Source organism: Sceloporus occidentalis, unplaced genomic scaffold, assembly GCF_023333645.1.
Source record: "Sceloporus occidentalis isolate IW3139 unplaced genomic scaffold, rSceOcc1.0.p SCAF_17, whole genome shotgun sequence".
NCBI classification, from domain to species: domain Eukaryota; kingdom Metazoa; phylum Chordata; class Lepidosauria; order Squamata; family Phrynosomatidae; genus Sceloporus; species Sceloporus occidentalis.
The window spans coordinates 11,267,304-11,411,482 of record NW_028316997.1 but is presented as its reverse complement, the minus strand read 5'-3'; the positions used below and the strand labels follow the sequence as shown (position 1 = coordinate 11,411,482).

The 144,179-nt window shown below is 39.6% G+C and overlaps 3 protein-coding genes and 1 pseudogene across 3 annotated transcripts; 2 read left to right on the top strand and 2 right to left on the bottom strand.

Moving 5' to 3' along the window:
* Positions 1-25,428: 25,428 nt before the first annotated feature.
* On the bottom strand, positions 25,429-36,580 carry LOC149302851 (membrane protein MLC1-like). The gene is made up of 11 exons (XM_089482172.1): positions 36,404-36,580; positions 35,296-35,385; positions 34,199-34,252; positions 33,603-33,704; positions 30,139-30,240; positions 28,936-29,007; positions 27,863-27,979; positions 27,456-27,512; positions 26,668-26,790; positions 25,892-26,059; positions 25,429-25,503 (listed from the first exon to the last, which is right to left on the bottom strand). Exons 1-11 carry the CDS (start codon positions 36,578-36,580, stop codon positions 25,429-25,431), a joined length of 1,137 nt encoding a protein of 378 aa, XP_089338298.1.
* Positions 36,581-46,082: 9,502 nt separating this feature from the next.
* On the top strand, positions 46,083-85,578 carry LOC149302850 (RNA helicase Mov10l1-like). Its single transcript, XM_089482020.1, has 24 exons — positions 46,083-46,208; positions 50,020-50,179; positions 50,321-50,433; positions 50,942-51,132; positions 59,308-59,451; positions 59,614-60,186; positions 60,640-60,831; positions 61,767-61,878; positions 62,478-62,655; positions 62,772-62,842; positions 63,371-63,462; positions 65,493-65,551; positions 66,778-66,890; positions 70,504-70,594; positions 71,046-71,218; positions 72,800-72,946; positions 74,740-74,861; positions 75,266-75,365; positions 75,440-75,604; positions 76,470-76,643; positions 78,630-78,779; positions 80,455-80,562; positions 84,082-84,222; positions 85,483-85,578. Exons 1-24 carry the CDS (start codon positions 46,083-46,085, stop codon positions 85,576-85,578), a joined length of 3,591 nt encoding a protein of 1,196 aa, XP_089338146.1.
* Positions 85,579-93,969: 8,391 nt separating this feature from the next.
* LOC149302849 (transcriptional regulator QRICH1-like) lies at positions 93,970-105,168 on the bottom strand (annotated as a pseudogene).
* A 21,896-nt stretch (positions 105,169-127,064) lies between these two features.
* On the top strand, positions 127,065-143,069 carry LOC149302848 (pannexin-2-like). Its single transcript, XM_089482175.1, has 3 exons — positions 127,065-127,290; positions 138,826-140,271; positions 142,696-143,069. Exons 1-3 carry the CDS (start codon positions 127,065-127,067, stop codon positions 143,067-143,069), a joined length of 2,046 nt encoding a protein of 681 aa, XP_089338301.1.
* The last annotated feature ends 1,110 nt before the right edge of the window (positions 143,070-144,179 follow it).

Sequence of the window (144,179 nt, the reverse complement as noted above, 5' to 3'; positions counted from 1 at the left end):
AAAATTGAAAGACTTTCAGGTACATCTTCATGTGGATGAGAACATTCGCCCAGTTGCACAAGCTCATCGGCGAATTCCATTTCATCTGAGACAAAAAGTAGAAGAAGAACTCCAAAGTTTAGAAGAGCAAGACATCATTGAATGTGTCACTGGTCCCACTCCATGGGTTTCTCCAATTGTGGTAGTTCCAAAACCAAAATTTCCTGACAAGGTGAGACTTTGTGTTGACATGCGCCTTCCAAACGTTGCCATTCAGCGGGAAAGACACATCTCTCCCACAATAAATGACATTATCCATCTGCTAAATGGCGCAACTGTATTTTCAAGACTGGACCTTAATAAGGGTTACCATCAGCTGGAATTGAGCCCGGAATCCAGATACCTGACAACATTCTCTACACATTTAGGCCTCAGAAGATATAAACGGTTAACATTTGGGGTTTGTTCTGCTGCAGAAATCTTTCAAGATGCTATAAGGAATGTAATTCATCATATTCCCAATGTTTTCAACTACAGTGATGACATTCTAGTATTTGGTAGAACCCAGGTTGAACACAATTGTGCATTACGTGCTGTTTTTGAGTGTTTATCATCTCAGGGTCTTACCTTGAATAAACAGAAATGTGAATTTAACAAAACTTCCTTGGAGTTCTATGGTCACATCTTCTCGGCAGCTGGAATGCAGCCTGATCCAAATAAGGTACAGGCAATCAAAATGGCCTCAGTTCCTCAGAATGTCAGTGAAGTTCGTTCCTTTCTTGGCATGTCCAGCTACTGTGCTAGATACATTGCAAACTTTTCCACAATTAGTGCACCATTACGAGAACTCACCAAACAGAGCTGTGAATTCAAATGGTCTCAAGAATGCCAAGTCTCTTTTGATGCTATTAAAAGTGAACTCTGTTCGACAACAACAATGGCTTATTTTGATCCAGATTTACGCACTGAATTGATTGTGGATGCAAGTCCAGTGGGACTGGGAGCTATCCTAGTGCAATATAAAGCTAACAAGTCTGATCCATTCATTATTTCCTATGCCAGTAAAAGCTTAACTAGCACAGAAAAAAAATATTCTCAGCCTGAAAAAGAAAGCTTAGCAGTTGTCTGGGGATGTGAGCATTTTCATCTGTTTCTCTATGGAGCTCCTTTCACCATTGTAACAGACCACCAGGCTTTACTTACCATTTTTGGAAATCCACGAGCCAAAATGCCTGCAAGGATTGAACGGTGGGGTCTGCGACTACAAGGCTATAATTACAAAATTGTTCATAGACCTGGAAAATACAGCAATCCAGCTGACTACATTTCAAGACATCCCACAGAAGTGAATCAACCTACTCATTGGTCTACTGAAGACTATATCAACTTTGTCACAACTCATGCAATACCAAAGGCACTTTCAGCTGCTCAGTTTGTGGCGGCGACTACAAATGATAAGACACTGTGTGCCTTAATCCACATCTTACAGAACGGAAAATGGCATGAAATTCAAAGAACAAAATTTCCAGATCCTGAAATAAATCTCAAGGAACTGAAATCATTCTCCAATGTAAGGGCAGAGCTGTCAGTCACAGAGGAGCGTCTCATTCTCCGAGGCACCAAGCTGGTTGTTCCTAAGGCTTTACGCCACTTAGTGATACAAATTGCTCATGAAGGCCATCTGGGAATTGTGGGTACAAAAAAACTTCTCCGGGAAAAAGTATGGTTTCCAAGCATGGATCAATTGGTTGAAAACACTATAAAACATTGCTCCACATGTCAGCTAGTTACCCATTCCTCAAAGTCGGAACCGTTACAAATGTCTCCTCTACCTAAAACTGTCTGGGAGGAAATTGCAGTTGATATCTATGGGCCGCTGCCTAATGGTCAATACATTTTGGTGACTATTGATGAATATTCAAGATTTCCTGCAATTGCATTCATCACGTCAACCTCAGCTTCTAGTATCATACCGGAGTTAGACAATATTTTCTCATCATTTGGCATTCCAAGAGTAGTCAAAACGGATAATGGGCCTCCATTTAATAGCCATACGTTTGTACAATTTTCAGAATATCTTGGATTCACTCACAGAAAGATAACACCCTGCTGGCCACAAGCAAATGGAATCGTAGAAAGATTTATGCGCACGTTAGGGAAGAGAATTAAAGCAGCTCATTTGGAGCATATACCATTGAAGCAGGCACTGTACAGATTCCTGCGCAACTACAGAAATGTACCACATTCAACAACTAATGCTGCTCCTGCACAACTACTTTTTAACAGAACCCCTCGCATTCGTATTCCTGATGTGGCTACACATACACTACCAGATAAATCTACTGTAAGATCAACAGATATGCATAACAAGGAGAAAATGAAACGGTATGCAGACAAGAGACGTCATGCCCAGCCATCTTCTCTTCACAGGGGTGATAAAGTTGTTGTACGTCAAAGGCCGCATAATAAGACGACTCCAGTGTATGACCCAGCAGAATACTATGTAACTGCCAGAAAAGGAAGCATGGTTACAGCGGAGCGAGATGGACACTCCATAACTAGAAATGCTTCACACTTCAAAACTATACCTACAGCAAATGTTGTTGAACCACATCAGACCGGCGAAGCTGTTACTGCACACAGTAATGCTCCAAAGGACATAAATAGTTCATTGGAAAACGATGGTCTCAGCCATACAAGACGCTATCCTGTGAAGAGCCCCATCAAGATTAATTGAGGAGGCATAGTAATGATAATTTAAATCCTATTTGGGGATTATTAACCTTCCAATAATCGTAATGTTGTAATGTTTATGTTTCAAAAGTTTTTTTTTGTTTTTTGTTTTTTGTTTTTTTTAAAAAAAGGGGGTGATGTAACATACAGTAAGCATCTCTTTCCCTTTAAGGGAAGAGGACTCTGGACAGGAACAGGAAGTGTGGGATTAGCTTGCTGGGAGCTGGGGCATGGAAGGAGGAATATGGTGGTGTTAAGAAACAAAATAAAGAAAGTTGCTGTTAAAAGTCATCTCTGAGTGTCTGCAGTTTTTGACAATATTACAGTCGGCTTCGCAAACTTTTATCGCAAATTCATTCGCAACTTCTCACGAACCATACAACCTATTACCATCCTTTCTTCGAAGAACCAAAGATTTATTTGGACTGAGGCGGCCCAAAGGGCTTTTGACTATTTGAAGGAGAAATTCGCCTCGGCTCCTATCCTGCAACTACCTGTTCCTCAAAGACCATACACACTCGAGGTCGATGCCTCTGACACTGCTGTAGGGGCTGTCCTCTCCCAAAGACAAGACTCTGATGGGCAACTTCACCCTGTAGCCTTCTTTTCCAGAACGCTTTCACCTGCTGAGAGAAATTACTGTATAGGCGAACGTGAACTGTTGGCCATAAAATTAGCACTGGAGGAATGGCGACATCTTCTCGAGGGTACTCTTCACCCCATCACCGTCTTGACGGATCATAAAAATTTAGAGTACCTACGTTCGGCTAGACGCCTGCAACCTCGACTAGCAAGATGGTCACTGTTTTTTACCCGGTTTCCACTACATATCACCTATCGTCCAGGGTCTCGTAACGGCAAGGCAGATGCCCTATCCCGGATGTATGAATTAACCTCGTCATCCTCAAACCAAGACACGGTTCTCTCCCCTAACCATTTCCTAGCTGTTACCCACTCAGTATGGGATTCTGTACGTCAACATTCCAGAGACATTAATCCCTCTGAGATTCCCGGGTTACGTTACCAGCACGGTTATTACTTTCATAACAACCTCATCTACGTTCCACCCGAAGACCGCCTACAGATACTACAGTCATTCCACGACACCCCTGCCGCGGGTCATGGAGGTATCAAACAGACCCTCGATTTGATACAACGGTCCTTTTGGTGGCCTGAGGTAAAGGAAGACGTTGCATCATTTGTATCCTCCTGTGTTCCCTGTGCCCGTTCCAAGGAGATGCACAAGAGACCTGCCGGTCTTCTGCAACCGCTGCCGATCCCCTCAAGACCATGGACCAATATCACTGTAGATTTTATCACAGATTTGCCTCCTTCACACAACCAGTCTACAATAATGGTGGTAGTCGATCGCTTCTCCAAAATGGCTCACTTTATCCCCATCAATCACCTTCCCTCCGCTGCGGAGACGGCCTCTCTGTTCATTCGAGAGGTATTTCGCTTACATGGTCTGCCTACTGATATAGTATCTGATCGCGGCTCCCAATTCACCTCTCGGTTCTGGAAGGCATTCTGTGAACAGCTGCATATACAACGGTCTCTTTCCACGGCATTCCACCCTCAGAGTAATGGTCAGACCGAGCGCACCAATCAGACATTAGAGCAATACCTACGCTGCTTCACCACTCATTTACAGGACGACTGGGATCAGTACTTACCTTTGGCGGAATTCGCCTACAATAACCACATTCATCGCTCCATCAACATGTCTCCTTTTTACGCCAACTACGGATATCATCCTTCCATGCTCCCGGGTTCCCCCATACCATGTGTTGTTCCTTCAGTTTCTGAACAAATCATCAAGCTTACTAAGACGTACGAGATGCTGAGGGAGACGCTAAAAAAGACTCAGCTACAACACAAATTTTTTGCCGACCAACGTCGTTCCGATGCTCCTGCATACCACCTGGGTGATAAGGTTTGGTTATCGACTAGACACCTTCGTCTTGACTGTCCTACAAAGAAGCTGGGTCCAAGATACATAGGACCTTTTCGCATCTCTTGCCTTATCTCTTCTCTGGCCGTGGAGCTCGAGCTACCCAGCACTATGTCCATCCATCCCGTGTTTCATATCTCCCTCCTTAAACCATGGTCTGCAAACCCATACCCTAATCGTTGTCCCAATCCTCCTGCTCCAATTATAGTTAATGACGTTGAAGAATACGAGGTCGAGGAGATATTGGACTCTCGACGTTTCCATGGACGCTTACAATACCTGATCCGTTGGAGAGGATACGGTCCTGAGGAGGATTCTTGGCAACCAGCCAATGAGGTTCACGCCCCTGATTTAGTTTCTGCGTTTCACCATCACCATCCTGACCGCCCTAAACCTGCTAGGGTCGGAAGGCCTCCCCTCAGGAGGGGGTACTGTCAGGGTCCTCAGCAAGGACCCCGACGAAGCGACTCACCTGAGTACCCGCCAATGGCGGGCACCAGCTCCCACGCCGCGGCCGTCCTCACTGCTGCTCCGTCGGCTGCCGCGCCGTCTGCATTCAGAGGCGCGCACACGCGTCCCCACCTCCCTTTGTGGATTCCTGAATGGAGGAGGCGGGGAACGCGCGTCAACGACGTTACGCACGGAGGCGGAGCGACCCCTGGTGGTAGCTTTAAAAACTAGCTCTGCATATCATTCAGTGCTCAGTTATTGTGTTGTTCAGAGCTCTATGGTGTTACTGCCTATCTATCTGCTTCCTGTTACTGAACCCTGGCTATTGAATATCGTTTCTGCTGATTTCTCCATTCCTGACCTTTGGCTATTGAATACCGTTATTGCTGATTTCTCCGTTCCTGACCCTTGGCTAATAAATACCGCTTATGCTGTTTTCTCCAATCCTGGACTTTGGCTATTTATTTCTGGACTTACTGCCCTCACCGCTGTGAGGTATCCTGCATACCGGGTTCCTCCTCCCGAATTCCCGACAATGTCAGGCTTATTACAAAAGGTTTAGCTTATTACAGCAGTTATCCACATTATCATCTATTTCTGGCTATTGCCCAATGAATAAAATTAACTCTCTCTAGGTAACAGATCAATGCAACAGTCAACCAAGAATTGACCCCATTTGCCATCCCTTTCATTACCCTTTATGACTGAGGTGTGCATGCCTTGATTGCAAATTCTTCACAATGTGATGATTCAGGTTTCCAAATAATCGAACAGGGTGACAACTTGTATAGTGAGCAATGCTGTTGGTCATGATGGTCATTTTGGCTCAGTTTTAGTTCCTGACTGGTGCTCTAACAATTTATAAAATGACCCCAAGGCTACTGAGACCCAAAGCTTAGGTTTTGCATATTTTTATAATCCTCTTTCTTGTGTCCAAATCTGAAAATAAACTACAAACACAATAGACTACACACCTATGGAATAACCACAGTGCAGAAATCGAAACTCATTGTTCATCTGAAATTGCATATGAAAAATAATTTTCCTTTAGCAGCAGATGGCTTCTAGTTTTCTATTAACAGACTTGATTTATTGAAACTGTGACAGTTCCTGTAGTTGTCATGTTCAATAGGCTTCTGTTTAATAACTGAGGCCATGGTTCCCATTTCTTCAGATGATTAGTCATTTTACTCACCTATTTATGGCTTTTTAGAACACACAAATGTTCAAATGAAAGGAGAACCACTTGGAGACACAATGTACATAGAAAGGTATTGTAAAAACTCTAGCCCTATCACCGAGTTGGATTTAAATTCCAGGTAGCCTTAGGCTGCTTTAAAGAAGTTTTAAAAAGAGGGAAAGAGTATAGACATTAAATGGTAAGGAGACAACGTTAAACCGTGTTGGAGCAGACAAGGTTTGGTCAAAACTGGCAGCACAAGTGCCAGAATAGGGAGATATAACTTTCCTTTGCCTCTATGGCCACTCTAGGCACAATCATAGTTTGCTTATTGGAAATTATGGCCCTGTCTTGCACCACTTGAGTTAATTTTGGTGTTACATATTAAAAAATGAATCAATAGCATTTTGATAAATTCTGTGGGAATTTTTGCTTCTATAAGTACACAGTGGTCTAAATTTGCCCAATTTTGCTTTGATAAATTTGGCGCTGTCTTTAGGGAATTGGTTCTTTTTGTTTTTCAGATATTGTCAGTGTTATTGCCAGATGAACATGATATTGTATGATACAGGAATAAACAGACACCATTTTGTGTTATACAACACTGGTGAAGTAGAATCAGAGCCAGTCCTCATGTCATTTGACACTACATTAGGTTGCTATGTGAGGCAGATGCTCAGAAGAGGCAAGCAATGTGATGTCACATAACCCTGCAGTATTAGAACAATTGCCCCCAGCTTGTGCGAGGAGGAGTTATAAATTTACCAGGTAAGCGGATATTGTGTGTGTGATATAAAGCAGTTTTTTGCCATGCATGGCATTTATCTATATTACTATTGTCAAGGGAAAAACAAAAAACAGATGGAATAATCAGAAAAAAAGAGTGCAGATAGAAACAGATGGCTATCAGTGGTGGGATGTCCATTTTTTACATCTAACCTTTTGCAAACTTTGGAACTTAGTGTTTGATTGAGTCTTTTTAACCAGTTTCACAGTCTTATTATACACATTCCCAAAGGTACACAGACTAGAGCTGCCACCTTCATATTCTGCTCTGTCTGATAATGCCAATTGATGCTTTTTTCCTACTGGTGTATCACATCTGAAATCCCTCAACTATAGGCAGTGTCTTATTTACCTTGGGAGCTGCCCTTGGCAAGTGATCAAGTGATAATACAGGATGAACAGATTACATAGCAATGGATAAATCTTGGCTGATGATAGGAAACTGTCAGCCCATCTAGTCTGACCATTTTTCATTCGTTAAAACCCTATACACTAATTACACAGATTTTCTGTCCTGTGCTTTTGTTTCATTTTGGGCAATGTCCCGTTCATATTGCACAGTTTTGACCTTTACAATTGTGGGTTGCTGATATGAGACACGTGATTCTTCTTTGCTGTTAATCTACCTGGGACAACCTGTTGCCTGTGTTCTGAAATAGTACAAACTTAATATTAAGGCAGCTTTTCATCAACAAATTTCAATTCTTCTTACATGTAGCTTTCTACATTGATATTCTGCCATCTTCTTGGATTAATCAACTTTCGCTGAACTCTGCTGATCTTGTATACCTAGCAGTGACCTTATTTGGCCTTTTCCTTTGGGGGTAACAATCTGATATAACAATGACTGCGTAGACTTGTTTCCTCTTCAGACTTTGGGATTAGTTTATGCCGCACAAGTGAATCAGAACTGCTTTAATCCATGGTGTAATGCAGAGCAAACAATGGGTCATAAAAGGAATTCACCACATACATAATTGTATGTGGCAATTTCCCCTACATTAAAAACCCATTCATTGTGTATTATTAAAGTGATTGTTTCTTGTGAATACATTGTCAATATTATTTAAATTTAAAGTAACAACGAACTAGAAACAAGAAAAAAGTTGTTTCCATTAGTTTGATAAGTGATGTGTGTAAGGTCGTTTGATGAATTATCATAAGCTATTCACTTGGCTTCATGTTGCTGCTGTAAAAAGAGTAGCATGAGCAAACAAGGAACTATAATTGTTAGGGAAATCCAAATGTAATAAGGTTAACACCCTTAATTATTTATAATTACTCTGTCTAATACAGACCTGAACCAGAAATATACACTGCTGTGGCTTGCGGAACCTAATGTAAAATGTGTTTCTAAAAACAGACTGGTTATTTTTTAAAAGAAATGAGAACTTACAATGATAAAAGGGAAGTTATAAGGTAAATAAAAGAACATCACAAGGCAATATTTAGTCATTCAAACCAAAAGGCAGAAGTGACCAATCACCCAATAACCACAGAACCCAGTTAACTACTAGATTGACAGCGGTTGTTTTTAGGGATCTGGAGTTTCCTGGTTGACTCCAGTTCAGTGCACTATTTCTTTCCTTTGGCTTACAAGGAAACAAGTAAAAAAATAAATGGGACAATGTAAATGTTAAAAACAAATGGCAACATTCCATAAATGAAACATGCATGACTCGGGGACATAGTAAATTTTTATGGCACACCCATAACATTTTGGTGCTTAAATAAAATTATGTTTACATAATTGTAATTCTTTAAAGGAGGGGATTCTCTCTGGAGATTCCTTGGCTTATGATTTCATCATGTCTTTATGTGTGTTCATATATAATGCAGGGGTATAGAACCTTATCCTTAAAGGTAACACAGATTTTCTAGATATAATTGTACAATGTTTATTATTTGATTCCATGCTTAGAGAAACCCTAAAGCTCTGGCAGCCCTCTAGAACCACACATGGATTCCCCTCTAGATGTTGCAATACCTTTGTTTTCGAGCATTACATTTCTATTAGGCAATAGAAAATAAACAGAAAATATTAATTTTCTATTGCCTAAGAACTTTAAATATATAATAGCAAGTGGGCCCCTATGGGGATTTGTTTGGCTTCCAGAGATTCTGAGCTATGTCCTTACCCAAATAGCCACCCATTGGTGTCTGGAAGGGGTGGGCAAGAGTTGGCACTTGCCTCCTCTGGAAATTCAAAGAGGGAGGGAGAAACAAAAGGCTGTTTAGAGTAGGTTAACGAGACATAGAGATCAGAAAAAACACTTCAGGAGGGTACAGCAAAAAAGCTTTTATTCAATTGTGTACACCCCCTGCTGGCATAGTGGTTTGGTCTGCTCCATTACTCTTTCTCTAGCTGGTCTCCGTCCCTCTGGCAGCTGCTTATTCACAGGCATAGGGTCCCCGCCTGGGCAGAGACACAGTTTGCATGCTGTCAAACAGATATTGCAGCTAGGGTTAGTTAATAACTGTTGAGATAACATTTCCCATGGTTCTCAGTCTGGTATGTTAAGTATCATGGGGAAGTGAATATTCAAGCTTTTATATCATTATGGATTGGTACTGCAGCTGCTGTGGAATACACATCCCATGATTCTCAGCAATCCATTTGGTTGGCTGAATATCATGAGAAATGCATATACCATTTGTCCTATTTTGGTTTCAAGCCTTTGTTACACTCTTTATTGTACTACCTCAGGATGTTTGCTAAGCAATACAGGGCTACATTACACTACACAACATTAACTTTTCTTGACTGCACCTCCCATGAAGCTGAGCAGCAACATTGCTAGTTGATTATTATTGGAATAGTAGCTGGTAACTGTAGATTGGGCTTTGGGGGATGGGCGTTTACACTAATTCTACAGTACAAACACTAACTTTTTTGGACTGCATCTACAATAACTTCCTGGGGATTGTAGTTATAGATTTGGGTTATGGTGGCCTACACAACACAGTAACTTTTTTGTTGTTGACAGCAGTTTCCATGATATTCAGTCTCCCATTACTGTCTGAAAACCCTAGGAATTGTAGACTAATTGTAGAATTTGTGGCTAATCTTTTCCAACTCGGCTACTAAAGTTTTTATGTTATGCAGGTACATGCTGGTCTGTTAGCTACTACTACCATGGCCAGATATTTTTTTTCCTATTAAGGGGTAACTAACATTTGCCTCAAACCAAGAAACCCCTCTCCTGTGCCAACAAAGGTAGGCAATGGGGAGGAAGTAAGGAGGTATTGGAGTGAGAGAGGACAAAGGTGAGGAGGATATTCCCACACCGGGAAAAAATCCTGCAGATGCCTATGTGGGCACCCCATCTTTAGGAACTTGCATAAGCCTGGAAGGCAGTTGAATTAAGTCACTGATTCTCCCAATTTTGACTTCTGGCAGAAAGACCTTCCACTTTACTTATAATGTTTTGTGAGGGTAGAAGACATAGCTTTCCCCATTGAGGATCCAACCTATCAATCTTGATCAATAATTAAAAAATATTAATGAGTGTCCCCATGATATCACACAATGATAAGCTTTTATTATCATTTATTCCCAAGATAAGATGAACATTGTACACTGCAACCTTTATAACTTAGAAATACTAGGACTAAGACTATTTCATTGTGGGCATCACCCTTACATTTCACTTCAAGATGTACATGGCTATCCAAGTTGTCTCAGACGGATCTGATCTCGTATTTGTTTTACCAGTCACACAGGAGCATATTTAAATACTCCAGTGCACTAGCAACATCAAGTGTCTAGAGGAGGCATTGCACCTCATTTAACATTAATGAAAGCAACAGACTTCCATTCATGAGCAGATCCAGGGGCAACTAGAAAACACAGAGAAAGAAAGTGACATGCTCCAAGGGGTACTGGTTGTGTTAATGTAAGTGCCTGTATGTATGTTTGTTATAAACATACCTGGGGACTTCTTCACTCCGGCTACCCTGAGCCTTCCCTTGCAGGACTGCCCGCCGACGTCAGCCGGACCGCCCACCGACGTCAGCCGGACTGCCCACCGATGTCACTGGCAGTTTTGCCTGCATGTCTTGCTGACATCAGTGGCCGGTCCTGCGACGTCGGTGGGCGGTCCGGCTGACGTCGGCGGGCAGTCCTGCTGACATCGGTGGCCGGTCCTGTGACGTTGGTGGGTGGTCCCGCTGATGTCGGAGGAGTTCCTGTTGATGTCGGGGATGGTGCTGCTGATGTCGGGGGTGTTCCCGCTGATGTCAGGGCAAATGGGAGGGGAGTGAGGCGTTTCAAGAGGATTCGGGTGTTGAACCGGAGAAACAGTGCCTCACCCAGAGATCTGTGGATTAAACCCGGAGAGTTCCTAGATATGGTTATAAAACATTGTCAGTTAGGTATTTTAAAAAATCCAAAAGTGGCAGCTATTTTTTTTATTCACTTTATATACTTTATTTATCCATATATCTATTAGAAGCGCCATTATTCACTTTTATTTTTGTACATAAAAAATCCAAAACACTATTTTGTGGAGGCGAATAGAAAAAAGATGAAACTACCCCTCCCAAGATTAGGATCTGGATCTGCCACAGCTTTTATTATAGACAATAGAGGATTCTTTGGCTACTTAAGGCCAATACATGAAAATACATAGACACACCTATACAAACATCCATGTATGGTTTCTTTATTTTTTGGAATAGCCCATTGCCTTGCCTGAAAATAAGGATAAATGGCTTAATTAGACAATGTGGGTTTGTTGAACATAAAGTTTCATTTAAACTAAGTGTGAAACAAAACACACCAAAAAATGCTAAGGCAAATTTTGACAAAGGCTGGGGGTAAAATGTGTGCACAGAAAGAATGAAGTTACCATTATAGAATTAGTGCATGGAAAGAGTTAAAATACTAGCATTTGAAATACCCTGGGGTGTCTAGTTTTCAAACATATATATATGGTTTGATGGGGGTAAATTGAACTGACTAGCTTCGATGATGTCCCAAATAGGACATGGAGAAGAATTTTTAACATGTCAAAATTCCAAGTTGAAAAACTGATTCATGCATGGGTGGTATCACTGTAGTCAGGAGATGTTTTTGAATACATATTGGGATGTTGTTTGACTGACATATACCAAGAGCTGTAAATTCATACCTGAAGCAAAATGTGAAAAAAATACTACCACAAATACTATCACAAAATGGGACAGTTGGCAACTATGCTATGAGTCTTTTGGAGATCTAATTTCACTTTGTTAATTTAAGATATTAAACACATTTTGTACAAATCTGTTAATAAAACTTATTATGCTGGTTATATTTATTACACTTAAAGACAGTGACAGCTATAACTCTTTGTTTCTTTGTATTTTTAGCAGTCAATAAAAAAAGAAATGAATTTAACTGAAAACATTAAATAAAACAGACCATAAAAAACGGCAATTAATTTAATTGAAAAAGTTAAATTAATTTAACTGAAAACATTAAATAAACCTCCAGTAAATACAGAATTTAACAAAACAAATCTTTCAGTTTATTAGATAATATATTTTACATCACAAAAAACATACTCACGCACAGTGCCAGCTGCCGCACCACTACCACAGTCGTGTAATTTCACATCATGCGACCCCACCAAACCCCACATCCGCGAGCGGGCAGGCCCTCCTTAGAGAATTAATTGTCCCCTGGGGCCGCCAATCCATGGGGCTGGTCAAGATCAATTGAGGTCCCAAGACTACACTGATCCAAGTCCTCCTAAATTATAGTTTCTTTTCATTTTGCTGACTGCAGGGTGTGACTATAAAAAAAGCTTGACATAACAGGAAGTGAGAAGTTTCCTTTGCCATCTCTGATTATACTCTATATGTGTCTATGCAAATATTCCTGCTCAGGAGAGGGACCCTACGCACCATGTGGACCCCCCACATCTCCCAGCAGGACATTTACTGCGTTCCTGCTGTGCAGAGAAAATAACTACCATTTATTTGGCTATACTGTAGATTTTACACCATTTCTACCACCTGTTTGCTGATTTTTCAACATGTGCTCCACACGTGCATTCAGTTGGCGCAGATGAGTAATACATCTTACGTCTGAGCAGGGCCGTCCTCGCTTGTTTCTGTAAGTCAGATTGTTATGTTATATGCTACTTGCTATGTCCTGTCTACCCATTGTACAGGGCTACAGAATTTGATGGTGCTATATAAAACAATAAATAATAATCATAATACTAAAATGTTTTAGAATGCTTACAGAGGTCAAAGAGCAATTAGATTGCTGTGCTTTGTTCAACCTGGAAATAGAGGCCAAAAGCCTTAAGTTTTCCATGATAGCATAACACATGAATAATAGATAAATACCAACTTACAATAGTGCTGAAAGAGCTTGTTCTTCTGTAATGGCTGAACATTTGAGTTTTTTATTCCATGACCATCCATCACATATTTATGTATTGTGTAAGTAAGTAAAAAGTATTTGTTGTTGCCACACAGTAGATGCACAAATGCTTAGAGCACAGTGAAAACACTGAACCTGCATGTAAATGAATTAGAATCTGTTTGCAGTGAGCACACCTCACTCTCATAGATGCCTTGAAAATCATTAAGCAAACCATATATTAAAAGTAATGTCTGCACGTCCATAGAGATTTTATAAAAAATCAATTTTAAAAAAAATGATAAAACCCAGAAACTTTATAATGTACTTTCTACAGTTTGCATTTTATCTTTTTTCCAGGGGGATAGTATAGGTCCTGGCAGTGTCCATAGGACAACAATGTGATCAGATACCCTTTATAACGAGTGGGTATACTCAGTGGGTTCAGTCCAATTCCACAGAAAACACATTCACTAAAAGGTAGGACTGGCAAAATTCAACATGGGGTGAAAGTCCAACCATGTAGCCCATTAATATATCAGCTGAACTTGTATGATAGAAATACTCTCAATATGCACGGTCTTTCCAGTGCTGTCCAAATGTACAGAAACTGAATAGAAAGACCATAAAAATAAAACATAAAGGATCCAGTCTGCTTAAACCCTGGTGGTTTTATTAAAACTGCAGACAGGACTTCAGAAGGGAGCCAAAAGTAAAGTGCATAGTTAACCCATACAAACAATATGGTCATGAATTAAATTATATCTGTAGCTGGTGTTAGCGTGCCATATTCCTCCAAACAGACCAGCCCATGAGACAAGTATCCCATTGCACCCATTTTCAGCTCCCTGTGGTGAAATGGGCAAGAAGGGTGTTGGGTTGTATAGCTATGAGCGTTAGTAGCAGAGAGTGGAAGGAGGTTATGCAGCATTACATATTTCTGGTGTGAATATTGAATATGTACCTTCAGCTTCTCAGCAGACATTTTTATGTTAACCCTGAGTGTCCTTTTCTGTGTGACTCTATGTGCAATGAAAGGTTAAGAGTGGACAGGTGGTTGGCTATTTCTTGCTCCAAGTAAGTTAAAAGAAACTGACCAAGTCTATTCAAGGACCACAATGAGGGGGGTCAGAAGTGATTGATCATCTTAGCTGCAAACATGGTCTTTGACATAAACTGACCATAATAAGATGAATGGTTTTCTGTATCTTTCTGTATGTATATTTCAGGACACTTGCTACGTAGACAAATCTTAGGACGTAGCTGTCTTGTTTGTAAAGGTATATAAGACATGTGTTGTTTTCATTGAGAGGTAGTAGTCTGGCTGATGACACTCCCTCGTGTGCACGAGCAATAAAATCTGCTTATTCAACTCTTTTGGGAAGAATCTGTGTCTCAAAGTTATTGAGCATTCACAGTTGGGGGCTCGTCCGGGATCCCACATTTCGGACTCAGGATCCAGACGGTGCAGACTCACGATCCTTTACCCAACATTGAGCTCATCTGAAAAAAAGGTAAGAGGCACCTCTTTTAAAAGAAAGCCTTTAGTGTAAATTATTGGGTAGAGGATACGGGGGTCGGCCACTGGGTACCTATCTGAATGACGGGATCCATAAGAGTTGAGTAAGTAAGATGCATGCATGTTATTCTATTTTGTATGAAGTAAGTTATTGTATTGTATTGTATTGTCAGAAGTTGCAACTAAGTTGAGTACATAGCCTAACCCGCTATTGTAGAAGTACATAGCCTAACCCGCTATTGTAGAGTACATAGCCTAACCCGCTATTGTAGAGTACATAGCCTAACCCGCTATTGTAGAAGTACATAGCCTAGCCCGCTATTGTAGAAGTACATAGCCTAACCCGCTATTGTAGAAGTACATAGCCTAACCCGCTATTGTAGAGTACATAGCCTAACCCGCTATTGTAGATTTGTGTTTTGTGTAGAGGAGAATAAGATGGGGAATCCTTTCTCCAGAGTTACCCCAGGTCCCCTCTAGAAACCATGATTAAGAAGCATGGCAAAGAGATGGGAAAATATATGCATAAATGAAAATTGGCCTCAGAATCAGATGAGGATAATTTTTATTGTTGGTCCTCACAGGGATCTTTAAATATGGAATCCTTAAAAGGACTCCGTATGACTTTAAAGAAAGACATGTCACATGTCTCCAAAAATGAATGGAGAGTGTTTTGTATGTGGTTTAGGGAAGGTTTCAAAATCTGGAGAAAGCATAATGAGTCTGCTCCACTTGAAAAGCCAGTTTCCTTTATCCTTTTAGGAAAGAGGAAACTGAAAAAAAACTGCAGAAAGAATCTCAGAATGTTGTACTTGTTGATAAGTTATATCCTCCATTGCTTACTAACAATGATATGACTATTGGTGATTTGATATTTAATCCTCCCCCTTATAATCATGTTGCCCCTGGAGCTGATGCTCCTGTCCTCATTCCTGAACCTGTTCACACCCCTCCCCATTCTGTCCCAACACCCTTTTCATCTCTATCACCCTTATCCCAATCTACTGCTTCCCCTTCTGCTCTGCACCCAATTTCCCCTCCTCCTTCTATTGATGTTAAACACCCCTATGGTTTAAGAAATACAGATAAAACTGTTAAAGTAAAACAGATTGCTTTGAGCACAGAAAGCATGTATCCTATGAGAGAAATAGGACAAAGGGATAATGCTGGTGTTCCCTTTACCATTCATCACCCTTGGGCACCGGGAGAACTGTTAGTTCTAAAACAACAATTTCCCCGTCCTGGAGATGATATTACTAAATTTTGTGATGTTTTGAAAGGACTGATGACTGCTTATGACCCTGTTAAACGAGATTATGATCAATTGTGGCAGATTATTTTAACCAGTGCAGAGTTTACTAGTTTTAAAGCAACGTTTCCTAAAGTAGTACATGACTTGAATTGGGATACAGATGTTGAATTGGTAGAGTGCAAAGAAATTGAATGATAATATTATTAAAGCTTTTGTTGAAGGATTTCCTCAGAACACTGACTGGACTAAGATTAACACTGCTTCACAGGGTAAAAATTAAAGTGTTGAAGAGTTTGCGGATAGAATTAAAAAGTTGATGAAAGCATATAGTGGTGTGAATGACCCAGAGAGAAACGCAGAACCTATGATAGTTGCTGCATTTGTGAAAGGATTGTTACCAGAGGTAAAGAAGGGAGTAAAAAGAGTGGTGATTGGTTGGGAAGAGAAGAGTTTAAAAGATGTGGTCTCTGCTGCAAAGCATTTTGAGAAATATAAAGAGGATTCTAGAGAAAGGCAGAGAGTTGCTGAAGTTAAGGAGTATAGAGCTGCAATGAGAGCAGTGATCTCTGCTTCACAGCCTGTGGCTGGAGGGGGAAGTACTGATCAGTTGGTGCAGCAACCTGGAGGAAACGTGACATGCTATAATTGTGGCAAACTTGGTCATATGGCTAGGAATTGCAAATTCCCAAAAAAGAATGTGAATAATGGTGAAGGTTATAGCTTTGACAGACGGCAGTTCTCTAGTGCAACCGGTCAACAGAGAGCAAAGTGGGTACGCCCACTATACAGACAGGACAGTAATGTACGAGATTGACTAGTTAACACTGACACCCATGCTCCTGCTGTTTCTGACTCATTCCCCACTATAACGGCTGAAGATGAAGGCCCATTTATTAAAGCAAAGGTACAAGGTAAAATACTGAAATTTTTGGTAGACACCGGAGCTCACCGCTCCTGTCTGTCCAAAGACTGGATAGGAAAATGTCCCTTAAGCTTAGATCTGCCAGTTCTTGTAAAAGGTGTTGGTGACAAAGCAATTCCTCACCCTCTTTCTCAGCCTCTAAACTTTCTAAATTTGCTAGGAAAGAACTTGTTGTGTGATATGGGTTGTACCATTTCTTGCACTCCTAATAGCCATATTGTTTTAGAACTTCCTGAGTATGAGGAATTATATTTGGGTAGATTAGAAGAAGTGATCAAAGATAGAAAATCAATGTCTACGATTGATTTTGATATTGCATATCCACTGACAGAGCAGGTTACAAATGATATATGGAAAGGGCTACCTGAATGGATATCTGCAGGGTTGATTTGGGAAGAACCCCCGGTTAAAATAAAATTAAAACCAGGTGTCAGTTTACCCAGAGTTAATCAATATCCTCTCAGCAGAACTGCTTTGGAGGGCATTGTCCCTGTGGTACAAGAATTGTTGCATCAAGGAATAATTGTTCCTACCACTAGTCCTTGTAATACTCTGATTTTGCCTGTTGTAAAGCCAGGTTCTGATCCCCCTAAATATAGGTTTGTACAGGATCTGAGAGCTGTAAATGTAGTTGTTCAGCTCATTTTCCCTGTTGTTCCTAACCCTACTACTATCCTGTCCTCTATCCCTTCAGAGGCCAAATATTTCACTGTAATTGATCTAAGTTCTGCTTTCTTTAGCATACCTTTCCATAAAGACAGTCAATACCTATTTACATTTATAATGTGGATGATTTACTTGTCACATCCCCTACTGAAGAAGTGTGTGTTGCAGATTCCTTTCATATGTTGCAGGAGCTGGCTAGGAAAGGACTTAAAGTGAACAAACAGAAATTGCAGTGGTGTCTCCCTGAAGTTAAATACTTAGAACAGCTTATTTCCCATGGTTATAGGTCTATCTATCCTGATAGGTTGACCCCTATTATCAATTGTCCAGTGCCCCGTACAAAGAAACAGTTACGTGCTTTTCTGGGAATGGCAGGATACTGTAGACAGTGGATACCTTTTACAGAAGCTGATCTAAATTTGTTTGTAGATGGCTCATCCTTCATTGACCCAAAAGGACAAAGAAGGACTGGCTACGCAGTTGTTGACTGTTTTCAGGTGATTGAGTCAGGACCTTTACTTGCTAATTTTTCAGCACAGGTGGCCGAGTTGGTGGCTCTCACTAGAGCATGTATAATAGCTACAGGAAAGAAAGTGAACATATATACCGATTCTAGATATGCCTTTGGAGTTGTGCATGATTTTGGTGCCATCTGGCAATTGCGAGGTTACCTTACTTCAACAGGTTCCCCTATTCTTAACCAACAGCATTGTTAGATGCTCTCGTGATGCCTAGTGCAATAACTGTAATTAAAATTGCAGCTCATACCAAGGGCACTGATGAGAAAACTCAGCAATATTGGGAACAAAAGGGAGGCGTGGAAGAAAATGTTTTTTGGTTTTTGGCATGGCCTCAAATTTTTCAACATTTACCAGCTTTACCTCCTGATTTGGCTCCCTAAATTATCAGACTAGCGCATGGCCTGAGTCATGTGTCTAGTGAAGCAATGATTAAAGCTATACTAGCTGATTGGTGGGCCCCAGGTATACGGCCCCTTGTTAAAGAATATTGTTTACAATGTGTTATTTGCCAACAGCACAATGTGGGTAAACGAGTACAAATACAAAAGCATGGGAAGATTCCGTGTCCCATGGGACCCTTTAGATGTTTGCAAATTGACTTTATTGAAATGCCAAGATCTTTGCATTACAAATATGTCCTTGTTATAGTGTGTACATATTCCCGCTGGATACAAGCCTACCCATGCCAACATGCAGAGGCAAGAACAGTAGCAAAGAAACTACTACAGGAATTTATTCCTAGATATGGTATACCTCTGCACATCTTTTCAGATCAAGGAACGGACTTTACTGCTGATATAGTACAGGAGCTTGCTAGAGTTTTAGGTATTGTGTACCATCTGCATTGTCCATATCACCCTCAGAGTGCAGGAAAAGTAGAAATGCAGCCATAAAAGTTACACCTCACAAGCTCATAATGGGACGTCCTATACTAACTGCTAATTCTCTAGAAGTATTAGTGCATGATCATGCTGATAGATGACACAACTAGCGTGTATTGTAAGACTCTAATGAAGTCCTTTAAGTCTCTCAAATCACAGGTGCAAGCAGTGCGCACGGACAAAGAGGACGACAAACCAATTCACCAAATCCAACCAGGAGAATATGTATTTGTCAAAAGTTTTCAAAGAAAGAAAGTTCTTCAACCTTCAACCATATCAAGTCTGCTTGTAACTAACAGAGCTGTAAAGGTAGCTGAGATTGCTTCTTGGATACATTGCAGCCATATAAAGCTTTCCCCAATTCCAAGGAAATCAACACGTTAGTCCTCCAACAGGCACAATAATCCTAGCTGACTAACCTACGAGGGATAGCCGAGAAAGGCCAAGAGGCCACTCGTGAAACCATGCAGCAAAATATTGGAAAAGCTGAAAGAAAGATCTAAATGGGTTTTTTTGCATGTCTTGTTAGATTTTTATGGGATTGTGCATGTTGGTAGAATTCCCTTTGCATTGTCAGACACAAAAGGGAGGAGATTAGATACCATGGGAGAGGGATGGTTTGTATATTGACATAGGCAGAATGTTTTGTGGAGCTTCGGGTATGGATCAGTCATGTTGGGTGTGTGGGTTTGTTCCACGTGCTGCGGACTCTCCCTGTGTTGGGTGTCCCTGTGCCGGGTCGGGGGTTTCACGGGAACTAGGTAATGGGTTTAGTTTTATAAAGTGATGAGGAATGGGATCCATTTGGCCTTGAAAGATGGTTCAGTTCACTTGGAGCAAAGCTGGTGACTGGTATGATTGTGGCTTTGTTTGTTATTGTATGTGTGTGTATGTTTTCTTTGTGCTAATTAAGTCGCTGAGTGTAAAGTGTACTGGCACTAGCCACGTAATGCCTTTGTTGGAAGGTGAAGAAATCCCCTGATTTTAAAGACCCGGAAACTCTGGATAACACATTGTATGATGATCCACATGAAAAGGAATTAATGGACGCATGGTTCACTATGCAACAAGCTCCATCTCGTCCAAAAACAAATTATTGATTACTTAACAGGATCTGTTAAGAATAAAAAGGGAGGACTGTGAATATTGAATGTGTGCCTTCAGCTTCTCAGCAGACATTTTTATGTTAACCCTGAGTGTCCTTTTCTGTGTGACTCTATGTGCAATGAAAGGTTAAGAGTGGACAGGTGGTTGGCTATTTCTTGCTCCAAGTAAGTTAAAAGAAACTGACCAAGTCTATTCAAGGACCACAATGAGGGGGGTCAGAAGTGATTGATCATCTCAGCTGCAAACATGGTCTTTGACATAAACTGACCATAATAGGATGAATGGTTTTCTGTATCTTTCTGTATGTATATTTCAGGACACTTGCTACGTAGACAGATCTTAGCACGTAGCTGTCTTGTTTGTAAAGGTATATAAGACATGTGTTGTTTTCATTGAGAGGTAGTAGTCTGGCTGATGACACTCCCTCGTGTGCATGAGCAATAAAATCTGCTTATTCAACTCTTTTGGGAAGAATCTGTGTCTCAAAGTTATTGAGCATTCACACTGGTTTTATTACCTATCTTTAGGACCGGAGTTTACCCAGCCACGGCTATGGAACTCTGGCTTGGCTACCGTTCAAACTATTCCCGGGGACGTTGCTGACATCGGATCAAGTCACTTTTTGGAACATAACTGTACCCCTGAGCTCTCCATTGGTACTACGGGATCCCCCAAAATAGTAACTTTTTGTTGAGTGGACATTGCTGGCCATAGAACTGTATAAAGGCACCGGGATGTCTGATAGTTGATGGGATTATACTCCTGATCCAATTATATTGTCTGTTTAAATGTCTGTGCTGTTCCCAATAAAGTCAGTTCTCAGCTTTACTTCTGTTCTGTCTTATTATTGGGGTAAGTCTCTATGCTGTCCTTGTCCTTGTCAGGACTGTAAAGCACTCTATTGCTATGCTACAGTGCCACCGAGGTTCCTGAGGAGTGATGTTTCCTGCTACAGTGCCACCGAGGTTCCTGAGGAGTGATGTTTCCTGCTGTCTTCGACACAAGCTCCAACTGATTGAAGTCTTGTATTCCTGGTGTATATGGGGAGAAGGAATCAGAGTCTGGCAGGTGTACCCAGTCGGGGTACGGGTCGGTCCTGTCACATCACTCATCCACCCATAAATGTTACATTGTTTATATTATGGCATTAAACACAGAAAGGTTTGCACTACACTAGTTACACATAGAGTATGAGCAAGCTTGGAGATCTCCCTCAGTGCACATCATGCCAAATGTATGCATGCTTGGGCCAGCAGTTCCTGGGTCCATATCGCTGGCAAGTGTGAACAATTGGCTGAGAACACTGAGAGATTGACAATCTTGAGAGGAGTCTCTTGCTCACTAAGCAGAGTTTAGATGGGGCCCCTAGTAATGAGGGAGGAGATCAGTCAGTAGGAAGCCATAGCTGGGTGACAGTTAGATATGGTTGCAGTGGGGGAGGGAAGAGGTAGAGTGAAGCCAGCCCAGAGTTTCTCCATCCCAACAAATTTGCCCATTTAAGTGAGCATGTTGGGGAGGCAGACTCAAAGGGCTTTCTGGAAAAAGATGTTCTCCCTAACAGCCGGGAAAGCAGCTCATTCAGTGTGCATGGGAATCCGGAAGGAAGGGAAGCCCAGGCAGGTTGTGGTGGTAGGGGATTCTGTGGCTCTTATCGCAGCAACCAAATGGTTTGCTGTCTCCTGGGTGCCTGGTTCGGCATGTTGCAGACAGAGTGGATAGATTATTGGGAGGGGCTGGTGAGGATCCATCTGTCTTGGTGCACATTGGCACCAATGACATAGCAAGAGGAAGATGGAGTGTCCTAAAAGGTAATTTTAGGGATTTAGGGTGTAAGATTAAAAAAAGGGCCTCCAAGGTAGTATTCTCAGAAATACTTCACAAGTGAGGAAGATAGACAGATCTATAAGATTATGCAGAAAGAGTTTATTGAGGCTGAGGTTCTACTTCAGTTGTCTAAGGTAAAGACAAATAAGTTGATGGGGCCTGATGGGATACACCCCAAGTTATTAAAATAGCTTGGTGGTGTACTAGCAAAACCGTTAACGGATTTATTTAATGAATCATTGGTAACGGGAGTCGTCCCAGGGGATTGGAAATTAGCGAATGTTGTGTCCATTCACAAAAAAGGCAGTAGGGAGGAGTCGGGAAGGAGTCTTCTCTTGTCCCGCCCAGCAGAAGCAGGAATGTAGCAGAGTCATTTGACGTGACATAAATTCACGTGACTCTGCTGGGTTCCTGGTCGGAACAAGAGAAGAGACGCTGTGTGCGAGCAACGCGAAGGCAGCCTTGCGGGTGTTTGCGGGATTACTGGGACCCACAGGTACATTGTCTGACCGCCCCCTCCCGCCCGCAACACCTGAAAAAAAATGCACGTTTTCTGACTGGTCCCGCGGGACCTGCATCCTGATGCAGTCGTCTACTCTGTACAACAGCATGAGCACTTCCCACGTTTTACTGCAAATACCTTTGCCTATACAACAAAGCATTTTGCTAGCATTTGCGGCTGCTCTATTGCATTGTCTACCTACCTTTAAATCCTCAGAAATAATTACCCCTAAATCCCTTTCTTGGGGTTAGGTTGAGGTTAGGACAGTATCAAATATTCTATACTCTGCCCTTGGGTTTCTATGCCCCAGATGCGTAACTTTGCATTTATTCACATTAAATGACACTTACAACAGCTCTGACCATTTTTCCAGTTCACCTCAATCATTTGCCATTAGGTTTATCCGATAAGGGTGTGGGGGAGTTTGTATGAACAAGTATGAAAGATTGAGGGAATTAATTAGTATCTGTGAATGAGGGAATGAACGAGTATCTGTGAATGAGGGAATGAATGTTTGTGAATTATGTTTGGGGGAGTGGGTGGGATTGGACACATATGTTGCGGGAGCGGGTGGGAGTGGAACACACACGTTGCGGGCGGTAATGGTCAGAAATGCAGCGGGAGCGGGATTAAGAAAACAGTCCCGCACAGGGCTCTAGTACAAAGCACTGGTGAGACCTCAGTATTGTGTACAGTACTAGAGACGGTATCTCCAGAAGGATATAGATATGTTGGAGAAAGTTCAGAAAAGGGCTACTGAAATGGTTTATGACAGGGGGATATGATAGAAACATTTAAATACTTAAAAGGAATCAACACGATAAAGGAAGAGAGTTTATTTAAAAGGAGAAATACTACCACAACAAGAGGACATAGTCTTAAGCTAGAGGGACAAAGGTTTAAAGGTAACAGGAAATATTACTTTACGGAAAGGGTAGTAGATGCATGGACTAGCCCTCCAGCAGAAGTAGTAGATGTCAATACAGTGAAACATTTAGGCAAGCATGGGATAGGCATAAGGCTAAGCTAGATATAGGATAAGGCCAGATACTAAGGAAAGTACTGAGAGGTTGGGCAGACTGGATGCTGAATGGTTCTTATCTGCCGTCTCTTTCTATGTTTCTATATTTGTATGTTTCGAATTATTTCTCTGCAGCACTGAACAAATTAAGAATTAGACACATAAGAATTGTATTTAAGGGGTTAACTCCACACGCAGAAGTTGCATTCCAGCATTGAAGAATTGAATTACCAACAAGGATTTTGCTTCTTATTTCCTGTTGGGTTATTTGTACATATTTGCATGCATTGCACATCATAAACACGACTGACCTGTTGGATGAGGTGAGGGACTACTTGGTGCTGTGTGGCTCTCTGCTTGTAAGGAAAAGGCAAGGTTCAGTATGTCAGGATCGCACAGCCTGAAGTCACAGAAGAAGTGACACTTTGCACAGTTACAAGCTAGAATCCATGTGTATGAAAGATGTATGTGTATGTGTGTGTGTATGAATGCTTGTCTGTATGCATGGATATATTTATTTATGTGGGGATTTTTCTGTATGGATGCTCTTGTTTGTGCCTCTTAAATGGCTGCATATTCATTAACGGAAAGAAGCAATATCTTGCTACTATGACATATAAAAACAGATGCTTACATAACGTGTTTTCTGAGTACTTTCTTTGTGAGAATTTTTTTTACTCTAACACTGATATAACATGGTCCCTTTAATTTATTTTATTGGCTAAAAACAAATCCCCCCCACTGCATGTTTTCCATGCCCTGTAGTGTTTGTATGTGAAGTACTGTTCTGAGCAGCTTACTATATCGCATATGAAACTGGCACTCTAGTGTGTCTGTTAGGCTGCTGGGGCACCCAAGACATAGTTTGCCTAGGGTACCAAAAACCTTTGGTATCCAGCCAGTGGCTGCACATAATTCATTTAGTGGTCACTGGCTTTAAAGTGCATGGACTGCTTTTCTCTCGCAGTCCATCCCTGGCTGCAAGGATTATATTCCTCATAACAGCATACGACATCTCTCAAAATGTGTGTGCTTAGTCAGGCCTAAGAAAGAGATCTCTCAAGCTCATTCCTACCACCTACGAGAAAAATACATTATCTATATTTAGGATTTGACAGCACAGTTAAATTGAAGGCCCGTTGATATACTGTACCGAGTATGTAACAGAACAATCAAAAATAAAATAAATGAGAACAAATATTTTGCTTTATTTTGTTATTTCGTTATATATTTGTAAACTTTTCTTTGACTATTTTTCTGTTGCAGGACTACTTTACAGCAGCAACACACCTCCCAATATTTCAAATGGCCAAACAGGGATTCAACTGATTGAAGGGGTGCAGTTGGAGGCATGGCTGCAGGCAGTTCTTTACCAAGACTTTCATATGAAATGTTGTGACCTATTTATGTAACTGAACAAGCCATTTAGAAGAAGAAGAATTATGTTTATTTACACTAGTTAAGATATAAACACATGTAATGCTATTTATTAACAATATTTAGAGCTGTTGAAGCCCAGCAATACAAAAAACCCAAAGAAAACAAACATTTCAAATTCTCCATGAATGTGCACATGTTCTTGATTTCCGAAATGGATGGGGTTCATTTAATGAGGATGTGAAAGCTGGAGGGTTGTAAGTATATATTGTAGCAACATCTCAGTGGTTGTTTTACTTTTCCATTACAAAGATGTTGACTACCTCTTTACATTGCAAGGACAGCTCAGATGCTGTCAGCAGGGTTATACATTAGTAGCAAACAGTGTTCAGAAATGTATTACTGGGACATCTGCACCATTACAGTTTTCCATGATTTGTCTTTGTCAAATTCACTCACAGCATTGCTGGACACCTAGGGATAAATATATTTGAAAATTAAAAACAATTTAAGTAGGAGGAAAACCATGCAGTATGTTATACATCGTACATAATTCAGGGTAACACTCCACATATGCTGATTGGCTACATGTGAAATGTATATGTGGCCCTCAAAAATGGCCTACATGGGAACCCTAGTAATACGTATTTCAGAAATGAGAATAACTCTATGTACAGCAGGTGGGGCTGTCACAATAGTATGTTGAAAAATGTTGCTCTGTTCGGAAAGAAGGAACATATTTTCCTCTTCATGTGTTTACCTATGATACTGTGACCTTATCAAGTGCTCTACAAATGATATCATCACACCCCCAAATTAATATATAGTATATTGTATAGTAATTTCAGTAAGAAATACTTACCTCATAATTTCTATAATCAAGCTCATCCAAATTTGGCACCTTCCAGGATGAACTGGATATTTTATTTTGTGATTTGTAATGTATACATTGAACAACAGTAAGGTTTGTAAGCAGGGCTTGCACCAACAGGATCAGCATCAGAACTAATATAAGGATGTCATGAAACAGCTGAAATAAAAAGAAAACAAGCATACAATTAACACGTTTAAACATTCAAATTAAAAACATGGAAAAAATAAAATCTTAAAGACTGAGAAAATGTACACATATAGAAGCTAAAGTGTTCTGATCTGGATTACATTAGTAAAGTCTTTACATTAGCTCTCAGAGGTAGTAAAGCCATCTGTGGTGGTGACAGAAGCAAGCAAGTGCTGAGCCTTACTTGTCTTCATGACCATCAATAAGAGGCCCAAAACATGGAATTAGCAGAGGCATGTTTGCCGACTCATCTACACTCAGACAACTGAGTGGGCTCGAGAAACACTTATTGGTCCACCCAGCTCTGATCTTAAGAGAATCTTGTTTGTCAGACATCTGCTCAGCAAAAGAAAGTAGACAAATAGTGTAGGCAGAAGGATAGAACATACTTGGGCCACATATATATATATGTTATTGACAAGTGAATTTGGTAACATTGTCAAAAAGCAATGCGTTCTTTCAGGCGGTATTATGAGATACTGATATGAGGTGAAAATAAGGCTTCAATTCAATTACTGTTATTACAGTGAGTTACAGAGAAGACAGATATATAAAAATAAATCAAACTGGGTACTTACAGTAACAGTTTCTGGGTAGGTTTTTACAAGACCAATAATCTTCACAACACTGAATGACAGGTAGGCTGCTGTAGTGGACAGCAAAGGTGATGTAATACTGCAAGTGGTAATCACAACTTCCACCTAATGTACACAGTATAACATTTTAACGCACGTTACAATAAAATAAGACATTTTCAAGCCAACCTAAATCGTTGCACATCTTGACCCAGTATCAGTAACAGCACACAGGCATGATACAGACAAGACTAATCAGTATTCAAACATTTTCTGATGTAGGTTTCTCAAACACATCAGTGTTAGTGCCTTAATGGACCAATGCAATGAGATGAAAGTCATCTCTTATATAACCCAGCGCCAACTGTAAACTCCTGAGAATTCTGTCGATTAGTGAAGACTGAGAAAAAAAAGTAACATTTTCTTGTAATTGCAAGCTCTCTGGATCTGTGCAGTGTACCTCAAAACACACACTCACAGTTTGAATCCTTTGAGACATACATATTTCATACTTTCTTGGATATTGGAGATCCAGATTACACACTGAGCAGCAAAAATGGCAATCTACATTGAAATGAATTGACAGATCTTGCAATTCAGGGATTTTTCTGTTTAGACAAGGTTTGTTTCTTGTAAAACAGGGGCTGACATGGTTCTACTCAATAATGATGGTATTTAACAAGTCAACATTAATGTTCCGCTTCAAATTACAAACTATGAAAGCATGCATTTTAAATTACACACAATATAACATAAAAAGTATAGTTCAACCAACTAGGACACATGCTCACCAAGCATTTTTTGGGATATTCGGCAGCCACGTGACTTGCAATCGCACTAGGGAAACTCTAAAAGAACAAGTTATCGGTATGTTATTCATTAACTTAAAAGGCTAAAGCATTCATTTAAATCCCAGTGTATTTCTTATAAATACATCTGCTTGCAATTGCATGATCAATCTTGTGAAAAACAAAAGTGAGGAGGCCCTCTTAGACAGTGCTACAGCCAACTTGTGGTAAGTATATTACATGGCAGGAGATGTGTTTCGCAAATGAAGACTAACTTTGAACTACATCATGCTTTCTTCAGCGCTCACTCAAACTGTCAACTTTGAATACCGAATAATTACAGAGATCACTGGTTTACTCATCTTAAAAGTAACAATGACACATCGAAAACTTTACTATGACATACTTACAGCTGCCAGTAACCAAAAAATTGATACATATAAGTATGGGCTGTGTAACAGAGCATCATTATTTAAAGCCACAATGCTTCCAAACACTGCACAAACTCCCGTAATCACCTCGACAATCTGCAATACAGAAACACAGACATACATACACAATTATTACATTTAGTGTAAGTGATATGGGGTGAACTTCTCAGCACAACAAAAGGGAGAGCTTCATATATTCTGCCGGAGATGTTAAAGGTTATATTAGCTGATGGAAAATAAACATTCCTAACCTCGATGGATATACTGTGCGAAACGGCACATACAAAAAAAAAAGAACTACCTTCAGAATGCTCTATTACTAAGAGGCAAGAGTACCGGAATATTGCTAAAAATAATGAATACACTTTGAAAGCCAGACTGCTTCTTAAAAATTCAAAAAATCAAACGTGTTGAATTATCACACATGCAATTAATTCTAGTTTAACAGAGCAAAAACACCAAGTTTAATAAAAAAAACCATATAAATATTTCCTTTATTCAGATTTCTGTTTTTCCCTTCTGGTATCACATCTGCCTCTAATCAAAGGAATATCTAAGGCAAGGGACGCACATTTAATTTAATCTCCTGCAATCTCTCAGAGAAACTCTTTTGGAAGCTATAGTGAGCCCAGAGAGGAAGTTATTACACACTTATTCTTACTTCATTGTTTTAGCAGACTACAGAAAGACTTTTAGTGTTTAAAATTGCTCACAGCAAGGGGCAACCAATTAGGCTCTCCACAGGTCTAGGGCTCCCCATATCTAGTAACAACTCTGATTACAACCATCCAGTTTTTCTTTAAAGATGCTGTTCTGCTTAGACAAAACATTAATTATCTCTGCATCAATTTAATATGATAGCACCTCTCAAATTCAGCATAACAGAGAAAGATTATTTTTTTTACATTGAATAAAGTAAACATGTTGTATGAAGTAATAGAATTAGAATTGATGATAATTAATCTCAAATGTGACAGATCCTCTATAACTGTGGTTACTCTCTTGCCCAGGGACTACTCAACAACTGTTATTCCTTCTTTTTTCTTCCTTACAGAATAACATTTTATTATGCGAGCTGGGAACTTGACATGTTTCAGGAAACTTGAACTTCCACGTGTTACACCCTATAAAATAGAAGAATGACAAAAAATGGGATTGCACATGATTATTTTAGAGTGAGAAAGAACATGCATAGTTTTTGTTTAATTGGATTATAGAGTGGCGTCATCATAGGCTGAAGACACAATACAAATAAATATCACTTTACAAGTCATCAGTCTGTCTCTGTTTGCCTACATTTGGAGACAGGAAGTTAAAAAGAATTTGAATTACGCTAAATCCAATCAGGAAAATACTTGACAAATACATAAAATAATAGATTTAGCAACATTCGAATACTCATTGTGAAAAATTATTTATGTCTCCGTGAAGAAACAATTCAAAGTGTATAGCAGTGTCAGGGTTCCGTGCTACCAGCATGGCATATGTGATAATCTTATCATTGTCATGTCTACCTGCAGCCACTAGTGGCCACCCTTCTTTCAAAGCAGCACCCCTTTCTAATTACTTGGGACAGCTGAGCCACGTTTAGCCCTGCCCTTTTATACCGGCTCTGCCACTCATTCTGGGACTTTGCATTTGTTTGGCTTGGGTCCCTGTTAGTCTGCTAGCCGCTATAGGGCCTTGTACTTTGTTCTGTGTATACCATTGGCTATGTTTTTGATCCAGATTTGTGTACCAGGCCCCAGCGTGTCCCAGACTTACCTTCCTGTCCAGCCTTTTCCAAGCCGCATGCCCTGCCAGTGGGCTTCCAAGCCGTGTGTCCTGCCAGTGGGCTTCCAAGCCGTGTGCCCTGTCCTCGCTACAGTTCCCCTTTATTCATCAATTCCAGTCCTGCTTTAATGTCTGTTGTGTGACTATGTGTGCCTACCTGCTCATCATGATATATCAAGGGCTACAGACAGAGCCCCTGGTATCCCCTGCAACTGGGCAATTTTATGGATCTCTCCATGCTTTGCAGTGGAGAAAAGGTGTCACTCAGTTAGTATATGCATTTAAGTGTATATTATGTCTGTAGTATTCTTTTAATAGTCAGTGATCCATGAGAGTGCTTAGGACCTGTGTGGTTGACCCTTTTACTAGAGGTCATAGTTGTTTTAAGCTAATTTGAGATTTAGTGAACAACCCCTCCAAAACTGTAGTGTCCATACACCACATTATTACAAATGCAAAATGAAATAAAGGTCTACACTCACCCTGTTTGCCTGACAAAAGTCCACATCTGATCTTGCAGCGATGATTACATTTGTTGCCACAAGAATTTCAATCAGAACTAGTAGAATCAAATTGAAGTTTATCTATAAAGGTAATGCAGCGTTACATTTTTCTTAGAATTAATCAATTGGGTAAAAATTCAAATATTTATAGAATCAGATGAGTTTTGGATTTCAAAATACTGTTAAGGAACAACATTTTTAAGAGAGCATCACATTAATTGAATACATATTTAAGTACCTGGAATGTAGGGAATACACATCAGATTGTGGTGAAATGCAATAATAACGAATGCGATGATTTGGCGTCAATTGTAGAAGCCAAAATATTACAATCCTAGGAATTTTTAACAAACACATTGACTGATTTTCACTTATTAGCCTAACCTATTTTGAAAGGTACTATGTCCACATACCAAAAGCAGGCAGGTAGGAGTCTCTGGACACAATTCAATTACATGTTTAAAATATAGACTTTTGAGGAAATTGATTATTGTACCGTAAATCATTGAATAGAAAGCTGTTCAACTACCAATTCACAAATCCCCCAAAAATTGCTCACTGTTCATATTCAGAAATTGTTGCTTTTGATGTATGTTTACCACCGTGTTACTTCTTTTGCTTTTTCAGCTAATAAGTATTAACCAATATAGTTACATACAGTATTTCTTTGATTCGGGGATCTTATTATTAAACATGTTATATCTGCTTAGTATTAAATATGTTATTTCTCCACTTGGGTTTTTATGTGAATTGTGTTGCTTTTGGTAATACATATTTATTTATGATTTTCCAAAGGTGATATTTTCTTTGCTCTCTATTTTATGGTTGACATATTGTGGATAGTAGATCTGAAGATTGCTTAATTTGATTTGGATATAGTAAAACATGCACAAGTTTGATCAGGTTTTCAAATTCATTATTTAAGTGTTGGCGGTGCTATTACATATTACACGGTTGCTTGTTGTAATTTTACTTAAAGATTTTTGTTCCCCTTCCTTTTTTGATTTTTGAAAATGGAAATCTGTTTTATAATAAATAAATGTAACTGCTATTTCGATGGAATATAATTTTGCATCGGAAAATCACAGTGGCTCTTTTGTATATGGAGTGCATGTGTTGGAATTGAAAGGGTTAACTTGTCACTTTTATATGGCTTTTTTTCCATTCTGTGTTTATTCATTTTTCTTTGGTGCATTAATGTTCTCTAGACATGTCTTGTGGATTTAAGTCATGCTAAAGTTTACTCTCCTTTCTTATTCACTTAGTAGAATTATTTTCCTATTGTTTTCAATTTAGCTTTTCTTAGCAGACAGAATCTAGAACCCACAACAGCAAACAGAGGTTTAGTCAAGAACTTGAATCTCAAATAATGCATTTGCCACTACTGTTAACACCAGTTATGATTTGGGCAGGTAATTGAATCAAGTCCTATATGTATGCATACATGTACCTGGGCCTTTTCACAAAATTCAATAGCTTGTTTGCTTTCTACAAAAAACCTACTATTATGAATAATTCCCTTAATTTTAATAACCTCTACCATCAACTTTCAAAACAGTCAAAACTGCCATGAATGCATCCCACTGTATTTGTAAATGGAGAAAAAGACCAACACTTGTGGATGTGAATTGCACGATATTTTCACATCATAATTCTCTTACATTTCGATAATGAAACATATCCACTATTATTAGTATACAGGAGAACTTCTCAGGATAGGCTACCTGGTGCTCTCCCTTTTCTGAAGGAGTGGTTCATGGAATGATGGCAGAGCTGGCCACATATGGGGAGGACTGGCCCAAGACAGCCTTAGGAGAATTGCATCTAGAGATTTCGGGACAATTTAAGAGTTCTCAGGTATAATTAATAAAAAAAAAAGAGTATCTACCTAATAATTAACCACAGGATAAATGGTTTTACCACCTAGGAAAAGGATATACAGCAAGCAATAAATTATAAATTCCATGACCCTTTGTCAATCTGTGTTTATCAAAAGACACAATAAGAATTGTGGATGTTGTGGTTTATCAGCATCTAGAGAATTACCTGTCATGTGCTTCCAGTGAATAAGTATGGATTGTCAAAAAGGTAATTAGGCAGTGTCTTTAAATATATATACAGGTTTCATGAGAATTGGTATTGCAGTACTTTTATCATCCTATAAGATAAGTTGTTTCATATGAATTGCTGTAATATGTTTAGGCGTCAGTGTTTCTGTAAAATCAAATACCTGTCATTTATAAAATATGCACAAACAATGTTAATGTTATGCTCAAGGGACCAAATCATAATAAAAAAAACCAACTTGTAACTATTTGTATTTTCCTACAATGTTTTAGTAAAATGTCCTACTTATGTAAATAAATACCGTATTGGCTCGAATATAGGCCGCACTTTTTTCCTATATTCGGGGTCTAGCGCCGGGCAGGCAGCGGGGTTAGGATACAGATCCCCTGCAGCGGTGCAGGGGACCTGCATCCTACTCCCCGATACGCTCAGACAGCCTCCCCTGCCAGCACTTCCCACGGGGGGGTGCCGGCACGGGAGGTTGTCTGAGCGCATCGTGCGGACCGGCACCGGAAGTTGTATACGCGTATTGCGTAGATGTCCCCCGCCGGCCCCGCAAGACACCCGGGAGTCTGCTCCGGTAAGTCGGGGGGGGCAGAGGAGGACAGTGGCAGCATATTCCGGGGGGGGGGGGAGGAGAGTGGCAGCATATCTCGGGGAGGGAGGACAGTGGCAGCATATCTCGGGGGGAGGACAGTGGTAGCATATCTCGGGGAGGGGGGACAGTGGTAGCATATCTCGGGGAGGGAGGACAGTGGCAGCATATCTCGGGGGGGAGACAGAGTGGCAGCATGTTTTTTTGGTGCTTTTTTAAAGAAAAAAACTTATACTTTAAAAAAGCACCAAACTTTTAGGGTGCGGCCTATATACGGGGGCGGCCTATATCCGAGCCAATACGGTACATATGAAATTCAATTCACCTAATCTGGAGCTATTTCTGTAAATTTTTGCAAAATGAAGAATAATTACATTGGTTTTCTTAGCAGTAGACATGCACAATTCAGTGGCAATGGCTTATTGAGTGAATAGTTACTTATCATGCATATTCAAGTGGTATGTTTTATGATCATGTCACCAAACAATCTTATGTATATATTGTGTGTGGCATTTAATCACACACACTAAACAGCCATTGCGTATTTTGTTATTCTCCGTATAAAAATCTATAAGGTAAATGTTCCTTTAACGTTCTTGTTTGATGTATCTCAGCTGTACCTTCCTTGACGAATAAAACTCTTTTTAATTACTTTTAATCATCCCCTTATAATCTAACTTGGTTAAGCCCATCATTACATGAAGACCAATCAATAGCCTCATGAAAGGGTTGAACTGTATTTGCTGCATAACATTGGAACCTTTAAATAGCTTCTACTTACATTGATTGCTGTTGGGTTAATTGCAAGTTTGCATCCAAACCATATTAGACAGGTAGTGGTAATTGAAAATGTTGATATGAATAAGACCTGGTATTGAGCTATCTAGAAATCAAAATCAACAATATAAATATATAATTTATAATTAGAGCATAACCGTAACAAGAAAAACTCATTGAAATTTTATATTATTTACTAATTTCACCAGCTCTTAATTTAGTATCTGAGAAAAGATTTTGTACTACCAATTATAAATTTTAGAGCTATGTGCAAAAATGATTAAAAAAAACTTGCAGAATTCTCTGTTTTCCACTGAAAAATATTTGTCCAGCATGGATTGTATATATTTTTTTTTTTTTACTTTTTTCACCAGTTTTGATCAGGACAGTACATTTCAATGGTACCCTGGTCTATTTGCGTCTGTCTGTGCTTTATATTTCACTTTCATTTGTAGATTATTTGATAGCATTCCTGAATTATGAACAACACATATTAAAAAGGTCAGGAAAGGGAAATGACTAGTTGAATGTCCTAAAAAGAATTGTGATGCTCAGTGTAGAAAATGCAATAACTAGATACCCCAAAATCAAACAACTTACCAAACTACCCTTGTTTTTCAGCATTGCAAAATTCACAACCGCACAAGGCACACACTGTAAAAACAAAATTAAACTTTATTGTAAAAATACTAGTTTTTTTTATGAATGGGCTACTTTAAACCATGGGTTTAAATAAGTATTTTGCAAGTACAAGGCTGACAAACAAGGTAACATTCACTCAAAAACTAAAGGGACAGTCCAGCCTTCATATGCACTTAAGGTCCATTTACATTTGTCTAGTGTGCCCCTTACAAATGCAGTGGGAGTTCTGCAGAATCCCCCTCATATTTATTTGTCCCTTTGTCCACTCCTCAGCTATTTTCCATGCAGGAGATGTGCTCGGGCAAACACAAACGCATTGCCTCAGCATACGTGGGGAAATCTCCCTTTGATTTCAAGCACTTTCATACCATTAACTGGCTGCTTCAAGCAACCAATTAGAGCCAAGAATTGTCGGGTCATGGAAGAGGGCAGCTGCAACTCTGTGGCTATAGCTTTTCCCTAAAGTAAATGCTTTTAAGAATGCATATTAAGTACTCATAAAGTACGGTACTTTAAAGTGCATTCTTCTTTACTGGGGATGTCAGGGACAGTACATTTTCAGTTTAATTTGTTATTTTCTTTTTGAGAGAAGTCCTGGGAGTGAATTGCACATTAACAAGACTGAGACTTTTACAGTTGCAACCACAATTATAGAGTTGCTTTATTCCACAGGCTATATTTTAGTCCTGAGTTTGGACAATTCTTTGGCTTGAAGAAATTTGCAAATTATCTCTGTGGAACTTGTTTTTGACCCTCGCCTATAACACCTGGAGTAAAAGCATATTTAAGCAGCTCAGATTTAAATTTAAGATTAGTAAGCAGTTTACTACTAATTTGCTTTTTTAGTAGTAAAGTGAATAGCTTTAATTGTTATGGTTTCAGCTATCTCATTTGCATCTAGAAAACAACAGCCTTTACTTTCAACTTCTAGAGTTCCTGGTATCAATACCTTCTCGATTGATACAGAATATTCTTATGGATTGTGAAACTAATAGGAATGTATGCTCAACACACAATGTAGAACATTAAAAAAGGATGGTACAAGGAATGCTTACAGAACCAGCTGCACATCGCAAGTAGTCCATTTCAGAAGGATATATATTGCCGAGATAGAATGAAAATCCTGATGTTGCAAGAAGACAGCTCTGAAATGTTATAATAATACAGCTTAATCTTTATTTTGAGAAATATTTAAGTGTCATGTCCAAAATGTTGTCATAAACCAGATTCAAGATACTCTGCTGTACCTATCAGGAAAATTAACACTGAAGTCTAAAATTGGTTTCATATGTTGCTATCTCTTCATCTATTCATATTAAAATTGTAATTTAAATCTCACAATGGAAACTTAATGCATAAAATGTCCATGATGAATATGAGTTGCTCTGGCAGGCAATACCTATAATGGCTGCTAGTCTATATGGCAGAAAAGCAAAAAAACGATGCAAAAAAGATCAATATATAGTATTTAAGGAAAAGTCCTTTTGACTCAATTAAATGTTAGTTTGACGTTGTGCTGGATAGCAGCCAACAAGGTTTAATCATAAACGTTGCCTCTAAGGGAGAAATTATTGGGTGCGTGCCTGTGCATCCTCCATCTGCCTGCAAGGAACGTAAACAACTGGTGTTTATATGTAAGACAGCACCAAATGTACTGAACAAAGGCATCAACTAATTATTTGTAAATGTTGTACTTTTCCGCAACATAACTTGCGTTTTTGTTATCAATTTCACATACTATCAACGACATATTTAGAGATCAAGTTATCAAGAGATCAACATTATCTATGGGCTTTGAATACACAACATGTTTACTCCAGCAACGAGATTGATTTTATTTCCCCTTTATGAAGCTTTTTTTTTTGTTGTTTTTTTTTAACCCTGTCGGTGGCTGTCTTATAAGATGTATGGAGAACTAAGATGTATTCAGGCCAGGGAATATGTTTGCCATATATTGTATGCCTCACACTATACTAATCATAGAAAATACTGAGAAATTTCAAAAAAAAATCGCAAAAGGAATTTTTTACTCCATACATTGAATTATTTTAACGGATGTGTGGGTAAGGGATCCATTTTGTAATGAGTTTGTATACTAACAATAACATGCTATTAATTATTACAAAATTAAAACATGAAGAGCTTAAGGTTCATAATACTTACTCCCATAAGCAAGGAAAAAATCCGGCTTTTGTACATAACACATGGATGAAGCCTGCTAGTCAGCTGAATACCACTTGATTTAATATCACAGTGGTACGTTTTATCTTCTTGCCTCAATTCCAAAGTAGCCTTTTTGTCATAATCATTGTCTTTAGAATAAAGTTCTTCTCGGTCCATTCTAAGAAGATTTTTAAAAAACAAAATATTGTTCCAATACTAATTTCTTACTTATTTAAAGAAACATTAAAATCAACCGTAAAAATTGCAATGATTTCACAACTTGAATTACTCAAATAATGAAATGTTCAGCTCAGATTAATTTCAATATAAAAAAACAACACAACTTTTAATAAGTTTTTACTAATTGCAAAAGTAACTGTTTTAACAATATAATTGTTAAACTTTATGGTGTTATTTATAAAAAGTAAACATATTATAAAGTTACATCTTTTCTAAATCGTTGAGTTGTAGATACTAGCAATAGCCATTTTTCAGTCATCCATACCTAATTTTGAAACTTCGAGACGCTTACTGAGAAGTGTTTCTTGCAGACTCGATATGCTCTCTTGTCTAGGGAGTCATGCTGTCTCTGAAAAGTTTACTCTGTCACTCTTGCGTGGGACAGCATCTATTCACATACAAGACAAAGACAGGACAGGACGGCATTTCAGCAAGGGAACTAGGATGCCTCTTGCATTTTAATGTTGGAAAGGGGCAAAACACATAACCCAGATTCGGTACTGTTGAACACTACAGAGTTAAACTGTGCTCATCAAAGAACTTTTAAAATATTAAGCATAATGGAGGACCCTGTGATAATTTGGGTGGTAATATTTTTATGTCTATTGCAATATGCATAAGTTAGATAATATTTAGGTATTAGTTCTGAACCACAAGACATCCATCTAAGTGAGTAGTGCTGTGTAACAGACTCTCAGACAACTGGATACAATAAGTCGAAGATATGCAGTCAAAGAAAGAACTGCAGGACTCTTGCTTATGTGCCTATGCACTAGAACATGATAATTTTAGAACTGGTGTGCGACCTTCAGGGTTCCTTCTTCCCCAGCCTCTGCATTTAAGAGTGAACACAAGCATCCGTCTTAAACCTAAGTCATAACTGATATGTAGGAGAGCTCAGTTTGCCTATTACAGTAATGCCAAACACGTTTGGGCATGAGTGCTCAATTTTCTGCATGAAACTACGTTGCAGACCTCCAAATACTGCGTGATGCCTATGTCTGGTTTAGTGCAGTGTTGTTTCACAAACACATATAGCACACAAACAAGAATCCACTCACACTCACTTACATACAGGCCCGGACTGGGACAAAAAATAGGCCCGGGCATTTAAGACCGAGCAGCACATTTTTATTTATTTATTTATTTATTGTTAAAGCCCACCCTTCATGTACCATCTTTGCATTTACTCATTCACACAAATCATTAACACATTCATTAATGCAGTCTCACAAATCATTCAAGCAATTCATCCACACATGAATTCATTAATTGTCATACGCATTCACACAATTCATCCACACATTTATTCATTCATTCTCATACGCATTCACACTACCCCCTCTCCCCATCTTATCTGCCCCGTCTCACTATGTTCCCCCTTTTCACTATGTACCCCCTCTCACTATCTATCCCCTCTCCCCATTTCTCACTATCTAACCCCTCTCTGCCCCTTCTCACTGCACCCCCCTCCCTCACCCTACTTACCTTGTTGCCGGAGCAAGCAGTAACTGCGGCCGGGCCCGCGGCAGGACTGGACTGACTGGTCCTATGCGGCCTCTACGGCCACATTAACGCAGGGCATAAGGGGCACCTGCCCCTTAAGCCCGCCGCAACTGCGACCGTGTCCGCCACTCTAAGGGGCCGGGAAGCCCCCACCAGGGCCGGCCTTAGGGGTCTGCAGCCGCACATGGCTTACATTAAAACATCGGGGGGGGGGTTAACGTTATTTTACATCCTCCATGTTAAATAAAGTTAACAAAAACTTTATTTAACATGGAGGATGTTAAATAAAGTAAAAAAAAACAAACCCTGATGTTTTAATTTAAACCCTGTGCGGCCGCACACCCCTAAGGCCGGCCCTGGTGGGACCCGGTCGCAGTTGAGGCGGGCTTAAGGGGCAGGTGCCCCTTATGCCCTGCGTTAATGAGGCCGCATAGGCCCAGTCAGTTCGGTCCTGACTGGGCCTATTTTAAGGTAGGGGCCTGGAGCTACAGCTCCATCAGCCCCTAAGTCAATCTAGCCCTGCCGCGGCCCGGCCCACCGGGCAAACACCCGGTTTGCCCGATGGCCAGTCCAGGCCTGCTTACATATATATATACACACACACACACACATGCTTTTCTCGTATCTTAAGGAAGAAAAGGTCATTAAGCAATACATGCATCCATCTGAGAAGCCACCAAACACCTTGCACCAATCCTGTTTAATCTAAATATATATATATATATATATATACTCACTGGTCACTTTTTTAGGTACATCTGTTCAATTGCTTGTTAACACAAATAGCTTCTCACATGGCAGCAACTCAATGCATTTAGGCATGTAGATGTGTTGAAGTTCAAACCGAGCATCAGAATTGGGAAGAAAGGGGATTTAAGTGACTTTGAATGTGGCATGAACGTGGTTCTGAATATTTCAGAAACTGATGATCTACTAGTATTTCACACACAACCATCTCTAGAGTTTACAGAAAATGATCCGAAAAGAGAGAAAACATCCAGTGAGCGGCAGTTGTGTGGATGAAAATGCCTTGCTGAGGAGAATGGGCAGACTGGTTCGAGATGACAGAAAGGCAACAGTAACTCAAATAACCACCAAGCTATGCAGAATACCATCTCTAAATGTACAACACGTAGAACCTTGAAGCAGATGGGCTACAGCAGCAGAAGACCACAGCGGGTGCCACTCCTGTCAGCTAAGAACACTGACACTACAATTCGCACAGGCTCAACAAAGAACGTAGTGCATGTTGGAGTCGATTTACTGCATGTCAATTTCCTTCTCCCCCTACTAGGTGACCTTATTTTTAAAATTAATTTTTTTGGTAAATGGACAAAGGGTAAAAAAACTATTTTATGAGTATATTGTCTTCAAACTATATATGCAGTGTATTTGGTATTTGTTTATGAAGTGATTGTATGATATATACGTTTTTTCTCACATTTTGTGCATGAGATAAAAAATAAAGTACTTCTTAGAATGTTTTAGGCAGATTGAGAGTATCATGGGTCTGTTGCTGAGGATTAAAATAGACTCTCGCACTCTCTTGTACCGCCAAGGGGAAGCAGGAACGCAGCGGAGTCACGTGACATGACGTAAATTCACGTGACTCCGCTGGGTTTCTGCTTCCCCTGTGCGGATTCAAGAGACGTTGCTCGCACACACTGTGCGGAGTTAATCTGGCCCTGCATCCGGGGACATTGTCCTCAAACCGGGGACTGTCCCCGGAAACAGTCTGTCCCCGGAAACAGTCTGTCCCTGGGACATCTGGTCACCCTACCTTACTGACTAAACTGAAAACAGGAAACATTACTATGGAAACTTACTGCCCATGCTCAGTAGCACTGCCACCAAAGCAGCAGCCAATCACATGTATGTTGGCAAGCAATCAGTGTTTAGATGGCGTACATGTGATTGGCTGCTGTTACTCCCATTGTTTTTACAATACATTTTATCTTAAGTGCACCAGCAGATTTTTTAGCGCTGTTACAATAGGGAGAGTGAAAACAAGTTAAGACATACTGGTACAAAATACCAGGGGTCTTTTTCTTGCAAGCTTACTATACATTAAGAAGGTGAGGGGCTGCTTCAGCTGCTTGGTATTAAGAGGATGTGTTTCTCTTGGCAGATGGGCTTGTAGTAAGCATTCAAGCAATAGTTGCATAGTTACAAAAAAACCCCTCCACAAATAATAAATATTTTTAATTCTAAACAATAATAATATACAACAAAATAAATATAGCATAGCATAATATGCGGTAGGAAATATCGCTATAAACATACCATTAAATACCCCAAAACACAATAATGGAAAAACTTAATAAAACAATGTGGAAACCCTAATAAAAACAATGAACAATGAACAAACTAACTTCTTCACTTTTACCCGTTAACAATATATGATGAAAATAAACATTCGTTGAATGCGGTTAAACTTCAACACATGGCCCTGAGTAGGCCTTATATCTCTGACTACTGTTTGCCCATGGAAATGTCCCCAGAATTGCCCTTTAGTTAATGGTAAAATATTTTTTCCAAATGAATGCAATAAAATAAACCTACTATAGCCACTGTTACAGTGAATATTACCCTTATATAATATACCAGTTATATGGTATATTTAAACAGACATGTAAAGTGTTTATATTAGGATAAGCAATGAGGACAAACACCACATCCATGTATTTGCATTAAAAATGTTCCCAGCTTTTGCCTAGCCCAAAGCAGTGAGGTTTTATTTTTCTATTTATTCTTTATTGTTTTATATAGCACCATCAGATTTTGTCGTTTATTGAATAAAATTACTAGTTTATATTCTGCAGTCCTGAATCTGACTCATATAACAAAATCTACCGATGTACATTAATACATATATGCAGATCATACATATTCTGTATATATGTATATATATATATATATATATATACACACACAACACAGTGCAGCTCACGATCAAGCTAACGAGGTTAACTGAAACACGATCTATACCTCAAGTGGAATCAACATATGGAAAAATACTAAAACAATTGTATCAGTCCTCAGTAAACCACAATGACATTTGGAAATGGCAGTTTAGGGAAATAAGAAAAATCTAGAAATATCTAGAAAAATAAGAAATATTATATTTCTAGATTTTTCTTATTTCCCTAAACCGCCATTTCCAAATGTCATTGTGGTTTACTGAGGACTGATGCAATTGTTTTAGTATATGTATATACCTGCAGATTATATACATATATACTGCGTATATATATAGATCATGTATGTATATGTGTATAAATATATAAACACACATGGTGCTTGTCTTTTTACATTTTAAACTGTATAACGAGATGGTGCACACACTAATGCTGGCTGCTCCTTCAAAGACACGCTCCTCCGTTGCACTTTTCCCCTCTCCTCTGGGCAGGTAGTCACATGATCGGATGACGTCATCATATGTCTCCTCGCTGCTGTCTCATTGCGCGTGTGGTGTTTGACAAGTTGAGGGGTTCTTAGCGTGTTTGGCTGATACTTGTGTGTTCCACCCTGGTCCTTTTTGCAAGTGGCCTGTAGAACGGCGAAGCCATGATCAGCCTGCTTTCCAGGGTGGGCTCCTATTTCTGGAGAAGAGCAGATTCTTGGGATGAGGTTGAACGTGGTGCAGGTATGGAGCCGGCTAAACGCGTGCTTTTGGGGGGGGTCGTTTTATAATACGCAGTTTCTGGTATTGGAACATTGCGTCGTTTCGGAATCGAAAAGTGAAATTGGATGTCTGTTCTTCCTGTAGACCACAGTTGAGCAACTCCCAATACGCACAGCCAAGTAGTTGGGTATGATAGCTTTTTCTTTTACAAGACATGATTACCCTGTTAATTCTTTCAGCTTCATCAAGTTGTTGGGATCCGTTTTATAGTGCCATTACCAGAGCTGACATCTACATCCATAACATCCTAGGCTTGTTTCTTTGTTAGGCCCAGGTGTTCTCCATGAAAATCGGATTTAAGACTCTGATCTAACTAGAGGAACAAGGGTCTCTTTATGTGTAGTCTCCATTGTGGCTTCCCAGCTTTACCAGGTTGTTATGGGACAAAGTGGATTACAATTCTAAACAAAAGTCTGAAATTGTGAGAAAATGTGTTTGAATGGACAGGCTAGGTTGGCCAAATGGTTCCTTTCTGCCTTCAAATGCTCTGTTTTTAGAAATATATTTCTGCAAGTAAACCCTACCACGATATTATGTAGTTTAGTTTGTATTTGCAGATTTGACCATAATATAATAACCCTTAACCTGTTATGGGATCTCAGGTCTTTCGGTAATGCTTTCACTTATAAATGGAAAATGTATGCTGAAAGACCACATGTTTTACTAAAGAATCATCTGCACTTTTAGTGTTTATTATTAAACGTTGTACAAACAAAAGTGCCCAAACCTGAATAAAATATTATCGTGTTTCAACTTATCCATTCTTTTAAAATTCTGTCTGACTTTGTGCAAACTTGGTTTTACATCTTATCTGTGAATGTCTGTTACATTTATTTTACAAGAGCAGTCATGTCACTGGCATTTTTGTGTCTCAGATAGGAATGTATTAAAACGTCCCCTTTTGCTATAAGTTTTCTATGTGAAACACTCTCAAAAGCCACTAAACTCAAGCCTTCTTAGGCTGGTGGCATGTTAACCTATGGCATGGAAATTCCCTTTGAGTGCCCAACATGTTGGCAGCACTGATGCTTGGTAATCAATTATATTATATACGTGATGAATCACTATAGTGTATTTTTAAACATGGAAGATAAGACCTTCCGTATGAAAAATAAACGTTGAGGCATAAAATATATTAAATGTAAGTATAAAAAGTCTGATTTGAGTAATTGATTGTTTTACCTTTTTTTTACCTTTTGTGCCATTCTGTAAAATCTTGATAGTTATATACCTGGGTACATCATTTAGAATAAGTACCACAATTTCATATATCATACATTTTCTGTTTTATATATTTGCAACATTGTGGCATTTAGGACTATAAAATACTGTCCTAGTCAAATCCCCAGTCAAAGAAGTTTGGTGCATGGCTGGGATGAGATTGAGACTTTCTTCTAAACACACCTGAACGAAAATCTTTAGTGCATACATCCCTAGCTATGTAGCGGTAGCTACTGATATGTTTGAAATTTATATTAAATTCCCGGGGTGGGGGGGAAGCAACTGTCTGATCTTCAGCAGCTACCCTCCACTTTAGTGTCCTGACATCGGTTGCCACTGAAAACACCCCCATTAAAATAAATGAGAACACTGACTGTATGCGCATGAGGGTCTGAAGGGACCCCAAACTGCAGCATTCACAGTCAGTGCTAGAGCTGACTGGAAGTTAAGTGTATTTGCAAATAGCTGGGGGAAGCGGAAACATGACTGTCTGGTTTTTGCAGAACCCCCCCCATGCATTTGCATAACAGACACCACAAAACTTTAAAGGGCCCCATAGCTATTTCATGCATTCAAGTGAATAGGATAGCTGGAGTGGCCCTTCAGACTATATCCTTTGACCCTGGCCTGCAAGGCATCACCTAAGAGGAACAGCTGTTTTTTGATGCATAAGTGCCCACAATCAAGCATTTACCCATTTCTTCATCTTTGTCATAAGGATTTTCTTAAAGGAATGGTCCAGCCATCGTATGCCAAATCGTAAATAATTCCTTGTTTAATCCGATTCATATTGTAAAATTTATATTGTTTCGAAGCACACCTTGTTTTTAAGGCAGTGATGGAGGAAGACACAAATAGCAGTTTTATGTGATATACTTTTTATCTATTGTAGTTAATCCATGTCTACTTATCAGACTGACACGAGCATTTGGCCATTTTTGTAAAACATTTATCTTTGTACCTCTGAACATACAACACGTTATCCATCTCTAGCCCCGCCACAAGGGGAATACAATGCTTGTGTTTCCACACCTGTTTGATTTACAGAGATGGCCTGTCATGATTAACTCATATAACGTAGTGGATGCATGGAAGGGTAACCCAGCAGAGGTGGTTAGTTTCTTTGTTTAGGCATTCAATGAGTTAATCTGAGGTTGATGTAAATGTTTTTGTGCATGCCCTCTGTATCTGTTCTGGCTAGAGGTGTCATCTTCCCAAAGGACCCCTGTGGTGATTCATGGCCTAACAGATAAGGACCCTGAGTTATAGGAATTCCATTCCTATCTTAAGTGGAGGGGTTTCCATCACCTTTACCCCACCATAACTTATTGGCACATCAAAGATGGGACCCGATTCTTGGGGATGGTGTCATATAATCAGTCATGTGGTCAGAGGGGCGTTTTGCTTGCAAAAGTCTGATTTAGGGACAATGCAGCGACCTCAAAGCAAAACTCCATGATATACTCTGATCGGAACAACATCGGAAGAATCCATCTGGACTTAAGGAGTTCCCACAGGCCTACTTATTGGAGAAACTCGTGAGTGAGGGTCCTGTGTTTAAGTCCCATTGTTTTTAAGAACTGTTTGCTGTTTTACTTTTATTTTGTATGTCTTGTTTTTGTAATTCTGGCACTGTGTAATCTTTGTCTTTTTGTTATTAAAATATTCATAATCCAAGTCTGTTTTTGGGCTCTAGTATTGATATCCGCAAACCCTAAGAGAGGATAACACGTTACCATATTGTTATTAAGTTTTACAGGATATATATATATATATATATATATATATATATATGTTAGTTGCCCGGGGTGGGTTGATATATATATAGAGATAAAGGTTCTAATTTGGATTTCTCACGAATCCGGTATCAAAATCGTGAGTGGTGGCAGACTACCTGGGGGGATACAGGCAGGATTTGGCGGTTAATTTGGTGTAATTTATGCCTTGTTAAGGGGTGAAGTTAGTAAATCCAGAGGCCTGGTGCTATTAACCCCTTCATGCCCACGCCCTCCACACAGTCACGGCTTGGCAAGTAGTCCTGACCGTGACATGGCCTTCTTTCACCAATTGTCCTGGATCATGTTTTCACCATGGGTCCTAAAGAAGTCTATCTTATAAAAAAAAAAAATCTATTACGGTTATTAACCCCTCCAGTCCCCTATGGACGTACCGGTACGTCCATAAAATGCATTGCAAGAAACCCTTATGGACATACATGTACGTCCTGACCTTCTTTCACGGGAGATCAGCCTGGATTCCCCTCTGTCAACATAAGCCAGCATCGCTGGCTTTCTGCTTCCTGATCTCCTGTAACGGCTGCAGGCACAAGTGCCGGAAAGCCGTAGTTTAAAATGTGCGATCGGGCATTCCTCTCCGGGTCGCGTCACTGCTGACGTCACCCGGAAGGTCATCGGAGGACAGGATATCCCCTGCCATGTCTGTCTAGACCCTGCTGGGATATCCGATCGCTCTGATGACACGCTGAGCACAGACACTGTGATCTCAATGCAAGATATTTTTGTGTGTGTGGCTGTTTTTGAATGGCTTTCTGTATATGAGAGTCTGATTTCTTTTATACTGTACCCAAGTGTGATAAACTCCTTCCTGAGAGTCTAAGGATGTTTATCTTGTTATGTCTAGCTAAGTTACTGCTGAGAAAATTATCCAATATCTCCTGTGTTTATTTTGCCTTTTTTTGTAAACCTGTGAAATGTAAGTTTTGTATTAAGGAAATTCTGTTTTAGCGTTATTAATGTCTGAGGAAGGGACCTAACAACTTGGTCTTGAAAGCTTGAAATTAATACATGGTATCATTTTAACTATACTTTTTCTCCTGTAATTGTCTTATTAATTACCAATAGACTGCGACATGCATGTATGCTACTTCTACTGGGGAAAGATGTAGCCCTATTCTCTATGTGGTTGTTAATTTAATGTTTTAAATGTGTTTTATTTTTCTCTTGTGCAGACTTCTCCATGGTTAGATATATAGATGGAGTGGTAACCCGTTTTTGCAATGGTTATGGCATGATAAATGACCAAGTTTATTTTACAAATGATGTCGTGATTGGCAGGGAGCCATTAAGCGTTGGACAAAAGGTCAATGTCGCATTTGAAGAAGATAGGACATCTGGAGGCTGGAGAGCTGTGAAAGTAAGTTGTATTAATAACTGACTTGGAATGTAACTGTTTCTGTTCAACAATAAATATGGAAGGAATATTCGTCAAATTTCTAGGTCATTTTAGACCATTCATATTCTGCTTTAACTTAAATAACTAGTTTAGTATTAACGTGCAGTTACAGCTCTCAAATCACCAGACCTATTGTCTACTACATTAGCAAGGAGATTGGACTTTTTATTGAGGTGTCTGTTGCTTACAGAGACTCTTCCATGTACTGCATGCTTCCTTTAAGACATTTATCTAAAGAATTTCAAATTGGATAAGTGTCAATGGAATTAGCTTTGAGCAAACATATATATTCTGGCGCTTTCGCACCAGAAAAGTGTGGAGCGCTAAAATAAATATTTTGTTTTTAGAACTCACCCTTTACAAGTAGTCGCTGGGTGGTAACATGTAACAGAAAAAACAGAAATACAAAAATATTAGTGCAGTATGTCTGTATATAGAAATAGACAGTGTGTGTGTGTGTGTATATATATACTCACTTCACCTAAATGTCTTTCTGTGGTTTTTTTTTTCCTCCCTTGCTCCGAGCCATAAAATTACCTGGCTCTGAGTTTTGTGGATTGTGAGTAATATAGGGTAGGCAGACCCTTCTTTGAAGCAGGTAGCAGCTGTAGCACACCAAATGTGTGCTAAAATCAACCCAACAAGTACCGGACATCCCAGATGCTGTACTGGAATGGGCAAAAATTCCCACAGAAACACTTGTGGAAAGCCTTCCCAGAAGAGTGGAGCTGTTATAGCTCCAAAGTGAGGAACAACTACATATTAATTTCTATGTAATTTGAATACTATGTCAACAAAGTCCCTGTTGGTGTAATGGTCAGGTGTCCCAATACTTTAATCCATAGTGTGTGTGCTTAAAAAAAAAAAAAAAAAGATTGTTAGCCATGGTTGCATATGTCTACCCAGAATCCCCAGCAGTGGTGGTAGCACTATTATGTGGGAAAAGCAAGTCTTTTGCCTTGCGTGGTGGATGTAGACGAGTGTTTAATAATGCTTACTAATATACAAGGGATGTTCTAAAAGTGCAGAAACATTTTAATTTTTGTTGGAGATGGTGAAGGCGTTTGAACCCTTTAATGTTCAAAAAAAAAATTCTAAACTGTATTGCAATAGTCCAGAATTTACCAGTCCCTCCCTGCAGTCAAACTGCCGATTGGCCCCGCCCATTTCCTATAGTGTCCACATGGCTCAGGAACTGAGTATAAAATGTAATATTTGGGCTGCTGAAAGTTAGGGTAGATGGGGGTTAATTTAGGGGCAGTTATAGTTAATGGGGTGTTTAGGGTTAATTTAGGGGCAGTTGTGGTTGATGGGGTCCTCAGAGTTAATTTAATGCTGAGGGTTAATTTAATTAATCTAAGTCAAACTGAGGGGACTCAAAACCTTGGGGGCAGTGAAGATTATTAATGTATTTATTTTCTAGGAGGCAGTGTGGTAAGCCTGGGCTCAAATGTGCATAACTGGGAGGCAGGTTGGGAAATAAAAACAAGAAATGCATTTTTAGCAAAGTTGTTTTTTTTGTTTTGTTCTACTGTTCGTTTTAACATCCTATGTTGCTTTTATTAAATTATTTTAAATGAAAAATTTACTTTTTTACTTTTTCATCCGATTAATCGGCCACATAATCAATTCTGAAAATAATCGTTAGTTGCAGCCCTAGTCAAAATATGCAAATATCTTTTGGCATGTCATATCTTAGGAGTGCCTCGTAAACAAAAAGCATAATAGTTTTGGAGATATGGACCCCGTTCAGCAAGCGCCTTTGGAAGCCATGACATCAATAATGAGTTATAAGGTTCCATCATGGCTTCTTTCTCTACTGGTATTAGCATAAATGCCCTTTAAATGTAGTTGACAAAGGAAATATTAATCTTGAACAGAGTTTATTCATGCAGGCTGGCACACTCCTAGACCCAAAACTACTTTCGTTCCTCAGCAAGTGCCATCGCAGGCATGTCGGATAAGGCCAGTATTAGAAGCAAGGAAGGGACCATTTGCTGTGGGATAAGCAAGGGCCGATTAAATCTTTTTTAAATATCTTGTTTATTCAGAAAAAAACAACTGATTTACTGGGTGCTCTGCATTGCCAAACTGACATCCCAGTTACATACTGGTCTTGCTGTCCTATTTTGGGCAGGTGGGGGGGGACTAGATCATATATTATAATATATATATCTTTTTAGAAAAGCAGAGCATACAGAGGTATAAATGAACATTAATATTTTAGAGCTTCTTGACCCAATGAGATATCTGATTCCTTTTAGAGTCTTGGAAGATTCCCCCACCCCTTAATTGGCAAAATGAAAAAAATAGCTTAATCAGATGTGTTTGCCTACTTTTGAATCAGTAGCAGGAAGAATAGGTGGAAGGGGTGAACTTGATGGACTTAGACAGATCTCTTCAAATGTGAAAAAACAATCATAAATTTACCATAACAAACACCTAATATAGGCTAGCTGGAAACCTTGATTTAAAGATGGAAACTCTTCCAGGTTATTATATACACATAAAAGCAGTGTTTTCTTCAGGACTATCCACTTAAGAATAACTTTGGAACATACCGTATTTGCTCGATTATAAGACGAGGTTTTTTCCAGAGCAAATGCTCTGAAAAATACCGGTCGTCTTCTAATCGGACCTCAAATAGGTCTGACTATGAGACTAAGATCCAGATCCCCCACAGCGATGCAGGGGACCTGGATCCTCCTGTGCTATGCCCCCCCCCCCCTCAACTTACCGGTGCTTCTGAGTCCCCGGTGCTTAGTCCGGGCAGCATGTGGAGTGGAAGTTGTCTACACGAATCGCGTAGAGTTCTACATGCTGCCCGGAGTAAGCACCGGGGACTCGGATGCAGGGGACCTGGATCCTCCTGTGTTATGCCCCCCCCACTACCGGGCAGTGCGTAAAGCTCTATGCGATTCGCGTAGTCAACTTCCGCTCTACGCGAATCGCATAGAGCCTTACGCGCTGCCCGGACTAAGCACCGGGGGACTCAGAAGCACCGGTAAGTTTGGAGGAGGGAGGGAGTGCTAAATGGGGGGCATAAGGCATTTCTGGAGGCAGAGGGCTCTGTGAAATGCCTTTTAACCCCCTTAATGCCACTCTGCCTCCAGAAATGCCTTTTAACCTTCTATAGGCCACTCTGCCTCCTGAAATGCCCTATACCTCCCTATATGCCACTCTGCCCCATAATATGCCTTTAAACCCCTAAATGCCAGAGTGGCATATAGGGGTATAAGGCATTTCTGGAGGCAGAGTGGCACATAGGGGGTCAAAAGGCATATCATGGGACACAGTGGCATATAGAGGGTTAAAAGGCTTATCATGGGGCACAGTGGCATATATGGGGTATAAGGCATTTCTGGGGCAGAGTGGAAAGCCTGGGGGCAGATGTGCATAACTGGGGGGGGGCAGGTTGGAAAAACAAAAGGAAATAAAAACAAAATATTTTTCACAATCGTAGCTTTTATTAACAAACGATTATTCACGTAGTTTACATGAATTAACATTTACTTTTTTCCAATAGGGTCGTCTTATATTCAGGCTTTTTCTTTTTTTCATAAATTAATATTCAGATTTTGGTCGTTTTATAATCAGGGTCGTCTTATAATCGAGCAAATACAGTAATTAAAAACAAGCTATTTGGAATATTTTTTTATTTTTTAACTGTAACCTAAATATGTCTCAAGACAAACCTTGAAAAACATCTTGGCAAATGGTCCGTTATGGTGACAAATCCTGTATAATTTCTAATTTGGCAATTTCTCTATAGGTGCAGACTATATCTGACAGATGGGAAGCTGACACTTCTGAAAATACAAATGCTTGGGATCTCGGCATAAAGATTTTAATTGGTAGCGTTACTTCCTGCAACAAAGATGGTGGAGATATTAACCAGACAACATATTTTTCGATGTGTAATGTATGTGAAGGTAATTATGAAACTGCAGTTAGCAAGTCACACGTACAGACTAAGGTGGGGGTTTGATTTATATTATTATTTCTGTAGATGAGGCCTTGTGACAATCTTTTGGCATATATGGATGCCATTTGCTTTTCTATTTTAATTACAGGATATGAGCCATACAAAGGAGACTGGGTAAAAGCAGAATATGTTATAAATCCATCAACATGGAGCAGTGAGGCATGCTTGGTAAAACCGCTTCGGTGTAAACGAGTAGACGAAGTAAGTATTTCAGGAGCATAGATTTGTGACAACTAACTAGTCCTGTAATAAATGCTCTATTGATGTAGACTGTGCTAAGTGACCATGTATTAGTAGTATTTTTCTGGAGAATACTGGTAGATGGGTAATTCCTAGGAATCCTGTACCAGTACCAAACATCCAAATGTATAAATAATTGGAACACGTGTATAATTATGCACATACGTATAGATAGATATAGATATATCTAAGAAATGAAAAAGCATTTTGCAGATTAATTAACCCACGCTTTGCTTGCACGGTCATTAAATCATAATTCCTCCCACACCGTCCCTTTTCCCCTATAGGTTTGTTTCATACCCATGAGATGTTTTTATCCAACCATGCACAAAATTTAAGGATGCATGCACATGTATATTTTCACCTCTCTATTTAATATGCAGATCAGAACAGACTCTACTTCTGTTTATGAAGTCGGGTTGTATTTTCAAATTCAGCTCAGTGTATGGTACTATTTTTCTGTTTTCAGGTCAGAATTTCTGCCTTTTATGGAAGAAGTGGAGTTGCAGATGAGAGTATATTCTTCACAATGGATTCCCTAAGGCTTCCTCAGGGCTATGAACCTAAACGAGGCGATCTTGTAAATGCAGTAGTTATAGAAAGTAACCAGTCGTGCTACGTATGGCGGGCTCTTTGCATTGCCCCAGCAAACAAAGACCGGTAACTAAAAGTATAAAGAAGATTTATTTTTATTGATTTAATCACCTTGATTCTTTCATGTGCCCTCTTGTAGATAGTGGGCTTAAACCCTGTAGTGATGACATGATAGGTAATGAAGAAATTCACCTGCAATTTTCAGCCAACATGTCTGTGACCTATCAGCAGCTTCTCACACTATTTGAAAATATTTGAAAAGAGCGGGCAGCCTACAAACACATACCAGATTACATTAATATTTTTTAAATAAAACAAAATGGGCAGATGGACTTAAACTCTCATCCCTCCCAGCTAAACTGATGAATATGATGGCAAATGGAGTACACAAAAGTCGGTGCACTTGTAATTCAAAAAGGATGGCATTGTGGAAATTTTTAAATTTTTTCTTTTCCCCCCATCTTCAAAATGGCAGCAAACCATAGGGTTTTTTATCCTGAATCCTTTTGGGCAGGACAGGATCTGGAAATAGAGTTAAAAGTCACACTACTACTACTACTACTCTTTCCCTTCTTACAGGCTATAAAGCCTACACTAACCCACAGATCCCTAGTATTTCCTGTCCTTGGCAGGGACGGTGTTATAAACTTGCAGAAATTATTCTAGAAATCCTTGTAACTCTTTATTAACAGTTTAGAAGGTTTGTAGAGGTAACATAGTAACCGTCATGAAATCAGCAATTTCTGCTCTACATATCCTTACCCAACATCCTCACGTCATGCGACTTCTCTCAAATCTTTTTCTGTGTGCCTGACATCACAGCTATGATATATATATATATATATATATATATATATATATATATATATATATATATATACACATACACATACACAGCACCAGATCTAGAGAAGGCATCACAGATGAGTAGTGTTTTTCTGTTTTCTTAGTTGGGTTGGTTAGCTCGGATGCCCATCCTTTACAGTTCTTTAGGGATTTGATCGCATCATCTTGTAAGTGCCGCTGAAGAAGACCAGCATACTTGTTTGAATCTCCAGCAGTTCTGTTTTGTCACTGGATTGTCTAGGTACTCCCTGCTATTGCGGTTTGGCATAGCTCTTCAAGCCTTAACCGGTTGAGGACGTTCCATGCTGTTACAAGATTTTATGCCTTGTAGACCCGGTGAGGACGTATTACGCGCCATCAGAATTACGCCATAATTTGTGCATGGAAAGTATTAAAATACTCTGGGGTGTCTAGTTTTCAAAAACCGTATGGTTTGATGGGGGTAAATTGAAGAGGCTTCAAAGATGTCCCAAATAGTATAGAGGACAGGATGATCAGATTTTTATATTTATTTATTTTATATATATTATACATACATAACACCGGATATGTCTATACTCAAGGCAAATATTAATAATATAATTTATTTAGTGTGTTGTTGTTTTTTTTTGTTAGATGAGTAAAATATTTTGCAAAAAAAGGTAACAAAAGCCTAGCTAAACATTGCAGACATGTTTAAAATAGCCTCTGTCACAAATGGTACAAAAAAAATGTTGTACCCTTTGACAGAGGGTTTATTAACATTTTTGAAGTTTTCATGTTAGGTATAATTTTCCTGTCTCTCATTAGGTGTACCCACACAAGTTGTATATTGGGGATTTGTTTTGCAGAACAAGAGCTTTTGTCGGATACCTTCAAATTTCTTATAGAAATAATAAAGTATGGTGACTATATGACAGACATTGGTGCCCTGTGATGTCATTGGTCATTAAGGGTTTTACAAAAACGATTGGGGGAAAAAAACACTAAATTATAATATTTGCCTTGAGTATAGAAATATGCAGTTTTTTTTTTATATATATTTTTTTTTTCAAGTAATAGGGCAGTAGGTACAAGTAGGCATGTTGCAATTTCAAAATTTTTCAAATCTGGTCATCCTGCCCCCTATCCTATTTGGAACATCTTTGAAGCTGGCCTGTTTAATTTATCGCTATCAAACCATATGATTTTTGAAAACTAGACACCCCAGATACTGTAATGGGTTGCTTAGTTAGGGCAATGGATACCCTATGAACCCTTCGCCTGTCCCTCAGGATAGTCTCCAGCCTCAGGAGTCTAATAGATGGATCTTTGTCTTTGATCACAAAAGTAGTCACGACCACCATGATTGTGAAGAACAAATTGAACATTTTATTGTTGTAAAACATAGCCTAATATATCCACAGAATTGCATTAACATAGATAAACAGGTACATGTATACAACCCAATGTGGCAAAGGCTGATTTAATTTCTTGTATCATTCATGTTTAGCTGTAATTTTCTTTTTCGTTTACTGAACCCACACAAGTTATATATTGTTTTTTCCAGGACAAGAAGGGCTTTCTTTAGATGTCATTGTTTTGATTGTATCCTATCACCATTAAAAAGTAAAAAATACGGTGAAAAGGACTTTCTGACTTTTACTTGAAAAATATTTTACTCCTCTATAAAAGCTAATGAAAAAACCTGCTAAATAGATTCTACTATTAGTCTGGAAATACCCAAGGTTTTTATTTAATTTTTTTTTTATTTTGCTTTTTTCTGCACGTTATGGGGCAAGTACAAGTAGCAATTTCAAAACCATTTTTTCCAAATCTGGTAATTCTTTTCCCATGTGCCATTTTGGGTATCTTTGAAGCCAGCCAATGCAATTTACCCAATCAAACCATATATTATAGAAGACTAGACACCCCAGGGTATTTCAGATGCTGGTATTTTAACTCTTTCCATGCATTAATTCTACCGCCAGTCTTTGCAGGGATTGGCTGGGAGAAAAGGGGCCGGGCCAATTGTCAGAGTGACTTCAGGGAGGGACTGTAGTAACTGCTGTGAGTCACACTGAATGAAACGGATTATAAAATGAGGGGTATTTTCAGAGCATTTGCTCTGAAAAAAACCCTCATTTTATAATCGATACATAGATTCAACTAATCGATAATGAAATTCGTTGCCAATGAATTTCATTATCTATTTTATCGGTTGGTTGTTGCAGCCCTAGTTCAGTCTGAAGAGGTTGGTCTATTCTCCACCTCCTTTTTTCGGGCTCTGTCGTTCGGCCTTTCCCCGGCTCCAATGATTTTCACCAAGGACGTCGTCTTGACAGCTTTGCTTAGATCCCAAGGCTTTAACTTCCGTACCTAGAGGTTTTTTGTTTTTTTTTGTGAAAGCCTCTTCCACAAACATCCTTGGTCTCCATTTGTCAAAAATTATGTCAGCGTTTGTAATCAGTTATATTCTGAATCTAGAGATATTATATCTCACCCCAAGTACGCTTTGATCTGTAGAAATGGATTCCAGGAAGTAGATATTTTTTCTCCCCGGTGTCAAAGCCTCATAAGATATTCCATAAGAGCCACAATGCTTCTAGGTTTTCTGGTCGCTCTTCTGCTATTCCAGCAGTTTGTTTCTGAGGTCTTGTGACAGAAGTCTTTTGTAATAGTTGTCTACGAAGCCCCAAATTCTTGCAGGTGGTATAGCTGCCCGTTCATCATGCAAAGTCTTTGGTCATCGTCCATAAACATCCATTGAGATCTCCACAGAGTGGCTCGATGATATTAAGGTCAGGAGACTGTGATGGCCGCTCCAGAACCTTCACTTCTTTCTGCTGTAACCACTGGAGGGTCAACTTGGCCTTGTGCTTAAGGTCATTGTCATGCTGGAAAGTCCAAGAGTGTCCCATGCACCGCTCTCGTGCTGAAGAATGCAAATTGTCTGCATTCCTCTTGCCCTCAATTTTTACAGCCTTTAGAGCTCACCCCCCCCCCCCCCCAAAAAAAAACAATAAAATATCTGTGAGCCACTGTTGGATACACCATGCTTCACAGCGGGGATAGTATTCTTTTCGCTATAGGCCTTGTTGACCGCTCTACAAATATCGGGCAAATTGTAACGCTGCTTTTTTTTGTGGCTTCTTCCTGTCAACTCGACCATGCAGCTCATTTTTGTTCAAGTATCTTATTGTGCTCCATGAAACAGTCTTTTTCCAGAGCAGCCAGTATTTCTTGTGATTACCTGTGGGTTTTTCTTTGTATCACGAACAATTCTCCTGGTAGTTGTGGCTGAAATCTTTCTTGGTCTATCTGACCTTGGCTTGGTATAAAGAGATCCTCAAATTTTCCACTTCTTAATATATGATTGACAGTACTGATTGGCATTTTCAAGGCTTTGGATTTCTTTATAAAGTTCCATTACCTTGTTACGCAGTTCTTTTGACGGTTCCTTTCTGCTCCCCATGGCTTAGTATCTAGCCTGCTCAGTGCATCCACATAAGAGCTAACAAACTCACTGACTATTTATACACAAATGCTACTTGCAATTTAACCCCTTAAGGACAATGTTAAACCCATTGAAAATAATGCATTTTGAGTCCGAACATGTACGGGCTTTGTCATTAAGGGGTTAAAAAACCACAGATGGGAGAAATGAACCTGTAACTGCCATTTTAACCTGTGTCTGTAACAAGGTCATACATTCAAGGCCAAACATTCAATGGTAGGTGAACTTTTGATTAGGGCCATTTGTGTGGCATCTGATCATTATGATTTAAAAAGAAGCCAAACAACTATGTGATAAATGGCTTCATATGATCACCACCCTTAAATAAAAGGCTGTTTCTTTGCATGATCAGACACATTTTCGAAATCAATGCCAACATTTCACAATTTCTGCCAGGGTATGCAAACTTTTGAGCAAAACTGTAGATGCTTCAGCCCCCCCCCCCCCATAACCACAACTTAAAGGGTGGGAGAACTTCAAGCTGTTTTATGTGCGCCCAAGGTGTTCCTCCATTCCACAAGAGCAACGGCTGCCTCATGGGCCGCAATTGGGGATTATTCTAGCTCTGTGCCCGAATAATCTGAATTTTATTAAAGACAGGAGGCGAATATTTTGCATATCTTCCTTTACTTAGACCTCACAGCAGCAAAGGAGAAAAAACAATGTAAACAAATAACCAATCAGAGACAGTCCTAGCATATATAAGTCCCATTCAGCAAGACTGCCTCCTCTTCCTTTGGTATGGAACCGAACGCAGAAGACGAAACTTGAAAACTGGAACGAGGAGATCATAGAGAAAAACCACACAGGAAACTTCAGTCCAAGCCTGACCATCCACAACTGGAATTCCTGGACACAGGTCTTCCGGACGCACCGCAGCAGAGAACGGATTACGCTGAAACAGAGAGAAAAACCATAACAGTATCTGGAGATGGGACCGCATGTAAAATATACAATCATAAGCGCGGTACAATCTTAAAATCTCTAAAAATAAATTAAATATAAATTCTACACATAATAATAGACAAAAAAACACCAGAAAAGGAGTTCTAAGAAAAACATTCCGGGTCAGGGAAAGATGGGTGGGAAAAATATTCGCCTCCTGTCTTTAATAAAATTCAGATTATTCGGGCACAGAGCTAGAATAATCCCCAATTTTATAGCGTGACAGGAGGCTCATATTTTGCATTTTTAACGCTTAGAAAAAAGAGAATCCGCCGCATGATCAACTGGGTGACAATAGAAACGACGAAAGGTAGATTCCCTGGACCAATCGGCCGCACGCATGATATCTTGCAACGAACTGCCCATCTGGAAAGCTTGAGCGGCTGCGGCACCTCTAACCGAATGAGCACCAAACAGAGGGTCCACTCCTGCAAGAGAGAGAACCCAACGGATCCACCGTGCTAAGGTGGGCGAAGAGACCGGGCGATACGGGCTTGCATAAGAAATTAACAGTTGGGGTGCCCTAAAAACTCTGTGAACTGCAGTTCTATCAAGATAAGCTTGAAGACAACGAACAACACAGAGAAGGGGTTCCGAAGGGAAAAAAGGGTAAGAGACGGAACTCGAAAGTGACTTAGTACGACGCGAAATTTGAAAACAAACGCCATCCGGAGAAAAAGTCAACGAATTAAAATCCAATGCCCGGACATCGGAAACTCTGCGAAATGAAACCAAACACAAAAGAGTGGTAAGTTTAGCGGATAAGTGCCGCATCGAAAGTTCCGAATTATCCGCCCAGGACTTGAACAAGTTTAGCACCAGGGAGACGTCCCAGAAATGGGAATACCGAGGAGCAGGGGGTCTAGAAAGACGCATCCCTCGCAAAAGACGGCAAATCAAGGGGTCCCTACCGATCGGAAGACCTGATATGGGAACGTGAGCAGCCGAGATGGCAGAGCGGGTCACGTTGATGGTACGGTACGATTTTCCTTGGGAAAAAAGTGCCGACAAAAAGTTGATAACGTCCGTCACAGGGGCTGTAAAGGGATCACCTTGTTGAGCCATACACCAGCTACTCCACTTGTTCCAAGCGGAGGAGTAGGCGCGTCTAGTACCGGGAGCCCAGGATTCGCGGAGTAGGTCTCTAGCTGAGTCTGATAGGCCTGGTAGATTCCAGGAACCCCTGAAATCGACCATGCCACCAGAGAAAGACGATGATCGACCACCAGAGGGTGTGGGGAGTCCTCCGGGTCTCGAAGGAGAAAAGTACTCCACGGAAGGATGAGGGGATCTCTGTAGGACATTTCCAATAGAGCCGGGAACCAGGGTTGAGCTGGCCACAGGGGCGAAACTAACACAAGGGAAATCACCTGTCGTCGCACTTGGTGGATCACGCGAGAGAGCATTGAAAAAGGAGGGAACGCATAAGAACCCGTCTGAGGCCAGGTCTGAGAGAAAGCGTCCGTCGCTGTTGCTTCCGGATCCGGAAGCCAACTGAAGAAGGATGGAAGTTGGAAGTTCCATCTGGACGCGAAGAGATCCACTGAGAGTGGACCCCGACGAAGAGCGATTCTCGAGAAAACATGCCTGTCTAGCATCCAGTCGCTGGCATCTCTCCAGGATCGGGAGAACCAATCTGCTGTCAAGTTGCTCGCTCCCGGAAGGTACTCCGCTGACAGAGAGATTTGCCTGTGAAGACAGAACTGAAAGAGGTCCCTGGTCAGATTGGATAGACGTTTCGACCGAGCTCCACCGAGACGGTTGATATAGCGCACCGCGGACACATTGTCCATGCGCAGTAAAATGGAACAATGAGAAAGGTCCTTGGAAAAACTGCGGACCGCAAAAGATCCGGCTATAAGTTCCAAGCAATTGATGTGTAAGTGACGCTCGTCCCGTGACCAGCGGCCTCCGGTTGCGGAATCTGCGCAAGAGGCGCCCCAGCCCCACAGACTGGCGTCTGATTCCAAGACAAAGTCTGGTAATAAAATTTAAATAATAGCAGTGCATGAAAAAGTGGGTAGCAAATGTCTCAGAAGACAAAACAGCACACAAAGATCACCCACTAGACAAATAAAAGAAATGTGACTGACCTGCGTGAGGAGCAGCAAAGGAAGAGGAGGCAGTCTTGCTGAATGGGACTTATATATGCTAGGACTGTCTCTGATTGGTTATTTGTTTACATTGTTTTTTCTCCTTTGCTGCTGTGAGGTCTAAGTAAAGGAAGATATGCAAAATATGAGCCTCCTGTCACGCTATAAAATTGGTCATCTCTCCATACGTTCTCTAAACGTTACAAGCTCAACATCCTGGCCCCTGTGGAGGTTGCTTTTGGACATAAAGGCTTGCAGGCAGTGGTTAATCATTCTAAAACACGCTAACTTTTCTGGCTTTCTACATCCCTATGACTTGCTGCCACTTGGCGCATGGGAGGAAAAACAAGTTTTTCTTAACGCAAATTTAATTTCTCTGACTCCAATATGTAGCAATTGATTCCTTATCTTAATAAAATGTTTGTATTGAATGTGTGTTGGCTTTTTACTTTCTGTGGGTTAGTGTAGGCTGTATAGCCTGTAGAAGAGGGAGGAGGAGGAACAGTGTGCCATTTAACTCTTAATTTTTTATTTTCTTCAGTATATTTGTCGTGATGCGCATTTAGTTTGACTATAAGAGTAAATCAGAAATCGGAAAGGGGAGTTAAATGCACAAAAAATTCAAGGTTCTAGAGTGTAGTGTACCTTTTAGAAAGAATGTGTTAAGCTGACACGAGTTATTTGTTGTTATTTAACAGATTTCTATGTATTGTTTCCAACCATTTTCTTTACCGGTACAGCCACAACAAATAAACATGTTGGCGGGGTGCTCATTCCCTTTCAAAAATGATATAGTTCAGCTAGAAGCTTAGGTATGAAAATATGGGTAACTGTCGGCAAACAATATGAAAATATAACATGCATTTATTTTTGTGTCTGCAGATTATCTGCTTCTAAAGACGTGAACGGCCAAGACCAGTACTCTGCTACATTGATGATGAACAAAGGGGGTTTGGAGATTTCCAGAATGACTAACTTCGGTGTGATAAAACAAGGCCATAGCAGAACAATAAAGATTTGCATAGAGTACGTTTAATTCATTTTGTAAATGCTGATTAACTGTGTAAACCTCTTGCACCTTGAGATTTTTTTTTCTTCTATGTACTTTATGCGATTAAAATGTTATTGTATGTAAGTATTGATATTACTGTAGAGTATTGCACTGTTTTCTAAATTGTTTTGTTTTAGGAATAAAGGAGCTGAAACACAATACCTAGTCGCTTGCAAAGTTGCAGGTTGGGAAAAGGAAAACAGATTCAGGTTTGAAATGTGTCTCCCTCCATCTGGGACTGATGTGTCCTCACCACAAACACTTTGTTGCACATCTCAGCCTCAAAAGTCACTTGATGTAACTGCTTGTTCTACTCAAGACACGTTATATGAAGCTAATTGTGCTGATCTAGCAGAAAAAAAAACTTTAAGCACTAGGTTTGGTCACTGCAATGTGCCTTGTGCAGCTATGCCTTCAACAGGTCAGTATTACAGATATATTAATAAGGCTTCTCCTATAAGCACTTTGTTGGGCAAATCATTATTCTATAAAAACGTGGAGGCATCTCGGGACAATACTCTTGGCGCTCTCAAAAATCTCACAGTGCACAAGGAGCTTTCATTTACACCCAGCATGATTGCTTGCCCCAGAGATAATGACTCGGAAAAAGACCTTGTGGAAACGGAACCAAGTTCCAGCCGAGGCAGTAATGAGGCAATGGTGATTCACCCTGGGGTGATGGAATTCATAGAGATCACTTGTGACGCAAGGTAAGATTTCGAAAACAGATTTGCTTTGCTTTTATAGTTTAAATGTGCCTTGGCTTGTATCAAGTAATATTTCAAGCCTTTATTTGTATTAACCCAAACATTTTGAAACGAAAGGCGAGTTGTTTGGCTTCGTGTGGCTTTCAACCAGTCATAAAACTCTTCAATTCAAATTGTGTTTAGTAAACTAATATGCAGATGAGAAGAGATATATTGCAGCGACCCCAATTGACAAAACAAAGTATCACCTTGTAAAGTTTTTACTTGTACTTCTTAGCATGTCATATTTCATAAAAAAATTAGCTTGGGCAGTGTAAAATTAGCAACAGGTAGTGTGTATGCATTAAGTATAAACTGGCCCCATAGACATCTGCCTTGTTTTGGTTGTGCATAGGGGTTTGTTAGTCTTGTCCTTCTGTAGCATTAGTGATGACTTTTCTCTTTTTCTCCACCAAGAAATCCAGGTCGCTGCAAAGAGTTGGTATTGTTCTTTTTCATTGACTTTGTGATTGGACGTTACCTTGAAGCAAAGATTGAAAGTGAGGAAGAAGCAATATTGTTAACTCCCACCGAAGTAACCTCTAGACAGAATAAAAGTCTGACAGAATCAACACTTACCAAAACAGTTCTGGCTGCACCACCAAGAAAGTATGCCATTTTAGTCTGAGATATATATATATATATCTCAAATTATACACATTTTAATAATAAGATGCCAATAGCTTTGTGTATCTGTACCATGCCTTTTTCTAATTTTTAGAAACCAATATCAGCAATTTGTTTTTTAAAAAAACAAAAAGGAATAAGGAATTGACTACATTTACTTAACTGCTGAAAAAGAAGCAATGGTTCTAAGCTGTGTTGATCTACTTCCTTAGCATCTCGGCAGTGCAGTCTGCCAAGTAGCGGGGAGCTGCTATTTGAGTAAACAAATGCTATTTCCGAGTTGAAGCACCACCACCAAGATTTGCTTTTATTAATTTTCTGCCTGACAGGCACTTATAGATCTCACATCATTCACATAACGGAGACAGACACCCAAACTTCTATTGTTCGTTATTATAATTCACAGCGCTCGCAGACCTATACAAAGAACCACAAAACTTAATCGGAGATGGGCAATTGCACTGATTTTAACCGAGGCACTCGCACAAGAACACAACTGGTGCACCTCACAGACATAACTTTATAGTATTCAAATATTCACACTAATCACAACACTCGCAAGAGCAGAACACGCACAGACCAGCACTCACAATTCAGACACTTACAAAAACACAACTCTGTACAAGCAAAAAAACTCGGGTACTCGCTTAATGTCCTCTGGACATCAGTACCGTTCCCAGCTACTGACTTCTCTTAAGTCTAAGGTCTGGTGTGACCCTGAATCCTTCCAGTCAACAGTGGTGTCCATGCTTCATCCTGACACGCAGTGCAGGCACTCATGCCACCTGTCATGATGAGACTGACATGGTTGCTACTGGTGACTTCAATAACTAGTGGGTGGTGGAAAGGGCTTGAAGTGCCAGATGTGGCCCATAGGCCATATATCTGATGTTTTTATTTTGGTTTGATTAATTTAGGTCCAGAAGACAGCTTCCAAGTTTTTTACCAAGCTATCCCATACCAGACAGGCTTAGGAAATGTGTGGAACATGATATGGATGTATTGGCATTAGAACCTTGCTTAGGAGAGGTAAGAGTTTTGTAAAAGTATAGCATTGGATCTTCCTAAAGTATAAAACTGGCAGTAAGTTGTTTCCCACACTGAAAGAGAAAAAAGTAATCTAAAGTGTTTGCTGGGTCTAAAATCAATCCAAATTGATAAGCAACTGAGAAAATTAGAAACTTTCATTAACATTAAAATGCACGTGTTTAGCTGATTGTATATAGCTAAAAAGGTCAGTCTACCAATACCATGGAAATGTGTAAATGTTTTGTGTGTAATTGAATCAAATCTAATGAAAGTAACATGCTCAATGATAAAATTTGCAAGAGTTATGGTTTCAGCTGACCAATTTCACTAAGAGAGGACTTTGGCAAGTTTCTTTTTCAAGATGGGCGAAGCTAACACTGTGTAAGCTGATGACTTTTACATCAGCCTTATTTAGCTCCTCACGAAAGAAGCTGTGAGGGTTTGCTCTTCAGAGCTGCACAAAGAAGTGAGGTAAAATGACAACACCCACAAACTCCTACTTTAATCATTTCTTAATATATATGTGTATTTTTTTTCTTTCTACAAACCACAAGTCCTGTTATATATTGATGCAATCTAATTTTTTTGGTTTATCTCAGGTGCTTAATTTATCCAATTATAAAAAGAAAATGTCAACTTTGCTGTGGCTGGAGGACATTCACATGGAGATAGAAATGCAAGAGTTCAGCCTGAGCGGGGTTTGTTTACAGAAGCATGGAGGATACCTTGTACTGGAGGTCCCAGGGCTGGCAGAGGGAAGACCCTCCTTATATCCAGGTAAGTATGCTTCTAAACAAAATGTGATGGGGGGGGTTACTCAGGATCTCAATAGGGGTTTGGCACATTTTAGATCCATACCAAAGTAAATTTTAAAAATTGTTTCTTGGTTACAGGTGACAAAATTATTCTGAAATATCAAGCTTATGCCACACCTGTGATAGAATTTGTTGGTACAGTTTTTGAAGTAAGTGACCATGCATTTTCAAGACAACTCTTGTCAAAAATGTTTTCAAACAATATACCTCTCCACTGTAGCTTATTGGTTGGTGTCTCAATTTTACTTACTGTGCTTGATCCATTTAGACACCGCACCTAAAAACTGACACAGTAGTTTAGCGATTCACCATATTTAGTCATGTGTTTAGACCAAATGGTAGAAGCTTTTTAGAAGTGTTTTAGACTACATGGCATTATTAGCTTCCTTCTCCCCTCAACTGAATCCTGTTTTAAATTAAATGAATAGAGGGTAAGTGTGTGCTGACTGTAGTAGCATGGACAGCTCTGCAACAAGCAAGCTTCTCTTTTAATCTATAATGGAGTATATCACTTGTAGATTGGTCCTTGTTTTCTTTAATATATTTTGATGACAATGGTTGTCAGTTGAAGCAAAAGCTCAAGTATGCACAGCAGTTTTCCCCAGCTTTTTAAACCCCTAGTAAATGTTTTGAGGCAGACACCATTGAATTTAATGAAAATCATTTGCTCTCTTCAGATACATGAGGAGGATGTCGCACTTCGAGTGAACTCTGACTTTGAGCAGTCCTACAACTTTGAGCCAATGGATGTGGAATTCACATTGAACAGGTAACTTATCAAACTCCATAAAAACAAATTGTCAAAATAACAAATTAAGTGAGAGTGATCAGAGGTCTGCACTGCACTTACATTGAATTCAGCAGGTGGAGAAGTAACAGGGGAACGCTCAATAAAAAGCTTAGTATTTACATTGGTATACGGTTGTGCAGTGAAATCTTAGTAAAACTGGAATATTTACAATAATCTATTTGTAGTGGGATTGCAAATGTTACCCATTTGTTCTTCTCTTCTGACAATACTCCTGCCATAATAAAAGAAATAGACAACACTGACCCTTCTGGGAGCAGTCTCAGGTTTAGAGTAATTTAGCATCATAGAATATGTTGAGTCACTTCTGCTTTGGGGAGAAGTATGGCTGGAACAGCTGTCTGGAGTAAAGCAAAAGTTTGGATTGTTGGGGTTTATTTAAATAAAGTATGCATCACATATTTAATTCAGCCTACTGACAAGCAGTATCCCGAATATGATTTATTTTTTTGTCCCTTCAACGATGCCCACGCATGAACATGATTTACGTCCAGTGCTTACTCCCCTGACTGCAGTGTTAGATATGTAAATAAGTCTGCTGGTCCTTCACCAAACGACACCATAGTGCAAAACATGCAACGGAAACATGCAAAACATGTAACGGAAACATCTAGCTGCCTTAACGACCAATGACATGCCAGGGACGTCGCGCAAAAGCGGCCAGTTAATGACCATTGACATGCCTGGCGCATAATGGCATTAAACAAGCTTAGAACTAGCTTAGATCTCCAATCACTGTCTTCACCAAACTGGTGTTGCTGAATTGCCTCGATATCGAGGCATTCAGCAACACTGAGATCGGCATCAGGGGCCATGTCTGGCCCCTCCCCGGGGCGTCAACGCTGTATGGCGGCGGACATCCATTTTAAAAGAGTTGATCACCTCCTAAGCTTCAATGGTGTCACTGAAACTCATCAATACCGAATATTCACCCCAGGACGCTCCAAAGAGCAATCACAAGCACCACTGTACTTTAGAGATGTTGCTGTTTGACAGTGACATATACCAGGAGCTGTACATCAATACCTGAATTCCAATTTATGTGATAAATCACTACCACAAAGTTTGACAATTAGTGCATGGAAAAGGTTGAAATACCTTGGGAAGTCTAGTTTTTTCAAAAATATATATAGTTTTGATGGGGTAAATTGCATTGGAACTCTCTGCCAGAGGAAGTGGTAATGGTAAACTCAATAAAAGCAATAATATTACAAGTTATGGATATTAGATTAATAGGGACAGAACGTTGATCCAGGGATTTATTGTGATTGCCATATTTGGAGTCGGGAAGGAATTTTCCCCCTGGTATGGGACAATTGGCATCTGCTTCATAAGGGTTTTTTGCCTTCCTCTGGATCAACACAGTAGGGACACAATATGTATATAGGTTGAACTTGATGGACTTTGGTCTTTTTTCAACCTTATGAACTATGTTACTATGTTACTATGCATTGGCCAGCTTCAAAGATACCCGAAATAGCACATGGCAGCAGAATGACCAGTCTTGGGGGGAAAAAACGAGTATGCGTGATTGAGGGAATCAATGAGTATCTGTGAATGAGTATATGATTGAGTGAATGTGTGTGACAGCATGGATATGTAAGTGGGGGGCATGGCACAGGGAGGCTGTAAGTGATGTGCAGACCCCATCCTGCAGGGCAGCATTTTATCTTTGCTGGCAGCATCAGTACACAAGGGGGCAGCTAGCCAGGTTTTGGCACATATTGGCTGTTTGTGCATGATAGGAGTGTGATTGCTATATTAAATACATATATATATGATCAGCAATCGCACTCCTATCATGCCCAGGCATACCCAGCATGTACTGGCTGACCTGGCATGATAGGATTGTGATTGCTAACAGCAAACAGAATTTTCGGTTTTGGTCCAGAATTTTCATTATGGTGCATCCCTACTAACTGCTCTTAAGAATCCATTGCATTAAATAGTTGGATTTGAGATATGTGACTATTCTGCCTTTATGTTCACAGAACAGCGAGCAGAAGATGCCAGTTTGCTGTTGAACAGGCAGAAAACATAGGGCAAAGAGGTGAGTAATTATTTGCTGGTTGTGCAGAAATATGAGGGTCTGATGACCTTCCAGTGGCTGGTTGATTTATTTATATTTTTATATCAGGAGTCAAGCAAGTAAGTATGTTCCCTTACTGGTTGATTGTAGCCTCACTTCTATACCAAAAACCGTTGGCTCATATCCACTCTTCAGTAGTGATAAAGAGTGAGAAGGAAGAACATCAATATCATTGATGGTGGACAGTGCAAAAAAAACGTTCTCATCCACAGTCGTTTAGGTAGATAGTTCATCTACTTTTGATCGCCACTATAAATAATCTTTAGACGGATTTTCTTTCGTATAAGAGAGCACCGTATTGCTGGTAATGTTAACAGTACAATACCGATGAGCAGTCTTTATTTGCATGAGATAGTCTGCTTATTTGTAGAAAATAAGCTCGTTTGTACATCCCATCTGCTGTTCTTATTGAGTTTGATGTTTACTGCTTATCTGCAGTTATTGTTCTAGGTCAGATAATTAAACAAAACATTTGTTTGCAGTTTCTTTACATTCTCACTCATAGTAATGTAATATCCCAAAACAGAGGGCTAGAAAAACTACACACTTAAACGTTAAACACTCTGAACTGACCTATCATCTGTTGTCTGGGTGCTAAAGTGCTCTTGCCAGGAGGGTACAAGCTCCTGTGCAGCCTGTCACTGGGTACACAAGCCCATGTAGCATAGAGGGGAAAAAGAAGTTAAGGGCAGTGAAGCAAGAGAAAGGAGACAGCCAATCAAAGCACATTCTGTTACTTAAAGCTCTCCCACTCTTGCAAGGGTGCAGATGGGCACTGGGAGGAAGGAACAGTTGACTTTGCACTGGGCTAATCAGGCAATATATACCTGCTGTTGAGCCGGCACCTCTCTGCTAGTGTGACAGTCCATCATGTTAGTCCAGAGCCCACAGGCAGCAATTTTCACAACCGTTCAGCTGCTCAAGCTGCTACAAATAAAGTATGTCTTCTAATGATATAGGCTTGGGGCCCTGGAGAAATTGCTAAGTGACGCTGTTTTGGTTGTTCCCCACTTACCATTCTTTTAACTATTTTGTAGTGCTAGATATTTTATTGGGAAAAGTTTACTGAACTACAATGGCTGAGAGACATTATAAGTAATCGTGATTTGGAGTATAATATGAGACATCAGCTGGCTTCTTATGAATTTTTTTCTGTATAATGCACGCTGTCTATATTTGTCCCTTAGTGTTGTTTCCGGAGACCCTGGTATTGCAGTCTCCACAAGTTGTCACTACAGGGAACAGTGATCAGGATTGTTCTGACCGATCAGAACAGACTCTAAGCCAACAAGAAAATCAGGTAAATTTAATTTAGTGCACAATAACTCATGAGTGACATTGTATGGAACAATTTAAATGATTGTATAGTCTGCTCACTAAGTTCCTGAAACCCTGGATGACTATAATCTTAAGTAAACATGGCTGTGAAACCCATGACTGAACATGAAGAACTAACCGATCCACAGCTATTAGAAAACAAACCCACTGGGATTCAACAAAATGTTTTTTTTTCTATAAGTATAATCCCCCGTAAGCAGAACAAAGTGATTTTTTTTTTTTTCTGTTCTAGCGCCATTATTAAAATGTTTCAGGGACAGTGATTTTCTTGTTCAGAGATTTCACGTGGCTGAATTGTTTTCTTGCTTGGTTGCTTAGAGCCATGCTATTAACATAAATGAAATAGAGATTACATTGCAATGTGTGTGTATTTTTTCATAATGTTTCGCATATCTCCGTTTTTCTGACCCAATAATATATGACCGATTAATATTCCCAGTACATAAAAACGCTGTCCCTACACCTTTTTCTTTTATTAATATATACTATGTTTCAGTGTAAAATGCAGATCTTACTGTTAACACTAGGTAAACAAAATTACCTAGATCATTTTTTGGGTGCAGAGGTTTGAGCCGCGAGCTTGGCTCTTACTGATACAGAGGATTTACTACTGTGTACATAAAGAGTTAAAGCTCCATTTTCTTTTAAGGTGTATGCGTACTGATGCTTTTTGTACACCAATCCCTGATTGGTTTTCTGCTCTGGTGACCTGTAATTTTTGCAAATGGTAAAAGTCAGTTGGCACACAAGAGCAATGTGTAACTATAGGGGAACAATTGCCTAAAGACAATCTATTACAACCTTCACTGTATTATACAATATGGTGGTTTTTTTCCTTTATATGTTTGCCAAGCTAAACAGTCCTATCTACTATATCTAAGTTATACCACAGTTCTTTCAGCTCGGATCTTTTTAGCGATGCCTTATTTCTAAAGCATTGATATACTCTTTACAGAGTAGTTCATTGTGATTTCTCAGACTGAATAGTTATACCCTTATTTTTTATCCTGCTTCATACAGCCCAGCAACGACAAATGCATATTAAAGTAATTTAACCCCCTTAACATCATTATGATCTTAGGGATCTTTTTCTGCCAATACACATGAGATCAGACTGTCATTAGGTAGCCACAAATATATCACTGTTGATCTGAGTTTCTTTTCTAATCAGTTTGATTATTTGCTTCTTTAAGAGGCTGTATTCGGTATCTTCCATAGTAATGTAAAAGGGTGAAGCCATATTAGTCCAGTAGACACGATGTAAAAAAATAGAGTATTTCAGAGTATGCGGTGATACCTTTTTTATTGGACTAACACCGGACCTATTATTTACGGCACCCCACTCAACCCCCCTCACCCTTCTTTTATACCATCACTTGTTTTAAGTTGTAACCTCTATCATGTTGATCAGTATTGCTTCAGACCTGATGAAGGGAGGATAACTCTCGAAAGCTTGTCTTTTTAATATTATGTTAGTCCAAAAAAAAAGTATCACCGCATACTCTGCAATACTCTATTTTTTGACATCGTGTCTACTGGACTAATATGGCTTCACCCTTTTACAGTATGTATGTGTGTGTGTATATATATATATATATATATATATATATATATATGTTTGAAAAAACATGGAATGGGATCATATGTGGTGCTATATGGTGTCAAGAGATCCATGAGGTCTTAAATGACCCCAAAGGGATCTCCAGGCTGCCCCACAACCCAAAAATTAAAAAGTATTGCTCTCTTATAAAATTACAAAAACCTATTATGATTTGTATGACAGAAAATCTAACTTAACTGTTGTGGCTCACAGAGCCCTCTGGTTAAAATCACGGTCAGTTGATTATTTTTCAAAGAATGGACTCTCTGGGATCCCCTTCCACTGCAAGGATTTATTTGGTAAGGATCCAGATGGTTTCTTGGAGTCTGTCAGGTGGTAAATTTTAGTTCCCACAGCGTAAACGCCCTCCTATGTTTAAATTGAGCTCCTTTTGCCCTTCAAGTGATCGAGAGGCATGTAGATCTTCCAGATTGTATAAAGGCAAGCCTTACACATAGAGGGCAGTTCTCCAAGCCCAAAACTAAGATCTACCAGAACCCTTTAGATCCTGATGCCAGACCTCCAATGGAAGACTTCTTATTTTCGGTCCAGTCTGGGGGTCCACCACCACAGATCCTGATCAGTCTCCAGACATCCCCTCAATAGATTTGTGGCTTCTTATTTCACTAGACCCTCACAGTGGTTAAATTTTGTTGGGACGTTAGTCGGGAATTACAGATAAATGAAGAGCTAGTACCTCCATCGGAGGTCAGACTAGGGGTCTGTTAAGCAGTAATTTTGTTGCCAGTGGCGTAAGGATTCTTTAAGCTCATCTCTGTTCGATTTATCACCTCTATTTCCTGAACAAGTTCATCCTACCGTTGAAATTCAGAATGAAGTCGCCACTGAATTGTAAAAGATCTCCAGAATGCGTAGCTGCGTGTACTTATTGCTGTTGGCTATCAAAAATGTCCATCTGGCTCTGCCAGGCCCTCAGGGGATCGTTTACCTTTAATATTGAGCATTCCCTTTTTTTTCACCTGTCTTTGACTTCTCATGTTTTTACCAAAATATTTGCTGTAGTGATGGCTCATCTAAGATGTAAAAGAATCAAGGTTATACCTTACCTTGACGTTTGGCTTCTGGCTCCTTTTTCACCTGCCACCCTTCAGTCCCAAGTCAGCAGCACTATTCCGATATTACAGGATCTTGGCAGGGAAGTGAATCTTCAAAAGTCCCAGTTACTTCCCTCCTATAGGCTTACCTTCTTGAGAACAGTCATAGACACTACTTGGCAACAGGCCTTCCTTCCACCAGATAATGTACGACCTCTTCAGGCCTCATCTCGAGATGCCCCCACTGCTCCATCAAACAGATTATGGCGGGGTTTGGACTCGTGTCACCATCCAAAATGTCTGTTCCTTGGGCTCTATATATCTATATATCTCACCAATGTGAACCACCACATTGTTACAAAGCTGAAGTACTGTTTTCAGTGCAGTATGGATAGAGGTCCCCTAGGAACTTCTAGAACAAAGTTGTTATGCCAATGATGTCACAATGACATCACTTAGCTCACTTAGTATTTTTGTTATTCTTACTGAATTTATCTTTTATATAATTGTGTATATACATCACCTACAGGGGACATCCTGTCATGCAATGACCTTTTGGTTGACACCAGTGACATCTCCTGGGGGGGGGAGGGTGCGCAATCGGCCATTCCTTATGTAACGGCTTACGGCGCCCAGCAGACATTACAGAAGTGAGTCCACAGGAAGCCAGTGATGCTGGCTTCTGCTGGCAGGGGGAAACAACGGTGTCAAGACAGCCTGATCTCCCGTGTAGTGGCAGGGAGGTGTCATCTATGTACATGACATCATAAAGGGTTTTATTAAATGTTTTTTCAGGACATACATGTACATCCATAGGGGGCTCAAGGGGTTAACAAGTGGCTTAGTTATCCTAGAGCGATGATTGGCTATCTTAGTAAATTTCATGCAGTTTGGGATTTTGCTTTCCTCCCTAGAGGAAGAAGCCACAAGAATCATGCTCTAATCAAGCAATACGAGAAAGGAATGCTGTGTACATCAATGACATGGTGACTGTGGCAACCCAGACTAACAGTGGTCGGTATCATTTTAAATAATTGTTCTATGGGAATATGTTTGTCAAGAATATGTCTTGTTCCCCTTGTGGTTGGATGACAGATCCTACTGTAATGACCTCAAATCAAATTTAGAATTTACAGGTGTATGTTTTGATGGAAAATGTTTCAAGTAAAATATGTATGGTAACCAACTGTGTATGAAGGGAACAGTGTCTGGAATATAAATGCCATCTGTGGCATGTGGAAGTAGGCAACATAAACCTATAGAGAAATAGTAATTCACCGTATAGGAATATGTATCAGAGCAGGTGTGCTCTTATGTAAAGTGTAGGGTTACATAGGTAAACTTTATAGTAGTGGTATTAATGTTCCAAATAATTGAGTTCTACCTAATCCATTTTGTCCACAGATTTCTTAATGTATGCATGACAAATAAGTATTGTCGATTAAGATGCATTTATTTACAGGCCAGGATTCACCTGTTAAAAAGAGGAATGAGTTTTTCAATCCCATGCTGAATGAATACCAGAAGCTGGCTGTGAGGCGGGTTCTGAGTGGAGAATGCCGGCCAACACCATATATTCTCTTTGGGCCCCCGGGGACAGGCAAGACTGTAACCGTCATAGAAGCCATTTTACAGGTGTCTATCACATATTACGGAGTAGGAAATTGATTTTGTCTGTATACATTCATACCCTGGTATGTGACAACTTTAGTCTTGTTTTGTTTAACCCCTTGATGACATGTCTGTCCCCTCCCCGTCGCGTCAACATCCATCATACAGCGTATGGTGACTGACGCCCGTTTTAAAAGAGTTTAGGAGTCAATCAACAATCGCCTTCTAAACGTCAGTGGTGTTGCTGAAATGCCTCGGTAGCGAGGCATTCAGCGACACCGAACACCCACCGCAGGACGTGCTGTGATCATTCCGGAGAGAGGTTACAACCGGCACTGCGAGATTTTGTGGGGGGAAAAACGCAAAAAAATGACTACCACAAAGACTGGTGGTAGAATTAGTGGATGGAAAGAGTTAAAATACTAGCATTTGAAATACCCTGGGGTGTCTAGTCTTCTATAATATATGGTTTGATGGGGTAGATTGCATTGGCTGGCTTCAAAGATGTCCGTAATGGCACATGGGGAAGAATTACCAGATTTGGAAAAAATGGTTTTGAAATAGCAAAACGCTACTTGTATTTATTGCCCCATAACGTACATAAAAACATTGGGTATTTCGAAACTCAGGACAAATAGAATCTATTTAGCAAGTTTTTTTCTAGCTTTTATTTTTCACGTAAAAGTCAGAAAAAGTAAGTGATCTAGGATACAATCAAAATGACATCTAAAGAAAGCCCTTCTTGTCCTGGGAAGAAAAAAAACCCCATAACTTGTGTGGGTTGAGTAACCGGGCGAAAAAAGAAAATTCCAGCTTAACACAAGCGCCACAGAAATGTTAAAATCAGCCATTGTCGCGAAGGGGTTAAACACAGGTCACTGCTGTTCTGTTCAAGATAGTACTGTATTGAAACCCATACTATTCCAATTTACAGTGTTTAGTTGAAGAGGGAGTAAATTATACTTTTTTTCCCCCTAATTAAATGGTAGATATATTATGTGTACGCACTGCATATCATTCACAAAGATTTTGGTCAGGTTTTGTGGGTTTTAGAAATATGTAGACTGTGTCTGAAAGGACACCAATGTTTGGTGCTTTTTCACTTATTTGGTGTGCAGGGTTTTTATGCCTTCTTTCTTCGGATTTTAGTGTAAATACCTGTATTGAGAGGTAGACTAAAATTACTGTCAATAACCATATGAAGCATTTATTTATCCGACAGACAACTTCGGCAGCTATTTGATACCTGCGTCATGTACCTATTAAAAAAACAAACGTGTTTCTTCACTTGGGCTACTTGTTATCCGGAATCTGCTTTTGTTGAAGCCCTATTGACGTTCATGGGCAAAAACATGCAATGATGTAGAAAGTCAGAGAGGATTCACACCACAGTTTATACACCCTCTAGCTCAAACATGTACATTATACAGTCACATGCACACTTTGTCATCCATATTTCTATAGTATAGGAACACAGAAGGTGTGTGTGTGTATGTTATATATTTCAATTTGGGACTACAAGTATCAAAGTTCCTGAGTTACTGTTAAGTCTTTGGAGGTCAAAAATGTGTGGTGATGGGTTTTAATTCAATTTCTTTTTTGCAGATCCATTATGCAGTATCAGACAGTCGCATTTTGGTATGTGCACCCTCTAATAGTGCAGCTGACCTGGTCTGTTTACGGCTTCACGAAACTCAAAAGCTTGAGCCTGGAAGCATGGTGAGGATGAATGCCACAAGCCGGCAAGAAGAGGTACTGCACCCTGCTATGTAGTAGAATGCATCTGAATTGTGGTGTCTAACAGAGAACATCTTATTAAGATATTTTTATATGAAACTAAGTGCTTTTTTAAAAAGTATGTGTTTTATAGTAATGGCTTATATGCAATTACAGTGTACAATGCACACCAAGTATACCTCTGTATGTGAATGTAATATCCTTTGATGTAAATACATAAAAGCTTCTAGAGCGCATATATAGCTCAACTACAGTGGATATAAAAAGTCTACACACCCCTGTGAAAATGCCATGTTCTTGTGATGTCAAAGAATGAGACAGATAAATCATATCAGTTTTTTCACCTTTAATGTGACCTTTAACGTGAACAATTCAATTGCAAAACAAACTGAAATCTTTGAGGGGGTGGGGGACAAAAACTCACAATAACCTGGTTGCATAATGGTGCACACCCATTTAAACTAATACTTTTCTGAAGCACCTTTGGATTTTATTACAGCAATCAGTCTTTTTGGGTAGGAGTCTATTAGCATGGCACATCTTGATGTGGCAATATTTGCCCACTCTTCTATGCAAAAGCACTCCAAATCTGTCAGGTTGCGAGGACATCTCCTGTGCACAGCCCTCTTCAGATCACCCCAAAGATGGTCAATTGGATTCAGGTCTGGGCTCTGGCTGTTAATCTTCTGGTGAAGCCACGCTTTTGTGGATTTGGATGTGTGCTTTGGGTCGTTGTCATCCTGAAAGGTGAACTTCCTCTTCATCTTCCCAACAGATGCCTGAAGGTTTTGTGCCAAAATTGCCTGGTATTTGGAACTGTTCATAAGTCCCTCCACCCTGACTAAGGCCCCGGTTCCAGCTGAAGAAAAACAGCCCCAAAGCATGATGCTGCCACCACCATGCTTTCTTTGTAAGAAAAGACTTCCACCCTACCCCATAGCCCATTCATATGAAGAATACGGGAGATTGTTGTCACATGTAGCACACAGCCAGTACTTGCCAGTAATTCCTTTAATGTTGCGGTAGGCCTCTTGTAAGCCTCCCTGACCAGGTTTCTTCTTGTCTTTTCATCAATTTTGGAGGGACATCCAGTTCTTGGTAATGTCTCTGTTGTGCCATATTTTCTCCACTTGATGATGACTGTCTTCACTGTGTTCCATGGTATATCTAAAGCAAATGAGATCCCTCTGATGCTTTGGAACCTCTTTGCGCACCATGGCTTTTGCTCTGAGATGCAACTAAGCAAATGTCAGGTAAATCCTACTAGAACAGCTGAACTTTATTTGTGATTAATCAGTCACTTTAAATGATGGCGGGTGTGTAATTCTATTTAACATGAGTTTGAATGTGATTGTTTGTTTAATACTGAACACAGCCACAGCCCCAGTAATAAGATGGTGTGCACACTTATGCAACCAGGTTATTGTGAGTTTTTGTGTGGGGGGGGGGGGTTCCCCCTCAAAGATTTGTTTTTTTTTGCAATTGAATTGTTCACATTATAGGTCACATTAAAGGAGAAAAAGTTCTGACATGATTTATCTTTCTCATTCTTTATCATCACAAGAACCTGGCATTTTAACAGGGGTGTCTAGACTTTTTATATTCACTGTATATTTACCACTGCAACGATACTATTGCTTAGGCAACTGTAACTGGTTTGGCAAAGATAATGCAGACGTAAGGTGAAACTTTTTGGTGACCACAGAAAATGCCATAAGCTTTACATACATTGAATACTCCTAAACATAAGATACACGAGCACACTTTTGTTGTGTGTTTGTTACATATTTAAGTTTGTTCTGTTTCAGAGCATTCCAGATGTTGTGAAGCCATACTGTAGGGCTGGGGAAGATATCCGTAAAGCCTCACGTTTTTGCATTATCATTTCCACTTGTAGTAGTGCAGGCATGTTTTACCAGATAGGCTTAAGGTGAGTTACTTATTCCCCTCTTTAAGCATATTAATATTTAAAATATGTAATGTTAGTTATGCTACTTTGATGATAATGGTTTACAGAGTACAGCCAAAAAAGCAGAACATAGTTTGTGTTGAGATTAGATGATTTTATTTTTTTTTTGTGTGCGTGCATTTACTGTTATGCTGTAAAGCTGTATGTATACTGTTGCTTTTTAAATACCCATTGCAGCCTTGTATGTTAGCTTAATGTCATCTACATACAATGTAGGATAAAGAAAAGTAAAAGTATTTTTTTTGTGTTGATGAGACCATTTCAAAACATAGGAGTTATTTATAAAGAAAACCTCTATCCTACTATATATGAAATATATAAATAATATATTCTACTTATATATGAAATATTTATAACCATTGCAGGGTTGGACATTTCACTCATGTGTTTGTGGATGAAGCAGGACAAGCTAGTGAACCAGAGTGTCTTATACCTCTAGGTCTGATCTCTGAAGTGAAAGGACAGGTGAATATTCTTGCCATGTATGGTCCTGTTGTTCCTACCTGCTATTCATACAGGTCTATGTCTTGTATTAACAGATTGTTCTTGCTGGTGACCCGATGCAGCTTGGGCCTGTGGTAAAGTCTAGAATTGCCTTGGCATATGGGCTGAACATATCTCTTTTGGAAAGGTTGATGTCTAGACCATTGTATTTAAGAGACGAAGACACGTACGGGGCGTGTGGAAACTACAATCCATTGTTGGTTTGTATTGAAAAAACATAATCCTAAATGTGTTGTTATATACCTGACAATAAAGCTATCACTCCTACTAACTAGGCCCAATGATTGGAGTCATTTTGACCCAACCTTCTCCTTCATCCTTTACACTCAATACGTTGCCAGGTGCTGTCGCTTGCACCTGGGAAAAAAAAAACCTCTCACATCTGCCCAATTTTTACCCAAGAAGCCACAAATATTCTTTCATTCCCTTATCTCGTGTCTTGACTATTGCAACACTCTTCTGATAGCCTTTCCTCTGTCTCAAATCTCTCCTCTGCAACAACCTAAATGCTGCTGCTAGGCTTATATTTCTTGTACAATTATCTTCTTCTGTGAAGCGCTCCACTGGCTCGGTATTAACTCAAGAATTTAATAAAAAATCCTGGTGCTAACATATAAAGCCTTGCATTAATACTTTGCCCCCCATACCTTTCTGCCCTCATAACAAAATACTCCCTTATTCAATTTTTCCATTCTTCTGTCCTTTTTTCTTATCACCTATTCCTTTTCCTGCTTATAAGACTTCACTTGTGTTGCACAGACATCTAAAATTCATCATCTCCAGTTCTCGCTATTCAATAAACTTTTCCGCCAGTAATACATCCCTCCATGGCAATATATCTCCCCTTTCTCCATACCTTATGTTTCTCTTCACCCCATTTCCTCTAGAGTGTAAGTTTGTGAGTAGAGCCCTATTTGCCTAATGGGTTGTGTAATATGTGAATTTTAGTTTTGTCATACCCCTTGAATAAACATTGGCACTGTATCAATGAAAAACTAGTAAGAAAAGACTGCTTCTCCAACTTTTGGGTGTGAATAATATTAGGGTATTTTTTCTTACTGTCAGATCACAAAGCTTATGAAGAACTACAGATCACACACTGCCTTACTTCATCTCCCTTCCAGGCTGTTTTATCACAAAGAGCTAGAAGTATGTGCTGACCCTTGTGTTGTAAATCGGCTTTTGAGATGGGACAAGCTACCAAATAAAGGCTTCCCTTTAATTTTCCATGGTGTGAGGGTAGGCATTTATATTCCGTATTAATTTTTCAAATCAAAGTTATTTAAACAGTCTTATTGGTAGACAAAATAAAATCTGATAATGAGATAGAGGAATGGAGAATTCTAAACAATGTAGAGATGTGGCTATTTAATTTCTGGGCAGTCACTTAGAGGATGTGTTTTCAGACAGAGTTGCGGTTAAAATCCCACAGAAAGATGAGAGGAAATGAACATGCATGTAAAGACACTTGAAATATTAATGTGGGCTCGGAATACATCTGTAGAAGCAAAGCACTAATTGCTATATTTGTTTTAATTCACTATTGATTAATGTGAAGTTACACATTTGGTCCAGCTCTTCTGTTTTTGACTGGATAAAACTGGTGCAGTTGTAGAGATAAAGAGGTAAAAAGCTTGTGTTAGTATCCTGGTACATTGTCATCTTTGGACTAGGCGGATAAATGCATATATTTATATAGGTATTAGTCCCAATTAGTGTCAGAAGATTTTATAATAAACAAAATTACAAAATCAGCGTTTGCTCCTGTTGAGCAAACACGCTGTTGTCTTCACATCTCTTGTTGATTAAACGGGTTGTAATACAAACATTTCAAACACAATCTACCGTATTTGCTCGATTATAAGACAAGGTTTTTTTCAGAGCAAATGCTCTGAAAAATACCCCTCGTCTTCTAATCGGGGTCGTCTTCTAATCAGACCTCAAATAGAGGTCTGATTATGAGACTAAGATCCAGATCCCCCGCACTGTTGCAGGGGACCTGGATCCTTGTGTCTCCCCCCCCCCCCCACACACACACACACACACACTTACCGGTGCTTCCTGCTGTATTGCCGGGGCAGCGGGTTGACGTCTACGCGATCTGCGTAGACAACGTCCGCTGCAGCCGGAAGGAGGTGTGGCTAGCAGCGGGGGTTGTCTGCGTCCGTCGCGGATACCTTCCCCGACTGTCAGAGATCAGAGTGCGGCACCGGTGCGGGGAACTCTGATCTCTGACAGCCGGGGAAGGTATCCGCGACGGACGCAGACAAACCCCCGCTGCCAACTCCACCTCCTTCCGGCTGCAGCGGAAGGAGACGTCAACCCGCTGCCCCGGCAATACAGCAGGAAATTGGAAGCACCGGTAAGTGTGTGTGTGTGTGTGTTAAATGGGGGCATAGGGCATTTCTGGAATGCCTTATACCCCTATATGCCACTCTGGCACTTAGGGGGTTAAAAGGCATATTATGGGGCAGAGTGGCATAGAGGGAGGTATAAGGCATTTCAGGAGGCAGAGTGGCGTTAAAGGGGCATTTAATAGAGCACTCTGCCTCCTGAAATGCCTTATACCTCCCTCTATGCCACTCTGCCCCATAATATGCCTTTTAACCCCCTAAATACCAGAGTGGCATATAGGGGTATAAGGCATTTCTGGAGGCAGAGTGCTCTATACAATGCCTTTTAACTCCCTTAATGCCACTCTGCCTCCTGGAATGCCTTATACCTCCTTATATGCCACTCTGCCCCATAGTATGCATTTTAACCCCCTAAATGCCAGAATGGGATATAGGGGTATAAGGCATTTCTGGAGGCAGAGTGGCACATAGGGGGTCAAAAGGCATACCATGGGGCACAGTGGCATATAGAGGGTTAAAAGGCATATCATGGGCCACAGTGCCATATTGGTGTGGCAAGCCTGGGGGCAGATGTGCATAACTGGGGGACAGGTTGGAAAATACAGGGAAATAAAAACAAAAAAAATATTTTTCTCAATCATAGCTTTTATTTAAAAAAAATAGTTTACATGAATTAACATTTACTGGTAAAACTTTTTTTCCTTTAGGGTCGTCTTATATTCAGGCTTTTTTCTTTTTTTCCTAAGTTAATATTCAGATTTTGGGGGGTCGTCTTATAATCAGGGTCGTCTTATAATCGAGCAAATACTGTATGTATCCAAATGTGACTGAATTATTCTGCAATTCTCTTCTCCCTCACTTCCTACTTCAGGGAACTGAGATGCGTGAAGGGAACAATCCTTCCTGGTTCAACCCCTCAGAAGCCGTTCAGGTCATGCGGTACTGCTGCGTTCTTGCTAAACAAATCACAACATCTGTGTCGCCTAAGGACATTGGTGTAATTGCTCCATATAGGAAACAGGTATGTTTATGTACAGCTTGTGTAGTACCATGTTTTTCTTTACTTAGAGAATGGTGTGTGTGTATGTATATGTGTGTGTGTGTGTATATATGTATATGTGTGTATATATATATATATATATATATATATATATCTCAGCCTCCCATCAGAAGTTGTAGAGGCTAATACAGTGAGGGAATTTTAAACATGCATGGAGTAGGCATTAAGCTATCCCAAATCTAAGACAAGCCCAAGGACTGATTAAGGTCTCTACATCAGGTCAAATGGGCAGACTAGATGGGCCGAATGGTTCTTATCGGTCATCATTCAATTCTATCTCTAACTCTGAGAAGAAAAAAAAATGTGCGGACCTCAGATACTGGGTGGCTTGCTGAGGGTGGTTGGAGTAGGAGCTGGAAAGGGGAATTTCGTTCTGCGTGTCTCACGTTGCCATAAGGTTATAGTAGTTTGTGCTGCTAATTGGAATTGCTGTAGTATATTTTCTTAATCACTGAATAGGTATTACTGGTGTTCCATTGCAGTCACAGATACAGAACATTTTAAGGCTATTGATTTTAAACCGAGACCTTCCTTCCCTAAAGTGTATCAGAACAGGGGAAAAAGGGCTTTCTGCACGTTATGGGGGCAATAAGTACAAGTAGCGTTTTGCTATTTCAAAACCATTTTTTCCAAATCTGGTAATTCTTCCCCCATGTGCCATTTTGGGTATCTTTGCAATTTACCCCATCAAACCATATATTTTTGAAGACTAGACACAGGGTATTTCAAATGCTGGTATTCTTTCCATGCACTAATTCTACCACCAGCCTTTGTCAAAGTTTGCAGTAGGTGTTTTTGTCCCACACATGTATTTTAGGTATACATTTATAGCTCCTGGTATATGTCACTGTCACACAACACCCCAATATCTCTTCAGCAACATCTCCCGAGTACAGTGATACCCCCCATGCATGGGTTTGCCTGGCTGCTTGGGGGCAAAAGGGCCGCATTTGGGGCATGCACATTTTTTAATGTTGAACTGCGGTGCTGTGGTTAATTTGCATGATTGAGCATCATTAAAAATTTATGTCAAACTTCCTTCTTTAAACCATTGTCCATATTGAATTTGTTTTTCCCCTTTTCGACTGCACTTCGAATAAAACCAGTGTGAGTTTTTATGGAAAATGTGCTTTTTATCCGCATCTGAATCTGAAGATCTAATTTTCCTTTCAGTTTCTGTGATGATTTACAAACTGTTTTACTATGTTTTTGGGGCCCTGTAAATGATAGAAGAACTGCACATGTTCTCAGGTCTAGGAATATGTGCCATCCAGTTGACATGGCTGATTCCCATGCATTTTGTTTGTCATTAATCAAAATAATTATTTCCTTTCATCAATGAGGGGGATAACCTGCTGATGGGGCTGGGTAATCGGTAATGATCTGAAGTTTTACCTTTGTGTCTCATAAAAAAAGATACATACATGCATGCATAAATTTTACCTAATGTTTTGATCGTTTCAGGTTATCACACAAGGGCACAAAAAAGCGTTCTGAGAATGACATGACCAGTCCAGATGTATTGGTGTTTTGAACATCTTATGGAGCTTTCATTTTGAACATGCATAGTACCAGAAAGGTTTTAAGTATAAAATCAAGTTTCCTTGATGGGTTGTTTTTATTTTTATTTCTTTAGGTTGAAAAAATCCGGACTCTGCTTAGGACTGTGGATCTTTCAGACATAAAAGTTGGGTCTGTAGAAGAGTTCCAAGGTCAAGAATTCTTGGTAATCATTATTTCAATGGTAGGTACCTTTTATGTTTGTGAAATTACATTTTAATATGTTACCATAATATATGACTACGACTGCTCCACAAATCACTATCATTATGAGAGTTAATTAACATCTTGAATTTATGATGACACATTCTAAAGCTTCTTACAACAATGGAAAGCTATTAGTTGTAGATATAAATTGATACCTGCTGGAGCTGTATTTACCATAAAGTTGGTAGGTTACATTAGCAGGGAGTTGTCTGGCTTGGTAGGTTGCTTTTAGCAGGGAGTTGTCTGGCTTACTGGGAGACTTTGAGAAGGTGAATAGGTGATTTACAGGCTATCACATATGACCAAGATGGACAATAAATTGCAGTAGAAATGTGTACTGGTTGCCAAAGTTATGCTGGTAAGGCGACGCATATGTCATCGCAGGGACCTATTAGTGCTACATTTAAAAATCACGAGGGGTTCTCCAGTGACTAGAGTTTGAAAAAAAATTCTGTTTCACTGGTCTTCCTTTGGGTGGATGCAACCATAGCCAAAGCAGAAAAAAGGGCTGTTCTTCTGATTGAAGGTGCTGCACATTTGTCTGATGCTAGGGACAGGAAAACTGAAGGGGGCTGCTTCACTTGCGGCTTGCTAGGTCATCACCTTAATTCAGCAAGTAGAGGAGGATCTAAATGTGGGGGTTTTAGCATGAGATGTGAATAAAACTAGGCAACTACTGCACTGGCAGCAAGGTCCGCAGCCGTGAGAGATTTGGCTCATAGAGTTTTTATGGTGGAGGCGCTGGTCTGAAGACAGTACTTCTGAGATGAATCTTTTGGCTATCCCCTTTCCAGGTAAGGATTTCTTTAGTAAAGGAGAAATAGTCTCTGCTGGAATATACTACTGGGGATAAGTTCTGGCTTCGTCTGGAAAGGAAGTACTGAAAGGAATGTTTCATTTCTGGGGCTTCAAAGGGCCAGTAATCCTATGGTTCTAGATTCTCAAGGAAGAAACCTTACTCCTCGAGGGGATTCTTAGCATATAGCAGAGGGGGAGTCATAATGAGACCATCTCTCCCAGCTTCAGTCTCTGTATTTCCTTCAGTTGGAGGCCATCTGTCCTCTTTCCTGAGCACTTGAGAGGCAATCATGTCAGACACGCTGATTTTGCAGGTCATCTGTGATATAACATGGTTTCAACCAAGGTGCTTGTCTCAAGATTTGTTTGCAGTCCCCAAGAGAGAAAGCAAAACAAATGCAACTGATGATGAGACTGCTTTTGTGGCTGTGTTTTAGCTTTTTTGGCTTTTTTAATATTTATTGGAAAAAACACTTTCTTCAAAATGGAGACAGATCCACACACCTGTGTGCTATGTCTATATCAGGGCTTGACAAATTTGTTGTGAATCTAGGCGCCAGGTAAAAAAGTTAGGAGCCAGGATTTTTTTTAAACTAACAGTTGGTTAGGAGTGATCGGATCATCATCAGCCCACTTACTAAACTCACAGCGTTTGACCTGGAAGCACCCTGGACTTTCAGGTCAGTGCTGGTTTTTTTTTTTATTAATTTTTTTTTTTTTTTTAACTCTTTCGATGCTGATGTTCCATTGGAGCACAGCATTGACTGATATTTAGTCCCCACAAGCTTGTGGGGAAAAATGTTAACCCCTGCAATGCCACGAATGTGTCATACACAAGTGTGGCATTGAAGGGGTTAACGCTGCACTGTCGCTCTCATAGAGCGATCAGGCAGCAGGGGGGTGTTGGGGCTGGTGTCCACACTCATGTGGAGACCAAAGAACCTTCTCCCCTGTCCCTGAAGCTGCCTCTGGCAGCTGGAACTCAATTGCTGGTCTATAGACCAGCCATTGCAGGGAGGGGAGTCTTTGATGACTGCTGTAGGCTTCCATGCCTACAGGAATCATCAAAGGGCTTGTGGGGGCTCGTTTTTGCTGTTGCTGGCCACCAGCAGCAGAGCCCCGTACAAAACGGGACTTAACCCCTAAATGCCGCGATCGCGGCATTGAAGGGGTTAAGGCTGCACTGTCGCTCTCATGGAGCGATCAGGCAGCAGGGGGGTGTTGGGTCAGGTCACCACACTTGTGTGGGGCCCAATCAACACACAACCCCCTTCCCTGAAGCTGCCTGTGGCAGCTGAAAACACGATTGCTGGTTTTGCAGCAACGGCGGTTTCAGCCTACAGGATCACTCCGTGGGAGTGATCTCAGGCTCGGGGGCGGGCTCTGAGTGGCTGTGCTGTCTGCCCAGACTCCTGGACAGACAGCAGCAGCGCCCCCGTGTGGTTACTCAGCCTTTTACATCCACATTTTTTAATGGATGTAAGAGGCTGACAAAACCTAGGCGCCAGGACAAAATTCTCTGTCGCCATGGCGACCTGGCGCCTGGGATTTGTCGAGCCCTGGTCTATATGCACAAATGACCTCTGTTTGCAGATTACCATTCATCTGGATCATTTGGAATACCAAACAGTGGCAATGTGTATGTCTTTTGATCAAGGAGAAAAATATTTTTTCCCCTTTAAGATGGAGCATCTGTGGGTGGCTCATTTTAGTGACATTTGAAGGTTAGGCTTCATCTTGGGATTTTAATTGTATCCTTTGATCAAATAGAGTATCATATAATTTACTATAAAAAAAAAAAAGTATAAAATAAGGTCAAAAATTGAGGGGGAAAAAGGGCTTTCTGCACGTTACGGGGGCAATAAGTACAAGTAGCGTTTTGCTATTTCAAAACCATTTTTTCCAAATCTGGTAATTCTTCCCCCATGTGCCATTTTGGGTATCTTTGCAATTTACCCCATCAAACCATATATTTTTGAAGACTAGACACAGGGTATTTCAAATGCTGGTATTCTTTCCATGCACTAATTCTACCACCAGCCTTTGTCAAAGTTTGCAGTAGGTGTTTTTGTCCCACACATGTATTTTAGGTATAAATTTATAGACATTTGGTGATCCACTGCCCATGTCCTTTTTGGTACATCTTTGAGCCTGGCCAATTCAGTGTGCCCAATAAAACCACATGTTTCTGAAAACTAGACACCCCAAGGTAGTTCAAATGCTGCTATGTCTTTCCATGCATTAATTCTACTACCACCATTTGTCAAAGTTTACAGTAGTATTTTGTGTTTGTATTTTTCCCACACATGTACTTTAGGTATGAATTTACAGGACCTGGTATATGTCACACAACACCCCAATATGTGTTCAGCAACATCACCTGAGTGACGTGGTCATCCTTCCCCGTGTGTTAATTGGGACATTGTTTAACCCGGCAAATTCAATTTACCCCATCAAATCATACATTTTTTTTAAAGTAGACAGCCCATGGGTGTTTAACATGCCCATGGGCTGTCTACTTTTAATAACTTTTTTTTAAAAAAAATTCACCTTTATGCCAAGGCATTCAACAACACCGTTTAAAGCCATGAAGTGCCCGGGTCAACAATTGTCATCAAGGGGTTAATTTGGGGTATACTTGTATAGGTGCTGTCATGTTTCGTTTCCCTGTTAATTTGATTTTATTTATTTTTAATAGGTGCGATCATGTGAGGATTCTTTGTATAATGATTCAAAATATTTTTTGGGATTTCTGACCAATCCAAAACGGTATAATGTTGCAACAACTAGACCAAAGGCACTGCTCATTGTTCTGGGAAATCCACACGTCCTTGTCAGAGTATGTACAAAAATTGTTTAATCATTGAAAAGGACTTCCAAACGTCTGGTGTTACAATCTTTACATGTATGCTTTGTAAATAAATGCTCCTCATGGCAACCCTGTTTGAAACCTATTATGGTAAAAAGGTGATGATAGAAATTATGGAAAGTACCTCATGCTGGCAATTCTTTGGGGCGTATGCAGTCTAAAATGTTGCTTAAAAAAATTTCATCTGGGAATTCCATTCCATAGCATGAAAGTGAGCAAGCTCCTCCTATTTTGGCAGGGTGGATAGTACATACTCTTATGAGTACCCTCAAAATTTCCAGTGTAGTAACAAAGGCTACAAGAAATATAATGAAAAACAAGATTTTATTGATTGGTAACATAGGATATACCAGGTGTAGATACGCTATACCAGTCCTGCTCCAAGTAAAGATCTTCCTGCTTATGTAAGGGCACATTCCACCAGCTCTGTGTCTGCTACCTGGGACAAGCCTGCTGGTAAATACACTACATTGACATCACATTCTAAATACATAGACATTAATAGGTAGTTTTTTTGCAGCTCTGACAGATTTCACTACTCCTGTCCAGTATCAGTGCCTGACCTTACAAACATTCTACTGGATGAATGGGCAAAAAATCCCACAAAGACTCCAATATCTTGTGGAAAGCCTTCTCAGAAGAGTGTTCACTATGCAACAAAGACCAGAACAGTTGCTTCTTGGATGCCACAACAGCACAATCTTGCTCATTCCAAATCTAGATACAATTTGAAGAGCCCAGTGATTCTACAGAAATGGGCAATTTATGCATAACTGCACCAGCAACAGCTGGACATCATACTTTACTAGGATCTGTTGACTCCTTGCCTTTAACCATTCCGCTAAATTACCCAAGCCAAGGACCAAAGCTATGGAGAAAGCAACTGGTCTGCCCATTGACCTGAGGGAAAATAGATGTCCCAAGGACCCCCCCCCAAGAGTACCAAAGACAACTATAATTTGTACAGATTAAAAGTACACAATCCTTCCCAGGTAGGTAGGAATTAAAGATTTGGTGATCCTAAAAAGGTATGCAGTAGGTACTTATGCCCTGCCTGGATAGGAGGATGGTCTTACTTTCATACTATAGGGAATGGCAAGGGAATATGCCATTTGAGCAGTTAACTGTTGGAATCTCATGTTACTGGAAATTCTGGTACTATTATGATTTAACTTTTTTCATTTTGTGACTAATTTTTATTTACATTTTCTGTTACTTTACTGCGACTAGGATCCATGCATTTGTGCTTTACTTGAATACTGCATAGTAAATGGAGCGTACACAGGCTGTAACCTACCTCCTGGGCTTGAATCTCTTCAACAGTGAGTAAAATACATACACCTTATATGCTATAGATGTGTTGCTATTTCCTTTTCCTTCAAATCTGTATTTTCCAATAGATGACAAAGACTGTGGTCTTTAAAGAGACTCCAAACCTAGGTAGCTAGAGGGTTTATTTAGTAATCCATGAGCTAAAGTTGCGTTACAGTGATGGAAAACATTTCATCTAACTTGGTTATGCTTTACAGAGGTTAAATCCTGCAAGACGGGCAGGACAAAAACGAGTTGCTCCAGATTTTTCCCTGTAATAAGCAACTTGCGTGTTTTATATAAACCTTGAGTTTTCAGCGAGATTAAATGTCTTTAAGTTGTCTGATGGCATCTAGGCTAGAGGAATCTCACAAGGTTTATTTTACATAATATCAAACTTTTCTTTTTGTAAATAGATACCTAGTTTATCAAGTAACCTTTTTATTTGTCTATTGGGTATGCTTAAATATACCTGATTATATTGCTGTGTAAATGGAATCGTTTTAGAAAAAAGTGTTTTTCACTTTATTTTCATTTGGTTTGTGCCCAAATCCATTAGTTGCTATTTTAAATGTCTCTCTGTTTTCCCTAGAATTTATTAACATTGTTAATTAACAGGATGTATTCTGCTAGCAACAAAATGTTATTGTGCATAATAAAAGAACTGATACCCCAAGTAGGGAGGAGGGTAATCAATAATCTTTGTAATAATTCTTCCATAAATGTCACTAAGACTCAAATACGATATAGACTCTTGATAATGTGGGAAACATTAGAATGCTATGCAAGGTGTGTATTTATCTAAATTTTACAATTTGGGCCACAGTTTCAACTTGTATACAGTATGTAGGTAGGATAGACAACATTGTACACTGTTTACAAACAGCCCCAGTGGAAAGAAACAGATTTTTATTTTTGTTTTTAATGTAATCAATATTTAAAATATTTGTCTTTGTATTATGTCTTAAATTTGTAATAGTCATGAGACTTTTATATGGTAGGAGGGTTGTGTGAGTGAGAATAGACCTATGGATGGGAGGGTATACTGAAATGTCACAAGTTTAAATGCAGCAATTTTTTAAATGTAAAATCTGTGCTGAAAAATGTTTCTACTCAACTGAGTAGTTTTATTTGTCTAGTATCAAACTCTGGTATGGAAATTAAATAAATAAAAATATATGGACACTTTAACACTTTTTTTCCCTTCAATATAGGTGTGATTAGATCCACTGCCTTGTTAAATGCTTGAAAATGAGCACTGATATTCATCCAGACAGTCCAAGACAACAGGTTATCAAGAGAACCAAATGTTTTGTTTTGCTTAATTCACTAGTTGTGTTGCCTTATGTTTAAAGGAATATTAAAGTCAATTATTCTAAAGCTAAATTAAACATATTTTCAACTGACTTTCTAGGTGTGTGTGGTTACTTTAATTGGTAAATGTTCTTTAGATTAGTTGTAATGATAGAATAAAGATTGTTGGTTGTTGTCTTTCAATGCTGCTTTCTTTTTATTTGTTTGTTTTTTTGAAAGGCTGCACTGTATTTTAATTTGTATTGGACATGTCATTGGTGAAAACACAAGTTACTTGAAGCTAAAACTGCAAATTCAGAAAATCTCCTTGTTGTATATGAATGTTTATGTATATTTGTTCTATACAAAATTTGTCAGTGTCTCAATTTAATAAAGCACAATAAAACATAATACAAGTGTCACATTGATTTCAGATTTTCTGATTTGGGAGTTTATAAAATGAATCACATTCTTTTCTTTATTGCTGGCCTACTTTTTTCCAATTAAACTGTAGCATTGTAAATAGAAAAAAACATTTTTGCGATTGCAGTTCAAATGCAAGTAACTTCTCTAAATTTGTTTTGAGGGCAGCTTCTTTCCGTTGGTTTGCTGCATGTATAAGTTAATGAAGAATGGCTATGATTCCCTTTCTTGATCTTTGTAATAAATACAGGGCAAGATATCACCATTCTATATATGAGACAGAAGTTACATGTTAAAATTACTAACAAAATACTAAAATATCTTCTGATTCACTTACTTTTCTAAGGGGTAGCCCCACATTAAAATAAATGCTCCAGAACATTTATGCTTCAATGGCCTTTACTCATTTGTAGCAACTCTTCTCACCAGATAGGGTACTACATTGCATTCTTTTTTAGATTTATAATGCAGTATATTAACCCCTTCAATCCCCTATAGACGTACCGGGACGTCCAAAAAACGCCCACAAAGAAACCCCTATGGACGTCCCGGGACGTTCAGCCCTTCGTGCAGTGTCAGGGACAGATCCCTGCCGCTGCACGGGAGACCAGGCTGTCGTTTGACAGCCTGGACTCCCCCCTGGCAGCAGAAGCCGGCATCGCCGGCTTTCTGCTGCCCGATCTCCCGTAACAGCTTCCGGCATGAAACCATCGCGGGGAGGGGAGTGAGAAACCATCTCTCTCACTCCCCCTCCCGTCCTGAAATGGAAAAGCTGAAAAAAAAAGTTAATTCATTTAAAAAATAATATTAAATAAATCATTAAAATAATAATATATATAATACAAAAAAAAATTATAATGTGAGCTGTGATGTCATTGTGACATCACTGGCATGTTCAGGAGGTCCCTAGGAGGACCTCTAACCATTTCTGTGTAAAAATAATATATAAAAAATAAAAAAAAACTAAAAAAATTATTAAAAAAACCTTACTTCCCATTGCCCTAGCATAACATCTAGCCAGTATAACCCTTCTGCCCCCATTCACAAACCCCAAACCCGTTAAGCCATAGGCATAAAAATTATACAAAATTGTACACCTTATAGTATGCTCCCTAGTGCTGGGAAAGTCTGGAAAATCTATATAAATTAGGTATTTCTGAAATCAGGACACCTGAATTAATAAACTTGGAGGGGATTTTCCATCACTTTACCTAATTTTGTGAGGATTCAGAGGGAAAATGTAAAAAAAAATTAGTTTAATTTTCTAATCTTCGCTAGTTTTTACTAAATTTCTCATTCTAAATTTTCAGCTAATCATCCAACTATGGTATCAAACGAAAGCTCTATCTCTCCTTGAAAAAACAATATATAGTTTATATGGGTACACTATTCACAGGAAAAGAGAATCATCGCTAAACCGACATACCCCAAAAATGGCAAAATTGGTCTGGGCTTTGAGGTACCAAAAACCCCTGGGATTGAAGGGGTTAATGGAGCTTGTGGATCAGTTTGGAAGCATTATAACTGTTATTAATGCCATAAAAAAATAAGTATTTTAATTGCATAAATTTTCTGCTTCTGTATTTAATTTAAATTCAGCAATATATTTGTGTGCATGTCCTGAGAAAAATTAATATAATAAATAATAATAGTATTAAGTTGTCATTTTTTTCTTATAGCCATGGTTACATGGGCTCACTCAATTGTATATGTAACATGGCCTCTAATTTTGCCTGAAGCATTTGTATTAATGTTCTCCATTAGTATTATGATGCAAGATGAATCATGATTTGATCATGGTAATATTGCATTATATCACAGGGGAATTTATATATATATATATATATATATATATATATATATATATATATATATCCATTATCTAACAAGAAATGGCAGCTGTCCTTTATTGGTTAATGCCAGACAAGTCTCATGCTGGTGACCTTAAGGAACTTTAAATCCTGGAGCCAAAGCCGGGTTTTCTGCTTGGTGATTCCCTGTCCTGATGAAGTAGAGGTGCATCTTGGGGGGAAATGAACTACCAAGATGCACCGTGCTTTTGCGACGGGGAACCGGCAACAGACTCAAAAGGGCGGGGCTTCCCCTGCAGCAGCCAGCACCAATAGAGAGACTGTGGAGGGACTATCTTGCCATCTACCACCTCTCTCATTCTCCCAGCCAGTGATAGGAGTGGGTTGTGAAGTGTGGTGGGGTGTGATAGGAGTGGGTTGTGATATGTGGTGGCTGGGGGTTGTAGGAGTGGTGTGTGTGTGTGATTGGAATGATGATTAGAGTGAGGTGTGATAGGAGTAATGAGAGTAAGGTGTGATAGGTGTGCTGGAAGTGAGGTCAATGTACAAGAGAGAACTTTACTAGGGCTGCAACTAACTTATTTTCATAACCAATTTTTTTTAACCCCTTAAGGACAATGGGCGGTCCCTAAACCCATTGAAAACAATGCATTTTGAGCCCATACATGTACAGGCTTTGTCATTAAGTGGTTAATGATTAATCAGATAAAGAATTTTTTGTTTATTTAAAATAATTTGAGGAATAAATGGGGTGAAAAACAGCAGTATAAAGAAAAAACTGAGAAATTTCACATGGTCACGTAGTGCGGCCGCGAGGTGAAGTGGTAAGACCGCTGTGTGTGCACGCTGACCGCTTTAATTTTATTAGGCGGCCGGCTTGCACACACCGTGCTGCTGAGTGGCAGCGCCTCAGTGAGGCTCTTCGTCCCACCCCTTTCAAGACTTGATGCTCAAGGGGGCAGAGTCAGAATAGTTCCTTGTGACGGGGAGAGGATCATCACATCTGAGAAGAGTGGGAAAAAAAGAAAAGCCAAAAAGTATTTAAAAAAATAAATAAGTGTTCCAGGACAGTGGACCTATATTTAAGGGAATGGGGGGGGGGGGGGATTCCCTTAGAACATCATTAATTTTTGTCATTCAAAATAACTGTTTAACAAAAAAAAAAAAATTACTGGCTCCTAGATTCAAAACAAATTTGTCAAGCCCTAATGTATTTGAATGTTCACCAGAAACAAACACAAAGACTTTACTGGCACCCGAGTCTAGTAATAATTTCAGATGATTTAAATGTGTGTAGACAATACAATCGAGCAGCAGGAAATGCTAGTAGAATGCTTGGTTGTATAGGGAGAGGTATTAGCAGTAGCAAGATGGAAGTGCTCATGCTGTTGTACAGAGCACTGGTGAGACCTCACTTGGAGTATTGTGTACAGTACGGGATACTTTAGAGAAAGTTCTGGTTCATGATTGCAGGATTAAAACTTACCAGGAAAGGATAAAGGGATCTTAACGTACACGGATCAGTCATAGCATTATAACCACCTGCCTAATATTGTGTAGGTCCCCCTTTTGCTGCCAAAACAGCCCTGACCCCTTGAGGCATGGACTCAGCTAGACCTCTGAAGGTGTGCTGGGGTATCTGGCACCAAGACGTTAGCAGCTGGTCCTGTAAGTTGCCAGGTGAGGCCTCCATGGATGCATTCTGGTGCCATATGTTCAAGTAAGCAACCCCGCATGCACCTGGCCCTCCACATGATGTAAAAGAAAACAATTCATCAGACTAGGCCAGCTTCTTCCATTACTCCATGGTCAAGTTCTTATCCTCACATTTCCATTGTAGGTGCTTTTGGCAGTGGACAGGTGTCAGCAGGGGTAGTTAAAATACAGGAAAAAACAAATAGGAGCCGGAGCAACAGTGACCCCAATGGTCTACATTTTTTTCGTTTTTTATACAGATCTAAATTTTAAAACTTGCAGATGTTACTGAATAAGCAGCTCTATTTTATCTGAAAACTAGATTGTTGTAGGCACTTTTATTATTATTATACAATAGATCCTGCCTGTGATGAACCCCTGGGTTTTAACTTAATTTTTGCTAATTTTTAATATGGGTATTATTACACACTGTAACTTTTAGTTTGGCACAAAAAATAAATCGGACGAGGGCAAACGTTGGAATAATCCTATACAGTTAGGGAAGGCCTTTTTGCCAGATGACAAGATAGATTTTAAATCTGAGACTCCTATCAGGAGTATCTTTCTCAGATCTCTCATCTTTGTGGGAAGCATCATATCCTTTCTGGGATAACATCAGCAACAAATGCAGCCCCACTGGGATTTAAGACCCTTTAAAGCATTTCTTCTGCAGACCTGGGGCATACCAACAGCATCGCTAGACAACCTGGTCCTGCATTTGTTAGACTGTCATTGGTGTATAGAGTTAAAGAACCCAGAACAGGGGCTCCCATCGCACCCGAATGTCAGACGTTATCTACAGACACATCTCTGATGCTCTAGGAAACCTGCAGGTGAACAAATTAGAGCTCCTAGCTACACTGAAGACTTAAGGATGGACACAAAAGATACAAGTGGTTTATCTGTAAAAGTTGTTGTTGTGACATATCACAAAGCAGAGCTCTGCAAGGAGTCTGAAGTTATAAAGACTCACAATCCAATATGATGGGATCTTAAATACTCAAGTTTTGAGTCACCAGCAAATGACTGCAAAGGGAGCCTTTATTTCCAGGTGTTTTAGTTTTAGTGCTTGGGGCTGGCCCCAAATAGACTTTATGGCATCAGTTAACAGGAAGATGTTACATTTCCCCTGTCACTTCAGAGGCTACCCATCAGACTTTGAGTTAGTCTACGCCGTACCCTTCCCTATGGATTTAAGAGCACAAATGATAAGGGAAGAGGCAGTGATTTGGTAGAGATTTTGTTGAACACAAATCAGTACCTGGCACAGATCAAGACAACAATGACAGAACATATATGCCTAAGCCTGCCCTGATCAGATGTTCTACATCAGGGTACAGGAGGTCCATCACAATTCCCTCAACAGCCTAGCTTTTAAGAGAAACGTGCTACGAAGTCAGGGCTACTGGCTAAAGTAATTATTACCATGTTTTACAGTAGTAAGCAAATACCTATGGCCATGTTTTAGAACTCATGAATTAGTATTATGACCAGAGACAATCTAGATTTGTGGTTGTAGATATACTTCATTTTCTTTAATAAGGGTTTGACAGGATACGTACACCAACATAACACCTGAATGGCAGCTGAGTGCTTTCATATAGATTAAAATTGCCCTCCATCTATAGGTAAAACATCTCATCCAAGAAACATCATGGCTACAACCCCCCATGCTCCACCACCAACTTTGTGTTGCATCATATAATGCTTGAGAATAGACAAGGAAAAAGCAATCCATTCTAAATTCTTCCACTTTTGCATCCATTCTACCTGCACATTTCCTACAGCAGATACTATGTGCCATCGGTCTAGATTATTTGCACATTACTCCATATGAAAGATGTTACTTTGTATAATACAATGATAGCTTGTAACACGTTGCTTGTAACCTTACAAATATCGTATAATACAATTGCACTGGCCATCCATTATGATGCATACATTAAACTGCATTTTGAGTAAATTTCTACATAGACGTGTGAGCGAAAGGAGGCTCAATTAAAAACACAACCCATACAGGAAAAAATACTGTGCAGCCATCCAACATCAATGCGATTGAAAAAAATGTAATAATGTAAATTATTTTTCTAAAGGCAACATAATACATTCAATTGCAATTTTATTTCAAATCAAAATTAGTGCTCAATCTGTATTAAACAAAGATACCAGAAATCTAGCATACATCAGATATAACAAACTCATTTTCCTATTAATCAGTGATTTCCATGTTAAATTTTCTGTGAAAATATACAAATCTCCCTGTAAAAGTGAACTTACTAAAAACACAAGTAATCAAAATTTACATTACAGTCACCACTGAAATAAATCCAAGTGCCTGGATTGTGTTAAGGCACGGCATGACTGGATTTTGAGGTAAGGTTGTATAGTTTTTCTCAGCATGATGTGCAATCATTCTGTGTATGCACAAAAGTAGGTGTTAAAGTGTCAAATGTAGTGACATTTTACTTTAGGCACAAATACACCCACAACGTCAAACACAAAAGCTGGAAATAATCCAACAATTCTGAAGCTTCCTATGAACCCAGTTTATACTTGTTTTAAAAAAAAAAAATACAAAACAAAACTTCTATCTTTCAGTTATTCTCAGAATAAGGGATACAACATTTATGATTTTTTGAAAAGACTGTTTTTGTTTTCTCTGTGACCAGGCCCATCATGGAAGCATCATCCTTTTGTAAAGGAGAAAAGAAAAAACAGTACGATTCCATAATTTCAGCATGTTTCATTAAGAACATGAATATGGCTGCATTGCACTAAACTGATTAATAAATTATACAATTGCTAAGCGCTTGTTACAAACGAACAATTATGTCATATGTACAGTATTTCACATGGTACATATTTTAGAATTCCAAGACTTGTGACAGGAAGTGACCTCATATGTATTTGCTTGTATGAAAAATAAGTGACCAAAGCAAAATATTTACATAAAATTAAATAAATTTGGAGTCTTAATTTACTCCAAAACAAGAATTTTAGCACTGTACATGCAGTGCTCAATGTCAGCATTAAATTATCATCAAAAACAAACATTTCATCTCCAAAATGTGCTTTGCTACAAACAGATAAACATAGATTGTGGTCAGTAAGTGCTTTGTATACTCAAAGCAAATCTCCTTTCCTGTGGAATATAAAGTACGGTAAAGCAAAGAATCTACACATTTTAACCATGCTTTACAGATAACGGTATGTACACATTTTTGATATTGTGGTTGTATAGATGTGATTAATATGCAGAAAGTCGAGATGAAGCATGTGCTTCCTGGACCTCTTTAACCATTAATATTCGGGTCAACATTTGCTCCATCACCTCCTCGTTCACAGGCTGTACAGAGTACCATATAGGGCTATTTGGTGCCACCACTGGTTCAGGAACCAAGTAGAAGGCATCTGTAGGTCCTCGGGCCCCCTGAGGACTGAAAACAATAGAAAAAGATGTTTAAAGAAAACTGGACTAAAACACTGTCAAAATTCTGCTGGAAAATGCAGCTTTTCACATTCAAGAGAATCCAAAAACACACAAATGTATCCGTACGTTTCTAGAGATAAATACAATGGGTTTTTGTCCCACTTGCGTCATGTTGCCATTTTCTTGATCCTGTCTAATCCTGACCCAACAGATTTTCTGCAGTATGACATCAATATTTACTTCTCTTTGTATATGAAGTGTACATTTCACACATAATCAGGTATCGAGATCCTTTCACATTAGAAACTTGCTATGAGAGAATGTGGTCGAGTACCAGGGGTTTCAAAGAGTCCAGAACGTTATGGAATCATACTGAGACTTCACTTGCTGCTTTATATGCATCAGTCCCTTATTAGAACAGATCACCATTTTAATAGAGCATAATTTTAGCTGCACCTAAAGCTCATTACAATATTCTATTGTCTATACACTGTAAAAGATAAAAGCAAATTATATATGCACACATCCATCTAGGAACACATACCTCGACCATATCCAATTTGTGTCAGTACTTTTATTATAAACATGCTACAATATTTTGCAACAAAAAATGTTAATAAAGGATCTCCTCATAATAATGGCAATATAATGAAACCAACCGCTAATCAAACACATACCATTTAAAGCGATAAAAATCATACAACTTGATTGGACACTGCAGAGGATTATCTGGATTTTCAAGCTGTTCCACATAAGTTTCTTCTGTCACTAGTGAAAACAAGCCATATAAAAGTTTGAGAGCATGTCAATTAAAAAATATTTTCGACGTGCACCCTACATAATTTCACTGCAGTTAAATTAGTACAATAAATATATTGATAGTGTTGATAATGCTTAGCTAAAGGATAGAAGTTAATATTTGCATAAAATGACTTGGTAGAAACTAGTTTCATCATTTAGGCTCAATTTTCTCCTGACATTTACTATACAGTATGCACATTTACGCCAGGGTATAGTATCTGTGAGCAGATTTTTATAATAGTCTCATATGGGTAAGAAAAAAAGCATTCCATACAAAAGATCATTTTTGTGGTTATACCCTTTCCAGCAAGCGGAGGAAGAAATGCTCAATTTTTCACGAGAGCCATGCATTTTATTTGAAAACTTCTTTCCTTATGCCATTACATATGAAGGATCAGGTGTTACATTTTATATGTGGCTATTTTGGGCTATTGTTTTATTCTGTAAAACCCACTGAGTGAATTTTACAGGTTGCTTGTGCCAATAATTGGTTTCATAGTAAAGTACTCAGTCATCCTAAATGAAACTAAACAGTCAATTAAAAACAAGTGCGATTTTCAGTATCAATGAAACAGTATTTGTTTCAGTGTCCCTGTCTCTACACAGACTGAACAGCATTTTTACTGACCAAGCTAACTGGCTTACAGCTAGTGTTTCAGGGGCATGGGGTTTCTGTTTAAGTGTATTCCCTGTGAGTTTTCCCTTTGCCCCTAGGCTCAAAATCATGTCACTGGGTTGCAAGACTGCCCAACAGCAGCAAATAGAGGGCTTAGCATATCTATGTACCACATGTTTTTGTTCATTTAAGGTAACCCCTTTGTGATGATAGAAATAATAGTAGGTCACAAAAAAGTTGACTTTGGGTGGAGTACTATTAAATCCCTACTGGTGCATGGGAGATCAGGCCCCCAAGCTAATGTGAGAGGGCTCAAGCCAAACTTCCCTCACTCTGACAGAGATCCCAATTGGGTCTCGTAGCAGGTTTTCCTGCTGCTGATCATATTCTTTAGTGTGAGGAGAGCAGAGCTGTACAGCAGAAATGCTGAAAATGCTGTCGCCCACAAGTGTAAAAATTCCTCAGTCCTGAGAGGGTTAAACACACATGTTAAAAACACACACACACAGAGTCTCATTTGCTTGTAAGCATATGAACACAACCAATCGAACATGTGAATACAATCACTTTTACGTTTGCAGGCTATACAGTGGTGGCCAAACATTTTGAGAATGACACAAGTATGGGTCTTCACAAAATTTGCTGCTTCAGTGTTCTTGGATATTTTTGTCAGATGTTACTGTGGTATACTGAAGTATAATTACAAGCATTTCCTAAGTGTCAAAGGCTTTTATTAACAATTACTTTTATGCAAACAGACAATACGTGCAATGTGCAAAATTGACCCTTCTTTTTCAAGACCTCTGCAATCCGATGTCATGCTGTCAATTTACTTCTGGGCCATGTCCTGACTGATGGCAGCCCATTTTTGCATAATCAATGCTTGGAGCTTGTCAGAATGTGTGGGTTTTTGTTTGTCCACCTGCCTCTTGAGGATTGACCACAAGTTCTCAATGAGACTAAGGTCTGGGGAGTTTCATGGCCATGGACCCAAAATTTAGATGATTTGTTCCCCAAGCCACTTAGTTATCACTTGTGCCTTATGGCAAGATGCTCCATCATGCTGGAAAAAGGCATTGTTCATCACCAAACTGTTCTTGGATGGTTGGGACGAGTTGCTCTTGAAGAATGTGCTCTTGGCTGAGAAGCAACCCCACACATGAATGGTCTCAGGATGCTTTACTGTTGGCATGACACAGGACTGACGGTAGCGCTCACCTTGTTTTCTCCAAATAAGCTTTATTCCAGATTCCCCAAACAATCGGAAAGGGGATTCATCAGAGAAAATTACCCCAGTCCACAGAAGGCCAATCCCGTTACCTTTTGCAGAAAATCAGTCCGCCCTTGATGTTTTTCCTGGAGAGAAGTGGCTTTTTTGCTGCCCTTCTTGACACCAGGCCATCCTCTAAAAGTCTTCACCCCACTGTGCGTGTAGATGCACTCACACTGGTGGCGCCCCGATCCCACAGCTGAATCAACTGCAGGAGACGGTCCTGGTGCTTGCTGGACTTTCTTGGGCACCCTGACGCATTCTTCACAACATTTGAACCTCTCTCTTTAAAGTTCTTGATTATCCGATAAATGGTTGATTTAGGTGCAGTCTTACTACCAGCAATATCCTTGCCAGTGAAGCCCTTTTTGTGCAAAACAATGATGACAGCCCGTGTTTCCTTGCAGGTAACCACGGTTAACAGAGGAAGAACAATGATTTCAAGCACACCCTCCTTTTAAAGCGCCTGTTATTCTAACACAATCAGCATAATAGAGCGATCTGCAGCCCTGTCTACGTCAACACGAGAATCACTGACATGATGTCAGCTGGTCCTTTTGGGGGAGGGCTGAAATGCAGTGGAAATGTTTTTTGGGCTTAAGATAATTTTCATGGCAAAGGGGAACTTTACAATTGATTGCGATTCATCTGATCATTCTTCATAACATTCTGGAGTATATACAAATTACCATCATCTAAAGTGAGGCAGCAGCCTTTGTGAAAATGTATATTTGTTTTATTATCAAAATGTTTGGCCACAACTGTAGTTTAAATATGCCAATTTTGGAAAAAGTATACTTTCTAGCATTTTTTTTTTTTTTTTATTTACCTTTCATACCGGTTTGCACTGGGCCATATAGTCGTAGAAAACGTATTGTATTGTTTTTATCTTTTCCTATTCCTGGATTCTTCCTAGTTTGCTTTGTGATTTTAGAGAAAGCCAATTGTGAATGTTGCTCTACAGTTTTCAAAACAAAGTACCTAGGAAAGAGGGAAAAAAATGAGAGCTAGCACAATTACACTAAGGGGTAAATTTAATTCAACCCATAACAAAATTTTTTTCTAAAACTATATTCAGATGCCGCATTCACTAATCTACTAGTCAAACTGTCTTAGCACAAAAAAGCAGCACTCAAATATACAGTACACTGTTATAAACTTATACTGAAACAGTACAAATGTCAGGAAAGAACACATGACCATGTGGACACAGAACTAGGTTGTTCATACCAACATGTAAGGATTTACACTTGGGGTGTGATGAGAATAGTTATTAATGTTACATATATAATACAGATGTCAGGGATGCCTAGAAATTTCAATACACTTTGACACAAGTCAAATTGGATGGTGACTGTGATTATCTTGTGGTAACGGCTTAAAAAGTTACTTCATGACCTGTAGTGACAAGTAAACCAGGCACAATTTCAGACACACAACCTCATCACATCCTGGCAAACGGTTAATAGACAAAAGTTTATGCTTTTACTTTTAGTAATACAATTCGACAAAGCACAAGCTTGGATGATATTCCTTTGGCTAATTAACCTGCAGACACTCCCAGTTTCTACTTACTTGGTGTTGAAATACATTAAAGTAAAGAGTAGTGTAGTCGGAGAATGAGCTCCAAGCTGTTTACAGTCCCACAACATTTCTTCAGACACACAAGTGGGTATTATGTAACCTGCGTAAAAAAAATCTGCAGTGAGTAACTGATTGCCAACATTTCAAACTACAAAAAAAAATAAAAATGAAGAATCAGAAAGCCTTACCAAAGGGATTTACACGTGGGCACCATCCTTTAAGGACTTCGTGAAGCTTCTCCAGAAATTTAGAATAGTAAAGATCAGCAAAGACATTATCAATACGGTTGTTATTAAACATGTGCTGAGAAAAGAAAAAGAAAAAATAACTCAACATTATTTTAACAGAGACGGTTTCTTACATTTAACCTAAAAACATACCGTATTTGCTCGATTACAAGACGAGGTTTTTTCCAGAGCTAATGTTCTGAAAAATACCCCTCGTCTTATAATCGGGGTCGTCTTATAATCAGACCTCACCTAGGTCTGACTATGAGACTAAGATCCAGATCCCCCGCAGTGATGCAGGGGACCTGGATCCTCCTGCCCCCCCCCCAACTTTCCGTTACTTCTGAGTCCCCGGTGCTTAGTCCGGGCAGCGTGTAGAGCTCTACGCGATTCGCGTACACAACTTCCGCTGCAGCCGGGAGGAGGTTCGGCTAGCGGCGGGGTTGTCTGCGTCCATCGTGCAGACCTTCCCCGGCTGTCAGAGTTCCCCGTGATCCGACAGCCGGGGAAGGTCTGCGTGATGGACGCAGACAACCCCCGCTGCTAGACGCACCTCCTCCCGGCTGCAGAGGAAGTTGTCTACCCGAATTGCGTAGAGCTGTACACGCTGCCTGGACTACGCACCGGGGACTCAGAAGCTCCGGTAAGTTTGGAGGAGGGAGGGGGAGGGAGTGTTAAATGGGGGGCATATGAAATGCCTTCTAACCCCCTTAATGCCACTCTGCCTCCAGAAATGCCTTATACCTCCCTAATATTCCACTTTGCCGCATAATATGCCTTTTAACCCCCTAAATGCCAGAGTGGCATATAGGGGTATAAGGCAATTCTGGAGGTAGAGTGGCATATAGGGGGTCAAAAGGCATATCATGGGGCACAGTGGCATATAGGGGGTATAATGCATTTCTGGGGCAGAGTGGCAAGCCAGGGGCCAGGAAAAAAAAAAGGAAATAAAAACAAAATATTTTTCCTCAATCATAGCTTTTATTTAAAAAAAAAAAAAAAATGTTCACATAGTTTACATGAATTAGCATATGTTGGTAAAACTTTTTTCCTATAGGATCGTCTTATATTCAGGCTTTTTTCATAAATTAATATTCAGATTTTGGGTGGGGGGTCGTCTTATAATCAGGGTCGTCTTTTAATCAAACAAATACGGTAGTTTACATGTCAATTCTTAAATCCACTATTTAAACGTTATTTTAAAGCTAAGCACTCATCATAACCACACTCCAGCAAATTAAAAAATAAAGAGACACCACACTTGCCAATTTAAAAGTAAGGTTTACTGAAGGGTAACAAAGTATTCTATAAAAAGTACTTGCCTTGAGATCTCTGTCACGGCATAGACCTCACCCACCCCATGTGGTGTAATTAGAGGTCGGTAGCAGGTATGCATTTTTCAATTTTATTATTTTTAACTATGTGTTAACCTTTATATCCCACCGATATGGGTTCCATGCACCCCATTTGGGGTTTTCCCATTACATTTAATCCATCCCAATCCTACTATGTGGGTGATGGAAAGTGGGAGCACATGGGTAGGCTGTATGCCCAATTGGCAATCTACCATCCTACCATCTACACCACGCCCTTTCCACGACATCATGTAACCATACCCATTGTAGGGAAAGCAAATACAAAAGTGAATCTCAATGGAGAAAGGAAGTCCTTGCGAAGACTTGCCTAAGGAAAATTAGGAAATGAAAAATCCCGTAAACGTGTAAGAAAGATGGTCATCAGGGAGAAAATGAGAGGCTGCCACAGAGTCAAGTTTTGACTTTAGTTGACTCATGTATCAAGGCTGTCAGCTCATTCATTGTAAGGTGGACTGCATGCAGAGAGGAGAGCATTGGTAACCTCCAGGCTTCAGTTAGTGTTCTCAGGTCAGGCAGCTTGCAAAATCAAAGTTGCAGGCACTAATTTAAACAAATCATATTTAATAACTACATGAGTTGTTTTGTCAGTTGTAGATATGCAGCTTAAGTTGTAGCACTGACTAACAAAAGTTTACTTTTTAGTGACCCAGAGGTTACAGCATTCCTCATCCATGATGGTAAAGGCACTGGAAGGTCTTAAATACAGCTTACAGACATGGGAGATCTTAATTATGAAAAATATTCATACATTGCGTGTTGTAAAGGGGGTACTCATAGTCTAGGTTCCAACTAGTTAAGAAATGTAGCATCACCTGGCAAGTAAAAGGTGATGAGGATACCCATGCTTTGGCTGTCACCACAGGGACAATACAATATTTTTTATTCTGAATGAAAGAGGTTTTAGTAACATTGCACAACATTTTGTGCATTGAGTGTTTTGGGATGTAACTGTACGGGTTTCTAAAGCTGCTTGAAAACAGCCTACTACAAAATGACACAGTGGGATGTTAACGTAAGAGTTACTCAGTATTTCAGAAGCAAAAATGTCATTTTAATCTGCATAACAGTATACATTAATGCTAAATTAGCATTAATTTCTAGATGTTTATGCCATAACACATTTAAATATTCAACTTTGCATTGAAGAGGGTTTGGGAGATGTTGCCATGTACAGGTCTGGAATTAATTTGATTTTTGTTTCATTTACTATCACTGCAAGCCATTGCCCTCAACATATTCTAAGCCCAGCCAGAATTGTATTTCACAAGAATGATTTGTCGTAACTTAGCTGTTCAAATCACATCTGCTAATAAGAAGCAAATATTAAACATCTTCTGACTTTTCCATCAGCAGTCCTGGTCAATTGTACAATACCTGATAATTCAGGGCTTGCTGTCCAGGGGTTAAATGGGAGGAGGTTTAATTGCACCTCCCCCAACACATTCATCTGGTTTTGGTAGCAGTATAAACTGCTTTGTGTGCCCACTATGTAGGAGGTGAGAGTAGGTTTTCACCCTATTGAGAGTGTGCCTTGACGTGGCGGGTGAGCTTAATTATGCTTTGGCCAATTCATATAACCAAAACCTCTCATTTATATTATGTTTAGATATTTGTTGCCAACTTTATTAGGGTGAGAAGGACAGACAGTATTTTGTTTTTTTTATAATTCAGTATCAGGACAGGGGATCCAAATAACGATGTGCTAAGTGATCAACAGTCACCATGACAAAAAGGTAGCCATGATTTTTAGATCAAGCTCCTAACATCTGTGCCATTTTATATTGATCTCTAAGGCTGTATCTCTTTCTGGCTCTTCAAAATATAGAGATGGCTCCTAGGTTTGTCTGTCTGACTCCTAACTTCTAAATAACTTTGCCTGACATTAAGCTTATCCATAGATCAGCTCATGTTAGAGTTTCTAGAAATGTTGAATAGGGTTGCAAGGATGCATGATAATACAAATTAGTAATATAGGAAAACATAGCAAGTAATGTTCTTACCCTACTAACATGACCGGGGCATTACTAAAAGGAGTTTCTTAAACATGAGAAATAAAAGGCTGAAATTTAAAGGGATACAACATTTCAGCTACTGCTGGTAGAAACCAAAAGTACAAATAGAGTTAAACAAAGTATATACAATGTAGATAAAAGATTTATATTTCAAAAAAAATGCTTGTTATCTTGTTACATTACTAGAACATTTTTGCAAGAAACTTATAATAATAATAATAATTGTCAAACAATGCCCACAATTTTACTTTTTAAAATAGTTTTTATATGTCTGAAACATCAATTATGTTTACAATTTCTACGTACTCCGAAATAGGCCAAGCACAGCAACAATGCTTCTCTAGTATAGCTTGTGGTACAAGATGAGTCCTAAGGTAGCTATAAATTAGTATCTACATTGAGTTCCAAAACTCAAGGATAATGTAGTGCTTTGTGTGGTGTAGCAGGTGCACATAAAAGGAAAAGCCAAATGAAACAGCAGCATTTTATATTATCAGCAAATGTGCTAGCACAAAAGGTTACACTATACAACACTGTGAAAACGGCATTCTCGTGGTTACAAAGCCCACAGACATCAAGAATCACACCACAGAATGTTCATGATCCTCCTTTATATGTAGTCAAGTAAAGTTTTGACAATAAATTACAAAACATATCATGCACACCGAGATAAAAAAGATGAAATATAAAAAGTGGTTGAACAGCTTTGTTCTGAATCGGCTGAACGAGAGATATATTTACCTTTTGCATACAAAGAAATAGATAATACAACATGTCAGCATCATATGGGGAACCATCATGCTTTCTGGCTTCTTTGGTCATTAGGCACAATCCATAGTTTAACTCTGCTATTGGCACAGATAGAACATCCTCCTTATAAATGATTGGTCTTCTACCTGTAACCAAAGCCAATATAAACATTAAGCTGTACATCACGAAAACAAAACCAAGATCTGTTAAACTGATCCACAATTTAGTACAGCGATAAGTAAAATATTAGATCAGGAAAAATGCTGGGCTTAATACTAAATTTATATGAAGCCTAAGTTTATATATACATCCAGATATAGGAGATTGAGATGTAACATAACCAGATTCATACTTCCAGGTCGCAGCAGCTTGTTTTCAACCTCTTTCTGAGTTTCCGCATTTTTAATCTGTGCCCAGGTCTTCCAAAATAAAGCTCCTTCGTCTGGCTTAAGTATGCAAGGAAAATCAGCATTATTTTGCAATCGTAGGTGGGTCTCAGATGGAGAACACTGTAAGCCTTGAGACTGGAAAAACAAAGACATTTAGCTACAAGTAGTTCTTAATTTAGCGTGATGATCTTGTGTATCAACAGAATATTAAAGACATACTGAAATGTGCAGGGACAATTAAAAAAGGCTGCACAGTCAACCCTATAGGTTTATAAGCAGCATAGAAAATAATCAGCACTAGTGAAAAGTGCTATAAATGATGAAATCAATAGAAGACATTTCATTTCTATAAAACATTTTAGAAATAGCAGGCAAGACCTTGCTCTGAGTTTGCTATAAAATATAAATAGGACTTCTAGTCACCACACCGTGAGAACATTAAGGACAGAATGTTCAGAAAACTGTACTTTGTATTCGTATGTTAAACACTACAAAAAAACTTGCACAGGAATAATAATAATAATAAAAAAAGACAATTGTATAAATGTTAAATCCAATCTACCTCTAAAAAAAATTTATAATTGTTTTATGTTCTTGGTTTATATCTTTTGGACAAATGGTAAAAAGGTAAATAAATATATTTTAAAAGAAAAAAAAATTAAATGAATAATAAATTAAGCAAACTACCATTTTCTTTTTATGTATCACATACTATTGTAAGGTATGGTAACATCGAGCAATTGTTACCATCGACATCAAAGTCTAGAGTCATGTGTAAAAAAAAAAAAAAAAAAAAAAAAAAAAAAAGTTTTAAATGTTTATTTGCAAAGAAGCCTTAAGAGGGGACACATTCATCTATTTCCATCAATACCAGATAAAAGACATACATTAAAAAAAACACATTTGGAACAATGAGGACTCACCTGTACTTGTTGATCCCAGTATTTGGATGGCTGATAGACTCTGCCCCCACTTTGTACAGACAATGGAATTTGAATATTCCCATTCATGTTGATTAATTGCATTGGGTATCCAGATGTACCTGGAGCATGCACAGATTTTTCAGATATATTCTTTTTTGCTTCAAAGCTCTCTTTACTCTCCTCTAATTTTATACTGCTTGTACTCAATGGAATCTCCCCCATTTGTACACCACCACTGCTGTCCTGAGGAACAGACGTGTGCATAATTGTCTGAGACTCTGGACAAGTAGCATGGGCAGAAAATATTGCCCACGACTCTACATTTGGTAGTTGCCCAGCTGTTGATGTACTTGCAGGCACTAATCCATACAACTGACTACTATCCACGGTTAGCAGCTCTTGGCGAAGAGGAATGTACGTTTGTTGCTGGTTCTGAACAGGCAGAGCAAGCACTGCAGAATTATTCTGTAAAGATGAATGGTTAATAGAGTAACTGTCCTCAATTGGCAAGTCAAACTTTCTTTTTTTCACTGGCTGTGATAATCCCGATGAGCAAGACCTTCTATCATGTGAGTTAGAAGTACCAGCAATGCTAGAGCTCTGTCCTTCAGTGACAGGTTGGCCCTCCACCTGATGCTCCAAGGCTTTACTTGACTGGCTTGTCTGCACATCCATATGGTGTCCTTGTCTTAATTGTACATGGTGCACAGGAATGTGATGTTGATCAAGGGTAACACCCGGACTGACAGTAGCATGTTGCAAAGGTGATGCAATGGGCCTAGCTAGCTCTAACAAAGAACCTGCCACGTCAGTACTGTCCATATAAAAATAATGGTTCCTCTGCTGATACACAGATATTGGAGAATGTACAAACTGCTGCAATTCTTCTGTACCCTTCCCATTGAGGGAGTCTAAAAATTCCTTCATACGATGAGGTGGTATTGTCTGGGCTTTCATCCTCAAATAGTCTTCATATGGAATGGAGTTTTCTAAAGAATGGTTCATCGTTCCGGAAACTGAAAGAAAACCTGACCACAACAAAGAACAACGTTTGGTTCAAAAATAAAGATACTAAAGATTTATTAGGTCCATTTAAAGTATGTATAAACTAGGGCAAAGTCTGCCAAAAAAATCCTTAACAACCAGCTGAAGTTTAATACATCCAGCATGTATTTTTTTCTTCTGGTTCCTAAATGCAGCATAAAACTGTCCACCCCTGCATGTCATAGCGAGTTCCACAAGTAGTATATCTGAAAATAATCACATCATAAGTAAGTAGATTCTCATCTCAATTTACTTTAAGTACCCATGCATGGTTCGATTTAAAAATAAAAAAGCCAAAAAGAATAACAAATCAAGAAAGAAACACTAGATCTAAAGAAGCATTCCGCCAATTAGTGGCTGTGCAGAGACTCTCAGAGGGCTTCTACCTGAAGCCTTTTGTGGGGGATGCACATCTAAGCTGCAGAAGATTTTAAGGTACAAAGTTAAAGGGAGAAACTAAATCACTTGGGTTAACAATGGAGATCTGACCCATAACAATATAAAAGTAAAAATAAATATAATTTTTTTTAAAAAAGCATAAGGAAAATAAAAAGATTTTATGTAAGCACTGCAAATCATACCTAAAAGTAAATTATGTTGATCATATAAATATAAGAACATAGACATTAAAATATAATGCAGTTTCTACCAAAGATAATATATAAAAGTATAAATTAATGTTCAATAATCACAGTAAACCCAGAAAAAGGAAGATAAAGTACACATGAAACAAAAACACATGAAATTGTAAGTTTTACATTTAATGTAGGGGCAGTATATTATACAAAATAGCAAGCAATTTACAGAATGAGAACAAGAAGAGCAAATTACATATTTTTGCTCCTATCTTTTAATACAGACCCTAAATGATGTCTGGACTGGTATATATATATATATATATATATATATATATATATATATATATATATATATATATATATAGTATTTCTACAACCACGTTAAAATGATTTATATAATGTTGTACGGCGCTGGCAAAGACTGTAGGAATTGTGCCTTATAGCCTTTTACTTTACTATATAAACCTATTTTCACTTCTAGTTTTAAAAAAGTTTAATGTAGATCCTGGTCTAATTAGTACAATACAGAGGCAATAGTGAAAATTTCCATTACTAATGATTGATATTACTAAACAAACAGCTGAACTGCCTAAAATGTCCCTATTACATTCCATCAAGATACATCAATTCAAGGTATAGGCATCTGTTCTAAAGCGTCTCATAATAATTTAGCATTGGTTCATTAAATGACAAATTGAGTTAATTTCTTACATTGGATATGAAATCTCCTTATATGCCGTATGACCCATATGCAGTTAGTGTGGATCTTAAACGGTTTATTTTGGATGATTATTATGATCAACTTTTTTTCCATGAAACCGTTTGAATTAGCACTTGTCACACAATATAGTGCACAATGTATGGGCATGTATAGTATAAATATCGTCTTTAGTCCAAGTTGATAATGTTATCTTAAATAAATGTCCCAAAAGCTTATGCAACCATCTTTTTCCATTTCCTAATAAAACGTGAACTTTGAATAAAGACTCCAAATATAGATACCCAAGAATGCTTCAAGTTTTTCCTGTTTTGTTTTTTTTATTTTATTTATGACCAAACAGAAATCGTTAAACACAATTAACCTATAAACGGTATCTAGAAATGTAGGTCAAACCCTTGTGAGACATGCAAACACACAAGTTAAATTTGTATCTAAAAAAAAAACAAAAAAAACAAACAAACGCATAAACCTCACTTTAAAAGTTTAGTCGTTAGATCATTATAAAAATTCTATATCATCCTTTTGGTTTACTGTGATGAGTTTAAGAATCATTTATGTTTTTATATTTCTGGTAGGTCCTTGATTTAATATTTGACTGTTTTTATTGTAAACATGTGAATTCATGATTAATCTGATCTGATTTGCAGTACTTGCTCACAAAATATCTTTATTTTTCACCTATGTTCTGTTCTCAGTAATATTTTGTTTCAGGTTGGATCTCCATTGTTACATACGTGATTCCACAAGGTGTATTTAGTTTTTTCTTCTTTTGCTGCCCCTTTTTTTATTTGAAACTGTGAAATAAAGATAACGTTTTAATCGGCAGACCTGGATGAGATTTGTGTTGCTTATCGTTTTGTACTATATCACTGTTGATTGGTCCTTACAGTCTACACAAGGGCAGAGAATGGACCTAACATCAGGGCAGGCAACTAATTGGATAAGTTAAATTTGCCATCTTTTGCCACAGATCTAAGTTTCTTTGATGTAATATAGTCCCTTGCTTTCAAAAATCCCCAAAACAATTATTCTGATTGTTTGGGGGGGGGGGGGTATGAACTAGGTAGTTTTGATAAAATAATGTAGTAATGCTTCATTGCATGTCACCAATTAGCAAATGAGGCAGTAAACCATGTTGAATAAATAAAATGTAGGGGTTTGTTGCTGCTTAAATACAAAAAATAAAATATAATTTGAAAGCTAACTGTAAAACATAAAAAAACATTTTAAACAAGTTAAGAAAAATAAATATGTATACCTTAGTGTAGCATTTATTATCAAACCAGTGACTGTCCTCATGTCCAGAATGTCAATGAATGCAACAGCTGGCAGCAGATCATCCACTGATTGTAAACATAAAGCCCAGTGTAGTTGGCCTGTTTTATATTAGATTTACTAAAAGGGGGAAAAACAGTATTGTTAAACTAATTTGCACATGTATTATTTTAATGCAAAGAAAGTAAACAACTTATATAATACTCCAGTCTGGCTTGTATCTCATTTAGCGTGGTCCTGTCCAGTTCTACACCCATGCATGCTCGCCTACATCGGTTTTTCACATGAACACTCAGTCTTTGCCGCATTGAGATGGGTTTTAGGTGCAGGTTTGCATTTTGTTCTCTAGTATCCCGTTATTTTATGCTATGAAGTCAAGCTGCCTTCCAGCTAGACTGCTTAACACATTCTGTCCCTGCCTCTACCCTTATTTGATGATCATGGTGCCCTTTATCTGGTATCATGGGAGGTCTGTGTCCCTTGTCTTGACACATTATTCCAGTTAATACTGTGTTACACACTTGACCATAATTTATGTCAATGCCCCCCCTGATATACAATAAACACCAGGGGACTGCACTTTTCACACCCAATAAGCGGGAACATACAAAATGAGTTGACACTACCAATAATTGTAGTATGTGGAGCAACGATTGTGGTATGCAAAACTTCGGATATGTCAGGATCTCATAAGAAATAAGAAAAAAAAGACAATTATTATACGTTGTCCATACGCGCATCAATTATGAGATGTTTGATGCGCATACGGACAACGTATAACGAACCCCGCCACTCAGACCCTTTTATAAGAGAACGTCAGCTACACGTATCGGATGAAGCCTTGAGCGAAACGCATCATATGCGCCAACATCCATAGGACAAAGGAGGGGCTTTTCACTGCTCCGAACATACAGCCGTAAACCAGACCGCAGCAGAACACGGGACGCCGCAAATTTGAATTTGAAGACCGCGGGACGGCTGTTTTTTTATTTATTGGATTTTACCTATTTTCAGCTTTTGGAAGAAGCAACAGTAAACAAAATTTTTTATAACCCCCAACTCCCATTATTATTTTTCGACCTCGAGGGGTATATTTCAGAAAGGAAATAGCATCCTGGTTCCGATATACGCGCATCCATATGGGCTTGGGAAAGCCCCACCAAATGTAAGAGTCCATCTATTTCTTATTCTATATCATTCTGTATATTACACTATTTTTTTAATTTTTTCTTATATGAGATCCTGACATATCTCTTTGAAGTTTTGCATACTACAATCTTTACTACCTATAATTGTAGTATGTGGAGCATCTACTTATTTTGTATGTTCACACTTATTGGGTGTGAAAAGTGCAGTCACCTGGTGTTTATTGTATGTATTTGTTTGAAGTGAAACAACAGTGGGGGTTTGTTTCTTTGGTTGACTTGCAGCACACAATTAGTTTCATCATTATTTATCCCTTTTTTATTCATAATTCACACACCTTGCGCACCAATCACTCCAGTTGAATTTATTTATACAGTGCCCGCCTAATGTGCCTATGAAATCTGCTGTATGGAGAGGACTTGCGGCAGCTTCTGTAATCAGTCTGTATAGTGGACTTGATTAACTGTTGAATACTTTAGCTTCACTACTGGAACAACTAGCAAGGATGTTTGGAAACACATTTAAGAAGCCATAAGTATAAAACTTCCAGAAAATATGGTTTCATATGTAACAGTAAAAAGCATACGTAATCATGTAGTCACTCAAATAGTTATCAAAGGCTACTCACACAAGATTTAAAGCAGGAACAGTCTACTGTCCTAAGTAGCCTTACCAATAATGAATAAATATTAACCCCTTAAGGACAATGGGCGGTCCTTAAAATCATTGAAAACATTGCATTTTGAGCCCGTACATGTACGGGCTTTGTCATTAAGGGGTTAAAAGTAGCGCATTTGCAAGGATAAAGGGCTGAGTTGACCTCTGCCGGCATCTGAACCAGTGACCCTGAGGTTTTTATGCAGCCTCTGCAGTCAGGGCATTCACCAACAATATGGAAATCACACATGAGCCAGCAGTACCCAGCCAAGGAGCTGGGGGCCGGGAAGCAGCGTGAATGTATACATGTGAACCTGATGAATCCATCGATGCATCTGCATGCAAAACTACACAGGCTATAAGGTGTCAGCTAGAATAAAAGTCCATATGATTGTTGGAGGGTACCTTTACGGCATAGCAAAGTGGAAAATATATTTGTCGTTCACAAGTTGAATCGGTAGGACAAGAGTAGTAGTATATAAAATGTGTAAGTGTTCCATATAATTTTGTCAGCTGGAAAATATACAATCTGACTGATGAACATAATAGTTTCCAGTTAAAGATGATTAATGTAATTTAGGTTCTCCAGATAAAAAGCCTTGGGACAAAGCTGCGGTAGTTTCAGGGATGATTGTTCGTCACCCTTCTGGCAAGGGGCCAATAATTTCTTAAAATACCCTTCTCAATCAGGTGATTATCTACTTTTGGAAAAAACGGTATAAGCATCTTTCAAGCGTTTTGTTTGTGTCTCATTTGAGGCTATAAAAGTCTTGGCATAACCCACGATCATCCAATTTATGAGTGGGTATTTTTATGTCGGGGACAGTGTGTGTGCGCATGTAAGTATGCGTCACGGACAGTATGGATATATGTGTGGCTACCAGTACATGGCCGTGGCTGCATCAGAGTCCACCGAAAAAAAAAAAAAAATAAAAAAAAAAAAAAAAAAATCTGACAACCACTATAATTTTAAACAGAGATGTCCAGTAATGTTTCAAAATCTAATAGCACCTTTATAACAGGGCAGCGTTTGCCGATACGTAATTCACAAACATGCCCGAAAACCATATTCTTCAAAAGTTCAACTTGGAACAAACTATTTGTTTTTAATGTATGTCACATACTCAGGAAACGGTACTGCCAAACGAAGTAGCTAAGGGTACATTTTTTCACTGTTCAACAGCTACCCCAGTCGCAATTGTTTTGATCCAAGTAACATGAAAAGTCATAACGCCCATGTTAATTAAGGCCTTTTCGCCAGTGTTATGCAGCATATTTTCACTGCACTCAGATTATTTATTCATAAAGAGTACTGTACTTACATTAGTACATTCTGGGACTAATTTAATGCACTGTCAAAATGGAAATGGCTTTTTTAAGACTCAATTGGTTGTTGTACAAAATTGTAACATTCTAGTTGAGATACCCCCAAAATAGCAGTTTTAATTACCTCTAGGCACATCTGGTCCTCACGAGCCTTTGCATTTTTAAGACAAATATTTGATGGAAGTTTAAAGCTTTAACCCCATTGCTGCCAAGTGAATTAAAGGTCTAAACCATAGCGTTTTGTCTTTAATGTAATTTGAATCAGCCTACAAAGAGCTGAGGTGGGGGAGGCACAAAGAGTAATTTCTTCTGGTTTCTCGTTAACCAGATCCTTTGTGTTGAAAGAAACATATGCTTTATATCCATACAGACTGTATATCTGTGCAGACTGCTAGCTAGAAAACATGTAAGGACAATAGATCACATTATTTCAGCCCACCTTGCACAGAAAGGTAAGATCTAACAAGAACAGAGTATTAACATACACAACTGTAATCTTTCACGGTCTGCAAGGAATATACCTGAACCCTCGAGCATTACATTTAAGACTCAAAGGTGGCCCTGGTATTTATGCTTCCCGATGTGAGAATCCACCTGGATGAAAGTTTTCCCAAAATCAAGCAGGTACCAGGAAGGAAAGGTGTTTGTCACTTACCGATTCAAAATATAATGCTCTAGTATAAATATGTGTTATACAAACAAGAAAAAGGTTACGTTGTGCCACAGCCTAAGTTTACCATACCGGTTTCTAAGCCAGCGCTAATAATACATTTTAGCACGCAGCTCATTTTTATATTCTAGACCTAAAAAAAAGGCATTATTATTATTCATGCAATCCAAATAAAATCCATATAGATACAGCAATGCACTTCCTATACCTAAAGTATAATTAGCATGCCAAGTATAAACAATGGCTGCACACAGACAGAGAGGGAAATGGTTTCTAAACACACTGCTGCAATATGGAGAAGTGTTTGGAGAGCAATTCAAACCGGCAACATAAAGTGATAATGTACACTGAAGAATGATGAAATCAGGCCTTTCCCCTTCGATTGACCAATCACAGAGTAGCTATTTGGGGGGGGGAATAAGTGTGTACACAATAAAGTTACTTACGCCCTATCTTTAAAAATCAAGCAATCAAATATGCATCTTCCCCTGTTATTTGGTTTATTAACACATATATAAACCCAATCTGAACTATTAAGATACATATTTACATCGCACAGACATACGGACAAATAAACAGACGCGGGAAAGGACAAAATCGGACTAACTTCCAGGTGTGTTATAGATCGATATCTTTCGTTATCCCTACTGCTAGATGGGCCTGTGCTTAACACGCCTCTGGCAGGCAAGAGGTTAACCCCTCCTCCCTCAGAGCGGAGCTGCCCCTGGGACTCCCGCAGACCTGTTGGTGTGTCAGGTCCTCAGGATACAGCGTCTCTGAGCAAGAAGAGGTTAATGCTTCGTGGTGCAGTAGGGCCAAGGCTCAGGAAAAGTTGCCGTGTTATTCCTCCACGGAGTAGGCTTGTGTGACAGCGACATGGGAGAGCGCCCGTCGTCTGACATGATATAGTACATAGAGCGGCCGCTGCTCTCCATGGCTGTTGCTATGGGTGGATAAGTTGAGTGGCGCTGGGCTAGCCAGAATACCATGTCATTTATTTACCTCTTTGTTGTTGCTTCCGGGCTTGATGCGGATTCCCAGGATCGTGGCAAACCTCATCTACGCGCAGAGGAGGGGTCGCCGTGAGCACAAGCTCGGAGCAGGAGGTTAAGGATAGCCCGAGGTATTGATAACGGGGTCCCGCCTCCTCCTGGCGCTGTCACACATACACACAGCCACCAGTGTCAGAGATGGTGGGGGGTCCGGGGCGCGCCGGCAGCCATCTTGGATTTACCCACGAACTCCGACCCCGGCTCTACAGCAGAAACGTCGGACGCGCGCCTCTCACAGAACACAGCGAGCCGTGCACGCGCGCCTCTCACAGAACACAGCGAGCTGTGCACGCGCGCAGCTACTTCAAGTATTTAGGCGCGTGCGAATCCAGTAGCGCGTTCTCGCCAAGGCGTTCAGTCCGCAATGCACGCAGCAATAAATCGTTAATTAGGGAACCAACAGAAAATAGGTCTGCGTAGCAAGAAGGCCACTGCTGTTCTTTCTGACTCAATGACCGTCAATGCTCATCTTGTTGTTTAATGCATTAAAAATAAAGCGGGTACGCAAACGCTTGCTAAGTTCGCGCACGTATGACGTTTTTTGCAGTTCATGAGCTTTGGTTCTCCTATGAATATTATAGCTTGTGCCTCTCTTAGTAGTGATGGGAAGTTCGGATCATTAAAGTGAATCGGATCATTTCGACTCGTTCACTGAAATGATCCGATTCATGATCCGAATCTTCGGATCACTCAGTGTGACTCACAGGAGTTACTGTTTTCCAGTAACTCCGTGCAGGCACACTAACGATTGGCCCCGCCCCTTTCATTAGTCAATGAACCCTCCTGCCTGCCTACTCGAGTGATGTCAATGAAGGCAGAGAGTCGTTCAAAGATTCGGATCTTACAGTGATCCGGATCACTGTAAGATCCGGATCACTGTAAGATCCAGATCTTTGAACGACTCTCTGCCTTCATTGGGATTCGAATCATTCAGATAATATCACCATACTTTTATAAATAAATTCATTAATAATCACTGCCCCAGGATTTACATTCCCCTTTACCTGCAACTGCATCTTAAGCTAACTTTATTAAATTAATTAAATTAACTCTCACCATTAAATTAACCCTTAACACCCCATCAACCATGACTGCCCCTAAAATTAACCCTTAACACCCCATCAACCATGACTGCCCCTAAAATTAACCCTTAACACCCCATTAAGTATAACTGCCCCTAAAATTAACCCTAAACACCCCATCAACCATAACTGCCCCTAAATTAACCCTAAACACCCCATCAACCATAAATGCCCCTAAATTAACACTAAAGACCCCATCAGCCATACCAATTTATTAGGTAATTTATCTGGAGTACATGCAATTAATTTAGGGGCAGTTATGGTTAATGGAGTATTTAGGGTTAATTTCAGGGGCCGTTATGGTTAATGGGGTCTTTAGGGTTAATTTCAGGGCCGTTATGGTTGATGGGGTCTATATGGTTAATTTCAGGGGCAGTTATGGTTGAAGGGGTGTTTAGGGTTAATTTAGGGGCAGTTATGGTTGATGGGGGCTTTAGGGTTAATTTAGGGGCAGTTATGGTTGATGGGGTATAAGGGTTAATTTTATGCTGATGACTGAGGGTTAATTTTATTAATTTAATAAAGTTAACTGAAGGTGCAGTTATAGGTAAAGGGGGGCAAACTCAGGGGAATCTAAATCCTGGGGGCAGTGAACATTATTAATGTATTTATTTATAGAAGTATGGTATCAGTAATATTCTCTGAATGATTCGAATCTCTGTAAGATCCGGATCCCTGTAAGATCCGGATCCCTGTAAGATTCGAATCATTTGAATCTTCGGATCATTCGAATCTTTGAACGACTCTATGAGTCATCGTTCCTCTGTGAATTAATGAGCTGTAACCTGACCCCAGAGTCTGTGTCTGAGTGCTCTGCAGATGACTCACTCTAGGATCAGGTTACAGCTGCATGATTCACAGACTGAACTGGCACTGCTACAAATGAATCGTTCAGTCTAGTGAACCGATTCATCCGGATCACTAAAAAGAATCGTATCAAATGAACGATTCGTTCATGATCCGGACATCACTATCTCTTAGTGTTCAACTTCAAGCGCCATCTGTGCATATCGTCTAATATAACAGCACTCAATGGTTTACGGCATTGAACCTCCTGTGTGAGTGACATGTATTGAAGGATTGAGCGGGATAATACGGACGGAATATTTATTTGGCGTTTGTTCAACATATGCATTTGATTAAACACATAGGAACAGTTCTTTAAAAACGGTGAAAGCGAAGTTTAGTCAGAACGCAAACCCCCCTAAAGCTATAGTAATATTTAACGCATTTGGAAAACTAGCTAGGTGTCACGTTTCACCATGCGCTAGCTGGACTTGTTCAAACTTGTTTTTCCATTTTCACGTTTCCTGCCACTAGTGGCCGCCCTAGCCAATCAGGACATCTCAGACTGATTATCAGGTCCAGCTGCAGTGGCTTACCTGATCAAGTCAGCCTTGATAAACCTGCCCAGCCCTGCAGTCTGGGCCTTGACATTGAAGTTGGAGGACTACCTGTTTGGTTCCTGCCTTGTTCCTGTACCTGCCTTGTTCCTGTACCTGCCTTGTTCCTGTACCTGCCTTGTTCCTGTACCTGCCTTGTTCCTGTACCTGCCTTGTTCCTGTACCTGCCTTGTTCCTGTACCTGCCTTGTTCCTGTACCTGCCTTGTTCCTGTACCTGCCTTGTTCCTGTACCTGCCTTGTTCCTGTACCTGCCTTGTTCCTGTACCTGCCTTGTTCCTGTACCTGCCTTGTTCCTGTACCTGCCTTGTTCCTGTACCTGCCTTGTTTCAGAACCTGTCAGAACCTGCCTTGTTCCTGTACCTGCCTTGTTCCTGTACCTGCCTTGTTCCTGTACCTGCCTTGTTCCTGTACCTGCCTTGTTCCTGTACCTGCCTTGTTCCTGTACCTGCCTTGTTCCTGTACCTGCCTTGTTCCTGTACCTGCCTTGTTCCTGTACCTGCCTTGTTCCTGTACCTGCCTTGTTCCTGTACCTGCCTTGTTCCTGTACCTGCCTTGTTCCTGTACCTGCCTTGTTCCTGTACCTGCCTTGTTCCTGTACCTGCCTTGTTCCTGTACCTGCCTTGTTCCTGTACCTGCCTTGTTCCTGTACCTGCCTTGTTCAAGGACTACCTGTTTAGTACCTGCCGTGTTCCTGAGTTGCGGCCTGCGCCCCACTAAGTGGACTCCCAATAGGAGTGCCCTGCATCGCGACTCCCAGGATGACTGCCCACTAGCGGACTACCCTGGTTGAGTGCCCTGCAAGTGGGCAACCTGCCGTGTGCCCTGCAAGTGGGCAACCTGCCGTGTGCCCTGGAAGAGGGCTACAAGCCGTGTGCCCCGCAAGTGGGCTTATCTGCCATGTGCCTTGTTCCAGTACCTGCCTTGTTCCAGTACCGGCCTTGTTCCAGTACCGGCCGTGTTCCTGAGTTGCGGCCTGCGCCCCACTAAGTGGACTCCCAAGAGGAGTGCCCTGCATCGCGACTCCCAGGATGACTGCCCACTAGCGGACTACCCTGGTTGAGTGCCCTGCAAGTGGGCAACCTGCCGTGTGCCCTGCAAGTGGGCAACCTGCCGTGTGCCCCGGAAGAGGGCTTCAAGTCGTGTGCCCTGCAAGTGGGCTTATCTGCCGTGTGCCCTGCAAGTGGGCTTATCTGCCGTGTGCCCCGCAAGTGGGCTTCCTGCCAAGTCGCGTGACTCTTTATATATATATATTGTTGTACCACCTCATTCAATACAACTCTTGATCCAGATCTGTTGTCTGTGGTTTATTCCTGCGCCTGTCTGTAACAACCCCAGACCATAAATCATTGTGGGGTACAGACAGAGCCCCTCGTATCCCCTGCACCTGGGCTCCTTATCAACCTGTGTCCTCGGTTCATGACACTAGGGCCTTAGTATATGGGGCTTTTTAAATTGAAGAGGCCCCTTCCTGCTTTATTTTGCTATTATATATTTGTCCTGGAAACCACCTGGTGACCAGATTTTTAAAATGAAATTTGGGGACTTTGTTTTTAAATTTGCAAATGATCGAACTATGTTTGCAGTGTAATTGGTATGTGTTTATGAAGTGACTGTATGATATATATATATATATACGTTATTTCTCACATTTTGTACAAAAACATATTTTGTTAAAAAACAAAAATACTTCTTAGACTCTTTTGGTCAGAGCAGCAAGGGCCTGGTGCTGAGGATTTTAAGCCTCTTTATTGAAATGAATAAAATAGAATCTCCTCGGCATCCAGATGTAATGGATAAAGATGACATGAGTGTTAAGCAGGTAATATAGGAAAGAATCTTATGTGATGAGATTGGAAGTATACCACTACACTACATTTCTGGGCCTAGAATGTTTTGTCCTCTTAAGTCGGGCATGTCCAAACTTTTTTCGAAGAGTGCCAGATTAGTGATGTCCGGATCATGAACGAATCGTTCATTTGATACGATTCTTTTTAGTGATCCGGATGAATCGGTTCAGTAGACTGAACGATTCATTTGTAGCAGTGCCAGTTCAGTCTGTGACTCATGCAGCTGTAACCTGATCCTAGAGTGAGTCATCTGCAGAGCACTCAGACACAGACTCTGGGGTCAGGTTAAAGTTCATTAATTCACAGAGGAAAGATGACTCATACAGTCAGAGAGTCGTTCAAAGATTCGAATGATCCGAAGATTCAAATCTTACAGGGATCCGAATCTTACAGAGATTCGAATAATTCAGAGAATATTACTGATACCATACTTTTATAAATAAATACATTAATAATGTTCACTGCCCCCAGGATTTAGATTCCCATGAGTTTGCCCCCCTTAACCTATAACTGCACCTTCAGTTAACTTTATTAAATTAATTAAATTAACCCTCAGTCATCAGCATAAAATTAACCCTTATACCCCATCAACCATAACTGCCACTAAATTAACCCTAAAGCCCCCATCAACCATAACTGCCCCTGAAATTAACCCTAAAGACCCCATTAACCATAACGGCCCCTGAAATTAACCCTAAATACTCCATTGACCATAACTGCCCCTAAATTAATTGCATGTACTCCAGATAAATTACCTAATAAATTGGTATGGTTGATGGGGTCTTTAGTGTTAATTTAGGGGCATTTATGGTTGATGGGGTGTTTAGGGTTAATTTAGGGGCAGTTATGGTTGATGGGGTGTTTAGGGTTAATTTTATGCTGATGACTGAGGGTTAATTTAATTAATTTAATAAAGTTAACTGAAGGTGCAGTTATAGGTTAAGGGGGGCAAACTCAGGGGAATCTAAATCCTGGGGGCAGTGAACATTATTAATGTATTTATTTATAAAAGTATGGTATCAGTAATATTCTCTGAATGATTCGAATCTCTGTAAGATTCGGATCCCTGTGAGATTCGAATCATTTGAATAATTTGAATCTTCGGATTCTTTACACTACCTCATATGACAAACTAATCTCAATGTTTGGCTTTAAAAACTACCTGCTGATGACACCCAGATTTAACTATCCTCTCTTCTATCTTACAGTGTCACTATATATATATATATATATCTGAGATCATTTTATCGAGTGACCACTGGAGGTCATCCTTTCCACATATTGTGTCAACATTAATTGAACTCTCTAGTAAGGTAAGCCAATACACCTTAGCAGATCTGTCATTTGTATTTTATACTTTTATTAATCACATTAAAACAGCACAATTTTAACATGCTTTTTTGTTACATATATTACTGGCTAAACATATAACTGAAACAACATTTTGACATTTCAAAGTGCCATTAAACATGTTTTACTCTTAAAAATGATTAAACAAAATCTTTATTAAAAGTGATGTTTCCAAATTTGTTAATTTATAAGGCTGAGAAATCCCCCTTTACTTAGCTGCTGATATCAAATTCTCCCTATTGGCCTTTTCTATTCTCTTATCTGTTCAGTGGGTCTCCAACCCTATATGAGCCAACTGTGTCCAAAAGATGGATCTGATTGTGTTATAGACATAGTCACCTCTTGTATGGTGGCTGAACAGGTTTCAGCAGAGTAGGTGGAACAACACAGATGTAAGCCAAAATCCCCAACATACTTCTGTATACAGCTGATAAAGTTCACACTAAAACATTTGCATATGATGAAATACATGAATGTCGCATATCTTACCTTTACCCATGGTTAGTGCAATTCATGAACTTCCCATGATACCTTGATAATAATCCCTTTGTTTATGATTTAGCATCAGTCATGCTTAATCTGCAATAAATATGAATTAATCATGAATTAATGCTTAGTAAATAATATTAATCCACTGAGAGAGTGCCTCTTATAATGGAAACATTAATAATAAATCTCTGTCTCATGGTGTGGTAATGCCTTTAATTAAATCAGTGAATGCTCTGTGTAATGTACTGATGATTTTTGACCTGAATTCAGATCTGTAGTGTTTACAGGAAGTGTCTGTAACAACAAAACCTCCAAGCAGTAGCATATCTAAAGGGGGGGTACAGTCAGGTGGGCCAGGGGCCAGCTGAGCAGATGTTGCAGGCCCCCGTTAGACGGCCATCGGACTGCATAGACAGTGCTGCTGGACCGGCCCCTGGACCAGTGAAAACTGCAAGAGAGGTAAGGGGTGCGGGAGGGTGAATGAATGAGTAAGTGAGTGTTTAAAGGTCGAAGTGTCACGGGGAGGCGTTTTAGGTGGGGCAGAGGTGTTTAGAGGGGCAGAAGTGCCACAGGCAGACTGTTTAGAGAGGTCAGAGGTGGCACAGACAGGCTGTTTAGGGGGTAGAGGTGGCACAGGCAAGCTTTTTATGGGAGGCAGAGGTGGCACAGGTAGCTGTTTGGGGGTGCAAATGTGGCACAGGCAGGCTGCTAAAGGAGCAGAGTTGGCATAGACAGGCTCTTTTAGGGGCAGAGGCCTACCACGTCAATTTCTGGCTTAGTATATAGTGATGGGGGTTATGCTGCACTACTGTCAATGTGTGGCTCAGTGTATAGTGATGGGTTATTCTGTACCATATCAGTACAGTAAATATTATTTATTTAACAACTTCACGACAAATGCATTGCATCGTGACAAAGTACATGTACGGGCTGCTTTCAATTACCTGCATCGTTTTCGCCGCAATCGGCAGCTTTGCAGCATCCACTGAAGCCTCACAAGTGAGGCTAGCCATGAATCATGGGAGGAAAGCCCTCCCCCCCAAAAAATGGCTGCCAAACTGATCAACAAAGGTGCCACCGTAATCGGTATTGATGACATGCCTTGATATCGAGACATTCAGCAACACAACCCCCCTACCCCAATCTCCTTGTGATTGCTCCGAAGACCAACCAAAAGCTCCATCAGTGAATTGCATTGCTGCCACTCACAAGATGGCGGCACCAATTGACACACCAATTAAGTTCACAGAGGGTCTATTCAGGTACTGCATTCAACTACGCAAGGCAATAGAGCCCAGCTCACTAAACACAATGTGATTAGTAAAAAAAATAAAAAATTACTTAAAGAGAAAAAATTGTAACATGTAAATATTCCCCACTGATGTAAAGTGTATGCGTGTATGTGTATATATATATATATATATATATATATATATTGCCCTGTAACATACAGAAAAAATAAACATAAAAACATTTGGTATTTTTAAACTCAAGACAAATAGTAGAATATATTTAGTATGTTTTTTCATTCGTTTTTGCAGATGAGTAAAAGATTTTTCAAATAAAAGTGAGAAAAGGTAATTTTGTTAAAAAAAATCATTTTTATAGTAATTTAGATAATATGATAAAAATAATGGTATCTAACGAAAGCCCTGCTTGTCCTGAAACAAACAATATGTAATGTGTGTGGTTGCACTAAATGAGAAAGAAGAAAATTACAGCAACACTGTAAAAATGTTAGAACAGCCTTGCCCCAAAGTGTAATACAAATAAGAAACAGTAAGGTGTTAAACTTATTTATTTATAAGTTTGTGAAACATTATTTTGTGTAAATGTCTTTATATTTTAAAGTCCCTCACAGTATGCGACCCGGGTGCCAAAATACTCTAGGTACACCCCTGCCTCCAAGTTCTCACGAATGCACAAGGCTTCCATTAATGGCAATCCGTGTACATTCCCTGTGTCTATTGGTCAGGCTGCTTTATTACATGTTAAAAAAAAAATTATCTCCACTGTTGCATCATGGAGCTCTGTGCTATTCTCCATAATGTTCTTGGCTATGACAAGCTCATTAATCACCCTTGGGCACCATAAATCATATTTAGCTACCTTCAGTTGTCAGTACAATCAATTAAGGTGGATCACCGAAGCAGGAAAGGACTGTATCAGCCGATTTCTTGTATGCAGATTGGGCATGCAAGAAAGTTCTGTAGTGGTGTTCTGTAGTAGTGTAAATAATAGTCGTAATCATTTAGTAGTGGAAGGAACACGGCAATTAATTTGAAGGCCAGTGACAGTGGTGGAATGATATCCATAGTGAGTGCAGAAAGCAGTCATCTTGTAAATTTGAAATATAAAATCTGAGATACTGTTCTAAGGTTTGGTTTGTGCATTTTGTTTGTGGACAGAAAGCAGAAGACAGAGAATGTTGAATCCTCAAGCCTTGTCAAAACGTCTTCCAGAATTGCGATGTGAACTGCACCCTCTATCGGTATAATATGGAGTTGGAAAAATGTCTTTGACAAATAACTGAGCAGTCTCATCTGCAGTTGGTACTCCTGAGCAAGGAATTAAATGTGCTATTTTCATGAGTCTGGGCCACCTGGTATTCTTACAATGAAGTTTACATTGATATCCTCAATATCAAGAACGAGATGGTATGGGCAGAGGCTGAAGGAGCCCGTTAGTCTCTGATGTAAGGTCTTATTATGGGCAATAATGTCACATGCCTGCACATGGCAACGATTGGGCCACCAAAAAGGGTGGCTAACAAGATCTAGGGTCTTTTTGATGTCCCCATGACCAGCTGTGGTAAAGTCATGTAGATGATTTAGGACCCTGGGTTGAAGAGCAACTGCCGTTTTACGTTTTTTGGACCCTTGACAATAGGCAACATGTAACTGAAATTGTATAAGGAATAGAGTCCATTGTGCTTGAATGGGACATAAACATTAGGCGGACTTGAGATATTCCAAGTCGATTATGGTCGGCATAAAAGGTGATCGGGTGTCCAATGCCCCCCAGAAGGTGATGCCACACTTCCAAGGCTATCTTGATGGCTAGAAGTTTATGGTCTTCTAAGGCATCTTTTTTTCTACTTTTGTGATAGGACAGCTCCTGCTGCAGTCTTAAAGACATCGACCTCTAGGATAAATTGGTATTGTGAATCAGGGATAACTAGGACAGGAGCTGTTGTAAAGCATTGTTTTAATATAGCGAACACTTGTTGGGCTTCTGGAGTGCACTGGAAAGAAAGAGATGTATCAGTAAGGGCTGTTAGCAATTGTGCTATTTTGAAGAAACATTGTTGGAAAACCCGGGAATTGTTGAATCTTTTTTTTACTGTAGTCGGAACAGGCCTTTGGAGACTGGCGTCCACCTTCTTAGGATCTATTTGGATGTTGCCGGGGAACAATCTGTATCTGAAATATAAAACCAAGGTTGTTTCTAAAACACACATTTCAATCTTTGCATAAAGATGATGGTCACATAATTTGGTGAGAACGAGTTTCATATGGTGTCTGTGTTTTTCCAAGGAGGGAGAATAGATGAAGATATAATCTAAGTAGATTACAACTAATATATCCAACATGTCTCAGGAGATATTGTTTAAAAATGTTGAAATGTAGATGGAACATTGGAAAGACCATATGGCGTGACAGTATATTCATAATGTCCATAACAAGAACAAAATGCTGTTTTCCACTCATCTCGCCTTCAAACACATACTAGATTGTAAGCGTCATGCAAGTCCAATTACGAATAGTTACCTGCACCTTTCAAATCATTCATCAGCTCTGGTATAAGTGTATAGACGTTATGTCTACCAGTTTTTAACAGTTACTTTCTTAAGTAATCTGTAGTACACATAGGGTAGCAAGCCCCCATCATTCTTTCATATAAAGAAAATACTGGCAACAGCGAGAGAGGTGGATGGCTGGGTTGGCTGACCAGTATACAGTATGCGCCCAAATGGAACTGCAGCACCAGTAAATCAATGGGACAATCACATGGTTGATGAAGAGGAAGGGTGTTGACTCCCTTTTGCTGAAAAGTAAAACAAAGGGATTACATATTTCAGGTAGTTTTGCAAAGTCTCTTGGATGGAGGGTATTGGATGAGGAAGGGTGCTCATTAATGTTAGTTTTTAAAAAAACAGATGATATGGCACTTTTGGGATTGAAAGGACACTGAACTTGTGGACCAGTTGACTTGAGGATTGGGCTTATGTAAAGAAGAGAGTCCTAATATAAGTAAAAATAAGGGAGACAGGACTAAGTCAAAGGTTATTTTTTCAGTATGTTTTTCATCACAGACAAGCATTAGCGAAACTTTCTAAGGTGACAGGTCTAGATTGAATTGGTCTCTTATCGACACGTTGAATTATCAAAGTTTGTTTCTTTATCTGTAATGGTATGTTGTAGTTCTTTACCATTGTGGCATCCAGAAAACAACAGCTAGCTCCAGAGTCTATGATGGCATAAAAACAGTTCTTCTCATGGCCCCACTGTAAAGAGACAGGTATAATCAAATGAGAGGCCAAACCACCAGGAAACACAGTTTGATGGGACACAGGAGCCTTACTTTTGGACACTGGTGGGTGTTCAGTGGAGTCTCTGATCGTGTGTCCTGCTTGACCTCATCTGGCCTTTTTTGATGCAGATCAAAGGTCGAGGAGCAGGCAGAACAGGCATTTGGGACCCCTACCCTGGCAAGTTCATCTTTCAATAATTCAGAATAGTCCAGATAAAAATTGGTATAACAGAGTCGGTTCATTCCAGGCCATATATGTATCAATGCTGAAAAATTCTGTTACATATTCTTCTATAGAATGTTGACCCTGTCTTAGGACAGGAAATCAGAGCATGGCACTAGGGCAATAGGCAAAAGGATAGTTAGATGGTCTAAAAGGTCAAGGGCAGGCAGCAACAGATTTGGTAATGTTACGCAGGCCCTGGTCAAGGCTGGCTGCAGATAACGTGGCCAAGAGACATTCCGTAGGCAAGCACAAACAAAATGAATAATGAGCTGAAGATGGGCAAAGGGGGACAGTGGGATGAACAAGGCACTACTACTGGGGAGCTGGTATAACCAAGCAACGAGGACTGGAGTAATTGGAGCACTTTTATAGGGTCATCCATTAGAGCTATTGCACTAAAGAATGACTGTTTGCATAATCCCATGCCAACTGATGTGACGTAAACCAAGACACCAGTTAATGTTTCCTTACAAACATTATAACTTCTAGGTAAAAGAAGGGTATATTCTTGATAACCAATACCAGGCTGTCAATGCCTCTGTACATTAGGTCAAAGTAATGCAGAACATCTCCCTTTAGTGAAACCTATACAGGAGAATACTCACCAAGGAAATCCAGACTCTGCAGTCCTTGATTAAATAGATTATGTCCCTAATAAGGGCTAAACTGCCTGTTATTATGTGGCTGTGAATACTGCAGGTCTATAATCTATCCGATAATTAACTGTAACCTGTGAACTAGTGCCTAGGTTACAGACACTGCCCAATTTCACATTAACACAAACATATACAGGCATACATACACTAACATGCACTTACACATACTCAATAACACACACTTGTACATTCATGGTAACTCACAAACACTTCCACATACACATCTATACTCATACAAACCCATCCATGCTCACACATACACATTCATGCTAACACACACACTTATACATACTGCACACTTGCAGAGTAAGTCCCTTCCCTCATCCGCAGCTTTCTTTCTGGCACTCACAAATCATGCAAGCAGCCTTTATTTAACCACTGGGTCATGTAACGTCATGATACGTTCCTGTCTCCCAGGGCTGTTCTAAAGTTGTCTACAAAGGACCAGTCTGATGTCGAAGGGCCCTTTGTGAAGACTTTCTGACTGGCCTGGGAGCAATTGCCCCCCTCTGGGCAGCCTCCGCTGTCTACCACCCCATCTCAACACTTGCTCTTTTTGCACCCCTGGAACTCGTTATTGCTTTTCGCCATGGTTACTGGTTACCTCTATGTATTGTGTTTTGTTTCTGTGTATGATTGTTCATTCAGTGGTGTGTTAGTTCAGTACTTACTTTACTTTACATGTCTGTATATGCCTGTTTATACTTGGTTATGCTGTAGATGTCATATGGAATAAAATTGTGGAAAGTATAACTGGTGGAAGTAAAGTTACTGGCATGTAACCCCTGCCTAATTTGGACTGGCCCTGTGTGTTTTGGACCAGCCTGGGACAAATCAGTAACGGTATTATGTGTAACCTGCTATTAAGAATACCATATGATTATCATTAGACTTGTGCATTTGTATTCGGGCGAACATGAAAATGAACGCGAAGGGTGCGTTTTTGTTGTTCAGCCTGAATACCGAACATGGCGGTGGCAAAACGTATACGAAGACACACAACACGAAGAATCTTCGTTTACTAATCACCCTGGTCCCTTCCCCATCTAGCCTACCCCATTGCAGGGGTTAAGAGGAGCGGAAATCTGTAGGTTCGCTGTCAGAAGTTAAAGGGCTGTGCGAACAACTCTACTGGTCGCCTGCAGGGGCTTGGCCTGTCTCCCCGCTCCAAGAGTTACAGATCCAATTGGTTGATGCCAGAAGAGCCCCTGCAGGCGACCAATAGAGTCGCCCGCACATCCCTTTAACTCCTGACGGCGAACCTACGGATTTCTGCTCCCGTTAACCCTTGCGATGCTGCGTAGATAACGGGAGCAGAAAGCTGTAGGTTCGCCGTCAGGAGTTAAAGACCTGTAACTCTTGTAGCGGGGAGATAGGCCAAGTTCCCCGTCAGGAGTTAAAGGGCCGTGCAAGCGACTCTATTGGTAGCCTGCAGGGGCCTTTAATTTCTTACGGCGGAACTTGACCATGGTCTCCCCGCTCCAAGAGTTAAAGGTCCGTACAAGCGACTCTATTGGTCGCCAGCAGAGGGCTTGTCTGCCATCAACCAATTAAGTGTACTTGCCTTTCATTGGTTGATAGCAGAGGAGGCTCCTGCCGGCGACCAATAGAGTTGCTCGTATGGATCTTTAAAATCCTGGCGCCAAAGCAGCTGCCTAGTGCGTATCGCATTAACCCCGTATTAACCCCTTCTACAAAAAACGAACACAAAGAATGTACACGAAGAGTTGGTCGGCACCCAAGTCTAACTATCATCACTTATTTTAAAATTGAATTGATATGTACATTGACCTCAGACAGTCTTAAAATCAGATTTATTATATAGTAATGTAGTAGACTCAAAATTACTCAAGCTAGGGCATAGCAGGGTTTTTTTCTTTATAATACACCCCCCACTGCACAATTTGCAGTTAACATAAGGCGTTCACTAAAATAACCAGGCACAATGTGAATGGAATAGCCTATCTGATCCTGTCTCTATGAGGAAGAGTTATACTGAGCACAGATCATTGCATGAACCATTACAGCTTGCAAAGCTAAACCACAGTCATAGAACCCGCCTCCTTTCTGGAGCCTGCAGTTACTGATGTATTTTTTTCTTCTAATCGTAAGGATCGCGACTGAATTCTCTCTTGCTTCCAATAATTTAACAGACACTGTGTCCTCTGTGTTTTTATTGTGAGGTTGCAGACCGGTACTCATAGAACATTCCAGCTAGGTTTCCCGTCGAATGACAATCTCGCTTCATTCATCCTGATTTAAAGATTTTCTGGCTGGCTATGACATGAAATGTAAGTTTTCAAGCTGCCTGAAATCTGTAGATGGCAGCTGTCTTATCCATCACCTTTTTGGAACTCAGGGAACACACACCAGGTAAATATATATATACACACACACATCTGCTTGCAGCTAATATACTGGTTGTATTTCTTGTTGTGTAGGGATGCAGTTTACTGCAGATGTTTCTTTTGATGTCTATTTTTGTTACTATACCTTTACCATTTCACAAATGTAAATGTTTTGCATGTCTTAAAATAAGATTATTTAACTGTACATGGGATATTTCATTTGAAGTATTCTCTTTGTACCTTGAATGCATGCATACCTGTCCCTGCATTGAATTAGCAGGGTTGATCAAGGTCACTGTTACCCAGGGTGGGAATGGCATTGCTGTGTTTGATTTGACTTATGTCCTTGTTTTATTTTTTACATGTTTTGGTCCTGTGTCCCAGCCTCTGCAAGCTTGACTTCTGTCAGGAGCAATCTGCTTCTACTCCATTAATCTCTGATAATACAACACATAAAAGCAGGGGAGAGGAGTGCCCAACAGGAATCTCAAACGCTTATGCAACATATTATTGATAACCACCCCGATATGGCTACTGCTTTGTTGGCTGGAGAAAAACTGAAGGAACTGATCCTTCCTGGGCAGCAGGATGATAAAATAGGGTCTCTGGCAGCTCTTATGGTTCAGCTTAAGCTGGAGCTACCCTTTGATCGCGTGGTTATCATTGGCACTGTACTCATTCCCATACTCCTCGTAACCTTGGTTTTCACAAAGAACTTTGCAGGTGAGTGTTGCCTGGTTTCATAATGTATGTATTAGTATATGTACAGTTGCAGCTCCTCAATAATTATGTGATTTATAGTTCTAACATGAAATTTAAGCCAGTGGCAATATACCAAAAATACCTCAATGTAGGAGTAGAGGCCTCTGGTGTATTTTGCTCGCATTGGATCATGACCGCAATGGACTTTGGACTTCTATAGCTGAACTGCTTGATGCTGGTCTATAGCCTCTGGTTACCAAGCACTTTGTTATGTAGATTAATGCATCTGATGATACTCTGACAAATAGTCCAAAAAAAAGTTCTAATTAGAATTCCATCTGGGCTGGTCTTTAAATCACTGTTATGTAAATGAAAATCCATTGGTGAATAGGTATTTTGTAATATAAATCATACTAGTAAATGTCCTACTACATCTAATTCTCTAATAATCTTCAAAATAAGTACTGAAATTAAAACCTAGACAGTATGATCCTTGCACGTGAAGTCAAACAGGGGCCTTTCCTAGCAATCTGTGACAGTTGCCAGGTGCACAAATAGTAGTTTGGCAGAAAACATTCCCTGCTCATAATAAAAAGATGACAATGATTCTATACTGACTAGTCTTATAGTGATGCATTTAATAATGCTCCAGCAAAGCTCCTCAAAGCCACTGCCACATCTTCCATTGAATCGCTGAAATGAGGCCCATGAGAATTTACATTTCCTGCCGCAATACACAGCATGTGATTGAGCATGCATAATACTGTCTGTATAAGCCCAGGAAAAGTACATAGAGGTTGTGTCTCATAGCTTGTCCTATGCTGAGTTCTGGCTCGCAAGTGTCTCAAATTTTGCTTCCTTGTGTTAGTAATGAGAATTAAATACCAGTTAGAACCAATTGCAATCTAGAAGGAACTAATCACCCCAGAATGTTTTGGCCTTCAGAGGCCTCAACAATAAGGTGCTATCCTCTAGGTACAGTACACAATATGATCCACATCTGAAGTATCTGTGACCCATATAGCATCTTGAATATGTCAAATTAGATTAGATTCATACATACATTCATTTTCCAATATGAATCTGATAAATTAAATCACTGTCATGGATATCTATTTCAATTTAACTGCCAGAAATGAGAGATGTCTATTATTAACATCTATTTCTCAAAAGAAAAAAAAACAACAAAAAACTAATTTTGCTGGCTCTTCCAAAACAATTTTATGAAATTATTTCCCAACTTGTCTTTAGAAAGCACAATATACAATTGGTATATTAACTAGCCAAGGAGTTCACATGTGTTAAAGGGCCAACCCAGTTGGAAGATCTAACTTGGTCCATCACAATGAATATGGTTTACCCTATAAAAAGGAGTATTCTAACAATGTGTTCTTACACATTGCATCTAAGTCCGTTTGCACTTTGGACAGAGCGAAGTTTCACAGCTGCCTTTCAAATACCGTATTTGCTCGATTATAAGACAAGGTTTTTCCAGAGCAAATGCTCTGAAAAATACTCCTCGTTTTATAATCGGGGTCGTCTTATAATCAGACCTCAACTAGGTCTGACTATGAGACTAAGATCCAGATCCCCCGCAGCGATGCAGGGGACCTGGATCCTCCTGTCTCTAGCCCCCCCCAAACTTACCGGTACTTCTGAGTCCCCGGTGCTTAGTCCGGGCAGAGTTTCCCGTGATCTCTGACAGCCGGGGAAGGTCTGAGCGATGGACGCAGACAACCCCCGCTACTAACCGCACCTCCTCCCGGCTGCAGCAGAAGTTGTCTACGCGAATCGCGTAGAGCTCTACACGCTGCCCGGACTACACACCGGGGACTCAGAAGCTCCGGTAAGTTTGGAGGAGGGGGAGGGAGTGTTAAATGGGGGGCATAAGGCATTTCTGGAGGCAGAGTGCTCTGTGAAATGCCTTTTAACCCCCTTAATGCCACTCTGCCTCGTGAAATGCCTTATACCTCCCTATATGCCACTCTGCCCCATAATATGCCTTTTAACCCCCTAAATGCCAGAGTGGCATATAGGGGTATAAGGCGATTCTGGAGGCAGAGTGGCACATAGGGGGTCAACAGGCATATCATGGGGCACAGTGGCATTTAGAGGGTTAAAAGGCATATCATGGGGCACAGTGGCATATAGGGTTTATAAGGCATTTCTGGGGCAGAGTGGCAAGCCAGGGGGCAGATGTGCATAACTGGGGGGGCAGGTTGAAAAAAAAAGGAAATAAAAAAAAATATTTTTCTCAATCATAGCTTTCAGTAAAAAAAATTGTTCACATAGTTTACATGAATTAACATTTACTGGTAAAACTTTTTTCCTATATTCAGGCTTTTTCTTTTTTCCCATAAATTAATATTCAGGTTTTGGGGGGTCGTCTTATAATCAGGGTCGTCTTATAATCGAGCAAACACAGTAGTCAATGTCCTGAGTGTTCACTGCAGATTTATATTAGATTGTATTTGTGATTATATAATGCTGTTTCTACAACACACGCAGCATCTGGTACCCAGAAAAATGAAACAAGCAATGTGTTTTAGTTATATAAGCCTTTCAAAATGAAACCAGAACCACAGGCACTAAATCTCCAAGCCCTCATACTCTTAGAATAGGACAAACTTGAAGTAGGCTTGCATATTGTTTCTGTTTGGTGTATATATGTGTGTGTATATATATATATATATATATATATATATATATATATATAATCAAGGGAGAGGAGTACTGGGATAATAATGAGTTTTATCCAGTGGTAGGATTTAATTTTTTTTAGTAACCACTTCCGAGATTTCATACTAAAAAATAAAAACCTCACACACACTCAGGCAGTCTCTCACACACACACACACAGACTCAGGCAGTCTCTCTCTCTCTCACACACACACACACAGACTCAGGCAGTCTCTCTCTCTCACACACACAGACTCAGGCAGTCTCACACACACACACACACACAGACTCAGGCAGTCTCTCTCTCTCTCTCACACACACAAACAGACTCAGGCAGTCTCTCTCACATACACACTCAGGCAGTCTCACACACAGACTCAGGCAGTCTCTCTCACACACACACACAGACTCAGACAGACTCAGGCAGTCTCTCTCACACACACACAGAGACTCAGGCAGTCTCTCTCACACACACACACACAGGCAGTCTCTCTCACACACACACAGAGACTCAGGCAGTCTCTCTCTCACACACACACACAGGCAGTCTCTCTCACACACACAGAGACTCAAGCAGTCTCTCTCACACACACAGAGACACAGGCAGTCTCTGGTACACTCACACAGGTAGTCTATCTCACATACACACAGACTCAGGTAGTCTCTCTCACACAGACTCAGGTAGTCTCTCTCACATACACACAGACTCAGGCAGTCTCTCTCTCACACACACAGACTCACGCAGTTTCTCTCACACACACACAGACTCAGGCAGTCTCTCTCACACACACAGAGACTCAGGCAATCTCTCTCACACACACAGAGACACAGGCAGTCTCTCTCACACAGAGACACAGGCAGTCTCTCTCACACAGAGACACAGGCAGTCTCTCGTACACTCACACAGGTAGTCTCTCTCTCACATACACACAGACTCAGGCAGTCTCACACACACACAGACTCAGGCAGTCTCACACACACACACACAGACTCAGGCAGTCTCACACACACACAGTCTCTCTCTCACACACAGGCAGTCTCTCACACACACACAGTCCCTCTCTCACACACACAGAGACTCAGGCAGTCTCTCACACACGCACACAGAGACTCAGGCAGTCTCTCGCACACAGAGACTCAGACAGTCACACATAAATAAGTAAAATCTACTGTAAACAATGCACTTTGAACAATTTCAAGCTGTTTAGCAAAAAAAAAGCAGTTAATCAAAGTGTTCAATAGAAGTCTGGAAAAAGTATGCACTGGTGCTTTTTAGATAATTGATTGTGAATTGTTTGTGACAAATGCTATTAATAAAACAAAGAGCCACTAAACATTTTTGTAAATCTACTTCTTTAAAACAAGGTGAAAACTGCAAGAAACTATTTGACTCAAATTGGTATATGCCGTTTTCACCTTTTTTCCAAAAAGTATTTTTTTTTACAAATCTATGATGCCTCCTTTGATGTTTTATCAATTGCATTTGTCACATTAAAAAAATCTCACGAAAACCTCCAAAAAACACCAGTGCATACTTTAAATTACCATTAATTAATCACATGAATTAACTCTGTCCCCAGTTTCCTATAGGCATCTTTGTCACTAAATAGCTTCCCATAGTCTCATGTTTAGTGACAAAGATGGCTATGGGAAACTGGGGACAGAATTTACTTTTGCCCCCAGTTTCCTATAGGCATCTTTGTCACTAAACATGGGACTATGGGAAGCTTTTTAGTGACAAAGATGCCTATAGGAAATTGGGGACAGCGTTTGCCTTTGCCCCCAGTCTCCCATAGCCATCTTTGTCCCAGCCTCCCACTGCCAAGCATGCCCCCAGTTACTTCAACTTACCTGACCGAAGACCCCGATATGCACTCTGTTGGATTCCCGCTGTCAAACATTCGCTGCTGCTGCCGGCGGCTCCACCCACAAAGGTCATTGAGCAGCGCTGGTGCCGCCCACGAAAGTTATTGAGCGGCACCGACAGACTCACTTCTATTTTGAATCGAGAGGGGTGGCATTTTAAGAAGCCGTCCCCATTGATCTGAAATAGAATTGAGTCAGCTGGCCAGCAGGTGACAGCCCCGTTCAGTGAGGAGGGTGGGTGGATCCGCCAGCAGAAGCGGGGTTGTCTGCATCGCACAGACGTCCGCTTTTGCCGGAAAGGAGGATCCAAGTCCCCTGCAGTGCTGCGGGGGATCTGGATGCTAAACCCAATTATAGGCTGCGCAACCACTTTAAGTGGGGGGAATGTTTTGGTATTATATTGTAAGGCATGCAGTTCTAATAAATTTATTTAGGTAAATAATGAAATGCCTAGCATGCTACAAGCTATATTTTAATGTGTATCCTTGCAATTATGACGTATTTTTGTTAGTTATGCTGAGATAACATAACTAGTTCAAGGTCAAATCCATTGGATGCCTTTGTTTTGCACACACTTGTTAAGCAGGGTTGTTCCGATTAAACCTACCACCTATTGGAAGTGAATATTTCAGTATTTTACAAAAGTAAAGATTATGAAGAAGTATTAGTTTAGGAAAGTAAAGTGTATTTCAATGGATTTCACCATTTGTTTTAAAAGATTCTAATATTGCATAATCTCTTTGAAACTACAGCATTAAATGATCTATCAGATGATATGAACATACCTGATATCAGGTCTCAAGTCTGAATATGTCTCAATATACATATGGATTTTCTTTATTGTCTTTGAAAATATTATTGTAAAAAAAATTGTCATAATAAGCACAGATTGGAAGATTTACAATTTTTACACATGGACCTGCAATCAGTAATTATGGGCACTGATTATGAAGCTATGGGTCTGGTGTTATGCAAAAATATAATACTGACCAATCCACGTGCTAAAGACGCTATGATCATCTGGCAAAGGGACTGCAATGAGTGGTCTTTTATGAATGCCTTGCATTCTCAATGAATGTGACACTCCATTCATCCATTGTAAGTGCTGCTGATCGGCCAGAGACCAACCAGCAGCTTTAGAAAAGTATAATAAACATTGTAGCAAAAGCATAATTATTCATGCTCCCCCATGTTGGAAGTTGTGCCTCTCAAGCGAGACGTCCTTTAGGAATGGATGCTTCGCGATCTCAATGAAGATGATGCCCCATTTATCCATCTAAACTGTGTTTACATAGTGTATTATCATTTAAGCCTTTATTTTCTGTGTTGCTTAATTTGTGTGCTGTTCTGCAATGAAATGAATGTGTCATGTAGTATGCCCTATAGATTTAAAAAAATATTTTAAAAAAAACCTATGCATGTGGAGTATTTCTGTAATCTGGAGATGCAGCTGAATACACTTTGATGGGTTTCTCTACAATTACATTGGTGAAAAAGCAGCTGCTGGACTTGAAAATGTCAAGTTAGCAAAAGAGAATGGGCATGTTCCATTTTGTGCCCCATAACTTAAAAAAAAGAAAAGAAAACCTATGCATGTTGGGGTTTTTCAAAATCAAGACACTTACATTAATATATTTTGTGGTATTTTGGCCAAGTGAACTGGTTTGGGGGCCATTATCAAATATTTATATTATTTTAATGTATTATTCATGCCAATCGTTGCACTATACATCTAAAATGGTATCAAAAGAAAACTACATATCCTAGAAAAAACAGTGTATAATTTGTGTGGGTACACATTGCATAAAAATGATGAAAAAGTCTTAGGGTTTTGGGCCAAATACACTGTCAGTAAAGAAAGTGTTAAACTGTGTCACAAAACACAAATTTTGCAACATCGTATTTCTTGAAAGTTGTTTTGTTCGGCAGGTAGGTATCATGGTAAGAAATACCTGCAGAAGCTTTAGTACCCACCAAACATGAATAATTATAATTAGCAAAGCTAATGTATTTTTTTTTTTTTTTAAGTCCAGGTTTTGACAAGGGTCTTGTTTATCTTACTACTATTACTTTTACTTTTTCTGTTACCAAGCTTGGCCCTTGGTATTGGGTAATCCAATTGGTTCAGTGTGATCCACCTGCTGGCAAGCTGCATATCTTGCATTTTTTAAATAATTATACACTAATCATTTGAAAAATGGAAACTTGAAACTTTTTTCAAAAATATGCATATTGAGCACATGGAAACATAGAAAAGGGCATACAACCACTCCACCCCTTGATTGTGTTAGGGCAAGCACAATACAGTGTTATTTGCATACTAGTGCAGAAATTGGTTAGTGCTTGAAACCTAGTTTGTGGCATTGACCACTGAACAGGACAAGGTGACATCATGGAGGCATGTAACAAAGAATGTCACTCTTTTGGTATACAAGTCTTATAGCAGAGCTGTAGAGTTGCAGTTTACTTATCCCTATACATCCATTAGCCATAACATTGTGACCACCTGCCTAATATTGAGTAGGTCCCCCTTTTGCCACCAGAACAGTCCTGACCCATCGGCGCATGGCACCAAGACATTAGCAGCAGATCCTGTAAGTCCTGTAATTTGCGAGGTAGGGGAAACAATGGATGCATCCTGGTGCCATGTGTTCTCCAGGTAAGCCCCACACATGCACCCAGCCATCCACTTGATGTTAAAGAAAACATGATTCATAAGACCAGGCCACCTTCTTCCATTGATTCATGGTCCAGTTCTTATGCTCACGTGCCCATTGTAGGTGCTTTCAGAAGTGGACAATGGTCAGCAAGGGCATCCTGATTGGTCTGCGGCTACACAGCTCCATAAGCAACAAACTGTGATGTACTGTGTGTTCTGATACCTTTCTATCAGAAAACAAAATACTGTCTGCGCTTCTCACCCTAATAAAGTTGGCAACAAATATATAAACATAATATAAATGAGAGGTTTTGGTTATATGAATTGGCCAAAGCATAATTGAGCTCACCCGCCACGTCAAGGCACACTCTCAATAGGGTGAGAACCTACTCTCACCTCCTACATAGTGGGCACACAAAGCAGTTTATACTGCTACCAAAACCAAATTAATGTGTTGGGGGAGGTGCAATTAAACCTCCTCCCATTTAACCCCTGGACAGCAAGCTGCAACCAGACTAATGAGGAGCCAACAACCTCAAATATGTGCAAACAGGGAAAAGAAAAAATGTCGGTGCGCTAAGCTAGTCTCAGGCTCAAATAATACAAATGCAGCATGCTCACACTGTTTGGTAGGCCTCATATTATACATTTGTATTATTTGAGCCTGAGACTAGCTTAGCGCACCGACATTTTTTCTTTTACCTTTCTATCAGAGCCAGCATTAAGTTTTTCAGCAATTTGAGCTACAGTAGCTCATCTGTTGGATTTGACCACACGGGCCAGCCTTTGCCCCCCCTCCACGTGCATCAATGAGCATTGGCCACCCACAACCCTGTCCCTAGTTCACCGCTTTTCCTTCCTTGGACCACTTTTCATAGGTACTGACCACTGCAGACCCGGAACACCCCACCAGAACTGCAGTTTTGGAGAAGCTCTTACCCAGTCGTCTATCCATCAGTGTGGCCCTTGTCAAAGCTACTCAGATTGTTTTGCTTGCCCACATCTAACACATCAACTTTGAGGACGAAATGTTCTCTTGCTGCCTAAAAACATCCACCCACTGACAGGTGCCATGATAACCAGATTATCAGTGTTATTCCCTTCACCTGTCAGTGGTCATAATGCTATTGCTGATTGGTGTATGCTGATGCTGACCTTATAAAGTCTATTATTTGGGTGCTTATCGAAACATGCAGATTAATGTTCTGCATGAAATGGCATCTTTAGCACTTTCAGCTTCTGCTGTATTTTGCAAACTGGAGCTCTGCTGCAGTACAATGCAGCAATCTATTAATAATGCACCAATGACGGAGGGAAAACACTCAACAGAGCCTACTGGTTATGCTTAATAACAGACACACACACTTACGCCATTTCCTCTGCATAGGCCATATATTATTTATGTTGTAGTAATTATATCATGAGAGTCATGTACATGTATTTTTTATGTTGGTATTTTTATTCTCTCAATAGCAGTGTAGATTTATTTCAATGTAGAATTTGAACATGTATATAAACAAGATTTCAGAATTTAACCTGGGTATTTAATGCAAAGCAGGTGTGTTCTGAACACGTGTATGCTTCATGGGAGTCTGTTCACTAAAGGATGAGTCAACTCAAATGTCACTGTGTACAAACGTCATACTCAAAGCTGAGTTCTGTCTATGTTCCCTTATACTGTCGAATTCTATTAAACTCAATGTTGACTGAACCAAAAAGCCTTTGAGCAGAACCCCATTTTTTAGTGTTTTTTTCTATATATTCACACCAGGGCTATGGCTGGCTTTGGGTAACAGGAGCTGCTGTGCAATCATGGATGGAGAGCCGTGGTTCCCCAGTTCTTGACTAGACCCAGTTGCCAGCTGCATTTAAAAAGGTACTTTCTTAAGGGTGAGGTCCCTTAACGAAATATAAGTATGCATGTAAGTGTTTCTTCTTGGTGTTCTAATGCCCCACTAAAGATAGGCGTATACAGTCATTCACTACCAGCATATTTTATTTTTTAGAAGAAGATACAAAAATGTATTGGGGGAATGGATTAACTAATTGGTCATTGGTGGATGAGAGGCTAAACAGAGATGAAGAGAAGGGACATTAATGGCTAGGCTACACAGGGAGAGAAGAAAGATAAGACATGAAGGCAGAATGGTGACTGCGGGCAGGAAATGGCACTTATAACTGGGAATGATGGAATCGGGGAAATTGCGTTGATTTAATGTGCCCATCTGTTTACTGGTCAATGAAGTGGCTGGTAATATCCACTTTAAGTCATTGTTCACAATCCTTTTGTAATACTGGCCACATAGCTGCATTTATTTTACATTTAAATTGTGTATTTCACAAAAGTTCTGTAGAGGTGAAATGGTCAGGGACTCATATAACAGAGCCACGTAATTAGTTATATTTTTAATCTTGTATTTTTTATTATGTGTCCATAATGCAACACCATAGCTACCACTTTGTTGCAAACAAATTCAAAGCTGCCTATAAAACAAACTTTAGTTTCTAGATGAATTATTATTCATTATCAAAGCTTTAATTATTTTATCTAATTCCTGAGAAAAAATACGAAATAACCATTAACCTTTTATTGACCAAAAAAGCTAATTTAGTTGTCACACATTGTATTACATGAAAACTGTAATTGCTTGAAAACCAAAATTCTATATTTTTAAAACCAATACTCATAACAGAAATCTTGATTAGAGTGCCCATTATGTGTTGCTTCTGCAATTAACAATGATTAAAATGAAGTGTTTTTCTAAACATGTTAGAAGCTCTTTGCAGCTACCTTGTGCAGCTACCACAAATAGCATTTTAACAAGCCAGATACATTATTTTACCTCCAGAAGCATTTCTAACAGATGGTAGATTTCTCTTGTGTGCATTATTGTTTGAAGCTACATATTCCTTTGTGACATTTTTTTTTCATGTACAGATTATAAATTTAATGCTGAACCATCTGTACAAAGACACAATTAGATATTGGGTAAATGGCCATTTTTGTTGTGTAGCACAAAAATTATTAGGAGCCAGGATGTATTGTCGCTCTTTGTCATTGCTCATCATGTTATGAGAAAAAACATTAAAAAAGTAAGTGTTAATTCGAGGAGATTTCATTATACATAAAGGAATTCATCCTTCTTTTTATGCCGACAGTTTTTACTGGGATAAAGCAAGACATAAAAGAGAAAAAATCCATTTAGCCATTTTGTATACTACTTCAAAACAACTGATGCAGATTGATCATAAGCAACTACTTACTAGGGTTCAAGTACCAACCAGCTGTCAATGAGGTGTTCATTTTAAAATTTACCGTAATATCAAAAACATCCATCGGTGGGTACCACAGGAGATGGCCCTCATATTAGATGATCATACACATGTTTTAATGTGCAAAGGAAGTCATTTATCTACTCCACTGAATAGGAGATGGATATGTTCCTCACGACACCTACTTCCCATTAAGATAAATGTATGAACTTATTAAAAAAATACCAATACTTCTTCTCAACAGCCTGTTCTTGTCATTAATATGTAGGCCTATTTAGATAATCAAAGTCCTGGTACATTGATTAAAAAAAACAAATATTAGCTTGATTTCTGCTGTAGACATATTCTGTTCCCTTTTTAGGTCTGAGAAATGTACCCAGAGACTGTGGGGTGATAAGATAGGACACTATTATAAGTCAGAGGTTCTGATATACAGGTAAAACAAATGCACAGAAATAAGTAGTATAAGTAAGTACGGTAATAAGTAGTATACCAACATATGTGTGCTTTAAAGGTCTGTGTTCCTATTAGACTCCTTGTTATCTTGTGCATCCTCATGGACACCAAGTTGCACTGCAACTTTGGATCTCTCGGACTGAAGGTGATCACTAGGATTGGGTGTGCCTTTTTGGAATGGCATGCACTGTGGTGTGGATAAATACATACCAAGTTCATAGTATGTAGCTGACTAAGGTAGGTTTTGAAATCTCTGCAGCATCTTGGCCGTTAGTGAAAGCATCAATTAGCCTTAGTTAAAATTAGTGATGTGATAAATAAATGAATGCCATTTGGATATACTACAACAGGCGCTTCATGTACATATACATTTTATGGTGGGAAAATGAAACCCTTAAATAGTTATCTGTAGATATGTAATTTGGAATGCCACTAATGTTTCTAGGCAATATGCCTTAAGTTTTGGAGTTAAGATGTGCAGCAAAAATACTACATTTTGTAGGGGCATAATGCTTATTATGATATACCACAATTTAAAAATTCTATAATTTTAAATATATTTATTTTTCAGAGTTTCATTTGTAGGCTAAACCACAGCAGTGACTTTTTTCTCTGTTATGCAGAGGAGCCTATATATTGCTATACACCAGACAACTTTACCCGCGATCAAGCCTTGTATGCCAGAGGATTTTGCTGGACAGAGCTTAAAGATGCCCTACCAGGAGTGAACACCAGTCAATGGCCTTCATTGTTTGAGCATAAGTTTCTTCCCTATGCTCTACTGGCATTTGCAGGGATAATGTATATTCCGGCTTTAGGTTGGGAGTTTCTCGCCTCAACAAGGCTAACTTCAGAGCTGAATTTTTTGCTTCAAGAAATCGACAACTGTTACCATCGAGCTGCAGAGGGACGAGCCCCCAAAATTGAAAAACAAATCCAATCAAAAGGACCAGGCATCACGGAAAGAGAGAAGAGGGAGATCATAGAGAATGCAGAGAAAGAAAAAAGCCCTGAACAGAATCTCTTTGAAAAATACCTAGAAAGAAGAGGCCGAAGCAACTTTTTAGCCAAATTGTACTTGGCACGACATTTGCTCATTATATTTTTAAGCATTATCCCGATTACTTATTTAAGCATCTATTATGCAACCCAAAAACAGAATGAGTTTACATGTGCCCTAGGGGAGCCCCACCATAAAACCAGCAACTCAAAACTATTCATAAGAATGAACTGCAAGTTGCCATCTGTTCAGCTCCAGAGAATTATTGCTGCAGTAGATATTTTCCTTCTTAGTTTTATGAACTTAATCATTCTCATCAATTTAATTCACCTTTTCATTGTACGGAAGTCCAACTTCATTTTTGACAAGCTAAACAAAGTTGGCATAAAAACTAAGAAACAGTGGCAAAAATCACAGTTCTGCGATATAAATATTCTTGCTCTGTTTTGCAATGAAAACCGTGACCACATCAAGTCTCTAAACCGCCTGGATTTTATTACGAATGAGAGTGACCTGATGTACGACAATGTTGTTCGGCAACTGCTTGCAGCATTGGCCCAGTCTAATTATGATGCCACACCAACAATGCGTGATTCAGGAATGCAGACAGTAGACCCCAGTGCTGATCCAGCTGACATAGATGTCAATGAACAGCTTGTTATAAAAAGGCCGAGGAAGAAAATGAAGTGGATTCCAAGCAGCAACCCTCTCCCTCAACCCTTTAAAGAACAATTGGCCATAATGAAGGTTGAAAACAGCAAACCTGAAAAGCTTAAACCAGTGAGACGGAAAACCGCAACAGACAGCTTAATAGCCCCTCTCTTAGAGGCATCTTCCAAATCCTCTTCACAGATGTTGCCTCAAAAAATTGACACAAGTACCATCACTAGCCACAACAGTGACAAAAAACATGGTCGTCAATTCTCACTGGATGTCCACCCATATGTTCTGGGCAACAAAAAATCTAATTCAGAAATAATCGATACTGCTCCCATTGCCTTGTCTGACAGCCATGAAAGTGGATTTCTAAATCAAGAGAAACATATGAATGCGTCATCTAATCTGAAAGGTAAGACATTGTGAAAATGTCCCCATAGTCATCAGACAGGAAAGTGCATAATTACTGATAATATGAATAGCACATCACAATGCTTCCTTAATCAAAACACTTTGATGTGTTTTAGTAATGATGTACACAAGAGGGTTATCCATCTGTTATGTGTGGAGGGTTACCGGTGTTCTTTCTCCATTCCCTTTTTATTTTACTCCACACGAGTATGAATTAAAATTACTTGAAGAAGGAGCCCAAATATCTGTTTTTTTATTAAAGTGTTAACAACTAAAAGCATTATGGAAAATTTTCCATAGAAATAAATTTGACAAATATTAGAAAAAATAAATGTAAAGGCCATCACAGTAACAGTCAACAACTACTTATCTTAAAGACATTTAAATGAAAATCTGAATCTTTGTGTAGAAAACAAACTGTATATACAAAGACAATTTTTTTACACTCACATTTGTTGGGAAAACATTTTTGGATGGAAATTATAATCATCTATGTCTTACAAACAGGCGTGTCCCTATTATTTGGCCCCTGGGGTGGATCCTGTATGTGGCACCCACACCCACACCCACACACACTTTGAAACTGCCTAGCTTCTATTGTTAGGCAAACATTGACAGGGGTACAGCATAACTGTTATCATTATATACTAAGGCAGACATTGACGGGGTTACAGCATAACTGTTATCGTTATATACTGAGGCAGACATTGACGGGGTACAGCATAACTGTTATCATTATATACTGCAGCACGCACTGATGGTGGTACAGCATAACACCTATCAGTATATACTAAGGCAAACATTGACGTTGGTACAGCATAACACCTATCACTATATACCAATGCACACATTGACGGTGATACAGCATAATCCCTATCACTGTATACTGAGGCACACTTTAACGGTGGTACAGCGTAATCCCTATCACTATACATTGGGCCAGACATCGACAATAATGCAGCATAACCCCTATCACTATATACTAAAACAAACATTGATGTGGTGTAGGCCTACCACTTCAGTGTCTGGCTTAGCATATAGCAGGGATGCACCGAAATGAAAATTCTGGAACGAAACTGAAAATTCTGCATTCACTTGGCCGAAACCAGAAATGACCCTCCCACCTTTAAAAACAAAAAAACCACAGTAACACACCAAAATTAGACAAAATTCAATAACAATGTTAATATAAATATATATACGATTGTTAACAGCAATCACAATCCTATCATGCCCAGGCATACCCAGATTCCAGTATGTACTAGATGACTTGGCATGTGATTGCTAACAGCAGTCAAACCTCTATCATGCCCAGGTTCTAGCATGTACTGGTTGCCTGGGCATGATAGGAGTGTGATTGCTGTTAGCAATCATATATATATATATATATATATATATATATTTTAATATTGTTATTGAATTTTGGTGTGTTACTTTTAATAAAAGTGTGGTCAACACACCAAAATTGGACAAAGAAAATCAACAACAATATTTTATATATATATATATATATATATATATATATATATATATATATATATATATATAATTGCTAATAACACTCTTATCATGCCCAGGCAGCCAGTACATGCTGGAACATGGGCATGATAGGAGTGTGATTATAGCCTCCCTATGTCATGCTATCCCACCCCACACTTACACATCCATGCTATCACAGACACACAAACATTCATTCACAAACATTCAGCATAAACTACAGCATAACACACTCTCACACACTTACTATTCCACTCTCACTGAATGTTTTCTTACCTTTCCTCTGTCACTTTTCCTCGTCTTTCTTCCTCTTGGCGCTTCTTCTGTGTCCTTCCGGTGCAGTGAGCGCGATGGGCGTGGCTTCAGTGTTGTGTGCGCCGGGATATGACATCAAATCCCGACGCATAGCATCAGTTGCCGCGCACATCGCAAAGGAGCAGGACCGGAGGTCTGCATTAACAGACCTCCCGCTCCCTTAAGCCGGCGTGGTGGCACCCCTGATGAGCAGCAACCGGGGTGGATGCCCCCCCCCCCCCCCGTTAGGTATGCTACTGCTCACAAACATGATGCTGATTTCAGAGATTTTATGATATTGTTATCAGATTGATATCTCTAGAACTAATTAAAACACAATGAAACACCCTACTTTAGGTGTTTTTTGTTATGTTAAACATATTCATTACAATGAACAAGGAAATAATTCTTGCTTTGTAGATCAGGAAATTGTATATACATATTTCATTACTTACCTATTTCCTGTCATGTCTGAAATACAAAGAAAAAGCATGCAGTTTTTTGGGATAATTCATAACACAGAGATTTGAAGTAATGTATTGCTTAGCTGAGTTTCTGGATGAGTGACTTTATTCTACTTAATGTATGATTGCAAAGCTCAACGGTCGATTTTTTGCCACTGTTTCCTTTATAGATACCTCCAAACCAACAAAGGATCCAGAGAAAGAAAATCACCCTTTATCCGAGAGCTGCAGAGATGTATCTGTCTCCGGGACATTCCTAACCTGCAGTCATAATCATATGTCAGGTTCAACAGCTGCAACATCCACTGTAACTCTTAGTCAGTTAAAGCCCGAACCAATGACTGTCTTTAATCGAAATCCCACACACCCATTACTCCATATTAGCACTTTATATGAAGATCGAGACGAGCATGTTGCTAATCTAATTGACAGAGAGTCTTCCTCCCCTGATCCTGGAGATATCATTTCTGTAATACCACCAAAGAAAGTAATGTTAGCCCCTTATGAGGAACCAAGGTCCGTTATAAGCTCTGCAGATTTCTAGAGACATCACACTGCTGTGCTAATCATTGCATGAGCATGGGGAGTTAAATTATTTGCTAAATATGATGTCTGCAATTATAGTGCACAACTCTGTCACTACTGTCAGGACAATGTAACAATTAATTAGTATAGATTGCAACGTAAAGCAAGTTAAATAAAGTTATGTTAGATAGAGCAACAGAAAACGCGGGCAGATTCCGAACAGAATTCTAGGTTTTAATCAGGCTGAATGATCTTCACTACAACAGCCACTGTTTTTTTCATTCCAACTACTTTAAAAATGCTATTCAGATACCAGTTCATCTGATGTATCAGAAATTATTTTTGAGCCAACATGATATAGATGAACAAAATACTTACGCCATCATCAAATCCTGTGTTTATCACTGATATGCATGTCCTTAATAATGGATATCTTTGAAAGCAGCAGTTTCAGTAGAGTGCCCATAAGACTAGACTGTTCACATTGTACATTGTATCAAAATCAAGATTCATAGATTGGGTATTTTTCTTAATACAATATGTAGTTTTTTGCAGAATGAGCACATCGATCCTTGTATAGACTAAATACCATCTGCCCATAACTTTATATTCTGTTTTTGCTGTGATGCTGCAATTATGAACATACTATATATTTTAAAATATTTTAATGTCAAGTGGATTTAAGCACATTGTCTTAATTTATGTAATTTATGTAATTAATCACTAGATATATCTTTAACATATATGGTCATACCTGGAAATGTGCCAGATGTTCCCCAATGCCCCAATTATTACAGGGAAAGCCAAACTAACTTTGCATATATTTCTGAAACAGTGCTCCATTTTAGACCTATACTATCCCATTGTTAGCAAGTCCTACCATATCTATCTATTCTCACCCTTCAGATGGAACCACTTTCTGCAATATCTGTTTAACGGATAAAGATAGGTAAGAGCCAGACTATGTTCTCTTGCATCAATTTCTGACGTTATATGACGGCATATAATTGTAGATTTCAGATAACTATACATCATTAACTTGCATTTAACTAGCACCAGCAGTTTCTCTAGTGCTGTTACAATAGGGTACAGTAAAAATAATTAACAAGGACAAATTAAAATGACAACA

Coding starts and splice junctions, on each gene's coding strand:
- LOC149302851 (XM_089482172.1), bottom strand. CDS start 36,580: ATGGACCGAGAAGAACTTTATTCTAAAGACAATGATTATGACAAAAAG. Junction 33,705..34,198: donor TGAAAAACAAGGGTAGTTTG/GTAAGTTGTTTG, acceptor TTTGATTTCTAG/ATAGCTCAATACCAGGTCTT. Junction 27,980..28,935: donor GCATAATAAAATGTTATTCT/GTAAGGAAGAAA, acceptor TCTGTATTGCAG/ATTGTCGAGGTGATTACGGG.
- LOC149302850 (XM_089482020.1), top strand. CDS start 46,083: ATGATAAATGACCAAGTTTATTTTACAAATGATGTCGTGATTGGCAGG. Junction 61,879..62,477: donor TAGAACCTTGCTTAGGAGAG/GTAAGAGTTTTG, acceptor GGTTTATCTCAG/GTGCTTAATTTATCCAATTA. Junction 71,219..72,799: donor TCATAGAAGCCATTTTACAG/GTGTCTATCACA, acceptor TCTTTTTTGCAG/ATCCATTATGCAGTATCAGA.
- LOC149302848 (XM_089482175.1), top strand. CDS start 127,065: ATGCAACATATTATTGATAACCACCCCGATATGGCTACTGCTTTGTTG. Junction 127,291..138,825: donor TTTCACAAAGAACTTTGCAG/GTGAGTGTTGCC, acceptor TCTGTTATGCAG/AGGAGCCTATATATTGCTAT. Junction 140,272..142,695: donor TGCGTCATCTAATCTGAAAG/GTAAGACATTGT, acceptor TTTCCTTTATAG/ATACCTCCAAACCAACAAAG.